General features: G+C 40.5%; 4 protein-coding genes across 6 annotated transcripts in view; 3 read left to right on the forward strand and 1 right to left on the reverse strand.

Annotated features, from left to right (window-relative positions):
• The window catches only part of msmo1 (methylsterol monooxygenase 1), a 4,783-nt gene extending 3,038 nt beyond the window's left edge, over nucleotides 1-1,745 (forward strand). Inside the window, exon 6 of the mRNA XM_084931716.1 lies at nucleotides 923-1,745. Coding sequence (XP_084787842.1) covers nucleotides 923-1,112 — 190 coding nt within the window. The 3' untranslated portion in view covers nucleotides 1,113-1,745. The remainder of the gene's footprint in view (nucleotides 1-922) is intronic.
• Nucleotides 1,746-3,023: 1,278 nt separating this feature from the next.
• Nucleotides 3,024-20,397, forward strand: cpe (carboxypeptidase E). Its single transcript, XM_084931717.1, has 9 exons — nucleotides 3,024-3,438; nucleotides 12,638-12,834; nucleotides 13,024-13,191; nucleotides 14,138-14,255; nucleotides 14,815-14,997; nucleotides 16,184-16,323; nucleotides 16,882-16,981; nucleotides 17,175-17,293; nucleotides 19,230-20,397. Exons 1-9 carry the CDS (start codon nucleotides 3,198-3,200, stop codon nucleotides 19,326-19,328), a joined length of 1,365 nt encoding a protein of 454 aa, XP_084787843.1. The 5' UTR covers nucleotides 3,024-3,197; the 3' UTR covers nucleotides 19,329-20,397.
• A 13,565-nt stretch (nucleotides 20,398-33,962) lies between these two features.
• Nucleotides 33,963-90,331, forward strand: tll1 (tolloid-like 1). The gene is made up of 22 exons (XM_084931721.1): nucleotides 33,963-34,144; nucleotides 35,538-36,013; nucleotides 53,356-53,478; nucleotides 53,648-53,728; nucleotides 55,792-55,965; nucleotides 56,061-56,178; nucleotides 58,900-59,078; nucleotides 59,651-59,756; nucleotides 60,922-61,046; nucleotides 64,308-64,423; nucleotides 64,674-64,776; nucleotides 65,447-65,563; nucleotides 65,806-65,951; nucleotides 66,347-66,542; nucleotides 66,642-66,767; nucleotides 69,310-69,470; nucleotides 69,584-69,764; nucleotides 75,945-76,070; nucleotides 79,561-79,688; nucleotides 86,448-86,661; nucleotides 86,944-87,194; nucleotides 88,613-90,331. Exons 2-22 carry the CDS (start codon nucleotides 35,833-35,835, stop codon nucleotides 88,745-88,747), a joined length of 3,087 nt encoding a protein of 1,028 aa, XP_084787847.1. The 5' UTR covers nucleotides 33,963-34,144; nucleotides 35,538-35,832; the 3' UTR covers nucleotides 88,748-90,331.
• Nucleotides 90,332-93,653: 3,322 nt separating this feature from the next.
• Nucleotides 93,654-116,628, reverse strand: stox2a (storkhead box 2a). Of its 3 annotated transcripts, none has more exons than XM_084931720.1 (4): nucleotides 116,043-116,628; nucleotides 103,983-104,135; nucleotides 98,023-100,588; nucleotides 93,654-94,506 (listed from the first exon to the last, which is right to left on the reverse strand). In XM_084931720.1, the coding sequence occupies exons 1-4, from the start codon at nucleotides 116,380-116,382 to the stop codon at nucleotides 94,305-94,307; spliced, it is 3,261 nt and encodes a 1,086-aa protein (XP_084787846.1). In that variant the 5' UTR covers nucleotides 116,383-116,628; the 3' UTR covers nucleotides 93,654-94,304. The 3 variants fall into 3 exon arrangements, with proteins under 3 accessions (XP_084787846.1, XP_084787844.1, XP_084787845.1); XM_084931718.1 differs by lacking the exon at nucleotides 116,043-116,628 and adding an exon at nucleotides 105,526-106,996; XM_084931719.1 differs by lacking the exon at nucleotides 116,043-116,628 and adding an exon at nucleotides 104,480-105,014.
• Nucleotides 116,629-119,665: the final 3,037 nt, after the last annotated feature.

A 119,665-nucleotide genomic window follows, 5' to 3' on the forward strand; every position in this document is an offset into this window, starting at 1 on the left:
ACAATCAACATTAAACATTATAAATAATGAAGCAAATTAACAGTCAAAGTAAAGCAGATCATAAACATTTGCATCGTTACTGAACACTGTAAAGTTCTGGGAAGACACAAAGCTCACAGTCTGCCGGTACATCACACATACATATAGACACACACACACACACACGCACACACAAAGGAAATATACACTTGACCACCTGCAGATATAGATTACACATTAGAAATTTAGAAATATGTAAAGGTTATGAGTTTTACAAAGACCTAAGGTTAGGGCCAATGTGAAGTGTTGAAATTTGACAAAATTAAAATGTGTAAAATGTACATTATACTAAAACGGTTTAAAAGGAACATAACTAACATCATTATTCAGTATTGTGATGAATGTTTTGTGTGAAAATGCTTTAGATACAAAGTTCCCATATGTCTGGGATTGACATCAATTGGTTTAATCTTTCTTGCTTCTTCTTTTGTCATGATTCTATCAGAGGTTGCTGATGTAGTTGATTTAATTTGTTCATTTAAAGTGTCAATTATTTTAAAATCAGGGTTAGGGGTTCATAAGCTGAAGCTACGACATGCGCCCTTTTCACCTGTCAATTGATTTCTTCTTTTTATTATTTAATTTCTTGTGATATAAGTAAAATGATTTAAACTAATTAACCGATTAACCAAGTTTAAGTAGTCTCGCACAAATATTCTGTGCACTTTTCTAAAACTGAAAACATCAGCCTGAGGACAGAGCCAAGTTAAACCCATCTTTTCTTCAGTAACAGACTTTGAGAAGCATTCTGCTTTCTGAAAAAGACAAATGTTTTTGTTTTAGAAGGATAGTTATCATCAAAGATTTTTACTCATTTGTGAAAGTTGGTCACTTTTTGGGTGACATTATGACATATCTTTTTTCCTCTTCTTATTTCTATTAGCGGTTACGACATTCCTTTGAACCCGCTCCACCTGATCCCGTTCTACGCCGGCGCTCGTTTCCACGACTTCCACCACATGAACTTTGTCGGGAACTACGCCTCCACCTTCACGTGGTGGGACAAACTGCTGAAGACAGACAGCCAGTACAACAGCTACATGCAGAAGCAGATGGATAAGAAGACGCAGTAAACTGCTCAAGCCTCCCTTCATGGACACATGCCTGTCCTGTCAGGTGGAGAAGAGGCAGTGAGCCATACAGACAAAACCACGCAATTACTGCTGATTTTCATCTCTGTACACTTAATAAAACACATGCAAAAGGTGTTTTTAAAAAACGAGTCAGCACAGCTGTGGTTTGATTATGAATCAGACTGCGTGTTGATTCGGTCTGCCTTCTGTGCCTTCTTAGAAAAGAAGAAATGTCTGTTTTTTTTATTCCAACAGCTGGCTGAATAAAAACCATCAAGTCCTCATTTCGATTTTGCTTTGTTATCAAAAGGCTTAAACTTAAATGCTTCTTTAACCCTCTGAATGTCTCAGCACTTTAGCACTTCCTCTAATTGATCTGATGCGGTCTTTCCTTCCTGTAGTTGAATCTGCACTTCGGTGGAAACTGTATAAACTCAATGCAGACTTTTGAAAACAAACCAGTCAGGCGTGTTTGATGCAAACTGTAAATTATTGATGAAAAGGGGATGTGTTCTAGGTCATTCACGCCTGTAAAAATAATTAAATGCTGCTCTAATTTTATATAAAATAAAAAAATCTTTGGTGTTTTGTTTTTCTGTTTTTGTCAGAATAAAATATGTGAACAAATTTAAACAGGAGTTGTTGCTGTAGCAGTTTTGTTTTTCTGAATTTAGTCAGAGAAGAACATATGTGCCAGCAAGCTATAAATTTATCCATTACTGCTAAATTGACATTTTTTTAATATAGTGAGTGGAAACACTGACTAAGTGCTGCCATGCTTAGGCCCATTGTATGTGTCAAAGTAGCATTCCAGAGGCTTGCTGGGTGAAGATAGCATCTTCTCAAAAATGATAAGTGTTTTTCATTTTATCTGTCAGTGGTTTTAATGTTGTGGCCTTTCGGTGTACATGGAGTTGGTTCACTGCTGCACTGTGGACACACCCCCGCAGCTCCGTCCAGCGCACACAGGCAGCTGCATCAAGTGAGCCAACAGCAGCCAGGACCAAAGAGGAAGTGAGGCATTTTATGTGACCCGGGAAAAACTCAATACATAAAACTGGCAAATTCTAATTGTTTATGGCACACAAATAAATAAAAACACATTTTCTTTTTACGTTAATACCACAGCTTTGGTGAACTGTGCTGCTCAACAGCCTAAGACCATGTCTGCATGTTTTGAAAAGTTGTTTTGAAAAATTAATAGATTACTTAAGTGTATAAAAAAAAGTTTAAATGGGTGAAAGCTCAGTTAAATTTTATTTATATAACTCCAAATCACAACAACAGTCACCTCAAGGTGCTTTATATTGTAGGGTAAAAACCCTGTATGAGCAAGCACTTGACAACAGTGAGAAGGAAAAACTCCCTTTTAACAGGAAGAAACCTCTGGCTGAACCAGGCTAAGGCAGGGGCAGCGATCCTTGCCATGCCTTGTTGGGGGTGAGGTTTAGGATTATAGTCCTTAATTTTGCAATATTGTATGTTATTGTGTAAAATATCTTCTACAAAAGAAAAAAAATGATACAAAAACAAAGCAAAAGTGAGCAGGAAATGACAACAGAAGCATCTCAAGCTGTAGCAGCATGCATTCTCTAAACTGAATGTGCGTGTTTTAACATAAATAATGCCCTGAAAGAGTTGCTGTAAGGGCCATAATACAAACTTTTTTGTAATATTTTGTCATTTGTGCTTATTCATACTCTTCTACTGACTTATTACGTCCATGCTGCAACCTGCGGGTTGTCTTTCTTACTTTTCGTTCTTTTTCCATCCTCCTCCCTTTTTATTCCTTGTATTATCAATAATGAGTTTTCCTTGTGTATAAGCAATTTAAATAAATCTTGGCTTTTTCAGTTTATTTTGAAAATTATGACCGGATGTGGGGTTGGTTGTGGCTGGCTTTACGCAGTATGTTGACGGGGAGCCTGAGCTCAGGTACAGCGCATCACACTCAGAGGGAAGAGAGAGAGAGGCAGAGGGAAGGATATTTATAGCCTAAAGCGAGGCTGCAGCGCAGAGATAAGGCTAGGAGCCAAGCCGCCGGCAGGCAGGGAGACAGGCTTAGGAAAACGAGGACGCGTCAAAATGAAACACTTCCTCACGGTTGTTATACTCGGGGCTGCGGTAGTCACCCTGGTCAGCGCGGCCGGTACCGACGGGGCGATCTCCTTCGAGTACCACCGCTATGAGGAGCTGCGGAAAGCGCTGGTGTCGGTGTGGCTGCAGTGTCCGACCATCACCCGCATCTATACCATCGGGGAGAGCTTCGAAGGCCGCGAGCTGCTGGTGCTAGAGATGTCCGACAATCCGGGGACGCACGAACCTGGTCAGTTTTACGCACACACAAAGTCTGTTTCACACCGAACGCGCGGGACCATCACCATCCCCACTCCCTTTGTCCCCGCTTTCTGTCGCGGTATGAACTAATAGAAATCCATTACCACCCGCTGGGATAACACAAATACATTATGCACTATTGCGCATAGCAGCAGTTTGGCTGTGCCCTCATTTGTGTGTGTGTGGGTGTGTGTAAAGGTTATAGAAAAATGACTTGTGTCCCCGAGATAACAGCAGAGGAGGAGCGCAGGTGGGTCGTGCTGTGCGTAAAGGGGCGAGCGAGGGCCCCGCTGCATCAGTTCTGATGAATCTAGATGGTAGATAGTGGGATCAGCCGTGCAAAGCCGCCATTTTGCTGGTTGATAATGATCTCTTTGCGCTTATCCCGATTCGTGATTCTTAGAAAACACCACAGAAGCGGCGGATCGTGCCGTGACCCATTTGGAGGTGTTTCGAATTAGCCTTTCCAGCTTAAAAAGGAAGTTCAATTCAAAGGAAGGAGGCTTTGACTTAAATGGACCCATTAGTCATTAGCAGGGCTCTACAGTCATTATCATTACATCCCTATCTGCTTCAGTGCTCTGTACTATTTACTGGATGAAACAACAGATGATGAGTTTTACTGATGCGGTGCATTAGGCAAAACAACTACAGATGTGATTAACCGCGTTTTAGATGCAATCCACCTTCTCCTTTTGCCAAATTTTCCTCTCCTAGATGGGAAACTTCCATTTTGGGAGGAAAGCTGCATCTTCAGACTCATCAGATGGCTTTCCAAAATATTTTAAACACAGAGGGTGTTTGTGCCTGCCCCAAATGATCATAAGCTCTGTGGAAAAACGACCGTGGTTAAATTTCCCCAGAATATGAGCCTTTATGCTTCCTTGGAAGGATGTCACTGAAACAATCTATGGTTTCTTTATTTATTTTTAATCTTTTCGCTCTCTTTTTAAAATGCCAGACTTGGAATCCATGTCTTCATTTGTATATATGATGGTAAACATTAAAAACACCAAAATTTTAGTGTCCAATCCCTAACTGAGCATTGGCTTATTTTTCACATACATTAGTAATAAAGTCCTTTTATCATTTTGACCTCTTAATCCAAACCTCACTGCTGACCCGCTCAGACTCATTGGCGTGCTTTAAGTATGGAAACAGTGAGAGGAACACTGCTGGTCCAACCCTAGCCTGTAGTTTATTTAACCTTTAATGAACATTTGGGAATGGTTTAGTGATTCCTAGCCAGCTCTCTCCAAATGGGAGCTTTAGCCATGATCTACTGCAGGAAATAATTAATTTCATCTCAGTAATCCTGAGCTAGAGTTTTCAAAGGAAAGTGGAGACTCTTTATATTGTAGCACAAAGGTAATATTTTGTGGGATTTTTTTCGTGTGGAGAGGTGTATCTTTTTCTATGGGTGTATTTATGCATCGTTAATGGTGCACCACAGGTTTGGTGTGCCACTCCGCTCACATGGTCACAGAGTCTAATGACCATACATACTAAATAAGTCTGTAATAGTCCGGTGGGCGTACGCAGGCATGAGTCACAGTAGTGAGCCGTTATTACTACCAGATGAGTTTCCAAGCCGCTACTTCGCTAAGCAGGGCTGGGGCCTCCCCTCCTCCTTCAGTCTTTTCCTCCCTTTCCTCCTCTCCCTCTGCATCTCTGCCGAGCAAAACATCCACAGAGGGCAGGAGCACGATGAAACAGAGAAGCGCAGAGGGAGAGGAGCTCCAGATGGGGCAGAGCAGAGTAAGAGGAGGGAACTGCGGATGTGTGACGAGATGGATAAAACTCAAGCTTCCTTTAAGGCGTCCTGCTCATATTTTATCTGAGCCTGCAGTGTGTTCGAGCTAAGGTGGAGCCAAAATAGCTGTTGCCGGGGCAACAGATCGGCTTAGTGCACTGAGCCGACTAGCGTCTCGTGGTTGGCTGGCTGACTGTCTGGCTCAGGGAAGACCATGGTGATGGTCCTGAGCGGATGCATCTGTCAGTAAGCAGCCATCTGTCATGCGGTGCGGCACTGGACCTGCCTGTAGTCATAAATACTTGTAACATATTAGTATACATTCAGTGCCCATAGTGTGGATGGAGACTGGATCAGCAGGTCTTTCTATATTTTCAATGGGTCACATTCTCACTCACCAAAACAGACCCCCGAACCCAAATTAGTGCCTGGTTTGCTCTCATTGATTTTGTTTCTCGCCTTTATGTTTGGTTATGTTGCTGGTGGAAAAAAAAAATCTGTAGCTGACAGCAATGCCTGCCCAGGAAACTAATGAACTCAGCAGAACACGAGGCAGCTAAGACCCACATATTTTCCTGCAGCAGTTTGTTGTCAACAATTTTTTTTAAAAAAAAGGAGAGTGAGCAATGGACTGGGGTGTGCCAGGTGGACAGACACATGATTCAAAAAAACAAGACTGCACTGATTCCGCTGGATGTGTAGGTCTGCCTAGACACTTGTTATCTGACAAGCTTACCATTAAAAAGGGGTAAATGTTGCGTTTCCTGATTCTTTCTGCTGTCCACGGTGATACGACATCACAGAGCAGCGCTTCAGACCTGTTTCGAGTGTCATATATATGCGTTTTCAGCTTGGCATTTCCTTTAACATTGTATGATGGCATGAAAAGTTCAGGACTTGGCTTTTCATGGCTGAAACTACTTGGCATGATATGATACTTGAAAAGGAAACAGGAAGAGTGAAATGATTTGAGGAAAATGCCGTGTTATTCATTTACCGTTTCATGACACCAGCCTGCCAGAAAGTGATCACATGTAGGCTTTTTTTAAAAAAAAGTCAAGTATTTTCATTTTTATGTAATCAGGTAGATTCATCATATGCTACTTCTCCACCATCCACCTTTTAAAAGAGAAACTGCTGCATTAAATCTGTCTGAATATAGTTAGACTACTACCACCGCTTAAACTGTACATAAGAAACACGTGAATGTCCCTCAAAGTGCACATTATGTATTTTTGATACTCAAGGAGCCATTTGAGGATTGTTATTCAAACTAAAGGATTTGAATGCTTCCATCATTTGAAGGAGTCTGAATCTCACAGCTGGCTTATATTTAAGCTAAAAGCTTCTTTTCATCAGGGGAAATGAGGCTCTGGTTAAACTCTTTTGGCTCTCATGTCTGGAACCATTTACAATGTTTCTAACACCAGGAGGAGAAACTCTATATTGTAATATGCTTGGCTTTGTCTGAATGCGAAAAAAAATATGTCAGTATGAGGTACTGCTTGATCCAATCTGCTGTAGACCATCTCACGAGGTGGAAGATGTCATAAGACTCCACGGCCGTCTGTTTTATGATACGACAGAGAAAGTGTGAAATCCCCAGTGAGCACACACTCAGATGCCCAGTTAAAGCATATAACAGCCAGACACACCGCTGAATATAACATATCAGATGACACTGGGTGTGTTGACTATAACCTGTCCTTTTCAATGCTCCTGTTAGAAGACATTACGGTGGAGGGGAAGGGGGTGTAAAATGAAGACATTTTGCTTCGTGTAGAGATGGTGAAAACAGCCGAGAGACAAGAGGTGCTGATGGGAAAAGGAGCTAAAAATGACAGGAATGATGATTGAAAAAACAGGAGCGTCACAGGAGTGCAAGTTTGATGAGGGTGAAGAAGAACACGGGGAGAATAAGGGAGCAGCAGAAATGGAAAAAAATGGAAGAAAGAAAGGCCAAGGCATCAGCCAGAGGTCATTCATTATACATCAGACACCCACAGCCATCTACCACCTCCTCCTCATTCTTCGCCTTCACTCTGCTCTGACATGTTTTTCCTCCTTCTTCCACTGTCAGCTTTGCTTTTATTCTCACCCTTTCCTACACTTTTTTGTTCTTTGTTCCTTTTTTTTCTCTCTCTTGATATTTTATTTATTTTTTGTTTCTTCATTTGCAGTTTATTTTTGTTATTATTTTAATTTTTATTTATTTTAATTTTTTTATTTTCTTCACAGCCGATATGTAGGCACTTCTCTCCCATGTCTTCAATCGTGGAATCCTGAAAGATTTTGATGATGTCCATGTCCTAAAAAAACAAAAATCAAAAAACTCAGTCTGCTTCTAACACTTGTCAATTTCTGAGGTATGTACAGAAGAGCAGATCCTTTTTTTCCCCTTTTGGCAGGCGTCGGTTATAAGCAACTATAGCTCCCACAGGCTGTGAGAGTGCTCTTTCAGGAGAGCACAGCCATTAATGTGTAAATGAGAGGCAAAAATTGCACAAGTTCTATGTTAGTGACTACAAATGTAGAGGCTTTCAAATCTTGGACGTGAGTTGTTGAGTTCTGAAAACAGTTTCACAGGTTTTTAGAAAGGTGTTTAGACACCAGCAGAAACTGGTGCATTCACGGGGGATAGGGGGAATCAAGCATTTACAGACTACAGCAGCGAATGAGCATCCGCATACCAAGAAATGTTTTATTGATGCCTATCCAAAAGAATCTAAAGCAAAGACTATAGATTAAAGATAACTGCCAGAATAAAAAATGACTTCATGTGGTAGAAATCAACTGAGCACTGGTGAGCTTTCTCTTGTCTTTGTCCACGTGTCTGTAATGTGAGCGTGTATATGAGTGTGTTTGTGTACCCAGGCACGAGACAGACAGACAGATGCAGAGTGAGAGTCTGTTTACTCGCTCTCCCAGTTCATTTATCTCCCTTAGAACCTGCCCGTGGCAGGGTTGCCACAACGACTGAGAGCGTGCTTAATGTGGTCATTCCCAAATGACGTTTGTAGCTGCAGCCGTAATTACTCGGTCGCCTAGGAGACTTTAGTGCTGCTGATCATTTGTGACAAAGGTCGGAGGATGCATTGGATTTTGGCAGCGTCACATGTGTCATATTAACCTTTAGCAGCAGGAAGTGATTTAAAGTTAAAGAGCATTTGGAAACTCAGGTTTTTACTGAAGTTAAGTTGTGATATGTAAAATCTATGCAAACAGAGAAAGATGATGTGATATTCTTCTTAATCAATTAGTTAGACTAAATTTTTAATGGTTTCATCCTCACCTCATTTCTGTTTGAATCACTGTAAAGTGAATCTGTTTTGGCTTTGGGATGTTTTCCACATGAAGGATGTGGCTGATCTGGACCTTTGTCATATTTTACATACTAGTAAAACCTGTTCAGTCTTACAAATTAAATATTAACTGCTTTTGTGAGTGTCATATGTGGACTACTTAAAACATGTATGTGCAAAAGTCTTGCACCAACCCTTGTTTCTTCTTTTCAGTTCAGCTGAATTGAATTTATATAGCACCAGTTCAAAACAAAAGGATATTTTGCTTGTAAGGAGTCCAACTTTCTTTTAATAGTTCTTTTAATTTGTAATAGTTCTCCAGACTTTTGACATTAGCTGCTTTTTCACTCATTTTTAGTCCAGTCCTTGTACCTGGCTATTTTCAGATGGATGAAGAATCAGATACATCTTTTGTTTGCTAAGCAACTTAACACTGATCTATGAATCACTGAAGCACAAAAAGGCACCTTAGTCAAGGGGTGAACCAGTGTTTACATGTACCAGATGACTTAGCAAACATCCAGTTTAAAATTGTATCCGAATGCACTTTGTTACTAGCAGCCTATCAAAAAACCTCATCATCTGTTCTAATTTCAAAGATAAAAGATGGAATTATGATTTGGATCCACTATATAATACCATCAGGAAGGCATCTGATGGTTAACAGCGTCATGACAATGATCCCAACAACTCTGCCAGTACATAAAAACCATACCTGGATAGAAAAAAAACACAGTCAAGGATTGGCCTCCCAGAGCCTGGCGCATTGTGAGATCATCTTGACAGAGAACAGAACAAAAGGCACCAAACATCCAAAGAAGAGCATCGAGTGTCCTTGAAGAAGTCTGGAAACTGTTCCTGAAGACTACTTAAAGAAGTTAGAAGAAAACTGCCAACGAGAGTTCAGGCTGTGTTGAGGAACAAATGTGGTCACACCACATATTCACTTTCAAGCTTTAAAATAAAAAGAAACAATGGATGAATTCACATAGGAATGTTTCCTGTTATGAACTAATGCTATCACAGGTGACGTCTTACATTTCAGAAGTGAAGGGTCTCAGCTACATCAGTTTCATATGTTGAAAAATCCACATTTGCAGTTTCATGTGTGAGCAGTTTTTTTATGCGGGTGTCAGAGTTAAAGCTCATTCTGACCTTAACAGAAAAGAGGAATAGATTGAGAAATAAGGGGGAAGGGTTTGCATGTGTAAAAACAGAACAGATGGAGCTGTTATGAAGTGTTAATGAGCGTGAATCTGCAAAAAAACATATGAAAACAAATGACAGGCGTACTCCTCATGTCACCTCATAACTAGCTACATGAGTCTGCACATATATGGGTTCTAAATAAACATGCACAGCTCTGTAGTCTGCATGCTAACATGGAGTTCAACAGCATAAAAGCATGTTTCGTAAGGGAGACGGGAAATGTCTCACGATACTGAGCATCTGTTTAATAGCTTGAAACACAGTAACTCATTTTTTGGCTGAATGCAACATCAAAGTGTGTGTGTTTGAGTGTGTGTGCGCATGCATATGGCAGCTCTGTCGGGCTTCTGAAGGCTGTAAAAACAAAAACATCCAGCAACGCCAGGACAGAAAGAGTTAATTGCAGGCTTGAAATCATTAGTAGCAACTGTGAGGAGATTCAAACATTTAAAAATAACCTGACTACCAGATGTAGATGGGTGGTGTGTGTGTGTATTACTCACGCATGAAGCTGCTGGCGTTACTCTACAAATACATGAAGAGACCAGCCAAAATGGATTTAAAAAGTCTTGAAAGCATTTTATACAATAATTTAGTTATAGAAGAATATATATAAGATACACAGAATAATAATAGTCATTATTCTTTAGGGGAAAAATAAGGAAAACGAAATGACCCAATCAGGGTAGAAGGAAGAACAATAAAAACACAGTTCTCAGTAAAACCAGCACCCTGCAGCGATTTGGCTTCAGCACACTTGGATACTCGCTTGCTTTTCAACATTGCCATTCTCAAACTACATTTTATAACTTGTAACCGATCTGAACAAAAGACTTTGTTCTCGTACAGCTGCAGAAAGCCATTAATCTTTGATTCATAGCCAATCAAAGAATGTTTACAGCTCGCTGCAGCTCATACATCTTCTTCTTTGTCATTTTGTTAAAGGGCTTTAAATAGGCCCAATTTCAAACTTGTCCGTGTTTTGTATATATTTGTATAGATGAAAAGCCTAATTAGTATCTAAAACAGATGGTGGGATCATGGGGGTTTATTACAAGGCAAATTCACTGGGCTCAAGACAGAAATAGCTTTTAGACATGAAAGCAAGATCACCTTTGATAAAGAAAAGCAGATGCCGTTTTTCTACCCACGCACTGACGTGGCCAATAACAGTAAATGCACCAAATGGTACAGTGTGTATTTTTAGATAAATACAAAGAAAGGAACCAAATTTAGAATCAAATCAGATCCAAGGTTCTCAAAAACAGGACAGGATGTTGAAATGTGCAAAACATAATCAGGATATCAGACTACGACCCTGGCGCAATACAGTAATATGTGTATTAAACACAGACGTTCAGTGAGCAAGGATAAAAGTACATTTCTTAAAGATTTGTCATCCAGTCACACAGGTCTAGATGCTGACTGGTAACTGTTCACTGAGGACAAATATGTATCCCCTGATCATTTGGTGAGGGGTGAAATTGCTCTACCAAAAATCATCTTGCAATTGCTTTGGTCACTAGCAGATTGGCATTGAGGCAATGTTGCCTGCAAACACTCAGCATTGACTTTTCGAGCTGTAGGGAAAAATTAGAAAAACTGACACAAAGCAGAAACATAAGCCGTCCACCTTCACACTTAAAGTTGCATCTTTTTGGTCTCAGTGGTAAGCACAACTTTTTCTTTTTCTCTCTCTTTTTTAAATACTGCTTAATGAGTTGTTGGTGAGTGTTTGCAGACAAGGTGGCAAGTTTCCATGACAACTACAAGTGACCAGTACACAGTTTTTACTGTTGACAAATCCATTATTTGCAAAACATAAATGTTTTAAAAATCTGAAATGTAACTGATAACAATGGGGTGGCTGCGGCTCTGGAGGTAAGCAGGTCATCTAATAATCGCCAGGGTTGGTGGTTTGATCCTTGGCTGTTACAGTCTGCATGCCAAACTGTCCTCATCAGATTGTGAATGCGTGTGAATGTTACAAAGAAGGAAAAAAGTGCTCGTATGATTGTGTGTGTGTGTGTGTGAACGAGACTTGTTGTTTAAAGTGCTTTGAGTGGAAAAGTGGAAATAAGAAGCAGTCCATTTGCCATTTACCCACTTTTCTGGTGATCTGAAGAGCTCACTGTGGTGAAGCATTTGAAAAAATCCAAAATTAGATTGGCATTTGAACCTGCCATGTACGGCCTCCTGCCTCATTTAAGACAAACACCTTCATATTTAATAGACGTAAAAGACGTAATAATAAAATACTATCCCCAAGTGTAAAGTACACTGATAATTTGGGAACTGGAATGACTTTAAGTGACTTTGTCAATTAGTAGGTTTTAATCAATCATCAGTAATCGTAGTTGGTGATTGTTAATCAGTGATTTGGAGAATTAATTTTGGTGTTTTGAGTTAAATTCTCTCTCAAACCCATCATCAGCAGGCTCCTCGGTGCCATGTGTCTGACAGAACAGTGTGTGACACAGTCGCTGCTTAATCCACTGTGTCATTATTGTCCAGAGGAGCACTGGGCTCGACGATGCGATGTAACCTTTCTGTTGATGAGTCAGTGTGTTCGTCACTCCTCGAGCGTGGACGTCGTCTGTGTCCACGATAACTTCCATAACAAATCATAATGTGACCTGTTTGGTCCCGAGGAGATAACAGATTGTTTCCATGATGGTTTCCCGCTATAGTGTCGATGTGGCCAGCTGTATGTGTGTATTTTTGTCTTTTTGTGAGATTACGTGAGAGTGGCTTATGCTGATTCATTGTCAGCTTTGTCAAATCCTCCTCCTTTGTGAGATGTGTGTTCAGTTCTGCCTCTCGGCCAAAAACCTGCTCTTCACAACAGGGATGCTTACATTATGCCCAATCACAGTTACGTCTGTGTGACAGTGACTCAACAGGAGCCTTCTGGTTTCTTGCAGGTGAGCCTGAGTTTAAATACATCGCCAACATGCATGGCAACGAGGCGGTGGGCAGAGAGCTGCTCATCTACCTGGCTCAGTACCTGTGCAACCAGTACCAGCAGGGCAACGAGACCATCATCGATCTCATCCACAACACCCGCATCCACCTCATGCCGTCAATGAACCCCGACGGCTTTGAGAAGGCCGCCTCACAGGTGAAGAAACAGCACGTAAAAATCACTTTTTGAACTTTACGTCTGGACAGTTTAAGCTCGCAGGCCTGTAAACAGTCATTTAGGAACCACAAGTCTTTAAATTACACCTACACAGCAAGAGCAGCATCTATTAAAGCTCCAGACACTGTCTTTTAATCTGTCCCCATCTCATTTCTGTTTACTGTGCAGCCCGGAGAGATTAAGGACTGGTTTGTGGGCCGCAGTAATGCGCAGGGGGTGGATCTAAATCGTAACTTCCCTGATCTGGACCGCATCATCTACATCAACGAGCGGGAAGGCGGAGCCAACAACCACCTGCTGCAGAACATGAAGAAGGCTGTGGATGAAAACACCAAGGTAAAACAAACTGACTTACTGATTACAGGATAAGGTAGCAGTTATTTCTTACTTACCACGAAAAGACTGAAGTAGCAATAATAATGCTAAGACTCAAATCTTTGAGTCTTATCCACCCTTTCTGTGTCACTCAGAAACAAGCTAATTCAAACTATGTATTAAATATGCTTATATAAGTTCATTAATAAATGATATTAACATTGAGAACTTTATTTTAAATATTTTTATGAAATGTTGCACAGAAAGGAATAAATAGTCCATTTGCTCTGGTCTGTTTTCATGTGTGGATTGCTGAACATCTGTGGTTATCTACGGTACATTTACAGCAGAAGGATGGAAAATGTGAGGTTGAACCAAAGCTGCTATAATCAAAAGTGTATATTATAACAAAGCTAGTAAATGAATGGCTAAATGAAGGGTTGCCAGCTCAGTGGGGAATCAAAATCCCCCCAAAATTGACCCTTGGTATTGTGGGGCGTCCACCATGTCTGTGTGTGTGTGTGTATGTGGGTGGCATTTTTTGTGTGTGCATGCGCAGAAATGATGAATTGATAACTAGCAATTCAAAAATGGCATTTTCATTTATTATTAGCCCTGTCATGTTCATGCATCAAAAGTAACCAAATTTGATGGGAAATCCTTTGAATATTAAGTAATTTGATTACTTGTAAATTTTCTAATTTTGTGACATACGTACATGAAATTTAATGGAATCTAATCAAATTAAATTGACTTGACTGGCATGCATTCAGTTTATACCAAGCATATTTTCCTTAATGATTAATCAGTTGAATAAATACAACTTTGATTTGATATATTTCAACTGCCTATATTTCAAAGGCCTGGAGTTGCCCACCCCTGGTGTAGGTCGAAGGTGATATTGCTTTAGACATTTATTATCTAAACATTATTGTAATTGTAATTTTTTAATGTTTCACATTTGCAGCTGGCTCCAGAGACCAGGGCTGTGATCCACTGGATCATGGACATCCCCTTCGTCCTCTCGGCAAACCTGCATGGAGGAGACGTTGTGGCCAACTATCCATATGATGAAACCCGCACTGGTACACACACACACACACACACACACACAGTATAAGAACAAAGAACATTTATATCACATGTTAGAGTCCATTTGAGTTTTATTGAAGACTATTCCCTCCACTGAAAAGAAAAAAACATTATAAAACACTGGCGCTGCTCATCACCATCATCGCAGATATGATTCCTGATGATGCGACCCAAATATCCACATTTAAAACTTCCCAAACAGAGCAAGTGAAGTTTTTGCTTCGCCTTTAGTAGAAGAGATCACTCCCACACTTGTTTTTCCTGTTTGGGTTGTTAAACTGTATGTAAACTGTTCCTTTCTTTCATGTGAGGATGTTTATCAAGATAAATATTTGAACCGTTTATGTAACAGCAAACATTTTAGTCCCTTTTCTTTAGAATGTCGTAAATTTGATTTAAATCAGATGGAAAATCTTTCCACCGGCCGGTTCCTCTGCGTCATCGCTCAAAGCAAACAAAATGTGTTGAGCAGGCACACGTTTTCTGCTAACACTTCATCAAAGCCGCTCTCTAAATGGCGAGCGCTTGTTTGTTCTCTTTCCTCTCATTAAGGATCCACGCATGAGTACAGCGCCAGTCCGGATGATGTGATGTTCAAGTCTTTGGCTAGAGCCTACTCCATGTATAACCCCGTCATGTCCGATCCTCACCGAGCCCCGTGTCGCAAGAACGATGACGACTCCAGCTTCAAAGACGGCATCACTAACGGCGGGGCCTGGTACAGTGTGCCTGGAGGTAAGAGGCAACTAAAGCATTTTTAAACTAGTGATTGGATAAAAAAAAAAACCCAAACAGAAAAACCCTAAAAACACCTGAATTGGTGGTTAAAACGTTGCTCACCTATAGTTGAACAATAATGGATTTCCAGCTACAGGTGAATTTGAACCTGTAAAAGATGTCCATTGGGTCCTTTCTTACCTCTCAATAAGGACTTTCTCCCTTGATTGCTCAGTATGGCCGAGCCACCAGCTCTCAGAAGAGTCCTGGTTGTGCCAAACCTCTTCCATCTGAGGCGTCTGTGCTCATGGGAACTCTGATGCAGCAGAAACGTTTTTGTAGGCTTCCCCAGATCTGGGCTTTGCAACAACCCTGTCTCTGAGCTCTGTAGGCAGATAATTTGAGCTCACAGTTTTTGCTGTGATATGCATTGTCAGCCACGAGGCCTTCTATAGAGAGTCAATTTAATTTACCACAGGTGGACTTCAGTCAAGGCGTAGAAATGTCTCAGCAACGGTCAAGAGAAACTGGAGGGATTGAGCTAATATGTTTTTTTGCAATAGGCTTGAATTCTTATGTAGATGTTACCAAAAGCGGGCAGTATGGTGGCACAGTGGTTAGCACTGTTGCCTCACAGCAAGATGGTCCTGAGTTCAATTGCACCATCAGGTCTTTCTTTCTTTCTGTGTGCAGTTTCCATGTTCTCCCTGTGCTTGTGTGGGTTCTCTTGAGGTACTCTGCCTCCCACAGTCCAAAGACATGTAGTTATTGGGGTTAGGTTAACTGGTTATTCTAAATTGCCCATAGGTGTGAATGTCTGTCTGTATGAGTTAGCCCTGTGACAGACTGGTGACCTGCCCAGGGTGTACCCTGGCTCTCAACCTAAGACTGCTGGGATAGGCTCCAGCGCGCCCGCAACCCTGAAAAGGAAAAGAGAATGGATGGATGTTACAAAAATTCTGTTTTCAGTTTGTCCGTATGGGGTAGTTTGTGTAGATTAATGAGAAAAAAAAGAATTGATGGCATCATGCTGCTGCAACATAACAAAATTGAACAAGGTGAAGTGGGTGTGAAGACTTTCTCGAGTCACTGTATGTAACTATGTATATTGTTTTCAGGTAAATGGTTAACCCATTTTCAAATATATAATCCTGAATTCTGTTGACTTTTTCGGTTTTGCTTTCCCTCTCTCTGCGGTTTACAGGAATGCAGGATTTCAACTATCTCAGCAGCAACAGTTTCGAGATCACTCTGGAGCTCAGCTGTGACAAGTTCCCCAATGAGGAAACGCTGAAGAGCTACTGGGAGCAGAACCGCAACTCGCTCGTCAACTACATCGAGCAGGTAGGCAGGACTCTAAATACAGATGCCATAAATCACGGTTTGTAGTCTCTTCCATTTGCACAGCTGACCCAGAGACAGTACCAATGCTTGCAATCTCAAGTCTATAAGTGCTAATGCTTGAAATAAAATGCAAAATGTGTCATCTATAAGAGCAAAATTGACCTTCACAACATATTTTCAGATCATAGGTTGGATCTGGCAGGATTTATGTGACTAATTCTGCTAATGGAGGTGAAAGAATCGTAACTTTGATGGTAAAAAGGAACCACATAATCGGACACGTAATGTAGCCTCATGGCGTCAGAGTTGCAATTGCCCATCCAGACGTCAGACACTAATTTGTGGTGATGCCACTTCTTCCTTTGTTTGCTCACAAGAGGTTGCTCAACCAGAAAAAGCTCTATATTTATTAAATGCTCAATGCTCTGCTGAGGAGACTGTTACAGTACATCTTCTCCACCAAAAACTAACAAATCTTTTACACCTGACTCTAAAAATGCTGCCATCAGTCCTAGAGGGAACATGTTCTTCACGTGTCAATGTGCGCATTGTGTGCAGGTTCACCGTGGCGTTAAGGGCTTTATCCGTGACCTTCAGGGCAACCCCATTTCCAATGCCACTGTGTCTGTGGAGGGTATTGACCATGACATCACCACAGGTAAATTCACACAATTCACAAAGCACAAGTGCTATCACAGCTCTTGCTTGTTCCATGTGAGAAATATAACGGAGAGATGGTGCAATGCCTCCATCTCGTGGATAGTGTGGGTACTGCAGTTGTTGCTCGGAGCTGCTCTGAGCATCAGTGTGTTGGTTAAACACATTTTAACAAGACAATCTGTATTTTATAGCCAAAGATGGAGACTATTGGCGCCTACTGGCTCCAGGAAACTACAAAGTGGCAGCCTCTGCCCCTGGATACCTGACTGTCATCAAGAAGGTGGCTGTACCCTACAGCCCTGCAACCAGGGTAAGACACACAAACAAATGACTCATCACATTCCCTGTGGGGTCTTTTATCTTTCCAGAAGGTAACCTGAGTGGAAGTTTCCCAGCCATATTTTCTGGATCTCTAAGCCCTACACCTATATGAAAATATACAATCTAGAATAAGCCACTGAACCTTGGTCCCTCCAGCAGACACCACAAACACATCAGATGCTGGATGTCTGACTAATGTTGGCACCGCCTACGTAATAATGTAAGGTCTCGGTTGAAGTGTCTGTTCACAATAAGCCACTAAACGTTTAACAGCTGTTAAGTGCTTAGTATGTGTAACAAAGGGAGGAGAGTTTGTTCACTCAGAAGCCCTCATGTCAAGCTGCATAGGACGGAATTTGTAGGGCAGAATTTTTAAAGTCTGCAAGCTACCAAGTGAGTCTGCAGCAGAAAAATGATTAAGAGTATTTAAACTAAATTCTATTCAAAATCAGTCTGGATTGCATATTCTCTATTTTCTTCTTCTTACCAGCCCTGTTAACAATCTTAAAATTGCCCAGATTAATTTCTAGAGAACCAGTTGTTTTTCTGTCATGGAGGATGCTTTAGTTCATCAACTAATAGCTAAAAAATCTTTTCAAAGCTTCCAGTTGCATCACAGAGTCTTTATTATCAGATGGAATCAGTTCTGATATGTTTGAACTTCTGCCCAGACTTTTCAGGACGTTAAAAACAAGGACAAACAGATGAAAAAGCTGAAGTAATAACTGCACTAAACACTGCTGGAACTGTGCAAATTTTAAAAGAGAATGAATCGCGCACTGAAGGCACAGGAAAATGGCTACTTTTAGAGACCTTCATAGATTTCTTTTTGACATACATATATATTTTACAAGACATTTTTATCCTTTTTTCAGATGTCTGCGCTTTTAGATTGCATCCAATTTTATTGCATATGTGCAATGACAGTAAAGATATTATTATTATGTTGATATGGTCTCATATGGGGGGTCATGATAACCCTGTTAGTGTTTTAAGATAAGATCTGGTGTCAATTGTAGTTTAATAGAATTGCCTTCCAACCGGCCCTGTACTGGTCGATGGTGCTGCTACTTCGCTGTTCGATGCTGCGATCTGTTCTGAGTCAGTAAAAGTCTGGAGAGAGATCAAAGAAAGGAGGAGTGATATTCATCTACATGTGGCCAGCTGTAACTGTGAATTAACTGCGATGACACCAACTGAGCTCAAGAAGTGCAGAACACCTATCATATAGACCAAATACACCTATCATAGTTTATATGTTAAACTTCAACATATAAACTACTCGTGTGTCATACTGAAACGTTTGGTGTGATTCCAGTAAATACAGCTCCAGTATTTCTTTTAACCTAGAGGTATGAGCAAGAGAGCAATGTGTCATGACTTGTGAGATGAATCATCACTTAGCAAATTCTGAACATTTTAGTGACCAATAAATCACTGTGATTTTTACTTTCCACAATAATAAGTTTCCACAATAAAACACATCTTTCAGCTTTTCATGTATTTTGAAATTGTTTTTTTTTTTTTTGGAGACCTGGAGTGTAAATGTGCCTGTTTCTAAAACCCTTTGGATCATCTTCTGTTCCGTCTGTAGATGTGACAATAAACACAAAAAGGTTCTGCTATTTTTTATAGATAGTTGAGATATATTTTTTTCATTTCCAAAAAACTAATACATATTTTACATATTGGAATTAAAGAATAGCAACAAAATATCCATCCTATTGAGCCAGTATTGATTCCATCCTAATGCATACCTATCGATACTATCAATATTTGGATAGAGAAAATAGGAAAAAAAGCAACATTTGAATGAATGAATAGAAAAGTTTCTAGTTAAAGAACAACTTACAAAACCAACACATTATCTCCAAAGTCAGCTGGATCCTCCTTGGTTCTCAGCTGCTGTATCTTGTGTGTCTCAGGTGGATTTTGAGCTGGAGTCCCTGATGGAGAGGAAGGAGGAGGAGCGGGAGGAGCTGATGGATTGGTGGAAGATGATGTCAGAGACACTGAACTTCTAACGCGTTTGTCTCGCTGACGATCGGAGCGTCCACAATTCGATGTAATATAGTCAACGTTCTGTGTGCCCGTCCGCTCTGAAAAAGAATATATTGTCTCTTCTTCTACTTCTTTCTTTTGATTGTGTTCTCTCCATTCTTACTTTAATTAATTTTGTTGTTTATTAATGTAAGAGTTTGCCTCACACTCCTGTAGATTGTTTGAATATCCTGCGCGCGCAGTGAAAGACAAAAGGAGGAATTTGCAGGCAGCTTGCTGGCAGTGAGATTGGTCTTGACTTCCGTGGTATTGTGTTCTCTATCGTACACGTGATTGGTAACCATGGCACTCACCTATATATCCAATGAATGACTGACTGAGTAATAATGTATGTAAAAGATCTGTTTACATGATTGCCACATGGCTCTGTCTATAAGTATTCATTTCCCCCCCTGTTTTAAATGTCTCTGTTTCTCCAGGCTTTAGTACCAATACATACACAACGCTACTACACACGAAACCTTCCAAGTCTGAGTAGCTGTAAAAACACACTCTGATACTCGTGCTGTTTTTTTCCTGTAAAATAAAGCCGATGTTGCACTACGGTACTGAGATAATCAGGGACATTGAAAACACTGTAAAATCACTGTAAACATCATATTGTAAACAATCTATACAGGCAAGCTAGTTTCCATATATGTTATTGATGTTACGATTTTTTAAACTGCAGCACAGCTTTGATTCCAGCACAAGATGAATGGTTATAATATTATAATATATACTGTATTTATGAACTAGGTATAGCAAGAAAAGTTTTTTTTGTAACTAAAAAAATATGAAGAACCACGATCATGACACTAATAAATCAGTCAACCCAAAGCCATTCCTTTGTATGTGCACTACACAGGAAATACTGTAAAACATAAGGAAGGAAGATTCATGTTTACTGCAACATGAATCTTTTGAGTGGACAGTTGGCTGACTTTCATTTTAGAGCTCAGAAAGGATTTATTGAATGTATGGCTATGGAAATGGTTTAAATAATGTAAAGAATAAACAAATCAATAAAACTCCCCTCTTTATGTTGTCGAACTGCCGTCTGGTCTCTTTTGTTTCAGCTCTTTTTGGGTGACAGCAGCTGCAGTTGTTCACTTCTTAATGAGGCTGATGGATGGGAGCAAATGGGTTAAAATGGGCTAAAGCCTTTTTTAGGTTTTCATTAAAAGCTCAAAATAGCCCCTCTATTTTGAGCTTTTTACATTTTTACAGGGATAATTGTGAAAGCATTTGCTGTTTGCAAGGAAATGGAGAAACAGTCCCTAAAAATAGGCCCGATGGCGAGATGCCACAGTGGATTAGAGGGGAAACATTAAGCAGAAGTTTTGCATTAATGCCTCAAATCTGTTAACAAAGTCATTTTATTTATGGTTTCTTTATTTCCTCATGAGCAAAAGAATTTCGCTTTATGATGTCAGCTCATCTAACAGCATATAGTTTTAGGTTTTCAGTGCTCACAGCTGTTGCCATAAGGTGTTGCTTACGGATGGTTGGAGAAGTTACCGCCTATAATTATAGCAAACACCCATCCGTGAAATGGTCATATAACAATCACTACTGCAAATTCTGACTTACCAAACCAAGTTTGATGTTCTGGTACAAGCACGTGCCTGTTTGATTATTGTATAAGAAGATGATGTTTGCATTTTAAACATTTTACAGCTCAAATTAGATGAGAATATAAAATTCTGATGTAGATTTCTATTCTGTTTGAGTGCAGCAACGCTGTGCATCTCTCTGACTTGGTAACATTTTAGCCTTCTCTTTTTTTATAGAAACAGCTAATTTCTGCATAAACTTAAACTTATGTTATAGTTTATGAATTTATTGGTAAAAAGCAAAAAGAATTTAAAAAAATGGGAAGTAAGATCATTGCAGGAGCTTCTCGATCTTGTATACCAGCAGTATAGCAAAGTTCAAACGAGTAAGAAAAAAGAAGTTTTATAAATCAGGATAATAAAAAAATGTTTAATTCAAAAGAAAATGATTTTGTTACATTCAGAATTTCCGTTAAACACTGAATGTAATTATTTTGTTTTTGTAAATATTTTATTAATATTAAGGTTGGTTACAGTGGACATCGTCTCTAAATTGTGTTGGCATGGACTCAATTTCTGATGTCAGTTTGACTCTTCTAATCACTTTACATATATAGTTTTTTCCCCCTTGCACATTAATGCATAGTGCAGTGGATTCATGCAATTTTAGCAGCTCCAAACTGAGGTCTAATCAGGCAGAATAAGTGAAAACAGATGTGTGGGTGTGACTGACCTTTAACAAACAGCAATGAGAACTCACAAGTAAGAAACAGTGAGCATGTGTTTTCATGGATTTGTTCACTTAACCACTTCACTTTGACTGCGCATCTGGTGAGGAGTGACGTTTAACTAATGCTCAGTGTGCCCATATAATGCCTGGCATATCAGTAATTTCTAAAATACTCATTAACTGAAACCGGCACAAATGACTACGTCACATTCATCTTTATTCCCCATCCTGATGCTCAGATTGAAAGATCTGTTTGTCTCTCCCTCTTCTCTGTGTGCGTGTACGGAAGTGGGTGTGGTCCAGAGAGGACACACCTGTTGTTGGCAGCTTTTCGTCTTTCAGTGACAGCACTTAAACCTGACTCTTGTCTGCACTCACTTTTAGATTGTGGCTCTACTCACATTCAGGCTGTATAGCTCAGGCATCTTTGAACTGCTTTCCTGACCCCTTTGTAAGCTCACAGTGCTTCTTGAATATATGAGATATATGAGCCAGCCTTGTACTTACCTGTAAATCTGACTGAACCACTCTCACACCAACACTCCCAGAAACGTCCCTGTTCTGTAGCCAAAGGAGGTTGGGATGTTGGCCCTGTGGTAAAAGCCTTTTTGAAACTTACCTGAACGCCTGTCCGGAGATACTTAGCTCAGTGTAACTTTACTTTGATATTACAGCTTATTTATTCTATACCATATATTTACCTCCACAAAGGGCAGGTCCGATTTGATTTAAAGCAGCCTGTGTTCACTGACTCAGTCTGTTTTCACAGAAGGACATCTGATATCTCACAGCAGGAAAAACGCTGTCCAGTGCTAAAATTACAGATGGATGAATTCCACCAAGTTTCACGGTTCTGGTTTCTGCTGGCTCGCTTTCCTTCTTTCCTAACTTACAAGGATTTCTGAAAAAATCAGAGCCATCAATAATGTCATTAAAAGCATCTGTGCTTCATATTATGACTAAAACCTGCTGTCAAAAGACCCCTTCACTTCCAAGTTCTTGGATTGAAATTGCTTGCCTAGTCTAATAAGTTATGAATCTTGAATAAGGGAGGACATAATTTATGTGAGATAGACAAACCAGTGCCAGTGTTTGACTTCAGCTTTGTGTTTAGATATAAATCTTACTGCGTGCTTGTACATATTGTGCCTTCATATTGGTAGAAAAAAATGGCCTTAAGCATTGTTATCTAACTTTCACTCCCTGCAGTCACACACACACACACACACACACACACACACACACACACACACACACACACACACACACACACCTAGCAAGGGTGGCACTTTTAGTCCAACTATGCGGTTGAATCAGCTGTTTTAGCATTAGATGCTAACTCTGCAGATCAATGGCACCCTCGGTCTATTACTCATACCGACCCTATTAGCATCTGCTATTAGCATCTTGTCATCAATACCATTGATCAAGCTGCTCTGACTTCAGGGCAGAGCGGGACACAGAGGGGACCTGCTGAGAGAGAGAGAGAGGGAAGAGGACATTAATCTGATCAGTCAAACGTGATATTAGACAGCTCCTCCCTCATCAATAATGCAGGAAGACCTATTTGTTTTGGCACTGGGGCCAGTAAAAATGTGATGACACTGTGCTGGTAATTAGTTAATTATTGGACTGAAGTAATCAGCAAATATTTTGATAAGTGTTGGAGCGATTTATAGCAAAAAATAGGGGGTCGGCTTCTTGTTTATCATTTATGAGGTTCCAATGTTGATGTTTGACTAGAGAAAACAGCATGGAGGTGTTTATCGTGACTTTTACTGATTTATTTGAAAACAGATTCAGTTTTACTGCATTTCAGGATGAAATGTTCTTTCTGTACACACACACACACTTAGAAAACCAGGACTTTTACGAATGCGTTTGTTTGGTTGCATGTGTAATTTTACACTCCTGCTGCCACAGCACGTCTATGTCATTACTTCTTAAATCCTGCAGATGACAGTAGTGTGCTGACGACCTGACAAATCACAGAGAGAAGAAGTGTTTGCACATGAAGACTACAATCTTCTAAAGGTTTCTGCACCCTCTGCAAAGGTTCACCATCAAACTCTCAGTCATTAAACCATTAAGTCACAAATACAAAAGCTAGAACATGTTTTGCAGGTGCAGCCTGATTGCATTTGTTGTTAAAATGTTTGGCTTATTTTAACAAAGTTAGACTGTTTGTTTTAAAAATGACCCAAGAATGATTTGGTAAGTAAAAACTAAAAAATATAGACCTGTTTTATTCTCAGGTTCACTGAAAGTATGTAATGCAGCCATGTGTTCATACAAATGGTGGAGGAGTAATTGATCTGTCTCTGCTCCTTCTTTTGTGATACATGTGTAAGGAGTGGTAACGATAAATCACACCTCAGAACCTGTATATATGTAATCTATAATAATGCTAAAACTCCTTGATTACTAGAGTTGCAATGATCTATATCGACTTGTTGATTTATATCAGCCTACAGGTGAATGGTAAGATGGTAAATAAGCTGTGAGAGAAGGAGAGCGGGCTCAGAGGTTCAGTACATACATTTCTTTCACACGCCCAATTTTTTTTATTCAGTAACTTATTTTTTTGTCAAAATTTTAAAACTTGTCTTCAGCTGAGTTCATGCTGACTCAGTTAAAATTATTTGAGACGCAACAACAACATTTTCTGAACTTTAAAAGCTCCACTCAACAAGAACTGTGGGCACATTTTGATATCTCAAACTGGTGGTATTAACTCTGAGCTGAAACTGGGTTTGATCTTTGATATGAGGATTTCTCCCTTCTGTTCTCTGTCAGGATGATCCCACACTGCTTCAGTAATGTTGAGGTGCGTGCTCTGGTGAGGCCAATCAATGACTGATAGTGTTATATTGTGTGTTTTTCTATCCATCTTACTCTAATAGCAGTTTGGGATCATTGGCATGCTGAAAAAAGAAGCCAATTAGATGCTTTCCAAATGTTGGATCAAAATCTTCCAAATTACACTTTTTCTGTCTATAATTCCATCAAATTTGATCTCCAACACTACTGGCCAAAATCAAGGCCCAAATCATAACAGTGCACTACTGTACCCCTCTTCTGACCTACTGGTGACAATATGAATAAAAATGTCAAATTTGCCTCTCACACTGTGTTATCTTTTGCATTTTTAATAGATTCAAATAAAGAAATGTGAATAAATGATGTGTTTTTTTCAACAGGCTGCTATCAACAAAGTGTCTCAAGATATGGTTTAAAATGTGATCTTTGTTTAACTTTTTACACAGTCTATGGTCTGTCGCTTGACTTCAGTTAACAGCAGAGATGGGCAGTAACGCGTTACTTGTAATGGGCAGTAACGCGTAATCCGATTACTTTTTTCAAGTAACGAGTAAAGTAAGGGATTACTATTGCAAAAACGGTAATTAGATTACCGTTACTTGCCCGTAGGAACGCTGCGTTACTGCGTTACTAAAACCGTGATTTTTTTGCCAGAATGTCTCATGACAGTGACGTAAGCAAGTGCGACGTTTGTGACAACAGCTGTGTGCAGATCAACAATGGATAATAGTGATGGTAAATTTGATTCTTTTTACTGAATCGAGTGTTAATGAGTCACTCACCAAAGTGAATCGGATTTTGAGTCATTTGATTCACTGAGTCAGTTGACCAGAGAGTGCAAAAATTTTACATTTTCACTCAAACTTAATTTGTTTCCCTTTTCATGTAAATCCCACTGCTAAGATGAATGATTAAAAAAAAAAACAACAACAACAACTATTTTATAGAGAAAAAAAAGAGCAAAAACATTTCTAAAATTAAGCAATTTCCTATCAAAATTGCTTAATAAACATTTATTTTGTTTATTTGTATTTTATTAGTATTTTCCTTAAGTGTGTCAAATATATATTTTCTCATCTAAATGTCCACTGCGCTGTGAGCCAGGGGGCGGTAATGCGCCTTAACATTGGTTGCCAACCAAGAAGAAGAAGAAGCTGTGAGTCAGGAGGGAGGGGGTGAGTGAGTGATTCGTTCGCTCGCTCTATGATTCAGCACAGGAGGGAGGGGGTTAGTGAGTGAGTGAGTGATTCGTTCGCTCGCTCAATGATTCAGCACAGGAGGGAGGGGGTGAGTGAGTGAGTGATTCGTTCGCTCGCTCTATGATTCAGCACAGGAGGGAGGGGGTGAGCGAGTCCTGAGTGATTCGCTTACGCTTACGATTCAGCACAGGAGGGAGGGGGTTAGTGAGTCCTGAGTGATTCGTTCGCTCTTTGATTCAGCACAGGAGGGAGGGGGTTAGTGAGTCCTGAGTGATTCGTTCGCTCTTTGATTCAGCACAGGAGGGAGGGGGTTAGTGAGTGAGTGAGTGATTCGTTCGCTCTATGATTCAGCACAGGAGGGAGGGGGTGAGCGAGTCCTGAGTGATTCGCTTATGCTTACGATTCAGCACAGCAAGGGAGGGGATGAGTAGCTCAAATGTGTTGTTAGCATGTTAGCAGCGCGATGCTACTCTGAACCGAGGAGCTATTTTCTTGATGTGAGCTTCTACTCAGGGTTTTTTCTTCCAGTTCAGAGCAGAAAAGCTTTTGTTACAAAACCGGCTGTTGTTTTTTCCCCCCACAATTTTAATTATAAGCTAGATATATTTCTACTAATGGAATTAGTTTGCTAACAGCAACAGGGATGAGTCAGTGAGTCAGTTGGGCTTGTGAATCATGATTCACGAGTCAGTAAAGTGATTCTCGAGTATTGAACGATTCGTTCACGAATCGAAAATCACTAGTGCGGGAGAGAGTATGACCGTGCAGTGTTTAAAGCATGGAAGTACTGACCTTACTTTAAGTTTGATTCTGTAAAAAGTGACAAAAACATTAGCGTCCCTTGTGCGTGGGAAGAAAACTTCTTTTTACAGTGAAAAAAACCCCTAAACTTCCAAGCAAGCACCGAGTGCGCTACGACTTAATGGGAAATTCACAGAGAAACTCGCGGATTCTTCCACTGACCGCTGCGGCACACCTGCACCAGGGTAAACCTCCGCCTACCCTACTTCTGCTTTACAGGTGAAAATAGAGCAAAAGGGCCGCTAGTCTTTGACTTTATTTATTTTCTGCTGTGTTTTACTTGAATCTATTTGAAAGAGTGAGTGTAAACACAAAAAAATATATATTTTATGTGCTGGAATGTGCAGAAAATAGGTTTAGATATTAAACAAATTTCTTCCAGTCAGAGAATGTTGCATATAATTAAATATTTGCTTGATGCATAAAGTTAAAAGATTAAAACTAATAAAACAAGTTTTAAAAAGAGACATTTCCATTTGATTAATTGATTGGTAATTTATTTCAACATGTGAACAATATACAATTACATTTTGTATGATGGATTATGTAGAAAAAGTAGAATTGGGCTGAAAGATCTATCGCTTTATCACCTATTCAGGTTGCAAATCGTGTTTTTAAAAAGTAACTAAGTAACGAAGTAACTAAGTAATTAATTACTTTTGAAAATAAGTAATCAGTAAAGTAACGGGATTACTTTTTGGGGGAAGTAATTAGTAATTAGTTACTGATTACTTTTTTCAAGTAACTTGACCAACACTGGTTAACAGGATGTGCAATTTCTTTCTCAGTTTTGAGGAACATTGGTTCTCACAATGTGCCAAAGCTGATTTTGCAGCTGAAAGGTCTTTGTACAGCAAATCAACCCTCACTCACTCACTCTCTTCTCTCTCTCTCTCTCTCTCTCTCTCACACACACACACACACACACACACACACACACTGCATATTTCTATAGCCTTTCTGAAAAGAAGCATATCTGCAGTAAGCAGAGGCCAGAGCACACACACGTTTATCATACAGCTGCGTTACCATATCTCTGAGGACATTGCATTGAGTTATATTAAGTTCCTGGAGCTTTACCCTAGTGTAGTCTCACATTACCTTAAATCAATTCTTCTAAAATTTGGTAAATCATGTTATGAAAACTTGCTTTTTTGCCCCCCAAAACAAAGCTGAGCCTCCACGTTATGACAGCGTAAATAGATTTATGTCCCCATAACACGAGTAATACAAGTGCACACCCAATACCAAGTTCAAGAAGAAGTGCAATGTCAGCAAATGGCTACTGTACACACACACACACACTTTCAACATCTTCAGCTTTCAGAGAAGTAAGGTGGTTGGTCTGTTAAGGCGGTCTCACTCTGTGCGTGGCGCTGTCTGTTACTGTTCCCCAAATTCTAACTCGGCATTCAACTCAACTTTCTTCCTCCTTGTTCAGTAATGACAAAATTACCGGATCAACAAAAAGTTGTTTTTTTAAAAAAAATAAAAAAATAATCTTAGATATTAGTTCAATAAGTCCAAGTGAGTGTCATAATGTGAGGACGATGATAGAAAGTGACACTCTGAACAAAATTCAGACAATAATCTTGTGTTTGGATATTCTTCATTTAATTTCATATTGTAGATAAAAAACAAACAAAAAACAAAATAATAAACCTTAACCCAGTCGATAAAAATGTGGAGCATAATGTGTCCTGATCAGGGACACATTATGCTCCAGGAGGGTTTTTCCTGGTAATAACTTTTGCATCTGGATAACTGAGTTAGGGATGACTGATAGTCCTGGAGCCAGTCACCTGTCCTCCTACTTTAAATCATTGAACTGGACCTGTGGGTCAGTCATCGGTGCCTTTTGGGGCATTTTTAATGGATTATCAGATTTCTATTTTGGCTTGCTGTGTAGTACAGACCTTCTGAGAAGGTTGGGCTTCGGTTATGGGACTATGGTGAAATTCCAGTGTTTTATTAGTCTGCAGCCTATATAAATGAGCTGATACGTGTGTCTGTGTACCTGCACAATTTACTGATGATATAGTATCTTAGCGCTCCACCCTTCAATCTAAATGTGGTAACTTCTGGTTCTAAAAAACAGTTCAAAGTCCAAAACCAATAGGAGATGTCACTTTTATATTATCACTGATAAATATATTATCACTAGGCTCTAAATACATTTCAGCACCAGCAAATGATTTGAGATCAAAAAATAACATATCCATGAGCTCTACAGGACACAGCTAAGGAAGAATCTAAGACACTGTATATAAGAGTGTAAAGGTTCAACAGCCCCTTTGACCCTTTTACAGTAAGGCATTTACTGGGAGATCTTCCCTTCCTCCTTTTCCAGCATATGTTTTTCCGTCTGTACCTCCTTGCAGCTGCGGCCATCTTTTGACACCAGTGTGCATCCTGCTTTCATTCTTCTTCTCCCGTGTCGGCAAATTCTGGTGGCACAAAGACAAAAAGCAGGTCTGTGTCATCTTTCCAGGATTGTGAACGTGAGCTGCAAACTGGCACGCGCACACCCGCACAGTCGCGCACGGACACACGAGACGCAGCGGAGGAGAGATGAAGGAGCAGAATCAGAGCCATGAGAGGTGCAGAAAAGAGGAAATAAGAACAAGGGAGAGCGAATGGCACGCACAGCTTGGCATTTATGCAGAGGATTTCCTCTCCACACCTCGTCTTCCCTCCGCTCGCTCTGTTTACATAAGGAGCCACTTCACATAGCTGCCATGTGTGTCTTGCATGTGAGTGCTGCATATATATATATATATATATATATGCACTTTCCAGTAACACGGACAGAGAGCATACATGGGCGCCTTCATTCCTTTTGCTGCTGAACTTAGAAATAAAAACCTCAAGTTCCACATTGTTTCGAGATTTTTTTTGTTTGTTTTGTTTGTCTTTTTCAGCAGTAAAAGGTATGAGGAAATTAAACTGCCTCGACGTGTTTTTAAAGCTACCGAGCAATATCCAGGCATTATCATCATCCTCTGCTGGGCTCTGTTGTGGTGTCAGCAGAGTGTCTTTTAGCCAAAAGGTGATGGATGTCTCTGGCCACCTCTTTGCTTCCTCTTGAGGAATTTCATAAACCTCTTAGGACACTTCCACAGTCAGCAGACCTAGGAGAACACATAATATTTTCTTTTTTCTTACCTAAGGTATTGTTATCGTTTTAGCTTTGTCTTCATTTTCCGCCTCTGCCTGTTCCCCTCTAACCTGTCCCCCTCTTTTATCAGCTATCCAAAACTTATCTTTCATTAATTTACTTCAGTGAAAGTTACAAAGATCGGGCAAGAGTATGATGTTCATGCTATAGTAGAGGTTATCGTCTCAGTGGTGTCTGTTAAGAAACCAAGGACTCTCGTTTATCTTTTATTTTATAAAAGAGTAGGTAATTATTTTTATATAACAGTTTTGATATGCCTAAGAAAGCAAGCACACTGTCAGGTAAAGACTCTAAGGAAGGTCTGAATCTAACACCGGGACTAATATAACTCTATCTAAAGTCCACTAAAACCTACACCTGTTTTCACACCTTGCCTCATGTGACTAGGTAGTTCACTCTATATAGTTGACTTTAGTTTATTAGCTAACTAGCGGTCATAGCTTTGTAAGCCCTGAGGATAAAGAAAGATACAGAAAGGTGAAGTTTCTCCGGCTCGATCAAAGGCGGTCAGCATTAGTTGCTCTTTGGGGGGGTTCTTGCTCCCACAATGCAGTTTGTGGGGATAAACTCGTACAAAGTAGTAACTAAATAAGTAGGCAAGTAAGTTAGTAAACATTTATTTATAAGGCACATATTATAAACACATTTTTACACACAGATTTCACTGACCAAAGTGCAGTAAATAAATTATTATATCCATTTATAAATACAGAGATGTAATTATTATATACATTTTTAAAAAATAGGAACATAGGATATTGAATTATGAGGCCTTCAACAAAAAACAGCGAAAAACAACAACTAGAGGACAGCAGGGGATGAACAAAGTTACAGATATAATAAATGAGGGATTAGTGGGCAAAAAATGTATACAGAAAATGTCTTTGTAATCACGTAGGTTACCAGTGTTGAAAAATACTACCGTTTTATGGAGTCTGTGACAAAGTGGGTGAGAAGACCATTTACCATATTCTTAGTTAACATTCTTGTTTTGATTTAACCATATTTCATATGTAGTCTGCAACAGGCAAACATCTACTATCCCGGGTTTGTTTATGTTTTGCACTTTTACAGATTATATAATATAACATCTTGTTTTAAATCAATTCCTACGAGTTTGTTAAGTTAACATGTTCTTTATTTCAACTGTTAATTTGTATTGTTTAGAACTTACCTTACCTACCTGTCTTCCAGAAACAAAAGGAGGAAATGTAGTTTTACTTCCTGCTTTATACCTTCTGGGTTCATCTGAGGTCACAGGAAGAGACCAAGTGCAGAAGGGGAAGAACTCTTATAATTTAATAAAGTTGATTTTAGAGGGTTTATGAAGAAATAGATTTATTGTTGTAATATGTATTGATTACACCACAGAGTTTATGTTGCTAGTAAAGAGTGGCAGTAGAGGTTTGAATATAATCATGTTCATCTTACCTACTTAATGGAATAGTCCAGAGGAGAAATTGTTTGGTTAAGTGGACTATTTAAGCAGAAAAACTCAGGTGTTTCAGGAGAAAGGTTCAGGTCAGTGTAGCTGTGTGCAGTTTGACCTTAATTTCCGTTGATTTAAGTTCAGTTATGTTTATTTGAACTGAGTTAATTTGGAGTTGAGTTTCTTATTTGTTTCTTTGTAAATATTGTTTGGGTCACAAAATGGTGAATAAATCGGTTGCTACACTGGACAGCATCAGTCTCCTGCACTTCTTGGACCGCTTTAGTCAAGTCCTACCACAGAGTCAAGTACCCAGGCTTGTTAAAAACTTGTTATTGTGGTTAAAAACTTGACCCTTGAAGTCTTTGGCCTTAAAGTCCAGTCAAGGAGTTTATTTTGGATGAATGACTGACCGATGTTTAGCCATGCTTTCCGTTACAAAGCACTGTGCTACGTCACAAATGAGCCATTTTAAAAATATTTTAACCAAAAAAGGACAGAAACTAAATTATGAAGAAAAGTCAGAAATTTGAATGAAATGATGAAATGATCTGCTGATCCTGCATCAAGTGGGAAAAAAACAACAACAAAAATAAATGCAAATGGAATAAATGGTAACAAAACGAGGAAAAGAGAGTTGTGTTGTTTGTATGATATATCCACCAGCTATGAGTACTAGACACAGTACAGGTTCTCAGTAGGTTGCATCGCAACAAAAGCTTACCTGAATATACATGATATTTACTTGAACAATGCTTACAGTAACATGGTGTCACAGTGTACCACTACACGTTGTGTTACTTATACTGCTGTAGCAGTAAACAAAGCTACACCAGGTCATCAGAAATAAGATTCTCATGCAATGATCAATTTCTTCAGATTTAAGATCTCATTTAGGGCTGTATGCATTGATTTAGGGGTGTTTGTAGTGTACATGTATTATTTATGTTCTTGGAAACCTGCTAAATATACATAACATAACATGTTCCTGAGGGAAACATCTGCTTCTTCAGCTAAATGCTCCACCACCACCACTGTGTCCGCCTTCCAGAGCATGCAGCTGTTTTTATTTATTTAGGTAAAAACAGCTGTATGCTCATATTATGGCATTCATTTTTTACATTACAAATTTCTTTCAGCTTGGTAAGTCATGCTTTAAATCTCATTCAAGTCACATTTTGAGTCAAAATCTCTGTTTTTAGCAGTATTTCATCAAGTTTATGAATATGTCCACATCAAAGCTGAATGTAATATTTTGACATGAATATCATGAAAATGTGGCTGCTGTCTTCATATAGATGAACGGCAGTGTAGGAAATGTTGCTGTGGATTTGATATGTTTCTATGGATTACAGCAGAATTAATTCAAGGTAACTGGGGACTCTATGAGTGACAAAGATAGCTTAAACAGTCTGTTATAACCAGAGTGGATCACTCAAATGCCTGATTCAGATAATGCATATCTTTGAAGTCAGAGTAAAGTGCAGCAAACCTGGTGCAGTTCAATTCTACTGCATCTAGAAACAAAGCTAATATTAGTGCTCCAATACCTGCAGACCACAGCACTTGGAGGAGTCTCGAGGGGCTGCTGCTTTGTTTGAGGGTTCCTCTTGATATTTGTGTGTGGGTGTATGTGTGTGTTTGGATATGAGAGAGTGTGGCTTCAGGGAGGGGTGGTGGTCAGTGCGCTGGGTCAGAATGCTGGCGAGGTACTTTCACAGAGTTTCACTGATCGATAAGTGCTTTAAATAGGGACACAAATACCTGAACACAGCATTAATTTCAATAGCTGGAGCCTATTTAAGAAGGAAGCGTTTTTGCTGAATAGATTTGGTGGGTAGTAACCACACAGATGGACTGTAAGTGGCTTGAAAGGCCAAAAATGCCACTAAATGCCTTCCCTGGTGTTAATTTGCAGGTGTTCGAGAGGGAAAACCAGACCACAAATAAGCACTAAACACACACACGCACACACACACAAACACTAAGTAAAGTGTGGAGGCTTTTTAAAATAACTTTAACACTGTACTCGTGGTAAGTACGAGTCTTGTGACATGCACTCCCAAAACAACAACATGCCCACCAGCTTCACCCAAACGTCTATGCAAATCAACACGCATCGGTATAACATGGATGTAGAAAGAATGTATTTGACCTGCGGTTGACAACAAACTGCACACTTAAACACACCGATTAGTGCAGTGAGTCACAAACTATAAGATACCCCTAGGCATGGATGACCAGTAGAAACTTGTGAAGTGAAATGAAGCTGAGTGAAGGTGACTTGGTTGGAAAACATACACAAGCAAGTGTCAGCCAGTGCTGCTGTGCTGACTTTTATTTCATTAAAATTTCATTTGTCTTTTGTTTTTGTACAATGGTTGAAAATGTGGAGTGGGAGGCCAAGAGCTTGTTTTGGCTTAGAGTAGTGGCTCCTGGCATTTACCTGCCAAACTTTTTTCTGAGCTACGCAGTAGTGCTTCAGCACACCCTGCTGGTGATGGCAGTTTGCTTGCTCTCCCCAAAGTTTTTCTTTATCTACCTAGTTATTTTTATTATCCTTGTTAGTGCAATTCTTGCCATTAAGACTCGTTGATAATATCAGAACCCTGATCTTAGTATGAGGAATCAGACTGACACAGATTCATCCTGTCAGAGTTGGTTGTTGCTCCTTTTTTCTATCCCACAAACTTTCAGGTTGTCCAGCAGGTTAATTTTGGGACAAAAAAAACCAGGAGTGTGTCGACCTGCGTGCGTGCGTGTGTGTGTGTGTGTGTGTGTGTGCTGCCTCTAAGGGATTTGTGTCCAACCCGTGGATAGTGGACAGCTTGCGGCTGGATTGATGGCGTGACGTCAGCGCGCCGCTACCTCTCCCAGAGGGCAGGATTAGTCGGGAGCGGCAGAGACAGCGCTCCGGTAATCTCCCGGTAATAAATGGGGGGAGTCAGGCACGTTTGAAACTGCCGGTACCGAGTGACACCCCGAGGCCCCCTGAGACTCCGGAGAAAGTCCCCACATTTGCAGCACGATGGGTCGCTATGTGGTTCCGCAGCAAACCAACGCGCCCCGGGCAGGTAAACGCAGCAGGTAAGCTGTGGAGACGTATGGGTGAGCTTGTCTCAGGAGGATTTACACTGGCAAGGTGTTCACTGTCTGTCAACAACTGCTGGGGTTTTATTTTTACTGCTGGAGTCTTCCGTGTGTGCATGTGCACGTGTATAGGCAGCACTGGGGGGGATTATGGGTGGTTCCTGACAACTTTGCAGTCCGTGCGAAATTAGAGTAAAATACGTCAAATGAAATTGACTGTAAAGGATTTTTTCTCCCCCTCTTGCCTAAATGCTCTTAGCGTTCTTTTCATGAACTAACACGCTCAGGCTGCTGCGCTGGACCTGTGGATGTCAGGGATGCAGGGGAGGATCACGAACTCGGTTGTTGACCGACCTACTGCTGCCAAGGGTATTTATGAGAGATTAGAGAAGACATCATAGGTGAATGGCAGACTGGTCTATCTATCTATCTAGTCTGGTTTAGTGTTTTGCTTGATGTGATTATGCTCTACATATTAAAGATTTTTCTTGTCTCTACCTGTCCCCCACTCTAAAGGCCATTGTTCAGTAGGGATTTATTTATTTATTTATTAAAATTCACTATTTAAATTTCAAAGGTTTAAAACTGATGTCCCTCTCCCTCTCTCTATGACAGCAACTCAGAAGGGGGCCAGAATAAAAGACCACTTGTCACGTCATGACTGTAAAGCTTACCTGCCTCTGGGCGTTTATGGTTTGGCTCTCACCTACTTGGCACCTGCCTCAGAATAACCAGATAACACCTACTTAGAGTCACAGGCAAATTTGTGGCCACCGTGTTACTTTTACCGCTACCGGTTCTTTACTGCCAGTTCACTTTATTTTGCGGGTCAATGTGAATAAAGGTCCAATTAAGCCGGTGATGATTAGTGAGCGGCTTCCTCCGCGGTCAGCGCGCTGAGATCAGAGAGAAGGCTCAGGAGTTTTGCGCATGAAAAAAAAACGAACGAAGAAGACTGCGAATGGTCCATTGAATGGAGACAAAAGAAGACAGAGACGTTGTGGTTCTGCACCACTTGGGACGAACAGTGCGGTTGTGTGTGTGTGTGTGTGTGTGTGTGTGTGTGTGTGTGTGTGTGTGTGTGTGTGTGCGTGTGTGTGAATGGGCGGTGCGCTGACTTGGGTTGAGAGAGAGAGACAGTACCACCACCGGACACGAGAGAGAGAGAGACAGAGAGAGAGAGAGAGAGACAGACAGACAGAGAGAGAGAGAGCGAGAGAGATAGAGAGATTGCGCTAGGCGAGGGACGAGAGTGTTGGTTGGAAACACACAAGGTGGATGATTCTCGTGCGTGCAGCAGCAGCAGCAGACACACCACCGTGCGTCTTTACGCTCAGAGATCACCCAGCCCTGATCTCCTAACCTCTCCTCTTTCTTGCTTGTCTAGCAGCAGCTTCACCTGCGAAGCCACAGCGGAGGACAGCGGAGCTTCTCAGCGGACACTTTGCTGACTGAGAGACGGGCGCACAGAAACCTCAGCGTACTTTAACCATGGAGGAGAGTCAATCGGAGTAGGGTAACTTACTACAACCTACACCATCCACAAGCAGACTGTCACAAAGGACGCAAATCTTCAAGATGGCCCGATAAATTCTTAACGCCGTGCTTCGGAGATTGGATTGTCCATCTCTCAGTAGCGCACGAGACGAGCAGAGAGGCCGTTATTTGGTTATTTCAGTCTTCAGATGGACCGTGTGCCATCCGCACTTGCTGGTAAGATGCGCTGGATCACACTGGTGCTTGCCGGCTTGACTTTCTGGGGCAAAGTTACTATTTGTAACTGTTTCGACTACGAGGAGCCAGACTATGAATATTATGAGGAAGAGAGAGCGGAGACCATTGACTACAAGGACCCCTGCAAAGCTGGTGAGTCATTTTACTTTATTTTAGCTTTTAAATTATAAAAGTAACACAAGAACTATATTTATTACTCTGGACTCGGTGATCCTGCCCTCCTGCAGCTGGCTCCGAGGCGGCACGTGCATGTGTGTATGAGGGTTGACAGCGCGCTTCTGCCAATAACCGCATAACCGGTGTCGGTGTCTGTGGCGATCTCACAGATGCATGCCACGTGCATGCCACGGTGACGGTCACGTTAAGTCTGATGCACTTTTCAATGCATGCAAACACACAAACATGCTCACATTCAGCTCAAGCATCCCCCAGGGTCCAAATATTGGTGGCGCGCATGGATCGCATGGATGTATAGGTTTGCGCGCGTGTGCAGATGTCAAGTCAACTAATAACAGGGATAAAAATAACAGCTGGATTTACACAGGCGCGGATTCACGTTCTGTCTCTCACACACATGCACGTGCACACGTGATAAACATTTAACATTTGTGTAGTTGTTGTGGAGTAACACCCTGATGTGGCTTAATCGCTATGAACGAGTTTCTTGTGTGTAAAAAATAAAAGAGAGAAAATCTTTCATTGAATCGAAAATAAACGTGTCTGTTGTGTCAGTGAGTGGTTGCCAGTTTTTTAAAGTTTTAAAGTTTTATACATAAAAAGTGTATTTTTTTTTTTAAAATAGGTCTTTTATTGGCGGGAGTGGGGGGTGGGGGGTGATTTCGGATTTTATATAGTCGCTCTCTTAACCAGTCCCTCTCCTCCTAGTTATTCTCCTCTGTTAGCGCCTGGACCATAACCTTTAAATGCAGTATTTGTTGGTGAGCATTTACATATCCCCATTTTATTAAGGCTGGCTATGATGGGAAATGTTTTAGACTGTTACTAGTGTAATGATGACCAGTGGCAGCACCAGATAAGATACACCAGATAGAAATTGGTATTATTACGTTTTCAGCGGTGTGAATCATCCATGTTCTTCTGCTTATCCAATTAAGGGTTACAATTTTTGTGAAAGCCTCTTCCAGCTGTCCTAGCGCTAGAAGAAGGGTACACCCTGGACATGTCACCAGCCTGTCATATGGCTGACAGAGAAACAGACAGACACACTACCTACAATCAATTAAGAATTACTAATAACCTAATATGCGGCAGACAACCCACGGAGTCACTAGGAGATCATGCAAACACACAGAAAAGGCCCAACAGGCCAGTGGATTCAACTCAGGACCTTCTTGCTGTGAGGTAATGGTGTTTACCACCAGCCACTGTGTAAATGACTGTACCAAAGAATAATTAGATTAAATCCTTCAATCCTCACTCTTCTTATTATCTTATACAGACAATACATCTTATGCTTCTTTTTTTTACCTTCACTTGATGAAAACAAGCTTGTGCTGTTGCTCAAGTTATTAATTTTTAAATATTGATGAGCTATAAATTTATTACTTTTTTTCTTAGGTTTTATGTTTTTGTTCATTTGGGAACAAAAATGATGGAGAAATTGTTCTGCAAAAAGGTGTTCCTGTAAAACAGAAGAATACATGTACCTCAGGGCTGATGAGTATATGCACAGTGCCCTGTGGAGCTCCATCCTGTGTTGTGTTGGATGACCACAGTTAACTGTGTGGTGGCCCTGGCGATCCTTGGCCACTACTTGGCTCCTCCCCTAATGATCCCTGAAGTGCACAAACCATTAATAAGAAAAATTTGGCACCTAGTAATTGTGTCTTAGGTAAAAGGGAAAATGCAGTTCAGTTTCATATATAGAGCAGCAATTCATAATCACAGTAGGCTCAAGGTGCTCGAGTTTGCTCCAAAATGAGAGAGAAAACGCCAACAACAGGACATATGTGTGTTGATCTTCTTGCTTTTAAGCCTAGAACAACGAATTTCATCGGCTAACTTAATATCTTTTTGATATATTTTTTAAGGTTTTTCTGACCCTCTCCTCTCCTCTTTCTATAAGAGGGATGTTGGGATGGTGTAAAATAAATAAGCATCTTTTAAAATCTGGATCCTTGTTTGGGGTTACACCCTCCTGACTTTGTGTGTCTTTCTCCGTGTGTGTTTGTGTACATGCGTGTCCATGTGTGTTTTAGTGGTACTTAATGTTGTCTGCGATGACACATTGGCCTGATAAGAACTCCACCCCAGAGCGCTAAGCGTCCGCACGCTGACCAGCACACATTCTTCCCATACCAAATACACAAACCTGACAACCGTGGACATTGGCCAGTGTGTGTGTGTGTGTCTGCATGTGTGTTTGCTCATGTGCATGTCACACTGATCTCTATGTGGGTGATTTTTATGTTGACTCTGCAATCCCATGTCTCTGTGGCTTTTTAGCTATGCAAAGAACTTACCGTTCATTCGTTTGTGTATGTTTTGAAGGGAGCCCGGCAGGTTAAAGGGAGTCAGTAAGTCTACGCATGTTTGTGAGACCGAGCGAGTCTTTAAGGTTAAAATAACTGAGAGAAAAAACGCCGCAAATGTATTTATTTTCTGAAAATATCGATGAACATAAAGAGCCTTCTATACTCAGCTGCTGAGGTTTCTTGCAGCAAATTGCATAAACACACACAGGCACACACACTCCTAATAATCAACACATACGTTCATCTTATAAGCCTTATAATTTTACAAGTGCCATTTGTTTTCAGGCATTTCTGTTTTATTGGACATTTGACAGTTGGCACCTTTTTACATCATTTGAACATGTAGAGCTCATTTATATTAAATACTGAGTCCCCAAATTTCATTCTCCTTTTATTTTCTCCTCTGATGATATGGTTTATAATAAGAAAATGACAAAACCATCTCATCTCAGAGTCAGTGTAGGTTTTTTAAACTGTGAATCCAGCCCCACTGGTGAGGTATGAAACTGCTGTGGGTGGGGTGTGGACGACCAAGGTTAAAAAAAAAAAGTAATTAACTTGAATGATTTGTGCAGGATCGGATAAGTGGAAGAGGATGGATGGATTTGTGCAGAGATAATAAATATGAGTCTGGTGATGCAATGTTGATGACCTTTACTTCTCTAAAATTCATTTTGGGTCATTTTTTATTGTTAATAATTGCTAAAAGCTATGCATGTGTGTGTAGTGGGGTCAATGAACTGTTTTTACGGCTTCTGAAGGCAGAATTTTCTTTTTAGAGCCACTGGTGTGGAGGGTACTCTGGAGCTTTGGCCTGTTTTGCATGATGCTCATCAGCAGATTCAGTTTGCTTATCTTCTCATCTGACTCAAAGTTTGCAAAGTTTTCGTCATTTTATGGTGTCAGTTTATTGTTTAGATGTACAAGTCTTGGGCTAAAAAATAACACTACTGTAAATACAAACAAGTAAATGATTCTGTTTTTTGTTTTATGCCTGCATCCTCACCACCTGATGTCTGTAACTGTTCCACTTAGTACTGTGTGGGAGCATGTCATTTAATATCTACCTGCACATTCTGAAATACAAGCTTTCAATATGCTAATCCAGCCACAGATACGGACACACAAATGTTTCAGTGTGAGCCTGCAGAGCCTCTGACAGACACACATGAGTGTCTGCTGATGTGCAGCTGAATTTAAACCCACTCGCACGCACACATCTGACTGTCTCCTGAGATTTTCTGGAGTAATCGTGTTGCAATTAATGCACTGACTTGGCAGCTATGTGCAGCTTGCAAGAAGTGGAAGCGCGACTCATTCCACGCCTGACCCCATGGCATCGGTCTGAGTGGTTGGTATTCCGCCTCCTGTTTTTGCTGGGAAAACACAAGGGGAATATTTGGCTGTCTGCTTATCTCCTCCGAGTCCCGCGCTGGTAGACAGGGGAACACACACTTCCATGCCTTTGTGAAGTGATTTCCCTACGCGAACACACATGCACACACACACACAGTACACACACACATGCTAAGCTCCCTCCATTCACCCGCGCTTATCTCTTCCTGGTTGTCTGCATCCTGCTACTCAGCTGGAGATGACACACATACGCGCACGCCCACACACACAAATGCGCACACGTATGTGCCCCTACGCTCACTCAAGAGTCATTCATGCTTCCTTCCAAATCACTGTTCTCATAAAATCCTCACACACATCGAGTGAAAGCTAAACAAACCTCGGTATCTAAAGGCTGTGGGTCTTTTCTTCAGGAGGAATCAGAGACATTACTACCTTTTCTCTACTTTAAACACAATAGTCGGGCATCGTAGGAGTGTGTGTGGGCACAGTGTGTTGTTTTTTTATGGACACATCACTGAGATCAGGTGTTACAACACAAGACTTAAAAGATTTAAGAATTTTTTAAAGTAAAATTTGTTTGAGGGGTGGCACAGTGGCAAAATAGTTAAGAATTGTTGCTTGACAGCAAGAAAGTCCTAGCTTTGAATCCACCGGCTGGCACAGGCACATCTGTGTGGAATTTGCATATTCTTCCTGTGCCTGTGTGGGTTCTCTCTGGTGCTCCAACTTCCTCCCAGAGTCATGCATGTCAGATTAAGCAGTGAGTCTAAAACTCTGCCACAGTTGCCAATGTCTATATTTCTGTGTTAACCATGCCACCCTGTCCAGGGTGTACTTCACCTCTTGCCTTTTGAAAGCTGAAATAGCCTCAGGCCTCCCACAATGCTAAAGTGAATAAGCATTTCGGAGAATGGATGAATGAAATTAATGAATGAAACAAAGTTTTTTATTCTCTGCATCATGTGCACCTAAAGCAGATTGTCACTGCGCATAGTCAGGTAATATGGCTAGTTACATCACAGTCTTCAATTCAACCTTTCATTGGAGGGATCACCTCATAAACTGTTTCACATTGGCTGAAGCTGATTCAGATGTGATGGTAGAATATATAAGGTACCATACTACACTGTACTTTACTGTAAAATAAGTGGGATCTGTTCTATCAGTTTCTCATTTTATATGCAGATAAAAGATACTGGCACATGGGATTTAAAGAACCATTTAAAGTGTACGCCACAGTCTGAGGCAACTGCGTTATCTTGTTCACCACAGAACAAGATGCAGGGTGTGCTTGTTTGAAAGTCTCGTGGATAGGTTTGTTTTAGTCAAGAAGAACAGCAGAAAGAGCGTCAAACAAAACAAATCCAAAATAAACAGGACACGGATTAAGTCAGACATACTGTAGCATGAAAAGGAGGAACTGTGGTGGAGGTTGCAAAGTGGCTTGCAGATGCACAGCAGGTGCTGTTATCAATTTTTGGGGAAAAAAAATCTGATGTTGATATACAGGTTGATATACATTGTACATAAATATATCCATGCAAAGTGCTGCTAGGCCTTTACTGCAATCACCTTTAGGTGCTGCTTGTTTGTGGCTCTCTTTGTCATCATTTCCATAACATAGAAGCTGCTCTGTTGGGATGAGATCGGAAGACCGACTTGTCCAATCAAGAATATGGCCTTTATTTGGCTGGAGAAGCTATTGTGTTGTTTTTGCTATAAACTTTAGGTCATTATCCATTTGCACTGTAAAGCACTGTCTGATCAGTTTTGAAGCATTTGGCTAAGTCTGAGCAGAGAACATAACCCTGTACACTTCAAAATCTATCCTGCTACTTCTATCAGCAGTTGCATGATAAATAAAAAACACAAGTAGCCTGGTTGCACAAACAGGAATACACGTCGACGCCATAACGTTACCTCCAACATGGTTTATACATGACGTGGCATACTTTAATAATGAACTGTTTCCCCCCTTTTCCATACTTTTGTTGTTGTTGTTTTTCTTAACAATGGGAATAATTCTATGGTTGTTCACTTTAGTTGTCATCTATGGTGTTTCAGGCTTCCTTTTTTTTAAAGAATGCACTGGGCTAATTATACAGATCTTTTATCTGCTTAATTTGTCATAGAAAGGAACAGGAGTAACCTGGTTAACAAAGAGCTGTTTGTCAATCAATTTTTGATTTAATTTTGAGCCTTTGAAAACGTTGAGACTGTATAATGAAATGGCTGTAATTCCTCAACAGTTAATGCAAAGCTTTTGTTGAAACCCTTGAATTAAACCTGCAAGTCTGCGCTTCAATCACATCTTTATTGTTTGATTTAAAACCCACTGTGGCATAGAGAGAAAGAAATTAGTAATGATAACCAATACAGCTGATTAGTACGAGTTTAACTCACACTTAAATTTTCTAGAAGTGTCCCAAGCGCACCTCAGATCCTGGGATTTGAACGCCTGTGCACGTATATGTTCGCTGTGTACTGTACATGCAGCCCACCAAGTCGTGACATGAGCTGCAGTTACTGTTCATCCCTTCCCCCATTCATCAGTAGGAAGGAAACTAGAGCAACATGTGTATGTGTACATTTGGCACCGCGGCTGCCTTGCATCTGTGTGTGTTAGCGAGGGAGCAAGTGGTCTCACTCATATTATATTAAACAGGATTTTCCCGAGCAGAGTGCTCCTGCCACTGAGCTTCCGAAGTCTTCCTCAGGATTCCCGCCTCAGCACAAACTCTGCGGCCATGCCCAGGGCCGACTGTTTGTTCTGGAGCGTCATTGTTCCGGAGCAGCAGAAGCCATGAGTCAGCATCACCTTCACATCGCCCACCTGCTATGCACCGTTCAATTATTAAATGTCTGGGTGCTTTTATGTCACCCAGCTTTCCCTGATGGTATTTATAGAAGCAAAAAAATAAAAAATAAAAAATCAGACCCATTCACACATTAATGTCTAAAGAAAAGCCTCTTTCTCCTGGCAGTCAAACTTGTTTTGTTGTCTAAGTATTGTAGCAGCAAAGCTATGCTCACAGCTCCTCCCTACACTCCACCTGCTCCAGTTGCGATCTTTGATGCCTAAGCAAGCTAACGCTACAGGAAAAAAGTGATGACCATATAGCTGAGCTAGCCTGTATTGTCACCTGTGGCTGAAGACAGATACGTTTAACCAAACCAGGTAAAGAGAAATATCTTTTTGAGTTCAGATCTCTGACAAAGATCTCTTTAGGATCCGTATGATGTCATAAATTCTGGTCTTTAATTGCCCCCATAGATAATCAGCACTGTTGAGATCAGGTGACTGTGGAGGGCAGTTCATCGTACCTCTTCTTTCCTCTTCTTTGGTCTTCTGCTGCTGTACGACTCCTTGTGGTGCTGCTTCTCCTTTGTAAAGAGTTCACCAAACGATGTCTCCATTTCCCTCTCAATATCATACTGCTTAGGGGAATTTGAGGCACAGCTGATGGACGAACAACAGCTACAAGTTGATTATTTTAAAAATTCCTCTGATGTGAGTCAATCAATTCCGCCTGAGTCTCATGTGAACGCTGCTCCACTGGAAAGATTTCATGCCTTCACTTGATTTATGCACTGTAATCTAACTGAAACTCATCATTTATGGCAACTGCGCTGAAATCCAACTTCAAATGAAGTTACTCATCCGGTAATTGAAACTATGTAGTCACACCTGGGTTCAGCTATCTGCGATCTCAACAAGAACAACATTGTTCTCTGTCATGTTATTCTGTCTCATACCAAACATGTCTTTGCGCGATCTCGCTGTCAATTTATAGTTCAGAGTTCTAAGTGAGCAAGGCCTTTGAAATCTTTTCATTCATTTCAGATTTAATTATACAGCAGCCAGTTCACAACACGAGTCATCTCAGGTCACAGCACATTTAAGGTCAAGACCTTAGAAAAAGAGAAAACCCCCTTTGAGCAATGAACAGTGGAGATAAGGTGATTTTTACTCAACATATTTGCGCTCTTCTATACTTTACCTTCCATCCATAGCATTTTACAACATTTTCTTCTTTTCCTTTTGATCTCTTGGCATAGACTACTAGCAATATTTACTGAAAAAACTAAAAATAGCTCCACTTGGACAAAAGCTCCTGTTAACTGGATTTGTTTATGATCAGTCTGGACTTCATTCCGGGTCATTTCAAATGTCCAGGTGTGTGCCTCACGGCCCTGCCATCTGTTTTGAGCTGTGTTCACGGATGAAGAAACTGTGCTTATTCTAATCTCTAGACAAACACACACGCACACTGTGGCGCAGGTAAACACAGTGATGTGTCAGTGTACAAGTGTGTAACTGGGTCTTTCTCAGTGTCTGGGACTATATTTACGTCTGTAAAAATATATAATTAGAGTTTGCGTGTTTTGTATGGAGTCAGACCTCAGTGCGACTGGTGATTTTAAAGTTTCTAATTATGGCTTCAATTCAGTGAATACTCACCAACATACTGTAAATACCCTGTTTTATTCAGGATTTTTTTCTATTGCATGTCACTCTTGTCTCTTGCCTCTGTGCCTCTCTCTTTCAAATCTACTTGGAAGTACATTTTTTTTTACCAGTGATAGAAAAACTGCAGCATCTCTTTACATTCCAGCACCTTGGCGTAAGTGCAGTAGCTCATCATTATGCCATCTTAAACACTCAAAGAAGAATAGAAACGGCCGTTTCAGTTTCAAGTGCTACTCAAAGTCATACTTTGCTTCACAATGGACAATGGGGGCTTTGGACAGTTTGGTTTCACAGCAGTTATTTTGGGTTTTGGGATAAAAAAAAATCCATAGAGACAATCCATGTAGCATCTCCAGGAATTTCAACACTTTACAATTTGTGTTTGAATCTAATGTTCGATCAGAGTGTTGTGAACGCTATGAAGGTTGGTACGTGGGCTTGTGTCACACATAGGCTTTGACACAAACCCCCTCTGTGTACTCTGTAAAGGAAGGCCAACTTGAAAGTGCTTTAAACTTGTATTTATTGGAATGGTCATTGGCACCTGACTCCTTTGGTTGGTAAAATCAATCAAAAGCTATACAAGACTATAAGACTATTTATTTATTTATGACCTCTGCAGATATTAACCTGGGGAGATCTATGGTTTCAATCACCAGTTTCAAAACTTACTGAATATGTTGGTTTTTTTATTTGCAAATTTTGTAAATTAGGAGTAAAATAGATAATAAGAAGCAAACTCACCAAGGCAGCTCACTCTCCAATATTTACCTTTAAAGGAAATATTGTATTTTGTATAAATTCATTTGGGTTTTTAAATTCAAGAAGTTGTGTACTGTAGTGCAGTAGAAGTCAGATAAGGGATTACAGGTATTGATTTGTAAACGATCTGACATGAATAACTTGATCTTATTATATGATATTATATCACTATGACTAACTAGGCAGCTCATTATCTTTCTCTTAGCAACCCTGTCTTTAAACATGCAACACACTTTGGGGTAGAAGTGTAAAAGTGAGGTCAGAGGTCAAATGTGACATGATATTTGGATGCAAACTATAATGTGGTATTTAGAAGATATACATGTCACATATACATGTAGATATGATTTTCTATATGCCAATATGTTTTTGATACAAACAATGGCAGTAAGAAACTTTGTTTTCAGATCAATCTGTTGATGTTGAAGGAGAGGTCAGAGGTCAACATGATATTTTAACTCTTTATATGGTACTTTATACATATTGACAATACATACTGAACTTGTAAGATTCATAGTTTCTAAGTCATAAAGTTTTTTGTCAGCTTGGTAAAAAGAATAATCATGGAGCTGATTTTAAAGATCTTGGTGTTACATTGAGCAGTGTCCAAGTCTTTCAGTCAGCTCCACTTGTCGTGCCTAACTTTAAAAGACCGAGATGGTGATGGGAAAAATGTCAGAATATTAGTTGACAAACCAGTGGAGGCATCTATATCCATTTTTTAATCTTTGGTATCACCGTTGTTTCTTACAAGGGAACATGGAAACCTTGAATCCATATTAGGCTTTTTAATGTAATCATATTTTTTACACTTAAAAGATCATGTTAGCTTCCAGGCTCATTGATATTTCCCCTCACTTTGCCACTGGTTTGCTCGACTACATGTTTCAGTTAAAGTCTTTGAAAAACAAGCTGGAATCATTTATAATAATCATTAATCATTTATAGCAGAGTCGAGTTTAAATCGAGGCTGAGCCTAAAGAAGTAAAAGAATTTGAAGCCAGACAGTGAAGTAATGCTTCAAAATATCAGGAGCGCCAATGGGTAAATCAAGGTGTGATAATCCAGTTCTGACCAATGCAAAGGAACTATCTTCAGCTGCTCCCTTATTTCCCAAGGGGTTACCACTGCGGATGGATCCACATATTTGATTTGGCACAAATTTTACGCTGGCTGCCCTTCCTGATGCAACCCTCCTGTTTATCCGGCACTAGGATTACACCAGCTTGCGACCCCTGAGGCTGGGTTCATGTCTCCTCCTGGTCTAGAACTGGGAATCTTTCATGTGTAAGGCAAATGTGGTAATCACTACACAACAGAGCATACACACAGTATATATATATTTTTTAAAAATGCACAAAACAGGTTCTTTACAGTATAAACACAGATTTCCTTCTTAACAAAGCTGAGGTTTCAATAGTGAACAGATATTTGGGTGGAGCACCAATTTAATAAATCCACTTCATAAGCTCTCACCTCAAAAGCATGCCGTATTGTAACTCTTTGAGGCCTGCATTTTTGGTACTTTGCCTCATCGTGACCTTTTCCGGCACCATCAGTGTTGAACTGCAGCACCTGCTGTTGGTCGCAAAGGGTTAAAGTAGATAAAGCAGCTTGCACAATGATTAGTTTTGGAGAAAATCCTCAAACGGGGCCGAGATAATCTCTTTTTTAATATAACGGCACGTTTGCAGCCACATTTATATACAGCATAATAATATCACACGAGTGAACGGGCTCATATACATGCACGTTCACACACATGGATGCCCACATCTTAGCCCACCTACACTGTGACCTTATATTTGCTTAATGAGGAGCTTAGTGAGGTGTGTGTGTGTGTGCGGTCACTGTGTATGTGTGTTTGTGTTAGATACACCCCAGTGAGTACAGCATGAGTGCAGAACGCAGTAGTGCATAATTGTATACTGTACTGTAGTGCAGTCAAAATGTACAGAAAAACACCTGCTACATTTATCACAAATAACATTTAAGCAAACAAATTTGTTTTAAAAAATCAGTTAATCTAGCTGCATTTTCACCATCTTAGTTTGACAATGTCTTATGTGACAGATTAAATATCTTGAGAACTAAGTAGTTTACTTTCTTCCCTTGAAAGCTGCTGGCGTCTCCTTTAAACGAGGGCGCGAACCCTTTTTAAAAGCTTTAATGAAGCCTCGAGTCTCTTTGTCTTTTTGAAAACTTTGCACAATAAGTCCATACCGACAGATGCGGTAATGAAGGTGTTCTCTGGTCACATATGCAATTTTCAATGCCTGAAACGCCCCTGTTGTTGTTAGCGTAGCTCTTAGCAATCCCATGATGCCTTGTTTGGTTGGAACATGGCCATCAGTGGCTGTGTTACAAACCTGCCAAGTAATTAAAAGGACTAACTGGACATCTGAGTTGCAACTCATTGCATGGAATAACAGCAGATTGACCTCATTCTCTATAGACCTGCACTTTCAGGGTAGTGAAAGCATAATGAATAAATCAGCATAGATGCAATGAATAATATGTACATTCTCCTTTACAGATGTCTATAACATTGTAAGCTGTGTGCTCAGGGTGTGTTGAGCATTCATAGATATACATACTTATTATTCAGGCTACTTTTTTAACTAAAACCTGGTTGTTCTGAAAACAGATGGTACGCCACAAAGCTGAAGCCAGGCAAACATTACTACACAGGAAATAATCACTTCGATCAAACTGCTTTGAATTCTTGTTTAACTTCATCAGTTATAGTTATGGGCTCGTTCTCCACCTCTTTGCACTCGCATTTTGAGCGTAGTTTGTTTTGCAAAAAAGAGACAAATCATACATCAATCAACATTAAATATGCATTTCACTGATAGCATTAGGATTAGTATTATCATTCCAGTTTGAATGCTGTTATCACAAACTCCACTGGGAAAGATAATGCATTGAAACATATCTGTGGCAGCACTCAAATGAACATGGCAACGACTGCTTCACTGAGTGTTTAAACTAGTTTAAGAGAAACCCAAGCAAAAACAAAAATCTTTTTCATCTGGTGATAACAAAACAATCATAAACAACCATAAAAGTTCAGGCAGGGAAATATAATACATGACTAAAATAGGGCAGCCATTATTTTTTATTTAAATCCTAATTGAATTGCATTGTGTTATCATTGTATTAAAAGCTCATGTTTGATTGCTCTTTTGCATCAGTGTGTGCGTGCTTTGTTCAGATGACAATGAGTGACGCTCGCATCTGTTGGACATTTGCTGTCAGGCTGCAGAATTACTTGCAGAAAGCTGACTTCAGCTGTGTCTGCTCGAGAACTTGATCAATAAGACACAAAGCAGTCTAGCTGCTAGCTGGCAACATGGTGGGCTGGTGGGGTGAATACGTGTGAGTAGTGATGCCTCTACCTCTCAGACTGTGTTTGGTGCATTACTGTTGTGCGTGTGTGTGTCCCTGTGTGCTGCTGTGTGTGTTTGCTGCAGTGCCCCTGCTGAAGGGCGAACAGTAAGGCCCTGGTCAGCATGATGTAGACCTCCTGGGACGTCCTGGGGTTTTTGGATCAATACCTTTCCTCCTGCATCTCCCTGCATCACTGTTCTCATCCCTCCTCACCCCGTGGCTTGACTTTGGGCTATTTATGGTATCTCTATGGATTAACAAGACCCTAACAATCAATGGGCCAAACTTACTATCATTGTACTCCCCCTCCACTTCTCACTTTGTATCTCTGCTTGTGTCAGCTCCTTTTCTCTGGAAAACTTTTAGTCCTTATATTTTTCCCTTGTTGTCCTGAAATGTTCAGAGCCAAGAGAAGTGTAATCTCAGGACACTGTCACATTCACGCTGCCCCACAAATAGGAGCAAAAATGAAGGCAAAGTCTTTTTCCAATGCACATGCAAGGTGATGCAGACTGTGTTTGTACGAGGATTGTCACATTGTCCTTTTGCTGTTGAAGCAGCAGATTTAAGTCAATTGTTTGTTCAGTTTTTTTTTGTTTTTTCACCCTTCTGTGGCTCACTATGACAGCAGAGAACATACTAGAGGAAAACTTTGTCACCCACAGCAATTTAGCGTCAGAAATAACAATTCTAATAGGCCTATCCAGACCACATCTTAAAAAACGTGCTGGTGTAATTGTGCTGTTTTTGCGACTTTATGTGTCAAACTCGCACCCAGATCAGCCTTTTCACATAGTATTAAACCTCTTTTTATATATGTTTTTAAATGGTTTTCCTTTCAACCAGGGATTAATCCAATCCAGACTCTTGTTATAAAATGCCCAGGGAACAAATATATTTAAAGGGATAGCAGAGTCTGTTTTGCATTCACTCTTGCGTAAATAACAGAGCTGCAAATACTCGAAAAATGACAGCGAGAAGTTTGATTATGAAGAATGGATTTTCCTAAACAAATCTCTTTCCAAGCTGAACTGTGCACAAGCTGTGTGACGTACTACCCTCATTAAAATACCAAAAACTGGTTGGTCATGTCTGCGGAGCTCAGCATGAACCCAGTAGCAACCACCACCTGTAGCACAAAGTTAGAGTCAGATTTAGTGAACCATGAAAGATTAATTAAAGAAAGACTGAAAATAATAAATTTTTCAGACTTTCAGAAGTTAAATTCTGATGCTTTTTGTTGCTGTAGACTACTTTGGACTATTGTGCGAACAAAGCCAGCTGCTGGTCATTTGCGGTGATCGTTGCTCTCTCTCGATTGTACAATGTGCATTTGGTAAATTATGTAATAAAAGCAGGGATTATCATGATGTTTAATAAATGCATATCTTCGCACATCTACTTCTTTTACTGTTTCAGGCTACCTCCACTGTTTATACTAAGGCAGCCTGATCAGATTCGGGCTCTTTCTGGTTTTAAAGGTGATTTTTTACATAATATATAAAAATAAACACATTGCTTCACATCCAGCTCTAATTTAGATTGCTATCCTTCCAATCTAAGCAAAATATAAAACACCACTGAGCCAAACACACTCCCAGACTGCATCTGATGTTGTTATTCATAAATCTATGGACGCCGTGGTTTGCTCTTCTCTGTAACAATAGTGCCGAGTTGAGCACAATGGCACCCTGACCCCTTTTCCTTTAGCGGCAATCCCGATTAGCTAAATGACAATCTTCTCCCGTGCCATTGTTAGTGTATTAGTGTCTTGAATCCCTGTGGAGGCCAATAACTCAGCTCAGCTAATCACTCAGAGATGACTATCGTTCAGTTGTCCATTGTTACAAGCTAGCGGGGTAATTGTGTTTACGTGTGTGTCTATGTGTATGTGTGTGTGTTGGACTGAGGTGATGAAGAGACTGAGGAGGGAAGGTCTATTACAGTACGTGCACTGCAGCTGTTTTTGCCACCGTGTAGCTTCTCAAAGGTATCAAGGTATCACTGCAGCTCGCCTGTAGACCTGACATTTGAAAAATCGAAGCAGCGTGCTCCCTGACAGCGATGTTGGACCAAAAGTTCTGTTTAAGTTTTTGATTTGTCCTTTTCATGTACAAACATAGATAAATTATGATTTTTTTAAGCATGCACATTTTTATCTGTTTTCAGGGTCACCCTGAAATGATTACACTTTATGTTTTCTCATTAATTTCATTAATATATCAAAAAATGAAGCAAAAACAGGTTTTTGGACTGCTTTTTAATGTCAGCATCATCAACATCAACCTGTTCTTCTCAGCAGGATGGTTGAAAGGAGAATGAATGGGGAGTGAAGGTGCACAGCCACATTCAGGTCCTTTTTTCAGAAATCCTGCATTTTATTCATGGAGCTTTTAGAGATTTAGAGATTTAGGAGTTTTCCTTGCGTTTTCTTGGCTAATATGTTGTGGTTGTCTTTTGTTGAAATGTAAACACCAAAATGGAGCGCTTGAAGCTTGATGCTCCTAAGGAAGCACAGACTGGAGCCACTCCTATTTTGTTTTTAAAGGAACCCACTGAAGTGGTCTGAGCATCCGATCCGATGTTTCCACTTTCATTAAAAGTAACTGGTAGAAGATCACGAGGTAGCCCCAGAACAGGCTTGATAGATTATATCTCATTTGTCCAGGAAAAAGAGAGGATGTCAGTGGTGCAAGGGCAGGAGTAGAGAGAGTAAACAGCAGAGCAGTGAGTGTCCTGATTTCAGGCCACTGTAACAGCCACTGTTACCAGTGTTGAGGTTACTTAATTACTCCCTGGAGAAAGTAATTCGTTACACTACTTGTTACATTACTTATACATTACTTCATAAGACGACCTGAAATGCATATAAACCATAGCCCCACATGCTAACACACCAATCTCTCAATGAGGACACACACTTTTAAATTTGAACATAAAGCGAAGTTTGAAACCAGAGCAAAGAGACTTCAAAGTAATTGCCACAGTGATTATACTGTAGAAACATGTACAGGTGTAAAGGAGGCTTTAAGCCTGACTGCCCTTCATTGTCTTTGCTACCTGTTCAAATTCAGGCTCTGGCTGCTTGGAGGGGTCAGCATGCACTCAACTTTAAGGCCATTCTTGATTCTTGACTAGTTTGTGTTAACGTGCTGTCTGTGCAGCTGCTTGTGGAAAGCTGATGTTGTATTTGCAAGAAAAAGACACCTTTCATATGTTTTTCTTTCCATTTGCCCGGCATGCAACTGAAGAACCTTTGTAATGAAAGTGATTATGTAATTGTAACTGTAATCTGATTACTGAATTTAGTGCAGCAATGTGTTACATTATTGTGTTACTGAAAAATGTAGTGTGACACGATTAACATGTTTACACCCAACACTGAAGATAGCTGTGTGTGTGTGTGTGTGTGTGTGTGTGTGTGTGTGTGTGTGTGTGTGTGTGTGTGTGTGTGTGTAGCAATACACAGCTGCTTTGATCTCTGAGTTTATATCAGATACAGATTTCTGTATGTTAGAGCAGAGGTTCTGGCAATTGATTGTATAGCTGTGCAGGAAGTTAGACAGTTGATTGCCAGAAGGTTAAATTAAGTCATCACTTCAAAAGTAATAGATGTCACTGAGTAATTTCCTGGTATGTGTGACATCTATCTTAGCAGCTGCCCAGACTGTAACAAAAGGATATTTGTATTTCCCTAATCCGAGAAACCACGACCACTGAACTGGAGGTTGTAATAGGTCAAATACTTTGAACATGAATCAGACTTCAGAACAAATAAATCCCCACTGTAACAACCTTGAAATGTTAGTTTACAACAGGACTACAGGTACATTTAAGTTCTTTCTGTTCCCATGTGTTAAATAAAAGTAGAACGAAACAAACATTTCCCTTTCCACTCTCACAAACTGTTGTACATGTGGTGTTTGAAACACAATATTCCGTTTAACTTGTAATTAACTTTTATTTTTCATTATTCATTGTTTTTTTAGGGGTTTGTTATGCAGCCATATATGATAAATGACACTACTTTGAGTGGTGGCATTTATCATATATGGCTGCACATTACAAAGACATTATATATTATATAACATGTACAAATTAAGGTTCAAGAATTTATAAACTACAGTGCTTCTGGAAAAACACCTCATACATATGAACCATTATTAAAACTGCTATTTAGAAAAAGGTGACCTCAGAGTCTGAAAGGTCAATACAAACTAGCCTTAAACCAACATTGTATCTCATGGCCAGCAGGGGGTGACTCCTGTGGTTTCAAAAGAAGTCTAACTATATAAAAGTCTCTGAGAAAATGATCTCACTGCTCACCACATTTATTACCTGTAGAAACATTTTTTCTTGTGAGTTTATGGGCTCAGTTACAAGTTTAGCATCTTTTTTAAATACAAAATGAATTCATAAATCATGATCGTGATTGCAATAGTCTCACCTTGACCTGGTTGCGCAGGTGGCTGCTTGTACTTCATCTCGGTTCTCTTGGAGGTTCCTTACTGTTAAAAGGGAGTTCTTCCTCCCCACTGTCGCTCAGTGCTGCTCATAAAGGATCATCTGATTGCTGGGTTCCTCTCACCAGTATTGCCCTTACCTTCCAGTATAAACCACTTTAATGCAACTATGGTTATGGTTTGTTGCTATATAGATATGACTGAATTAAACTGAATTACAGCAGTGTAGACTCTGGGAAGGGGCAAACCTGTGATTGGTAAGTTACTACTGTCTATGTGTGCAGTGTCCCTCAGCCTCTCACTTGCGACGTGGTCACCGTCTCTCAAGTTGAGGCATCAAAACTGAAGTTCACAAACTTCAGAAACATTGTTTTGTTCTTAGTTGTGATTCTGGTCATGGTTTGGCTTTGGGTCTTTGTGTTTGAACTTTACAAGCATGCACTAAGATGGTCAACAGAAATGCAATCATTTTCACTTTTTATAACAGTATTAGGATTTGATAATAACTGGAAAATGTTCTCTTACTTCCAGCTGTATTTTGGGGTGACATCGCATTAGATGAGGAAGACCTGCGCATGTTCCAGATTGACAGGACGATAGACCTGACACAACACACACACATGCACACACACTCTCGACAGGGGCACACGTCTGGTAAGTGGACTCTAACTGTGACTGTCTTGTGTTTTCTTTGAAACTCTGTCATTACCCATCAGTTGCAGAGTAGAGTAGCTTGAAAAGGAAGGAAGTAAACAGGAGGTCACCTGAGGACAACAGGATCTGTCATTGTCTAATTTTTCTTTTCTTTTTTTTTGTTTGCCAGGTGGAATCGAGGAACATGAAACTCTGAAGAAGAGAGGGTCTTTATACCTTCTGCTAGAAAGAATACGTAGGTTTGGTTTTGGTAAGCAAACTAAAATTCATCACATGCTGTTTTTCAAACTTTAAGGATCTTCATGAAACCTGCTGAGTCTGCATGGTGGAGCTTAGGGACTTTATTTAACTTACTTTGTTAGTCATTAATATTTATGGAACTGGATGACCTAGACAGCCTATTGGTTTTCTTTTCACGCAAAATTTATTTTCCCCTTGCAACTGCAACCAAGAAAAAAACAATAAAGACACAGTAAAGCATTTAAGATACATAAATTAGGCTACAGTCCCAGTGAGATAAACTTTTTTTCTTTCAATTTAATAGGAATCGTGGTGATATGCTGTGTCATGTGAAAGAATTTTTCACAGGACATTATACAGTCCTGCAAACAACTAAGCACACCCCATGATTCCTTAGCTAGGAGAACCACCTTTAGCAGCAATAATTTGGAGTAATCATTATCTGTATGACTTTATCAGTCCTTCGCATTGTTGGGGAGGAATTTTGGCCCACTCTTCATAACAACGTCTCTTTCACTTCTTTGAGGTTTGTGGGCATTTTGCTTATGCAAGCTCTCTTAAGGTCCCGCCATAGCATTGCAATCGGGTTGAGGTCTGGACTTTGACAGCATCATTACAACGCCTTGATTCTTTTCTTTTTCAGTCATTCTTTTGTAGATTTCATGTGGTGCATGAGATCATTATCCTATTGCATGACCTAATTTGGGTCGAGCTTTAGCTGTCAAACAGATGGCCTCACATTTGACTCTAGAATACTTTTGTATACTGGAGTTCGTGGTCTACTAAGTGACTGCAAGGTGTCCAGGCTGTGTGGCTGCAAAACAAGCCCAAATCATCACTGCTCCATCACAGCGGTGACAGCTGCTGTGAGGTGTTTTTTGGTGATATGCTGTATTTGGTTTTCTCCAAATGTAGTGCTCTGCATTATGGGTAACCATCTTCATTTTAATTTCATCTGTGCAAAAGACATTGTTCTATAAGTTTTGGGGTTTCTCCTGGAGAGCCTTCTAAACAAGCCATACTTGTTCTCTTTCTAAGTGTAACTGTCATGAACTTTAACGTTTGACACGTTGGGGCCTGTAGAGTCTCAGATGTAGCTCTTGGGTTTTTTGCATTCCATGCGTTGTGGGGTCATCCAGGTTGTGGCACTTCGTTAATACACAGCTGAATGCTCCAGACTGCCAAAAGGTCTGGTTTTATGGAGGTGCTCACACTTGCTCATGATCAGTTACTTAAGTGCATTTAATTAGCAGCACCTGGCTGCTATTTCAACCCTTAATTCCAATAGAAGCAGTAAGGCTGTACTACGTTTTTCACCCTCTGCTTCTGCAGTTTAGTTTTGCTTTGTGACACAGTGAAATATGTCATGTTTCACAGATTGCTGTGAAAGCTCTCTTTTTCACATGGCTGTAACTACACCATAAACTTTTATGAGGGCCCACTCATGAAAACCAAAGTCATACCACAAATCAGTGACAAGCTGATTTTTCTAGAAGAAGCACCAAATAATCACATCGTAGAAAGTAACAACCATGGTAGCTTGTTAGAAAAGTGCCGTTTCCTTCCAAGAATCCTCAGACAACTAGCTCATCTTTCTGGGATGATTTTAAATTGAAATTTCATCAAACCCTAAAAGCCTGTTTTGCTGTTTAGGCAAATGAAGTGCTTCACAATGAGGAAATAGAGACACCAGAAGCAGATCTAGAGACTGAATCCATTACAAGTTTACTTGTTTTCAGTTCTTCCAAGTGTTGATAGACCTGACAAAGCTGCAACACAACCTCTGGTCTACACACTGATATCTGGCACCACTGAAAGTTTGCTATACTTTTATTTTTAGAACTTGACTCAATGTAAATGTAAAAAGCTGCATTGCATTAGCATAACTACATTATGTCTGTTTGAGTTTTATTACTGTGGGCCTTTAAAACAAACTGTGAAAGGTCAAATATAACAAGAAGCATCATTATCCAATACTGTGGAAGCACATTTATGACCTCATATTTATAACATTTATTAGGTTTGAACACAACACTTAATTAATTGTGTCTTTTCCTCTCACCATTCTGTTAGATTATCTCCCCAAAAATGACAGCAAGGGAGCTGCCAGTCCAAAGAGCCAAAGTGGGAAAGCTGGGAAGAATGGAAAGTTTGTGAAAACTCGTATTCCTCGAGCAGCCACTTCCCGGGCTGAGAGGATATGGCCTGGAGGAGTCATTCCCTACGTCATAGGAGGAAACTTCACTGGTAAGCAACTCCGCTGGACGGCTGCCCGATCAGCAGTAAAACACACACTCATGAGTGATTGTGTAAAAGGAGGATGTAAAATTTGTGTGTTTCAGGCAGTCAGAGGGCCATGTTCAAGCAGGCCATGCGCCACTGGGAGAAACAGACATGCGTGACTTTCATTGAGAAGACAGATGAAGAAAGCTACATAGTCTTCACCTACAGACCCTGCGGGTTGGTTTGGAAATGTGTGTCTGTTTGTGATTGTGTGTGTACCTAGAGTTCACAAGTGACCTTGTCACACAGAGAGACGATGTGGTCACTCAACAATAGCTCTACTTTCCTTCCTGTCCTGCTCCTGTTTCCCCATCCCACCAATCACGGCGCTTGGCTTAAGTGTTTGCATGTTCGTGCAGTTTTTTTGTTCATATTCTGCAGAAGTGCATTGTTCTGTCGAGTGGCAGCACGGTGGGTCAGAGTGTGTTTGTACAGTGGTGACACTTCAACTGACTGGATGGGAGGTTTTAGGGTGCCTGAGATCAGGGCATTTATCGCTCTGAGACAGTGTTGTGCACATGGTTGAAAGAGTAGGATATCCAGCTCCAACTGTGACTTTACAGAGTTGGTGTAAAAATGACCTAGAAACAATTCTTATTTAACAAGTATTAATAATGTAAAAATGCAGAATCCTCACTCATTCCAGCTTTTGCTTATATGTGTGTTTTATAGATGCAAAATTGGAGCTTTTGACTTGGAGTGACAAAAATTTTAAATCATGTTTTTGAAACAAGGATTTTCACAATGTATAGATTTTTTTTATCCAATGTTCTGCTAGCACCACAAAAGTTTACATTAAGAGACTGTGTAGTTATTACAGTATGTGTACATAGATTATTATTAACGTTATTATTATTATCTGGTTATTGTGGTTAACAGAACAGACACATTCAAAACTTAATATTCAAGACCAAATATCCAGTACCTGGTAGTTTCACTGCATCCTTGTCAGTGTTATTATAGTTCCATTTTCTTTTATTTGATTTTCTTTTTTCTTTTATTCGTTTCTAACTGTTAAATGGGAGTTTTTCCTTCCCACTGTCACCAAGTATTATTGATAGGGAGTCGTCTGACTGTTGGGGTTTTCTCTCCATTAGTGCAGGGTCTTTACCAATATAAAGTACCTTGCAGTGACTGTTGTTGTGATTTGGTGCTGTATAAATACAATTTAATGTATTTTTTTGTCTTTGTTCAGTTAGAGTTAAACATATTTACGTATTTGGGGCTTTTTTAGTTTTTATTGCAATCCGAAATTGCTAATTGCATTAGCCTTGGGTTACTTGCCCAACCCAGTGAGGTAAATCAACACCCACGTTTAATATAGTTTATAGCGGTTTTTATTATTAAAATTGAACCAAGTTTTACAATCACAGCCTAGCTGGGTCACAGACATGACATCCCATAACTCTCGCTGCAATAGAAGCGCACAAAAATGTGACCAAATTTAAAAAGAAGATCATAACATTTTCTAAGACTTGCTTCTGACTGCTGAGTCATTTGAACTTTTAACACTTATTTGAGCAATTATTTTGATGCATTGAGAAATGTAACCTTACCTCAACATTCAAGCTGTAGATGTGTAGAGTCAAATTTGATTTAAAAAAAATAAATAAATAAATTTGGAATTCAGTTCAGGATTCTTTTAGTATCTCTTGTAATATTTTTTTGTAGTTTTAATTTGGTTTCTCTTTTGGTTTGAGTTAGTTATAATACCCTTGGTGACTGTGGCAAAGTCACATCTTGAAACACTTTTTTCTATGGCTGGAGAATTAAATACAATCACATGCTTGCTTGCAGACTCTCGGTACCTTTGGAAATTTTCTTGCAAACATGTTAACAGACTGTGGTATCAAACCTCGTTTGATACCAAAATGTGCCCATGGCATCATGAATCAAAAGTACTGAAGCACATTTAAAGGAAAAGTTAACGGGAGACAATAAACGTCTCCGATTTTAGAGCAATTGTAATTTATATGTGAAGTTTTTGGACAGTGTTTTTGTGTAAAGAAGGAATTTAACTTGTGGTTTTCTTTTTCTGAAATCGTGAAAGACATCTTTATAATTTTCCAATAAAGTGCTTAAAAAGAAATTGCATTTTTGATATCTCCAGCCGTGCAGCCACAAGCATCCAAAATACTTCAAACCATAATATTTGTTGCCTGATGAAGCTCAAAAAGTTATACATGGATGAGTCCAAATGAGTTTGCTTTTAAATGTAAAAACCAGCAGGTGAGGAAAATATCTATGTGTTAACTGGTGATGTCACTTGCCTCGTGTTCTGTGATTGGTTGGCTGCATTAGGCACTTTAAGCTTATGTCTAAGTACCCTGCAGGTTGGATGTGCAAACAAGGAAACATAAAATAAAAATGCACACATAACCACAGTACATGTACATCTGTTGTGTGTTTGTATGAATTTACTGACGGTTTCCCTCCACCCCTCCACCCCCCCACCCCCCACCCAAAAAAGCAGAGAGTGAGACTGTATCTACTCCAGTGACTCCTGATCCTTACTGTGCAATCAGCTCACTGGATAACTTTAATCAGATTTGTTAGCCTGGCACGAATGTCTCTGCTACCCAGCAAGAGAGAAGGAAAGCGTGTGTGTGTGTGTGTCTATGTGCATGCGTGCGTTCTGAACAGCGATATGTGAATTCTCACAGCGTTGGGTTATGAAACCGCAGCATTATCAGAGTGTTTTATGTACCTAAATCCTGCCGCTTTTCCTCTTGTGGATGTAGTGGAGGCCAGGAAATCCTGAAAAGATGTGTGTGCGTTTGTGTGTGTGTGTGCGTTTATTGTTACTTGAACATAACACTGCAGATTCTTATTTCCACTGCCAACTGTGTAGTAAATTACCTATCTCTCTGCTATCAACTTCCTACTAATCCTCATTAGGTGTTGTTCCTATGTGGGTCGTCGTGGAAACGGGCCCCAGGCCATCTCCATAGGAAAGAACTGTGACAAGTTTGGCATTGTGGTGCATGAACTGGGCCACGTCATTGGCTTCTGGCACGAACACACGCGGCCCGACCGTGACGATCACGTGACCATCATCCGGGATAACATCCAACCAGGTGAGACCTATTATTAGACACCTGTGGTCTCTGCTGGGATCAATCAGGTTTTTTCTAGACACAGACAAACAGCAACGCTTCTAGACCGAGTGTGTGCGTTTCCAAATTCACACTCAGTCTAGAAGCTGAGTGAGTGTGAATGAGCCTTTTAATGACTGTGAAGTCACCTGGACCGCTCTCACCACAGTCTGTCACTTCTGCTCAAACACACCTCTCTGCACCACAGTGTAATCTGACAGGTGTGAAATCAAATCACACAGCAGTATCTCAGACCTGACCCATGGCTTTATTTAGAAGCAAATCAGAGCTTTCACCAGTTTTGCTCTGCTGGACTTTAAGTATTTGAATAAAAGCCCCAAGATACCCTTTCTGTTCACATTTAGTCATTTTATTTTTTTTTATAGATGTGTTGCGCAGGCTGTTTGCTTTTGCACTTATGAAAGCAAACTAAGTAGTTACAGTCTGACTGTTGATCAAACTAAAACCTCCTCATGCTGCTACATCTGCATGTGTGCAAATATTTGTGCGTATGTGTGTGTTTGTACGGCGTGCGTGGAATTTCTGGTTCCCAGGCCAGGAATATAACTTCCTCAAGATGGAGCCAGGGGAGGTGAACTCTCTTGGGGAGCCATATGATTTTGATAGCATCATGCACTACGCCAGGAACACCTTCTCACGGTAAGCAGTGGTTTGAATTTCAAAGATTATGATATGCCAAGATTGATTTAGTTATTAACAGTAAAGTCTGGGCTTTTTCTGTGTTGTGCTGTTGTTGTTTTGTTTGGTTTTATTATGTTAGCTCCAGTCTGTCTTTCCGTGCGCAAACATCAGCTATGCATAAATTAAACACCTGACTCACATAGTAACACAACAAGAAACACTGTGAACCAGCGTTGGTATAATTGCCAATTAACAATTTTTAGGTGTCCTACCCACATGTCAAAAGCTTCTTTCTCACATGATCGCTACATAACCTCAGGAGAATCAGGTTGGGACCCTGTCCAAAGTTGATCTTTTTCACATGCAGTACACAGCAGGAAGTAGTTCTCACTACCATAAATGCTCCATTTGATTCAGGAGATGCTGCTGCTGGAGGCAGCAGGACACAGAGCTCTAGCTTTAAAACTACCTGATTGCACAATTCTTACATCTGTTCAGCTGGGCATCATACATTGCTTACACTAGGTAGCTGGCAGGCTAAAGCTTGCTTAATGTCCAGTCTGATTGCTGCGCAAGTTTATAATGTCAAATGAAGCTCAGAGGGGTGTCTAGAAAAGTGCATGAGTGAAAATGGCAAACTTTATTGTAACGCAAACTATTTTCGCCTGTCATTACCATGTCATGTATTTCATACTGTTTGTTTTTGCTTTGCAACTTTTATGATTTTATGATTTACTTTGCATTTGAAGCATATTTGTGCCCTACTGAGCTGTGCTTGTGTTGACTTTGACAACTATAGCACATTTACTTCATCTGAAATCAGATGTGTTTACATGATGCAGTGAAGCTGATGGAAGCCTTTCAGAATTAAGAAATCTTTTCCAATTTTTTTTATACATCTGCACCATTTAAAATGGTGAAAAAAGTTTGGATTTGGCAGCAGAAAGTGTCATGGGTTTACTTTACATTTTTTCCAACTGAGGATGCTTTTTAATCTGCGCCATACCCGCTTATATAAGCCCTCCCATTCCCCAGTCAGTTCCAATGCACATGTTAGAGAAAACACAAAACTGCAATGGTTGGGTGGTAATTGTTTGCTTGTCCATACTGTTAGATTGTTGTTTAATTTTACTGATGTGTTGCAACGACATATTACATGCTGTCTCTTTTCTCTTCGCTGAAGCGGGATGTTCCTCGACACCATCCTTCCATCCAGAGATGAAAATGGGGTCCGGCCTGCAATTGGTCAGCGGACCAGGCTCAGTAAAGGAGACATTGCACAGGCAAGAAAGCTGTATAGATGTCCAGGTACAGATGCTTTTACTTTCAGTCTGCAGTGTGTCTGTGCGTGTTTGTGTGCGTCAGGGAATGTGAGTGCTGTCGTCATAGCGCGTACCTAAAAAAATTACTTCTGTTTATCTGCTTACGTCTTTGGCGTAAGACCGGCCCGGCCCTCCATTCTCCAGGGTCTGGACATGAAATTGAGTAATATGTTTTGTTTTTTCATGTGATGCTTCCCTCCATTTTTTTGCCGTCTTTTTCTCACACACACACATTTCAAGTGCACGCCCGTGCTTGTCTGGCGTTCCTCTGGTCCCCGGTGAGTCGTTCTAATGTGATCTGGATCTGTTCTCACAATGAAGTGCAGCGATGTCACAAAGGTTTATAATTGCAAATGATGCCATTACTTTTGACCACATATGAAAACACACAGACGCACAAACACAGTTCCATCCTCAAGTCTATGAGGCATCATCAGTTCAGCCAGCTAACGTCAAAATCGTCACCCGGGCCTGGATGTGAGGTCTGACGAGTATGCATGCCAAACTGTTGGCATGGTGTTGGTCATTTTAATTACGTGTACTGTTCTCACAAATTGACACAAATTGACAGCAGCAAAATCAATGCGTATCTCTAAAGCAAAAGAGTCAGCATTACAGACAGAAGAGCTGCTCTGGTTTTATTGTAGAAACACAGTAAAATTTACTGATCCTTTAATGATCCTATTTCAGCACTTGCACCTGGATATCTATTAAACTGTTAAGTGCAGTGTGTTATTGTGCGATTTGCAACAGCACACCAAAGTCCAGCCATATATGCAGGCAAACTTCAGCTATAGCAGGTATGTGATGAAGGTACTGTGGAGTAGTTGGCTGAATAACTGAACACTGAACACAATAAGCTCTGTGTTTATTGTGGGACACAATAAATAACATATTTAAATAAAACCACAGTTTTATTTTATTAATGTATGTATTCTGTTACTATATTACTGCTGACATATACAGTACTGTGGAAAGGTTGTGATTTGCTCTTCATTTCTTTCCATTTTGCTTCCAAGGAGCCAGTTTAAGGAGAAATTAGAAATATTTTTTTATTTAAAAAATAATTTAAAATTATTTTTAATTTCTTTCAAAGATTTAATTTATTGGACATAACAACTCATTTTAGTCCAGTCTGTGTACCTGACCATTTTCAGAGGAACTGTGTTGGTTAATTCACTTAAAACTGATCTATTAATCATTTAAGCATAAAAATGTACCTTAGCAAATGTCCTATGTCTTTATTTCAATCTATGAAAAAATGCCAATGATAACACAGTTTGAGTTCAGATTGTGTTTTAAGGCATTAAATAGTATTTTTGCACTAATAACGTGCTAATTAAAAACACGAGCTGAAAACTTGTTGTGCAGAGTGTCCCTAAATAATTTGAGGAAACTGAATAAGGACAGAAAAAGAAAATGAAAAAAAAAAAGTATCTGAAACTCATGGATTCACTAAATAGTAATATAAACAATCCAGCAAAGAGCTGACACGGGACCTGCAGCTGGACCTTTAGTTGATCCATCTACCCAGTCTCACCAGAAATGCTCTCAGTTGAAGGATGGCTGTCAGGAAGCCATTCTTAAGGAAGGAAAATGGAGAGAAAAGGCTGATGTTTGCCAAATTACACAAGAACTGGAATGAAAGTCAGTGGTAACAGGTCTTATGGATTGATGAATTCAAATGTGTTTCATCCCCAAGTCTATGACATGTCAGACAATTCAGCCAACTAATGTGAAATTTGTCACTCGGGCCTACTTAAGACGTGTGAGATCTGACATGTGTGTATGCCAGCAGTTTACACAGAACCACAATGGATGGCGGTGGTCATTTGATGTAAGCGTGTTCTCACAAATTTAAAGGACCGGTGCACACACTACACAAGATTCAGAGCCATACCTACATGTAAATGTAGTCTCATTTACTGTTACACCCGAACACACACATATATTACAGTTTAAAAGACATCAAACTAACTTAATATAACTCTAAAGATCAACATAGGAAGCAAAGTTGATCTGAAAGCAAAATCCACAACAGAACACTTTCAGTCATGGATCGGCCTCCCCAGAGCCAGGAGCTCAACATTACTGAAGCAGTATCATTCTGACAGAGAACAGAACAAAAGGCAGCCAACATCCAAAGCTTTGAATGTCCTGCAAGAATGCTGGAGAACTATTCCTGAAGACTACCTAAAGAAATTACTAGAAAGCTGCCTAAGAGGGTTCAGGCTGTGTTGAAGGAAAAACTGGTCACACCAAATACTGACATTCAACCTCATTAAAACAGTACATACCAAGCACCTATTTTCTATTTTCCTAGCAAAATATCAAGAAATGATGGGTGGCTTAGTACTATATGCATACATACCATTAATAATTTTGATTGTCTATAGTGAGCGAGTCTGTGTTAGTGGGTCTCAGCTGCAAACAGATACAACTTCAGCCTTATAAGGTCATATTTGAGTGATACCATATTCACTGACAGATGAACAGAGCCCCAGGGCATTGTGGGGGGAAAACAGCATGCATCATGGGATTGGAGGGGCACATTTGGCTAACCTCCTTTTGAAAGAGAGTGACAGCACTGAACTCAAGATGACGGATAAAGAGAGAAAAGCAGCGGGTTTGTTTTTTCCATTCAGCCCTGTTGTTCTTTTCCTATGTGATGAATTAAAAGTTTGCCACTTCTATTCACTTACAGTCAGTGACTTTACTACTGAGGAATGTTTAATTTTGCTAAATGGTGAAAGGGCTTCATGACTGAGGTTGGACCTCACATGAACACGGATGCACACAGGGACAAAAAAATGTAGCCTTCTACATGCAAAACTGAAAGAAGCCAAAAGCAACACGGAACGCCAGTTTGTTTCTACGTCAGAAATAATGTCTAACAGTTTCCATATGGATGCATCAGATAATATACACATAAATGGCTCACAAACAGAGCATGTCTGATGCTATTGTTTTGAATAAATAGCCTGAAATATATTTACTTAAAATGGCAGTTAAAACATTTTGTGCAGGTTGAGAGTAATAATAAATATGAGAGCCATGTGTTCTTTAGTAATGTACCGATTGTAAACCATCAGTACAAAGCTGAAAGGACTGCACACGATGGCAGGGTTTGCCACAAAAATTTAACTCCATTTGTGTGTGTATGTGTGTGTGTGTGTGTGTGTGTGTGTGTGTGTGTGTGTGTGTGTGTGTGTGTGTGTGTGTGTGTGTGTGTGTGTGTGTGTTGCAGCATGTGGGGAGACGCTCCAAGAGTCAACAGGCAACTTCTCATCTCCTGGTTACCCCAATGGATACCCTTCATACACACACTGTGTCTGGAGAATATCTGTCACACCCGGAGAAAAGGTGCGCACATACACACATGCATGCGCACACACTCAGTATCACCCTACAGTGTAGTGAATGTGCATGCAAAGCCAATAAAAAATAAGCAACCTCTGCCAGAGTGACTGGATATTGATTAAGTCTTAACACCGCAGGTAGGCCACTCTTCCTGTCCTCTCACTCTCCTTATCTTCAATGAACAGATCTGTACTAAACTTACTAAACACGTTTTTGCTGTTGTTGTTGTTTTTCCATATTTTTGCTCTGCCAGATCGTTCTGAACTTCACCACCATGGATCTGTACAAAAGCAGTCTGTGCTGGTATGACTACATTGAAGTTCGAGATGGATACTGGAGGAAAGCTCCGCTGCTTGGTAAGAGGCAGGAAGCAGGCTGACTACCTTAAAATTAATTACTCTATTACTCCCTGACTAAGTTAATGAGTAACTTCACTCCTATTTTTAGCTTGTGGCAGCTCACTTTTCCTCCACTCCACTTGGCTTTTAAAACTCCGAGATTAAGAAGCAGGAGCAATTTTCTAAAATAGATAAGAGGTTTTTAACTCCTCTTGACTCATTTAATTGCTCTTAAGGCTGTGTTAGGATTGACAACTGCGCTAATTGTATACATCAACACAATCTGCACTAACACACATAATGGTGTTATGTGAAATCCATGCCAGGAAATACAGGTGAAAGTTGATGAGATAACAAGATGCTTCACAGCTGTTTAAACTCCTCTGAGGCAAAAGTATTGCAGCAGCAATATAGTTTTCTCTTCTTGTCTTCATGCTTCCACAGTATGCTGTTGTATTACAACACACACACGTGCAGACACACTGTAGTGCACTCTACTTACACAGTGTGAATGCCTGTACATCCTAAGTGGCAGATGACTTTATTTTTTTCTGCCAGCTGCAGCGATCGCACTGAAATGAATGAGGAGGCTGTAACAGTGTCATGTTGTCAGCTGTGAGTTGCATTGCCCCAGCAGTCACTGAATGACACGACTTAAAGGGTTTGCTTTTGCGTGTGTGTTTCACAGGCAGGTTTTGCGGAGATAAAGTTCCCGACGTCTTGATTTCAACTGATAGCAGGATGTGGATTGAGTTCCGCAGCAGCAGCAACTGGGTAGGAAAAGGCTTCGCTGCCATTTACGAAGGTAAACGCCTTCATTCAAACAAACTAACAAATAAAAGCATTCGTACACTCGAATCCAGAGACCTTAAATAATTACTGTTAATAATAATTCCAGCCTGTGAATTTGATGACCTTGTGTGCTCTGTGAGTTATCTCGGGGCTTTCATTATTCATAGTGTACACAGACTGTGTTTCAGGTGTCTTTAGTCAGTGCAGCTGATGCACACCCAACCTTTCTCTCTCCTCTCGTCTTCCCCGGTGCAGCGATCTGTGGAGGGGAAATCACCAAGGACTCGGGGCAGATTCAGTCTCCCAATTATCCTGATGACTACAGACCCTCCAAAGAGTGTGTGTGGAGGATCGCTGTATCTGAGGGATACAACGTTGGGCTCAGCTTCCAGGCCTTCGAGGTGACTCACTCCTTTTGTGTGTGTGTGCCTTTCTGTGCATGCATTTATGTGTATCCCGTGCTTGTGCTTAGGAATGTCTGGGTCAAATTTCACGCTTGTAGAGCTGCTAAGAAGTTAATAAATGTAGTGGTGCATGCATGTGTGTGTCTGTGTGAGTGTGCAGGGACACACAGCAGGCGGCGGAGGATTAGTTTTGTAGTTTGAATGCTGTTGAAATGTCAGGTTGCTAAACGACTCAATCTGACTCCACATGGGTAAGGTCAAAGGTCGTGTTTTCAGTGAAGCTTAGATTAAGAGGGAAAAATGAGCTACGATGCAGGGAGACGATTAAGCACGAGCCGTGATTCGATGTTTCGCGTATCTCACTGTTTTTGTTGTGCATACCTCTGGTGCAGATCGAGAGGCACGACAGCTGCGCTTACGATTACCTGGAAGTTCGGGACGGCCCGCTCGAAACGAGCCCTCTGATTGGGCGATTCTGTGGCTACGACAAACCCGAGGACGTGCGCTCTACCTCGCACACGCTGTGGATGAAGTTTGTCTCAGATGGGACTGTAAACAAGGCCGGCTTTGCTGCTAACTTTTTCAAAGGTGTGTGTGTGACTATGAGAAAAAGAGAAGCTGTGCGTCAGTTAATTGTGTTTTCACAAAGCATTTGTTATGCACTCTGACGTGTATGTGTGTTTTCAGAGGATGATGAGTGTGCCAAGCCAGACAATGGTGGATGTGAACAGAGGTGTGTAAACACTCTCGGCAGCTTCAAGTGTGCCTGTGACCCAGGTTATGAACTAGCCCCTGACAAGAAGAGCTGTGAAGGTAACAGTTAGTATGTGTGCCTGGCACGCTGCATTCCTGCTTCTATGTGCATTCCTCTGTATTGTGTTTCTGTAGGATGTGAATGTTACTTGGCAAAATAAACTAAAAAACATCCGAATGGTCGCCGTCAACAGGAAAAAAACATCTTTCTGACTCATGGCCACATGCTTTGCCCTGTAATCCCTCAAGATTACTCTGTAATGAGCCACATATTGAAACAAATGAACAAACCACTTCTGAGAGTGAAGGAAATTAAAGCTATTCTAGTGAAATTAACTTAAATTGATGCCTTTCAGTATTTCTTCAGAGAAGTAGCCACATTTTTGTATACATCTGGTGGTCAAAAGACAGTCAGGAGAGTCTTAGATGAGGCAGGTGTTTTGTGAGTAGCCTATAAAGTCACACATGTTGTTGCACAACATGCACAGATAAAGATGCCCGCTAATTAGTGCTAACATATAAATTAAATTAAAATACTACTAGATTACACTCAGTGAAAGAAACTGGACTTCTTGGTCAGGCTGTTAGCACAGTGATTCACACAACAAGGAATATTATTTATCTGATAATTCCCTCGAGAGTATTCCGACAGCTTCCAACACCACAAACACAGCTAAGAGGCATTTCAGAGTTTTAAATTAAAAACAGTGAAGCCTCAAACAGACCCTGCCCCTAATAACACGAAAAGCAGTGAGTTAAAATAAAGCACAGTTTTGAAGAAAAATAGCTTTAGAGACTGAAGCTGTTATTTGTATCAGGGCATAAACCTGGATATTTCTGTGGTAAAGGTTTTGGGTGGGGACCGACCAGAATTTGTGGAACTGCAGGTGTTTGTAGTGCAGTGACTCTCCGGGGCAGAGACATGCAGCTGAAGTTTACGCCTCTTTAGCTTAGGTTTTGGACTACAGGTGCTTGAAAGTAGCTGTCATAAAAGAGAGACAATAATAAAACATTTTTATATTTAAGGTACCTAGATGACTCATTGCTTATTTATACAGTGATTAGCATGCATGGAAATGATCCCCCTTAAAAATTGCTACTCGATTGCCATAGAGAAGCAAAGTGAATTTGATCAGTTTTTTCTCTAGTCTGTGTTAACCAGCAAAGATGAAAAGGTAATGAAATATCCTTTTAATTTTTGGAGCATTTCAAAAATGTGGAAGGTTAAACTGTTAGAGTAAAATCAAATGGTAACATATCTGTCTGACACCTGATGTATGCTCACCTTGGGCTAGCTAGCTATAGCATTCTTAATATAAGATTTTTGATAATAGCATAACAGCGTTGCTGTTGCCTTATAATTAGTTACATCAATGCCATATTTCCTCTAATAGTAACTGACCTTTTTTTTAAAAAAAAAAAAAAAAAAAGGTTAACCTGTCATTTAAAAAAAATCCTGCTGTTGAAGGAAGTGAAATCATGTCATGTTGTAGTAGTTGTAACAGTGACCAAAACATCATTTCACTTCTGCTTGGCGCTGGAGATTCCTGGTGCTTCATAATAAAACATATACAGTTGTGCTTAGAAGTTTACTTACATTCATCATGGGCATAAATACCACGACAAATGGATCTAAGAATGAACTTTAATGGCTTTTAATGATTTCTTTCTGTTCTCTTTTTCTTTTCCTTTTAAAAATACAGGGTGTATACGTTTGAATTTATTTTGGAGTTTCTTCAGTCCACACTGGGTCAAAAGCAAACATACGGGATCAAATATATAATTGGTTAAATATCTCTTTGCAAGCTGCACCTTGACAAAACACTTTTAGTAGCCATCAACAAGCTTCTGGCATGATTCTGGTTCGATAGATGATCACTGTTTTTGGCAAAATTGATAGATTTCCTTTAAATTGGTTGGTTGGTTTGGGAAAGCTGTTCCAGAAGCTTAATATTAGCCTGCTTTCTTCATTCCAAAATCTGTAGAATGATCCCAGGTGTGTTTGGGATCATTTTCCTGTTGGAACACCCAGTTGTACTCAAGTTTCAATTGTCTACATCCTGATTGTAGGTAACATTGAAGAGTTTGGAGGTAGTCCTGCTTCTTCATTATTTCATCCGCTTTTTTGCAATATCCCAGTACCACTGGCAGCAAAACAGCCCCAGACAATGATGGTGCCTCTACCGTGCTTCACAGTTAGTACAAAGGTCTTAGATTTGAAAGTCCCTCAAACATACATCTATTCACATTGTGAATAGACAAATATCTCAGCCTTTGTCTGGTCTGACTATAAAACTGTTCTCCACAAGGCATTTAGCTTGGGCAGCTGCAAACTTCAGTTGATCATGATGAGTGGATGCAAACTTTTGACTACAACTCTAAATGTAGTGATTCAACTCTTTTCAGATACTCTCTGTTGTCTTTTTTTCAAGCAGCATTTCAAACTAAATTCAATGAGAAGGTGCATCCCAAAGTTTTTATAATAATGAAAAAAACTTACTTTACACAGTATCAGTTTCCTCTGTTCATTTCAACTGTCAAATGAAGGCAAAAAAGCTGAATTTGTGTCTTTTCTTAACTGATTACACCTGTGTGTTTCCAGCGGCATGTGGTGGTCTTCTATCAAAGTTAAATGGGACCATTAGCACACCTGGCTGGCCTAAAGAGTACCCACCCAACAAAAACTGCGTGTGGCAGGTGGTGGCGCCCACTCAGTATCGCATCTCCATGCAGTTTGAAGCGTTCGAGCTTGAAGGCAACGAGGTGAGTGCGTCCATGTATTTGTATGCAACATTTCAGTGAGAGAGAAAGGAAGCAGGTAAAAATAGCAGCCACCTCGTGACTGTTTGTTACAAGAGCCTTGCCTGTTTGTTTAGGTGTGTAAATACGACTACGTAGAAGTGCGGAGCGGCCTCTCATCCGACTCTAAGCTGCATGGTAAATACTGTGGTACCGAGGTCCCGGAGGTCATCACCTCTCAGTACAACAACATGAGGATTGAGTTCAAGTCGGACAACACCGTTTCTAAGAAAGGCTTTAAAGCTCACTTCTTCTCAGGTAAAGCACACGTGTGACTCAGCGTGTGTGAGACTGTGTGTGTCAGGCCTGTTTTTTACTGGAATGTCAGGAGTCTTCAAATAAGATGGACACAGGAGAAGTGGATTATGGTGCAGGGGCGGTTTCTGGTATTTCATGCTCGGCACCACTGGAATTCAGTCACACTGCCAGAAACTCATGCCGAACACTGATCCTCCCCTTCTGCAAACATTTTAACCTTTGAAGCTGGCAGCCGTTTCAGTGTTTAGACTAACGAAACATATCAGTCTTAAGGTGAGATGCACACAGGAGAAATAAGAGAGATTAGTCAGAATTAGCCATGTGTTGTGTTAAAGTTTTCCATTTATGTTGCACTCACCAAAAAATCTGGATTGCTTAGAATGTTTAGATTAGGTAAGTAAAACACTTGTTTAGAGAATAGTAATCACACTGCTACTGATATCTAAGCCATCACTGACTGTGCCGCAGAGATTTAGGTAACCGTGTAATGTCCAGAGCAGAAGTGGCTTTAGGAGGCATTAACACTCTTATAAACACTCTTGTTTGAGCATCTACATGCCTCATTTTGTGTCCCCATCTCCCTCTGCTGTGAATTCATTTGAGGTTGTTTGCATGGTTTAGTATTAGGTGAAATGTTCATGTGTATGCAGAGCTGTTTGAATATTTGTCTGGGGTTTTTTTTTCATGCTGCCTCCACCTGCTCTCTGGCTTCCTCCACTCACCCTGCTCTCTGCCCTCTCTCCCTCAGACAGACTGGCACAGTGTCAGGAGCGTATGTTTGTGTTTGAGTCGTGCCAGGACGTAACGCGTGTCAGTTCAACTCGTGGTCATGTCGGCACCAAGCTGGCAATCTCATCAAAGGTCAGAGGTAACATGACCTCACAATCGGGATTGATCTCTGATTGGCTCTGGTCAATTAAGGGAATGGATAGATCCTACTTTATTGATGTGGATCCTTTCTTTATCCATTCTGCTCCAGAAGGAAACGTTCTGTGTCCCAGTATTGTACGAATTATTGATAAAATCTATGATTCGGTGGACTAAAATTGTGATAATATGGAGTTATGAGATGTTATTCTACAACTTTCTGTCATCCAAATTAAAGCTCCCAACTAGGCCTTAAATGAAAACCCTTAAAAAATTAGTAAGTAAAGTAAATAATGGAATTACCCATAATGAATGTGTAGTTATTGTTTTATGTCACACAGTATTTGCATGATAGCTAATATGGAAAAAAGTAATGAAGAAAGTGGTGAGTTTGATCAATTTACAGGTTCTAAAATATTCAGCAAATAAATGTACTATATGGCTACTTACTGTTTACTGAATGAAAAGTAATATACACTACCTGTCCAAAAACAGGTCATCACCTGGTTAACTAAGCAAACTAAGACTTGCACTAGATAATTACTGCAGTGATTACTATGTTTTGGATGGTAACAGGTTATTTAACCATAACTGATGCTGTGAGGAGCTTAACCAACCATGTTAGAAGACATATCCTGTGGTTGTGAAAAACATGTTACTGTTTTTCAGAAGGATTGAAAGGGTTATTGGTTTGCATCAGGCAAATAAAACAAATGGAGATTGCTGAACCAAGTAGCATTAGGTTTACACATTATTAAAGACCTTGAAGTATAATGGAGAACCATCATCTTCACCAAAGTGTGGCTCCAGTTTGCTGAAGACCATAATGACTGGACTCTGGAACAATGAAAGTAGGACAGTGATGCGAGTAAGAGGAGAGGCAAATGAAGCAATACTCCCTACTGCCTACTGTACCAGCCTCTGGCTACAGTCCTATGATCTGGGCTTGGTTCAGTTGGTCAGGTCTTGATTCAGCAGCGTAATGTGGCCCTTCAAAAAATGAGGTTAGTTGAGTACCTGAATACACTGAGTGGTCAGCTTTTTCCATCAGTGGATTTTTACTTCCTTGTTGGTGGTTCCAAGATGACAATGCCAGGATTCATCAGGCTCTAAGAGTAAAAGAGCGGTTTGGGAGGCATGACACATCACTCTTTGGCTTGGTAATCACAGAGTGCAGACCTTAATCCCATTAAGAATGTTTGGGATGCGCTGGAAAAGACTCTCCCATCATCAATACAGGAGAAAAAAATCCAAGTCTAGATGGAAATGAATGTGGTCACAGTGCAAACTGAAACAACACCCCTCAAATCTGTGCCATCAAAGCTGGCCAAAAGAAATATAGCATGCATGATGTGAAAAAAGCTTTTTAAGTATTGTCACCATCATGTATTTTCATAAATCCAGGCCATGATTATTGTATGCAAATATAAACTTAAACAGTATGAAATTGGGACACAGCCCGGTTTTCAACTAAAAATACAACAAATGTTCCCCGCTTGCTGTTTCAGGGAGAAATTTGTTGGATGTTATGATACAGATTTCTCTTTTTTACTCAAACAATTTACTGCAAACTTGAAGAGAAAATCAGGACAGTTTAAACTTCAGAGGAAGAAAAGCTGTTAACTGCATTCAACTAACCTGCAGCACACCTTTAACACACAGCTAAACAGTTCAGTGGGGCAGGCTTGCAGAAGGAAATTACTCAGATACGAATAATGTGCGTACTTGTGTGTTAAAAGCTGCTGTGTAGCTCAGTTACTGTCAGAAGCTTTTAGGGATAGCTTTTGGTTGGTGAACAGCCAGCAGCTTTAGGGAGGTCCCCTCAGCCTCCCACATACTACTGATCCGTGTGTGTGTGTGTGTGTGTGTGTGTGTGTGTGTGTGTGTGTGTGTGTGTGTGTGTGTGTGTGTGTGTGTGTGCGTGTGTGTGTGCGTGTGTGTTTGTCCGTGCGTGCGTGTGGACATTTTGTGCTTGACCTGAAGACAACTACAATGAACACTGTGTAGCATCGACCGCAAAGCTTCTTAGCCTGTGATAGGGTGAGACTGAGCCCACAATAGCACTGTAATACCACAGCAGACACAGACAAACACACACGGAGAAAGAGAGAGGGAGAGAGAGAGGATTTAGTGGTTTCATTAAAAGCAGATCTAGTTTGATTCACAAGCTCCAAAGTTGAAGTGAGACTCGGCGTCTGTGTCTAATCTCACATCTCTTTATAGGAATCTGTTTCTTGCTCAGTCACAAACACACTGTGCTCCCACACTCTCCCCATACATCCTCTGTCTTCCTGTGCGGTCTGCAATCCATCCTCACCTCCTCTGCCTCTTTCTGTCTCCGCGCTTAACGTGGCAACCCCGAGCAGAGCGAACCTTCCGTTGCTTCTTCCGCCTCCACCCGGGATTCAGCCTCACCAAAGTCTTTTTTCTCACCCAGCCCATCCTGTGGTGAATCCAAGCGGTTAGAGGACACCACAAATTGAGTATGAGGGAGAGAAAATGATTGGGAAGTGAGTTTGTTTTTGGACTTTAAAACGTTTCCACCTTTAACCTGCAACCGGATCAATTTGATCAAACTCTGCGCCAAGCCAAACATTTTACTATAACACAAACAATCTGTGTCTGTTTACCTAAAAACTTCTCTTACATGATTGGGAGTGGTGCAAACAACATTGGTACACAAGTACATCTTAAGCCCTGAAGGTTCTCATCTATATCAGACATTATGATGTCATCATGTTGCCAGTTACCAAGAGGATAAAATAATCCATTTGCAGCTTTTATGCATCTATAAAACCTAAAGGTACTGTATCATTGACATTTCACAACAATAACTAATTTCTAATTTATAGCAACAAATTGATTGATGCTTGATATATTCATCAACATCATCATGTTACCTAGCAACCGCATAACAATGGACTAAAAGATGAACAGACTAAACAATACTGTAGCATGCGCATTTACTTGGTGTTCAAACTTATACAATCTTATTTTAAAATTCTAGCAGATTCCCAAAACATTCGCAAGTCACCACATGTTCACTCTGAATTTTGAGGTAATGTGTATTGAATGATAAAACAAACTTTTTAATTTATATTAACATTGTGAATATTTTTTTATATTTTGCATATTTAATGGAGTCTTTTACTCAGTGCAACCAATATGTAGCTCCAATAATAATCTAACATAATTATGTAGTATATGATGGGATTGTAAAGTACCATGGTGGGGTATAAACATAAATACAGAGGCTTAAAGGTTCCAAAAGTGACTAAGACAGACGTTTTTATTGGATTCTGACCAATTCCCTATACAGTTGATGAATGATGAAATCTTTTATGTATCAGCACATAGCAAAAGTGAATGATGAATTGAAAAAAAATCATACAGTTTATGATATGCAGTTGGGCAAATAATTATTTGATCACCCACTGGATTTGCAAGTTTGCTCACTTCCAATGAAATGAACTCTCTCTCGCTTTTACTATAGTTTCAATTTAATGCAGCGAGAGATATATCAGCTGAAAATGTAGAAAAAACACATTACAACACATTACATAAAAGAGACTTGCTAGACCACTGAATGACATTCATTTGCTTCTTCTTTAGCCACTCCTTTGTTGCCTTGGTGATATTTTTTGGGTCGTTGTCATGCTGTCATGACACACCACGACCCATCTTCAGTGTTCTGGCTGAGGGAAGGAGGTTCATTCATTGTTCCCTCAAGGCAGTGAAATCCTGCTGTACCCTTAGCAGAAAAACAAAACCATAATGTTTCCTCCTCCATGCTTGACTGTGGGGACGGTGTTCTCTAAAGAGCATTTCTCCTCTTTCCGACTTGGCAGATGAAGTTGACACCAAAGAGTATGATTTTGATTTCATTTGACGACAACACTTTCCCCCAAGCCTTTTCTGAATCATTAGATGTTCACGGGCAAACTTAAGACAGACCTCTACATATGCCTTCTTGAGTTGGGAGACCCCATTGGTGCTGCACGGTATAGTGTGTTAATAGTGGTGTTCTTGGTGACTTTGGTCTTCAGGTCATTACCAAATTACCAAATCTACCACCTTATTCATGATCATCCTAACCCTGTGATTCAAGATCTTGCCTTGAGCACCAGACCGAGTGCAATTGATGGTCATTTTATGTTTCTTCCATTTCCTAATATTTACACTAGTAGTCAACTTCTCACCAAGCGTCTTGCGGATGGTGTTGTAGCTCACTATGCCTTGTGCAGGTCTACAATCTTGTAATTTGTGTGCCACATGGACACACAGCCAATTTGTGGGAGCCAGAATTCAGACTGTTTTGATTCAAATACTTATTTTACTCAATGACATGCAAATCAGTTTATACATTTCATGTAATGTGTTTTTTTTCTGGATTTTTGGTTGATATTCTGGCTCTCTACACTAAAATACGAATAACATAAACAGAGACTGTTCATTAGAGTGTATGCATGTTGAAAGTTATGGACATGATGTTATTACTTCCATCTGATAGCTGTATAAATCACTGCAGATGGTCTGAAGTTCCTTCCATCATTAGAGAAAGCCAAGTGCATCCCAAAGCTTACTCCTGTGGTTCTACCCTACCCATTAATTAAGAGACCCTTCAGCAGCCACGCGTGCTTTCAGTCTGTGTTACACTCATAACAAAGAGAGAGGTTACAGGGGCTGGACTGCAACTGGGCCCCAGACTAAAACAAGTACACAAACAAGATACACAAGCAGGGTATGTTAACAAGAAACAGATGAAACTAATCAGGGACAAGTTATTGGATCACAAAGTAGGGACAGCTGAGGAAGCAAAACAACACATTGGGACACACAAGGGAAGTAATACTTTCAAAATAAACACAAAGAATAAATAAAAATTCAGTCAACCTAAATAAGACAGCTGCTGTGACCTGAACGTAGACGATTGCAACACAACAGACTTACACAAACTAACAAACTTCAGAAAGTTTTTTGTTTTCTTTTGTTAGATATTCTTCTCCGTGGCAATCAATGCAAACTTTTGCCTTTTTGAGTAACTTCTCCTTTATTGATCTCCAGCTGTTACTGTAGTAAAAAAAAAAAAAAAAGTAAGCTGCAGAGAGCGTTCAAAGCCGGGATGGCTCACTTGATCATCCTGCTGGGCTTTAACTCTCAGCCTTGCAATAAAATGTTTAACTTGTCTTCATTTTCTCCTTTTCAACTGCACCCGCACCTCATTACTGTCCTCTTTTGTTTCTCTCCCTTCCCACCATCTCATCTCTCTGATGTTTCCACATCACTGACGTGTTGCATGTGTGTCCCTCATAGACAAAGACGAGTGCAGCAAGGACAACGGCGGCTGCCAACACGAGTGCATCAACACGGTGGGCTCCTACGTGTGTCATTGTCGCCATGGCTTCGTGTTGCATGAGAACAAACATGACTGTAAGGAAGGTGGGTTTCATGTGCATTCACACCCACACACACACTGGCATAAAAGCACCGGAGCACACGTGCATGCTGTCGCGCATCAACACAAGCATCTGCTCATTCATAAGAATAGCCATCATCCATCACACGCTGTCCACACACATCCACATGATAGCAGGCTTTACATTTGAGGGAGTTTTTTTTTCTTTGGCTTATATTTTTTCATATAGATTAAAGGGACAGTTCACCCCAAAATCCTCTGGCCTGTGGCGCTATTTATTCATCTAAACTGTTCAAGTGAGAGTTGTCCAATTTCTGGGATGTCCACTGTAGAAATGTCTGCCATATCCTGAATATAATAAAACCTTATGGCATTTGCCTTGGAGTGCGCCCCAGTGAAAAAGGAAATTGAAAAACTCCGCAGGAATGTCTTTTTCCTGAAATCATGACCTTGCTTTCTTTCTGTCAAACTACACCCACCAACCAAAGAAGGCATGCAGCTAGCTAACGTTAAAGCTCAGCTGAGGGGAGACGCCATCAGTATTTACATCCTGTCACGCTGTCACTCGCATGAGTCTCGGGACAGGTAGAGGCATTCTTCCTCCTGGGTAGTGAAAAGCTTGGCAGACAGAAAGAAAATAGGTGCTGGGTGAACCTGCTCAGACCAAAACAATGCAGACAAATAAATAGCACTACAGGCAAAATGGAAGTTTAAAGTTTTATATATCAGGACATATTAAGAATAAATTAGTCCTCAACAGGTCTTAAAATTAGGTAAATACATCCTCAGGTGAACTTCAAAACATGACATATTACACAATGTTACTATTTCTTTAACAAAAACTGAGACAAAATGCAGAAGGAGTCATCACATGATGTGAGATGATGTGAGAGACTGATAAAGTTACCACCAGCTAAGGTGGTTCTCCTAGCTAAGGAATGACGGGGTGCACTTTGTCTTTCACGCACTGTTTCTGTTAAATAAACAGTGTCATATGCCATGCATTGTTGTTCATCTCAGGTTGTATTTACCTCATTCTAAGAGCTGCTAAAGTCAAGATAACTTTTTAAAATTCTTATTTTAAATTAATTTTTTAAAATGTCCTGATATGTAAAACTGTAGAACTGACAGAGACTATACTTTCTTTTTAATGTGACTGTGCGTTCAGTTTTGGGGTGAACTGCTTCTTTAAGTTGCACACAGTCTTTCTTTAGGTTTATAAGTCTCAGCTTTTAAATCAGAAAGTGTCAAGTGTTCATCTGATTGACTTGATATGTCCGATCCTGGAACAATAAACACAACCCTCTACCAGGGAGTTTTAGGACAACATCAGCAAAAATTAAAAACTTAATTATATATTAAGAGTATTTATTTTGTGTAGTGAGACTAAAAAAGAAACAGCTTTCACATTGACATTTACTGGCCCTGAAGGGCAGTTGGCTTACACTGAAAGTCATCAGACCTAACTTGGACTGTTCTTAAAGGACATTCCTGAAACAGCAACACACCAAGTCCAAATTAATTACCACAGAAATGTCCTGCAAAACTGTGACATTATAAATTATATGAAGGGGATTAACTTCAGGAGATGCTCCACTCTAAACGACTTGATACTCTTGAACTTTTCTCAGATGACCTAAAAACCAGTTGGCAGTCTCTAAAACTCTGTTCACTCTGATGTGTGTGAAAAACAGACAAAGGGTGGAAAAAAGTTTTAGTTTGACAGAAAACATTATTTATTAAAAGTTATTTGCACTTTCACACACACACACTCGCACAAACACACACACACACACCCTGCTGAATGGACATATTATACACAGCTCTTTGAAGTTGAACTTTTGAACACGTAGACACACACACACTCACAACATCAGCACTGACATACACACCTCACTAAAGACTCCCCGTGATGCTCATAAAAAGACTTGTGTTTCAAACATCTGGGACCTTGAAAGCTTTGCGTGTAGCGTTGTCTTCCTGTGTGTACACGTGTGTTTATATGTGCACAACACCAGTGTAAGCGAGCCTTGCCGTGTCACACTAATTCATATTCCCGTCACGCGGCCTGTGCCCCTGTTTATATACATACATGAGCTTCGGCTTGTTTGAGAAGATTTCAGCAATTGTTGTTACACCCTGGATTCATCATTAAGCATAATTGTTACTCACCTTTATGGCTTTTCACACCAGTGGGAAATATAAAAAATGACACACAGCATCCTTTAAAGTCTCAGGGATCTCATTTTAAACTCTTGCAATGACTTTGAAACTGTTAGTTTTTACCAGCAACTCGATCAGATTGTACCCATGGCTCTATCTGTAACATGAGATGTTACACTCTTCTGTAAAAACAAAACTGTGTGGAGATTTTGACATCTGTATGTGATACTTTGCATGCTAGAAAAAAAAAGCTTTTTCAGACTCACGTGTTGTTCTTGTGGATGCCATTTCATGCTGTACATGAATTTGGTTTTCCTGAGAAATAAAAGCCATCACCTTCAAACACATCGTCTTTGTCGTGTGCATGCCTTTTGCCTCCCCGCACCTTCATAAAGCCATAGCATTTGTCTCGAATGCATGAAAATGCCATGTGTGACTGTGTGTGGGCTGCTCTGGACGGCTTTAACCTGAGACAGACTCCAGGAGGAAAGTAGTCAGTGTTAACAAACAGCTCCTGTGTGTTTCCAGACTCGTCCATCAGTGACAAATGAAGTGCAGCTGATATTTTTCAGTGCGCTTTCTGAGATTCTGTGGCAACAAAGAGCTGACTGCTGAGTACGATTTTCTATAATGTAATGAGTAGGTGGAGCTGACAAAGCCTTAAAATCAAAGAAAGTGGGTCAAATGACAGAGTAGTCGTCAGGAATAAAAACAAAAACCACTGAGTTTGATACTTCTCCAATGAATGCAATGGTGTTTAGAAAAGCATTCAATCTTTAACAGACTCTGAATGTTACATGTGCAGGTATGGTTACACAAATGTACACTATTTGTCAGTCTAAACTCACTGAATCCATATAGAAAGCATTCAGGCCCACCTCCTCTCCCAAATCCAAAATAATGATATGGTTCTTACTTTAATTACTGTATACAAATAAATAGTGTACATATATATATATATCTACTCAGCTATTCTGTTACCACTACAGTTTTAAAGAGACATGCTCTATCATGTTGCTGTTTAGGTGTAAGCTTTTCAGTTCTTTAAGCAGTTCTGTATGCCGATACAGTATAGAAAGTGCAAAGGTCCCACTGCAGTGTTTGTGCAAAGCTTGCTGCCAATTTCAAGTGAAACCCACTCTGAACTTGTCACCAGGATGTGCTTCTTTGAAATCTTCTTCTCTCATTTAGTTCTTGTGTTTCTCTCCTTCCTGTTCCTTTTCCATTTCCTCTGACCTTTTCCTGTGCAGCCATGATTTTTAAACTTCCTCTCTGTGTGTGCTCTTGTGTGTGTGTGTGTGTGTGTGTGTGTGTGTGTGTGTGTGTGTGTGTGTGTGTGTGTGTCTCCAGCCGAGTGTGAGCATAAGATCCACAGTCCCAGTGGGACCCTGAGCAGCCCAAACTGGCCAGACAAGTACCCCAGCCGGAAAGAGTGCACCTGGGACATCACAGCCACACCGGGACACAGAGTCAAAATTGTAAGTGTGCATCACGTAAAAGCTGGTTCAATATTGTCAGGCTTTTCTTTCTCTGTGTGTTTTTCCTGGAAATCACAGGAATGCCACCCCACTGTAACGACGCACCGTTCTGTCTGTGGGGTCATCTTGTATGGTAAAGCCTTGGCTTGGCTTCTCCTCTTGCTACACAGTCTTCTCCTTTCGTGTTCCACTTATGAAACCCAAATGTGAATGAGGGAGAAAGTACATGTTTGTATATTTGGGCTAACTGTGAGTCAGTGCTCATGCATTAGAGAAAGGCCTTGGGCAGTGGCCATCTGTGTCAGTGTGCCTTTCTACGCCTGTGTATGCGTGTGTGCTGCCTACACACACACACATGCAAAGTCTTTTGCGTATTTTCTAATTTGGTGCACATGTATGTATTTATAAGACACCATTAAAATTGAGCTCCAGTACCATTTAGTGAAGTGTTTGTTTCTGCTGCAGAAACTCAGACATTTCAGTGTTGCCTCTCTAGAGAAGATGATGTGAGAATTGCAAGCTAAGCATAGTTTTAGCTCCAAGACAAATCTGAATGGTTATTTGGTCCTTGGCAGTTTAGGAAGTCATTTAAAGGGAGAATATCTAACTCTGAACTGTTGCTTGATGGAGGTGATGACAGGGGCAATGATAATGGTCTTTCTGTGTGGAGTTTGCGTTTCTCCTCATGCTTGCATGGGTTCTCTCTGGGTACTCTGGCTTTCTCCCACGGTCCACAGACATGCAGTTTGTGGGGTCAACTGATGATTCTTAATTGCCCATAGGTGTGATTAGTTCTGTCTCTCTGCATTAGCCACGCAACAGACCTGCGACCTATCCAGGGTGTACCCACGCCTTTTCAGCCCCCTGAATTGAATAAGTCATGTCAGAACAACAAAACAGAAAACCAGCGATGACATACAATCTTTGGGGGGGGTTTTCACTTCAGAGGATAAAATGACAGCTGATGTTTGTCTTCAGCTTCTAAAAATGTTCATCTTGACCAAACATTTTATTTAAGAACGTAATAAAGCACAACACAGGTCAACTAAAACATGTTGAGATGATGCTGTGAACAAGACATAACCTTACTTTACATCATGACTGCTTCCACTGTTTGTCCAAGAAATGTTGCAAAAAGATGATTACTTGTAACTGTCTCTTAAATATATTAATAATTTAGTTTATACATTTCAGAAAGTTCAGAAAATAGCGCAGTCCACCAAAGATAAACCATAATATGTATTGTCACTTGTTACGAGTATTAGTAAGACTTCTCAATTATGAAGCCAAAATTGGTTTGAGTTGTAGTGACATTTAAGATTAAAGAATGGCTTTAATCTGTTAATTATTGCAGTCTTCAAGTAAGTTTCTGTTAGTTGACTGTTAGACTACTACTTTTACTTTCTAAAGGTATGAACGTCATAAGTGCAGAGCTCACATTTGTTCTCACAAGGGACTAAATAACAGGGGGAGCAGCCTGGCCTCTAATTGGTTTGTGGAGTTGTGTTCTGAATCAGTACTCCTACAGTACTGGTCAGAATTTAATCATATTTATACAAAATAACCACCTAACACAGGGGTGTCAAAGATAAGGTTCAGTGGCCAGAATCGGACTGACACTAGACTCCAATCTGGCCCACTGAATGACTGAAAATGTGAATGCCGGCATACATGTTGGACTTTTTATTGTAGTTTTACAGCTTTTACTACTGATAAAGTCATCCTCCATGGCCATTCATACTACACCAAATTAAACAATTAGATTGCAGAAAAGTTCTTCTTTTTTCACCATCTACTCTAGAACTACTATGAGTCTACGGTGCAAAAGAGACATTTTCTGTAAAATAACAAAAACTGTTTTATACGTACTATGAGCTACAGGAATTTCTCTATAATTTTACACCTTTATTTTTCACAGTTTAATCTGACGTTGTGTTCTTATGTAGAAAAAAAAACAGAGATAAATTGTTGACATTGTGAGGCAGCATAGTGGTGTGGTTAGCACTGTTGCCTTGCAGCAAGAAGTTCCTCAGTTTGACTCTCCCACCTGGAGAGTCTTTCTTGTTTTACAAGAAGCTTGCATGTTCTCCCCGTGTTTGCATGGGTTCTCTGCGGGTAGTCTGGCTTCCTTCCATGTCCAAAGACATGTGGTTATTGGGGTTAGGTTAATTGGTGATTCTAAATTAGCCCATAGATGTGAATGGTTGTCTGTCTCTGTGTTAGCCCTGCATCAGACTGAAGACCTGTCCAGGGTCTATCCCGTCTCCAGGCCCCTCCAACGCTCCAAGGATGAGAGGAAGAGAATGAATGCATTGTTGAAATTGCACTTCTTTATCTTATATCTTAAGATCTTAAGATCTTAAGTAAAAATTTCATTGCACTGACAGAAAGGGGAGTTTCACTGGCCGGCCCACCAGAGATCAAAGCACGACACCTACAATGTAAAATGTAATGCAAATGAGTTTATTACCTCTGTCCTAACAGGTCTTCACGCAGTCTGTGCTCAAGGTCAAGGTCACATTTGTTATTTTTGAGGCAATAACCTGTGAATTGTGATTGATTATGAGCCAGATGAGCTACTGCGTCACCGATATTCTCGTATAAAAACACTGCCGTGAGCATATTTAAAGAACGGGGTAGAGTACCTGTGTTATCAGCTAATGCTAGCAAGCTTGTCTAGCAAGGCTCATCCACTGCATGGGTGCACAAAACAGACACAGGAACCTGCTACATGCTACAGCAATAGTCCAGTTCTGTGACTAGCAGACCTCTGCCAGCTACAGTACAGCCGTCTATGTCAGCCGCCCTCACCAAACCAGCCACTCTTTTAATCATGGATAATTTGAAGTCTTAATGCAATTTAAATGGGGGATAAAACTGTTTATTTCAGATGTAATGTAGATGCTGGGCTTTTTATCGGAAGGTCTGTGTGGATTGACTAACTTTTCAAACAATCCTTGTGTTGGCTTCATGTTTCAGCTCCAGAGGTTGGTTTCAAAGAAAAAATAATGATAATAAAAAAATACAGAAGAATGAAATCACTCACATGCTCACATTTACACAGGATGCTTTAGATCAGCGGTCCCCAACCCCCGGGCCACGGACCGGTACCGGTCCGTGAGTCATTTGGTACCGGGCCGCGAGAATTGAGGTTCGGGTGTGAAATGTATGGTTTACAGGGTTTTTAGCGGTTTTTAGCATTATTTTGTTATTGTTTTTTTCGTTAACTTGGTTTTCCTGGATTTTTTCACGTGTGTTATGAATACATCTTCTTTTTTCGGTACCGGTACTAGTTTTATTTTGTTGTATTTAGCTGCGACTCCTTAAAGGCCGGTCCGTGAAAATATTGTCGGGCACAAACCGGTCCGTGGCGCAAGAAAGGTTGGGGACCGCTGCTTTAGATAATCCTCCTAAAGTCATGTTCCCATGCATGTGTCTCTCTCTATCCAACACACACACACACACACACTGTTGAAAGGATGCATTATACGTTTGGCTCTTCACCTTACTTCCTACTCTGCAGCCACAATATGGGCTTGTTATCAAAACTGTCATCCATCGTCATTTAGTTTTTGATAATCTCTAATGACCGCTTATGTAACCAAAACACATTACATCATCATCTGCGATAGCACAGTTACGAGGTTTTGCTCCCGTTTTGAATGTAACTTTGTAACTTTGTGTGATTCAAATGATACTAAATACACACTCCTTTGTCTTTATGTTTTTAATATTACTTGTTGTTTTGTGCACTTTAGCTTTACATATATCTGTGAGGACCAGTTTTAAATTTTAGACTTGAGGAGTGAGGGCACTTTTGTTTTTGTTTTTTTTAGGGGGGGTGAATTAGGTCAGGTATTAAAATTCATTTGATTTAGTGTTACAGTCAGCTTAGAAGCAGGGTAAGGGCTAAGGTTATGCATGGGTAAAGAGAGAGATCACACCAAAATCAAACCGATGTATTCCCCTTATGCTAGATTTTGAGGAGTTTTTTTGTAGTTGTATGTTAGTAAACTCTCTTTTCAATAAAGATATATGCATTTCAGTGAGTATGCACAAAGACATGAGTACAAATGTGTGCATATAATAAATAGGGGTGCTCTCTTTCTCCATATAAAATGCCAGAAATCTGAACGTGGCATTAGGATAATTTAATTATTCCTCACTCTGTCTGGCACACACACACACACGACTTGCTTGGATGTAGTACACGGCTCAAGTCAGACCATCAAACCAGTGTCTCGCTTGAGGTATGGTTAGAAACATCTGGAAGCCATCACGACCTCAGAATCAAACACTTCCCATCTGTGTAATGAAATCCACGCATCAGCCCACCTTCACCCTCCTTTCTGCTTCAACTCAGTTGGTTTATGGAAAAAAAGAAGAAAAAGAAATCAGAGTGTTGTGATGGTTATGGTGACATGACAGAGCCAATCAAGTGTGTGACTGTGTGGGAGCGAGGCCTGCAAGGTGTTATGACTCAGCTCACGGTGACATGGTTGGATTATAAATCGTGACACTGTGTACATGCTTGTCCGCGTGGAGGCATTGCATGGGCCGGGGGTTTCTTCTCTGACGCTCAGAAAGAAAATAACGTTTGTTTTCTAAAACGAGATCGTATCGGTGATTGACGTTTGATGAAGGAATGTTTGGAAAGATAGCCGACAGACTGATAGATTAACAGCCTAAACGTGATATGCAGCATCCTGCGTCTTTCATTAAAAAAAAACAACCCAGTGTAATATATCATGCAGCACGGACAATGACAGGAATTATTTTTAATCTGCCACAAATGGGAGAAAGAAAATGAAATCAGAAATAAATATGGGGTTGAGGAGACAGTGTGTATTTTCTTTTGTATTGTGGCCTCAGCTATTTTAATTACTCTCTAATAACTTCACTTTGCTTTGGGATTTCTTAGACTGACAGTACTATTGACCAGGGATGTTTGGGAAGCTTTAAGCATGCCCCTGACAGGCAGGCAGTTAGCTCATTGGGGACGGAATTTGGGTATCTCATGCTTAATTAGAACCCAATAACAGTGCAGTAATGCATTTCCATTGCAGCTACATTAACTCATGTTTACCTCTCTTTGTTTAAAAAATTATTTGATGCTTAATGAAAAACTTACCGTGAAGATATTTCTTCATAAAAACACACAATACATTTGGAAATAATCCATTCTCTTCCTTCAGTCTGCTCTTCTTTGTGTTTATTTTTTCCTTCAGCTTGCACATGTTGTCTACATTCCTGAGTTCTATAAATAATTCTTTAAAATAATAAAGCCCTCACGTTTTCAGACTTTGTAAACACTACAGAAATATTTTTCGTACCTACAAGCTTATTGATCTCCGAGTTCTGCTTTTCGTGCCTCACATGGACAAATTTAATCTGCTTTACGGAGCCAAGCAAGCAGATAAAGTTAAGCCCTTTCCTTCAACAGCACCTGGATGAAGAAGTGAGATGGAAAAGTGACTTGAACAACTTTAGGGATTTTATTCGTGCCGTTCTCCAACTAATGTCGCTCAGAGAGACCGGTGAGGGCCCTCAGAATGCCTGCCTGTTGCCAGGATGATACAAATTCAGGAAAAGAGAGATTAGATTAGTAGTGCAGCATCTTTACGAAAGGGTTCTTGCATATTTATAGATTTTTCGGAGCATGTTGCCTTCACTGGATAGCAGAAACATATTGAAAACAAAGGGACAAGAGAGAGAGCGAAAGCAGCAAAATGAAATTCAGCAAAGATGTAGTTAAATCAAGAGCTATAGATGTAGTTTTCTTGACCAAACAGGGTGACAAACATAAGGCCCAGGGGCAGAATCAGCCCAACACAGACTCCAGTCAAGTGCACTGAGCAGCTTTGGAAAACATGAAGAAGCACATACATTTTGGACTTTTTACTTTAACAGCTTTTTGTATTGATAAAGACCTCCCAAATGCCCCATTCATACTCTACCAAAGTAATTAAGTAGTAGATAAAAAATTAAATGACAGAAAAGTAGATCCACGGTGAAAAAAATAGGACATAATCTGTGCATTAACAAAAATGTTCTGTTTTAAATTTACCAAACAGTCTGGGCAACGACCAGAACTTTATCTAAAAGTTTACACCTTAATTTCTTACAGTTTAAGAGATGTGCTGACAGATTTCTTTCTTTTATCACAGCAGCATTTCTTTCAAGATTCAAAGTGTTTATTGTCATGTGTACAGAAGAAATAGCATTTCTCTGTGCAATGAAATTCTTCCTTTGCTGTCCATACACAAATGCCAAGTTAGGTAAGGTTGAAATAAGATATTAAGATAAAGATATCTTAATAGCTTGTCTTTATCATATGGAAAAACTTCTACACACCAGGCAAAAGAGGATTTTCACTGGTCTGGCCCACATGAGATCAAAACGGCCTATAATGTAAAACGAGTTGGACATCCATGATCTAGCATATGACACCATAACCATGCTACCATCACTCAGAACTGTAAAACCCTCAGAGTGACAACTTACATGGTTTTTAGAATTAAAAACTTGAATTGCTTGTCACCTGCCAGCCAATCATGCAGATACATGTGTAAGTTCGTGATTTGATCAATAGAGAACTGTGTCGACGCCAACTTGTATAAAGGTCGCTCTTAGCACTTTTGTGAATATCGGAAGTATCCTTTTAAGTATCTCTGGTAGCTCCTCAAAGGTTCTTGTCTTAACACCCACTCATTCATTCATTCTCCGTCTCTGCCATTCTCCCCGCTTCCTTCTTTTCAGACCTTTAATGAGTTTGAGATCGAGCAGCATCAGGAATGTGCCTATGACCATCTGGAGGCGTTCGACGGGGACAGTGACACAGCCACCATCTTGGGTCGTCTGTGTGGCAGTAAGATCCCGGAGTCGCTGGTGTCCACTGGCAACAAGATGTACCTACGCTTCATTTCTGACGCCTCAGTGCAAAGGAAGGGTTTCCAAGCTTCACACTCAACAGGTCTGTGGTCATATAAATATCCTTATGTAGTAAATAAAGTCGATTTTTTAAGTCTGTTCTTGGAACACTGCAAGACCATATCTGTCGAGAGCATCACTCAAAGTCATCAGCGTAATTAATTGAAGTTAGGAGCAATGTCCCCCTCTAGTGGTCTTTAACAGCACGTGCATGCTGAAATAACCCGTCATGAAATCTGACTTTAGTTCTTCACTGCTGGGAAGAACAAAAAGTGCCCCAAAAACCATTTTTTTCATACTTTTTTCTTTCTTTGTGCCTCTTTAGAGTGTGGAGGTCGGCTGAAAGCAGAAGCTCATCAGAAGAACCTTTACTCCCACTCCCAGTTCGGAGACAACAATTATCCGGGTCACACTGACTGCGAGTGGCTGCTGACGGCAGAACAGGGCTACGGCATCGAGCTCAGCTTCATTACATTTGAGGTGGAGGAGGAGGCCGACTGTGGTTATGACTACATCGAGCTCTATAATGGGTATGATGCCAACTCACACCGACTGGGACGCTTCTGCGGTTCAGGGGTGAGTCACCGTTATTTTCAGGGACGTCTCTGAGTTCTGTAAACTTGAAAGACTTGTGGAGGACTCGCCACATGTTTTAGTGGTCGACAATGAAACACTTCAGGTTAGACATGAGTTTGCTTTGGCACTTTGAGTCAGTGAAGCTTTAACTAGTTTTATAAATGTGCATTGTATTACTTTGCAATGTTAACTTTTGCAGCGTTCACGATTTATTGAAATGTGCAAACATACATAGGAAAGGCTGTATATAAGGCAGTTTTGATGAGCTTGAAAGTCCACTTTTATTCTTCAACATAGCCTGAACGGCAGCTTCCTTGTCATTTCTTTAAGTAGTCTTCAGGAATAATTCTCCAGGCTTCTTGAAGGACAGTCAGAGCTCCTCTTTGGATGATCCCACACTGCTTCAGTAATGGTGGGGAAGCCAGTCCATGATAGTGTTACATTGTGTGTTTTTCTATCCAGATATGCTTTTACTGCATTGGCAGTGTGTTTGAGATCATTGTCATGCTAAAAATGAAGCTGTCTACCAATCAGACAATGTCCAGATGATATTGCATGGTGGATCCAAGTGTGACGATACATTACTGCATTCATAATTTCATCAATTTTGACACCATCCCCAACACCACTGGCTGACATGTTACCACAAACCATGATAGCAGACATTCACTGTGTGGTACCTCTATTTTAATCACCTCCATACGTATTAACAACAATTTGAACCAAAAATTTTAATTTGGATTCACTGATTCACAGTCCAGTTCTTTGGATGTTTGACATACCTCAGCCTTTTACTTCTGTTTCCCTTGTTTAAGAAAGGCCCACACCATTTTTGATGAAGCTTCAGTGAATAGCAGCTAGATCTTAAGGGCGTGACTTTCTGTACATAATGCCAAGATATGCCACGTTTTCAGCAAACAGCCCTTGTTGGTGCAAAAATACTCTTTTATATATGTCAAACTGTCTTATCTGTGCCATATTTTATAAATTCAACAAACAGGTTGCTCATAACAAATTGCCTAAATTTACGATTTAAGACTTTTTCTTTGCTAAGTTATCTGTTTTGTGTATATACAACACTGTTTCATCCATTGAGAAGGTATTTTTTAATGCTTGGATGATTCATAGGTCAGTGTTAGTGGCTTAACAAACAAAAACAACATCATTATGAAAATTTGTGAAAAAGCAGCCAATGTCCAACCCCCCCCCCCCCCCAAAAAAAAAAAACTTTAAAAGACCTTCAGAAAGCTTGGAGAAGTGTTGCTTAAAAGCACTTTAGAAAAGCAGAAGAAAGTCTGGCTGCTTGGAAGCAAAATATATAGAAATTAGTCAAGACGTGGATCAAACCTTTTGCATAGTTCTGTATCCTGAAATATATAAAAGCAATCTTCACTGTGTGTCTGTTGTCCCTTCCTCAGCCTAGAGAGGGGATTTACTCACCTGGAGATGCTATGCTGATCCGTTTCCATAGCGACGACACAATAAGCAAGAAGGGCTTCCACATCCTCTACACGAGCACCAAGTTCCAGGAGAACCTTCACACCAGGAAATGACTACAGTTGTAGCCCGTAACCTCTGACCTCTGTGCAGCCCCAGCCACTGTTACCCTGACCTTCACCACGGCAATGAGAAAAGTACAGCTCGTCCCCTCTTGGCCAGCTATGAGAAGAAGATGACTCTTCTGTGGATATCTGTCTCCCTCTGTGGCTCCACACAGGTCACTGCACTCCGAGATGAGACGAGGAAAAACATCGAGACTTATCAGCAAACACTTGGGGGATTGCGCTGATGACCGCGCGAGCTGTTTTCACGGAGGAGATGGTTTTGTTACCGCACATCAAAGCTATGTGATCAGTACAGGACGACAGGGTTGCAGGAGATCCATATAGATTCACTGAGATACCCGGAGCTGAACAAATGCAAATAAAAAGCACAAACACTAGTTTCATATTCGGAGATATAAACCACGGATGCCAAAGAAACTAAAGACCTTAAAAATGCATCCGAGGAGGGAGTCCAGAGTCTGGAACCGTGCGACGTACTGTGATCAGACGGCTGCTTACCACCCACAGTAACCCACGACAAACTGCTGACAAACATTTTTATTGCCTTTGAGGCCTGGGAACTGGTCTCTTCAGCCCAGCTCAGAACGGCTGCAGATTATTTTATTCCATGTCTTTGTATTGTAAAACTCATTGTGTTTACTGTGTGTGTGCGTGTGTGTGTGTGTGGGGGGGGGGGAGAACAAAGAGGCTCGAGTCTGCCCTTTGCCCTTTTTGTTGTTTTTCTTGCTTACAGCTTATGCAGATTGTGGAATAAAAAGAAAATAAAGAATATTAAATGCAAATAAAGACTTCCAAAACGATGTGTGATGTTAATGTTAAGCCTCACTGTAAGTTGTGGGTGTGTCCAGTTGCCCTTCCTCCACAGTGAACATGTGATTTTCTTTTTTCTTCTTCTTCCCCAGTGGATAGCAGAAGGGAATATTTTACACAGCTGTCTCTTGAAAGTCAGTGACTGAAGGAGAGATTCCCATGGTGCTAAAAATAAAGAATACACTGAAAGACTGAATGAAGGCTTTCAAATGGAGACAGCGTGCAAACAGCACTCTGCAATCAACAGCACTAGTCCTATGGAACTACAATATTGCCTTAGAACCAAATGTATGCTATCGGACGTCGCTCTTACGTCTCGTGTCGGCGCCATGTTTTGATTTGTTTGGTGAGATTGGTTTATATGGAAAAAAAACTAGCAACAACAAAAAAAAACATGAAACGTGAAGTCTGGGTGTAAGACGATATCTGCAGTGCATGTGTGTTTGTGTCACTTTTGTGGTTACATGCACACATACGCATGTTTTTTGTGCATTTAGGGGAAAAAAAGGACAATTCGAAGGATATGTGTTGCAAATGGGCTGCGTTGTTTCTCTTAGTGTGTTGTAGGTGATTCTAGAGCAAATGTGCGTGTGTGTCTTTTAAGTTGTGTGTTTTTAAGTTGAATCTCTCATTGCTGTATGTGCCAAGCTCCAGGTGACCCTGATCCCACTGTTAACTGTAGTTTTTGCTTTATCGTTCCACCTCTGGGTCTGACATGACGTCCTCTGCATCGGTCATTAAAATACACACAGGCTAAAGCCACACTCGTGTTCTCTTTGTCTTTTGTTTTTAAAGGAAATATTAATCTGTTCATAAAATCCTAGCATTTACCTTGAGGTGGTTATCATGTGACAGCATGATAGCCGATATCTGAAACCTTCTCACAGCATTACTTTCCCACTTTTTCGGAGATGGCAGAACATTTTCTGAGAATTTCAGATGATAAGTCTAAGACCAAACCTGACCCTAAATCCATTTTTGAGATTATAACCCATAATTTGGACTTCTTTAAGTAAATACATCAAGATTCAGTGTCAGAAACAAGCTTCCGTATGGATTTTCACTGAATTTGGTGATCAAATTTATAGTCAACCTGACACATATTGTATTTTATAAAACCTCAATTTAAGACTTGACTTGTTGACTGGGTCTGAGACTGTTGGGCAGCTGGGTTCTTTCTGTGCTGTCAGCAGGGGTCAGCCTGCATTCATTTAAATAACCTGCCACCAAAAATGTTTTAATGATGTTACAGCATCGTGTTTTATCAACACGATCACTTTTAGTGATCATTTTAAAAAAGTTTTCAGAGAAACTTCAGAGAATGCTTTTGGGAACCAAGTAAAACATAAAGCTCTGTGACTTTCATCTTTCAGAAGGGCAGAAACCTGTTTAAGGTATGCGTATAGGGCAGTGCATCACAGAGCTAACACACAGACAGAAAAACAATCACACTCAGAATTTACAACCACCATTTTACCTAACAAGCATCTCTTTGGACTCTGGGCGCAAACCCACACTGGCAGTACAGATGAACTCTATCTTTGTTACTGGATTAAATTTAAGTTCCATTGTTCAATAACTGTTTATAAGAAAAAACAACATCGTGGATCTTCAGTTCTATTTGTCATGCTGAAAATATGAATTCCTCATTGTCCTCTAACAGGAAATTGCACAAATTATCAATTATTGAATTGATAAAGATTTGGCTTGGTTTGACAATTTGCTATGGAAACATAAGGGTTTCTCATACATGCTGTTTTTTTTTTTCATTATTACTTTTGACCCTAACACCTTGTTCTTGACCTTTGGATGCAGTATGCACGTGCAGCTCGAATGCCTACTTTCTACCTTTCGGCATTTCGAGATGAATTCCTGATTTGTGTTATCTTATAATCTTTCATTCTTTATTCTCTGCCTTCAACTCTTAATTCAAACACTGCTATTTGTAGATTTAACGACGCTTACACAACGTGCCAGAGCGGGAGACGTGATTGGACAGCTGCTGATCACACAGGAACGTCATCACAGAGCTAAGTAACAGTCGTCCAATTAGATTTTGGACTTTGGCGCTACTAAATAATTTTATACTTTTAAATAAACTCGTAAAAAAATCTATAAGTATTCAAGTGGCGCACACTCCGCATAAAAACACACAGCCACAGCGAACAGCAGTCCACTCTCTCTTGTGAATGAGTTTTTTCTTTGTGGGACTCCTGTAAACATCAAAAAACCACAGCTTTCCAGCATGAGAAGATCTTAACTCATCTTACCTTTATAAGATCAGTTTAATGAGCTTCACTTGTCTCTCATTCGGCGCAACAAACTCCCAACAGTTTGATGCCGCTGCTTTACCAGGAGACAACCACTAGAGTGCGCCCTTAATGAGTTTTTTAAAGGTCAGAGCCCCCAAAAATAAAAGAAATCATTTTTTTTTTATTAGAAATCTGTTTTTCTGGTATTCTCCCAGATGAACACAACACTGATTAGAAATATTTAAAACTCTTGAATAATCTTTTAAAGGCATACAAGGCTGTTAATTTAAACTTTCATCATGGGGAAAACTTTCATGTACATGCTGTACAACACTTTTTACACTTTTTAGTCATTAAAATGAGGAAATGAAACCATAAACGTCCGGACAGAGTCACCTTAAAGCGTCCCTTCATGCTTGTTTCCCAATATTGCTGCAGCAGTGTGTTAGACCTGTGTTTGTCTCCACCTACAGTTCACCCAGAGAACTGCAGCCAGACTGATGTAACCATCTCTCAACATTTTAGGGTGAAAAAACGAGCAAACATCACGTTCTCTTGTACACTGGTCCAAAAATATTGTACAATTTATTATTTAAAAGATAGATCTGTTTATTAAAAGGCTTTGAAGCCTGATAGAGATCTGAAACATTTTTGTTTTGAATTGAAGGAAAGGCTTTTTAAATGAATACCATAGAGAATACAGCTCCTCCCACTTGGTTGGAAGACTTTATGCCCTTTAAGGCAGTAGTGCTGGGCATACAATTTCAGCTTTGCAAGACACCTTTTGTGTTATAGAGTTATAAATGACTGATTTTGTGGTCAAAAAAAAAAGAAAAAAAGTGAAAATCCCCATGCCTTTTTTCTCTCTAAACAAACATCAACAACAGCTGAGTTACTGTAGCTGTTCTCATACAGTTTATGTACTCTGCCTTAGTACACCATGTGTAGGGATAAACCTAATAATGAATTTCATTATTGATTGATCTAATTAATATTCTATTTTTACCATCTGATCATCAAAAGTCCTCAAAGTCCACTCAAAGCCCACAGTGAGTCGTTTTGTGAGACTAATAATGGACTATGAGAAGCCCTCTCGAAAAAACATAGTGAGAGCAGAAACAAGTTTTTAGAATTTTTTGGTCAAAGATCAACCAAAACTTTCATCAGAAAGGTTGATTTTTAGTTAACCGATTAATCACCTCTGGTCAGTTTGAGACTTTTAACAGGAACTTTTATGTACTAAGTGACTGTCAGCTACTCTCTTATTTGCAGGGCGTCACCACAGCACGTTTGATATTTACACCAGATGCAACCCCAAAACGATGTGCATCTCCTTGTGGAATCACGCCATGGATCTTTTGCTTGGCAGGCTAACGTGTAAGCCACAGGAACGGCCTACTTACTGAAATTTAAAAAAAGAATAAAAGTACCAACAAAAATTTTCACAAAAATCCACAACTGATTCAGCTATTGCAAATCTGCCCAATTTTTCCCAAAATGCACCACATTTTTACCTTTCATTAAGCAGATAAAACACAGGTAACACACTCCATCTGCTCGGGAATATTATGATTAGACTACTGAGCGCTCCAAAACAACTTCAGCATGAGCGTTGAAAGTGTGCCGTTACCTATGACTTCAGCTTTTAGGCCAACACTCAGGTCCTGAGGCAAAAATGAAATTTAAACATCTGCTTTTTCCTGAACATCACATGTGATATGAAGAAAAGCTCCAAAAATCAGACACAAAACCACGCTGCGCTGCAAGAGCCGTTTGATCTTCTGCAATGCTTGTGTGGGCGGTGAGGTGCAGCTAATTTTACCCAAACATCATTTTTGGTCACATAGCATCTTTAATACCACCATTATAATAATTAGGATATCAAAAGTATCGAGTATACATACATAATTTGCATTGCGGTACACAAATCTGAGCTGATTTATGTGTTAATATCTTTCATTTGTTGTTCTCAGGATCAACTTTTATTATCTTGACATTGTGCTGATACATTAAATCGTCCTGAAGAACTATTTCAGGAAGGAGAACATTTAATTGGACATGTATTGTTAAGCAATATAAAAAGTTGTTTTTTTCCTTGATATTTCCAAATGTAACTTGAATCCTATAGTCTACTACTTTCCAATACCAATAGTCAAGAATCTTGATATAAGCCAAACTAGAGTCCATGTCACCAAAATCAAAGTACTTCAGGTAGGTTCCTTCACCTACAGTTGTCTGGATATTCTGTAGTTTTTCTTCTGTTTTTTGCAGTTAAGTTCTTGAAGCTGTGGGAACAGTCTATTGAAGCCATGCCTGTTTTTATAACAGTCCCAGTAAATGGATTCTCAGGAGTCTGAAGATGTACGCGTGTGAGTGTTTATGTGTGTGTGTTGGTTGAGGAAAGCGTGGGTGGAAAAAACTGGTGAAGCACCCCACTTTCCTCTCTCCTCCACCACCGTTATGGTCTCAGTCTGTGCTGCCTGTCAGACGCTGGTGATGGAGGCCAGGCAGTTCGATGACTTCTGGAGTTTCTCAGGCTGTGTGGTGGGGGGCTCTGGGATGGTGCGAAAGCTGAATGGCAGTCCGATACTACTGGTGCCAATGTGGCCGGGGCTCAGCGCTGGATTTTGCCGTCTATTGCTTTCCACTATGCTGGATGTGTTGGATGCAAGGCTTTCACGTGTCCTGCACGACAAAGACAACATGACATGCAGTTTTTTTGTTACGAAAATTGAGTTACATAAATTGAGGTTGATTAAAAAAAAACATATTGGAGACCCACTGAAATACTTTTGATACCATTTTAAAGCAGACTTCGAATGCTGAGGGGGAAAAAGATGATAGGTTATTGACAAAATTATCACGCTATTAAACAAAAAGGTAATGTAAATCAAGTGTTAACAATTAGATCTGCCACATGTCGATTATGCTAATTACTTTCTTGTATCTTTAAGCCCAATGTTAAGTTCCAAAATACAGGATATTTATTAGTTTATAAATAAATATTCGTTTTTGTATCAACGCTATATACACAGCAAAATTAAAATATGTATTACAGTGGCGATTCCATTTTACACATGATCATCAGTGTGTGAAAACATCTACCATCATTCTCTTTTACCAACCAGAGACATTTACAAAATGCGAAGTAGTACTGTAAGTGCCAGTGAGTTTGAAAAGCAAAGATTTATAATAGTAAGGCAGGTTTAATGGCAGATGTTCTATTTTACCAAGTGTAGCATCCAACATTCTTTGGAGCTTGCCCAGCATCGATTGCATTAGGTTTGAATTTTTTACTTTTTGATAATATTAAATGAGAGCATGCATGCCTTCTAGAAGCCTCTGGAAGATATACGCCCCTGTACTGTCTGTCAGTTTATCCAGAACTGGTTCACACATGATTCTCACACATTAAACTGGCTTCATATTTCACTCAAAGAAAAAGAAATGGCTTGTAAAACAGATGCTTGCAGCCAGTAAAATATGGAGTTGGAATAGCTTTGTATGATTCGTTTATGTACCGCTGTTTACTTTTGGGTATTTTTGAAAGTTAAGTTTGTTACAGTTAAAACCAGTGTTGGTCAAGTTACTTGAAAATAGTAACTGTTACTAATTACTGACGATTTCTCCAAAAAAGTAATCCAGTTATTTTACTGATTACTTATTTTCAAAAGTAATTAGTTACTTTTTAAAAACATGATACACAACCTGAATAGGTAATAAAGCAATAGACCTTTCAGCCCAGAAAATTAAATCAAATGAAAAAGTCTATTTTTAAAACTTGTTTTATTATTTTTAATCTTTTAACTTTATGCACGTTGCACCAAGCAAAAATGAAATTATAAGCAACATTCTCTGACTGGAAGAAATTTGTTTAACATTTAAACCTATTTTCTGTATATTCCAGCATATAAAATAAAATAGTTTTTTATGTTTGCACTCACTCTTTCAGATAGATTCAAGTAAAACACAGCAGAAAAATAAAATCAAAGATTCAGCGGCACTGAAGTCCTGTCACTCTTAAGTCTATTTTCACCTGTTAAGAACGAGTGGTGCAGGTGGAGGTTTGCCCGCTGCAACAGTGGTCATGTCAGTGGAAGGATCCGGGGGTTTCTCTGTGAATTTCACATTCCCGTGGCAGCGTGCTAGGTACTTACTCAGATTTGAAGTTTAAGTTTTCGCTCTAGAAAGACGTTTTCTTTCCACGCAGTTTACAGCGGACGCTAATGTTTTTGTCACTTTTTATGGAATCAAACTCAAAAGTAATGTAAGTACTTCCAAGCTTTAAATGCTGCATGGTCGTACTCTCTCCCGCCCTCCATGTTATCCAATGTTGATCTGCACACGTCTGTTGCTGCCACGGACGTCGCACGCGCTTACACCATTGACATGAGACACTCACAAACAAAATCACGGTTTAGTAACGCAGTAACGCAGCATGGCTATGGGAAAGTAGCAGTAATCAAATGACTTTTTCTGCAATATTAATCTCTTACTTTACTCATTACTTGAAAAAAGTAATCAGATTACAGCAACGCCCATCTCTGGTTACATGATGGACAAAAGTATTGGGATACGCTGTTTAATCTTTGAATTCAAGTGTTTTTAGTCCCATTGCTACATGTGCATAAAATCAAGCACCTAGCCATGCAGTCTGACTTTACAAACATTTCTGAAAGAAAGGCTTGTTCTTTCAGAAATGTTTCTCAGTGAGTTTGAGCGTGGTACTGTAATGGGATGCTATGCTGCATCAAGTCAGTTTGTGGAGTTTCCGCCCTCCCAGACATTCCGCAATCAGATGTAAGTGGCAATATTGGAAAGTGGAAGCGTTTAGGAACTAAAGCAACTTCGCTATAAAGAACCCAATCAGTAGCGCTTAAATGTTGCCAATACTCAGTTGACTGAATAGCTACAGAGCTCCAAACCTCCTCTGGCATTAACATCAGCACAAAAACTGTACACCAGGAGCTTCGCAAAATGCACTATGTAGGCGGCTCAGTGCTTTTGTCCATATAGTATATTATACAGTCCTTTTTAGATTACCTTCTCCAAAAAAGTAATGACCGCTGCAAACATGGCTGTAGCTTCCAGGTTTGAACAATGAAGCCAAAGGTGCCTTAACCCTGCATTCTATCTGAAGGCCAGCAGAGGGCTGTGGTGTCAAAAAGACTGGTGCTGTAGAAGTCTGATTGTATGGGCTTGATCACTCATTTTGGGTTATACTGAATTAAAAAAAAAGAAAAAATAAGGTATATTTCCTGCTATAAATCCTGATCATCTGTGGTAAGATTTCCCATGGTATGAAACCACACAGTCATTAGCTAATAAATTGTCAATCACAAGGCATAAATCAATGAGTGTGCAGTTTCACAGTCAGACCCGCTCATCCTCTTCACATTTGTTTTTGTCTTTTCCAACCATGCCAGATGCCGACAGTGACATCACAGTAGTTACGCCCATCTAAGCTCATACTGTGTATGATGACACAACCCTCTTACAACTCAGTGTCATCCACCGAGTACGCGTGTGTTTAAACTGAAAACTGTGCAGATCCTGTAAGACCAAAAAATAGAAGTTTGATAGGCAGAGACTGGTTTATTGCTCACCATCAAGAATCTGATGTTAATGCGTGCCATTTTGCACACTTTCATCTATTTATTGAAAAGTATAACTGTGAGGATGTTCACACCCTCTTTACACATGCACAAACCTCATTGTTGCTTTAAACAAAGCAGTCAGCAGCTAAATAAGCACATCGGTGGATGAGCACAAACCAGCATCTTCAATGGATGGACTTTGACATACATACAGAACCTTTACAGCACTATTGCCAAAGCTGAAAGCTCAGATTTCTTCAGCCTAGTGATAAGCAAACAGTGTAACACGACACTGATATGAGTAGTCTCAGATGAGCTGATTGTTAGCCAGCTACAGTGAATAGATTCATAACCAGGAAGGTTGACGACGGGATAAAATATCAATTATAATTAAGTATTCTTTGGTCTTGAAGCCTTCACATTGACCCATGACATCTTTCACTAAGGTCTGGGTGCAAGAAGCTTTATTTATTTCAACAAACCACACATAACCACGACATCTGTTTTAGAGGAAGTATTCAGGCCCTCGTGTGCTCTACCTCAGCATCCTAACCGCACTCTAAGTTGCACTTTTATGTCATACGCAGTTTACTTTAGCACATACCTGGGGGAGTTGAATCCACTGTCCACCGTGACACTGCTGCTGTCCATGCTGTCCAAACGGGCCGAGTGGGCTGACTTCTGGCTGCTGCTATTCTCTGTCTCCTTGGGGCTGAGTAAAGTCAGATTGGTCTCCAGTTTTCGCTGCAGATCATGGTCCTTCTCCCGTTCCAGGAGCCACTGCATGGTTCCCTCCCCACCACCACCACTGCCTCCACCATTACCACCCCCTTCCCCGTGGTCTTTGTTGTCCTCTGCCGAAGCCAACTCTTTGTGCGAGTCCTCCTCTGGCTCTTCCTCGTCGTCGGATACATTATAATAGTCAAAGGAGGCGGAGGGGACTGTTGGCTCTAAGCAGCCCTGTAAAACTGCAGGTGACGCTGAGGAAGTCGCTGAATTGGAAGGCTGCTGGGGCTCAGGATTGTCTAGGGCCTCTGTTGATTTGGCATGTGAGGCTTTCCGCAATGTGCCAGACTTGGTGTAGCTGCTGTCCACGTAGCCGCTGGACAAGGCATTGTGTGGAGGTTTGAACAAAGTGTCCTTGCTGAAGATTTCTTTCCTCTTGATCACCATACCACCTCCTCCCCCTCCGGGATCGACATTGTGTTGGTGTGGCGTCAAACGGGCATTTTGCGCCGGCTCCGGCGTCTGGCTTGGCGTCAGTCGCGTTGAGCCGTTCTGTCCTTTTGCTGCCGACAAGTCCTCTTTGTACTCCATCGTGTGAGGAGAGGTGAGGTGAGGCGTTTGGCGGTCAGCCGGAGAGCCCTTTCGGAGTCCCCCTGATGAGGTTAATGTGTCATATTCTGATTTTGCCTGAGGCGAAGGGGCAGTTAAGATTGTTTCATTTGACGTATTGCACTGGAAGTACTCATCTGTTGAGGGCTTAGAAGAAAGTCCCATTAGCTCATTGTACGTTGGCAGGCTGTCTCTGCTTTTGTTCCTCTCCATTGTACTCCGGATCCTTGACTCATCCAAACTCCCTTTCCCCAAATCAGGCACATTGAAATCAGAGTGGAACTTAGCAGCAGAGAACATGATCCTTGAGTAATGGGAGGACTTCTGCGTGGCCCGCAGGGTGCCATCATCAGTGTAGTAATGACTACGCTCCTCCAGACTTGGTTCAAAGTCTTCTGGTGCACCCAGTGACGGGCCTTTTAGAGAGTTGTCCATGGACCGAGATCGTTCTTTCGCCTGATCTGACCTCTCGTGACGAGACTTCCTGTCCTGATTGTGACTGTGACTCCTTTGCACTCTGGACTGGCATGTTCCACGTGAAGGCTCGGGGAAGGGCATCTCTGTCCGTCTCTTAGCTAGCTCCCCAGACACATCCCACTCAGGGGTAACAGGGCAGTATGACTCAGTGATGTTGGGGTTGCTGTGGACCAGGTATGTCGCGCCGCCACTTCGCCTGCGCTCCAAGGTGTACATAGCCTCTCGGGGTGAGCGAACTAACGAGTGGCTAAAGAAGCGGTAATCCCTTTCCATGAACACAAGATCCCAGTTTGAACCCTCAGATGGGTCTCCCCTGGAGGTCCGCGGTTTGCTATGAGAGCGGGACTTACCATGTGGAGCCCTCCGGTGGCCTCTGCCCCTCCTGCTGCGTGCGCTGTGCTGGGCTGAAGACCCCGCTTTGTTCTTCTGCGTGCGCTCTTCCTCTAACCTCTTCATCACAGCCGTGTGCCTCGCAACATTCTCCACCGTTAGGTCGGGGTTGATTCTGCGAATGATCTCCATCTCCACTTCGCGGGGGATGGGTGTGGTTGGCACATCCTCGTCACGAAGCGGCCACTCCTCCGGAGGGAACTGGGCTGAGAAGGTTGCCAGCTGCCTCATTTTGTCCTTCTTAAAACTCAGCCTGAAGAGCCTGAGTCCGAACCTTTTGGATTGCTTCTCGCCGCTTCCGCCGCCCCCACCACTTCCTTCTTTCTTTTTGGTCAGAGTGTCAGTTTTATAGGGGAAAGAAGTGATGCTTTTGCCCTTATCAGCTGGATCTTGAGACGGCGATTGCTGGGCAGGGGGAGACGTGGGAGCCGGGGGATGGGGGTACGATGGCGGCTCACCTCGGTGCTCCTTGGCTGACGCACTCGGCGGAGGATCCCCGCCGCTGTGATCCTTGGGTGGCTTACTTTGATAGGAATCTCCCCTGTGCTCCTTTGGTGACTTGCTCGGGAGTGCAGGGGGGTGATGTTTGGACGGGTCTTCGCGATAGGAATTGTACGAATCATTGTTATTCTTGCGAGGAGGCCTCTCCCTCAGACAGCCAGGCGTGGATGGTGTGGCATTGCCAGACTGAGGTGTAGCACAATGCTGAGGTTGTTGCTGTGGCTGTTGTTGTTGTTGTTGTTGTTGTTGCTGCTGTTGTTGCTGCTGCTGCTGCTGCTGCTGTGGACGCTCTTGCAGTCGATCATCCAGGTGATACCACTTGTTGTTTGTTCTGATGAGAGAAGGAGTGATAAAGTAGGTCTGGGGAGTGACAATGAAGTAGCCCTCTGGAGTTGGGTAGATCTTCCTCTCTCGCACCAGCATGTTTAGGGTATGTCGCAAAACCTCTGAGCTGGGTGTAGGCACACCTGCAGAAAACAGATGAAAAATTATTTGAGTCACAGCTTTATTTTAAAAGCTTCATATTCCTGAAGTTCACTTCAAATACAGGCATGTAGGTAACATTTGTTGCAGGCAAAGAAAGTGGAATGTAAAAAACTTAGAGACTAAGACTTAGAAAGAAGTGGAAAAGGGGATGATATCAGCAATGTCTTGAATTTTTTTAACTTTTTTTTTTTTAAACTTTTATTTAACACGTGTTGCATTGCCTCACCTTTTCATGACACGCTGCTCAAAGTAAATTTCCCTCTTTATATGCAAAAAGTTACCCAATTGAACAGTCTTAACCAAGGGATTTTTTTTTCCAGCTGCAACTGTAATCAACTCCAGGCTATTAAATACCCTGTCTTAAAGGACAATGAAGTAGTAGTCTCACTTTTTACTCATATGCCATCTTTAGTGTGCTTCTTATGTTTGGTGAATGTAGTCCAGGATTTTTTTGGATTCTGATTTGTTGATGATGCACCACAGGTGAAAGTTTACCACAAAAACAGACCCAGTATTTTAATTTTAAATGTAATCTATTTAATTCCCTGATAATCCCAAATAAATTTGTGTTTTCTAGGTTAAACATGACCATGCCATGAGAATGAAGGGGTTTTCACTTTACATAAAAAGAGTGTTTTACAGCTAATTGGTGTTTAGCTTGCATTTCCCATTCTTGCTGTTCAGAAACTTGAGGCATGTTTTGCAGTATACTTCTTTTCATACAGTACATGGTTTCAATGGATGACAGGTCTGAGACAACATGCAGGCCAAGTTAGCACTTAGACTCTATTACTCCTGAGCCATGTTGCTGTAATACGTACAGAATGTTCTTTGGTATTATCTTGCTGAAATAAGCAAAGCCCTCCATTAGAAGCCATCTGGATAGCAGCACATGCTGCCCTCAAAACCTGAAAATGTTATTCAGGTTTTAATGTTGCCTTCACAAATGTGCAAATTATTGTTGCCATGTGTGCCAGTGTCTCCATACAGACTCCAGATAAACTGTGAGAATTTCTAGTCTGGATTCAATGCACGTTTAGTTTCCGAAAAGATTTGTTTTTTGGGCTATTCCATTCAATTCCTAATTTAAAAAACAAACAAACAAAACACCACCTGATCAGCACAGATTGACCCTAATTTAAATGGGAAAGGTACACACTTAATGGGGATTAAAATTTCAGACCCCTAATGTAGTTCATTCCCTAAAAAAATAAACAATATTTATTTTATTTTATTTTAGATGTTTGTCCAGTTTTTTTGTTGTTTTTTTGAGGGACCTTTTGAAAATTCCATTAACTACAAAATCCTTCAAATGTTTAAAGTTAAATATCTGGTAATATGGCTCTCTGAATATGAATGATCGATGTCTGATGTCGCTAATAATTTGGATGTGTAATCTCTGACAGCATATTTGGAGACCTGCAGAATCAACAATTTTGCAAGAAAGGAGCAATATTTTGTTTAAACCTTATCAAACGCAAGGCACGTTATATTCTTTAAAACAGTCCAAAACAGGTGAATAGTTCCAACTTAAATATGGGAAAAATTCATTTTCATCAACCTTTAGTCTCATATCCTCCAGATATGAACACCTTTTTCAGAAAGAGTAAGTTTCTGTTAATATCACATCCACATGCATCAAGTGATTGGGATAATCACTCACATCTTATATCACCTTGTAAAATATAAGCATCGTGTGACATTTTCAGGCAAATCTGACATATTCAGGTGGGCGGCATGTGATGATCTGACATGGACTGACCCTTTAATAAATACCCAGTTATCATCAAAGGCTGTTCACTTCACTCATAACCTTTATATAGACATTCATATAATGTATTGACATTATATCAGTTATAGTTTTTAACACAGAAATGATGCAACTATTTATTTTAACTGCTTTACAGCAAGGAAACATATGCAAGTATATCTGTGAATGACAACAGGCTACACAATGATCACAGTTTGAGACCTCTACCAGTCAAGACACATGCAGAGCTATTGTGAGGAAAACGCTGTATAAAAATGCTGGATATAGCTAAATTTAAAACTCACATATGCAAAGTGATATTACTGATTTAATGTCTTTTCTTTTTTGTTTTGAATTTGTACTTGTTCAATAAACACTCTAGTTTCATAAAATTGAATTCTCTTGCACGAGTTTTACAATGTTAAATATGAAAGTAAGATGCTGCTATGGCCATAATGTTTCGGAAAATCATACATTTGTTGTCATTTCTTCTTCTGTACACCACTATAGTGCATTCCAAATCAAATAATCAGGATGTTATCAAAGTGCAGGCTTTGAGTTTAAAAGTTTTAACTGTTCAAGATTTATAGCCATTTTTATACACAGTTTCCCATTTTCAGAGGATTTAAACGTAACTGGACAAACTGACTGGCCAATACTGTTCAAACCGTGTATTAATTATATTGAATATATCCAAATGGAGGATGATTTTGTGTTAAACTGATCATATTTATACGAAAACTGATCCATTTTATTTTAATACTGTATGGAGGCAATTACAGAGTTGTGTCAGTCTTAGAACCTGTTGGTGTCTCAGGAGATACAGATAAATATTAACTGTAAAAACATGCAAGTGATATTCGTCAGTAGTAAATATAGTAGAATATTGATTCTAGATAGAAGTCCAGCTATTAATGTTAAATATGATTGTATTTGTAAAGCTAAAAACTGGGAAAACAGTCCACAAATACAGAACCATCATTCAGTGTCACATATATCTATATTTACTGTATTTTAATATATTTTAGACTTGGGTCATCATTTAAGTGCAACGATGGATTTTATATTTTCCGTCAGGTTTTCAGCTAGCTCATAGAAAATGTCAGAAAACAAAAGAAAGCCCACCGAAAAGCAGAAAAGCAACAGGTTGTCTTAGTTAAAATAAATAAAGTAAAGGCAGGAACTAAAATTTGTGAAAAACTGAAATGAGATTATTTTCTAAATGCTTTCCAGTTCAGTGTCTAATGATAAACAAATCAACACAAAGTGTCTGGAGTTTCATGAGAAGCCATTCAGTGATATCAGCCACTCGTGAGATATTACAAGAAGGAACTGTACATCAGCATGTTTAAGTTGCTCTTTGAACAAAGCGTCTGCATTTGACGTGCATAAAATGTGAAACATAAAGAGCATGACTCTTCTGCTTGAAGAATGTAGTTAAATGTAAAACATCTAAATACAAAAAACCAAGATATGACAAATAAATGGTAAATAAACAACATGCATATCTGATAAATTAATAAAAAAATCTAGATTTTTAGGCTTTGATTTGTAACATTTTTTCTACAATTTTTCCTTCATGTTTGAGTGCAGTACCATGTTAAGACGCAGGTGCGAGGGCATACCTGGGAAGCTGGCAGTGAGGTGCTCCACCAGTGCCTCCTGGTTGACAGGCTTGTGGGCAGAGTTCATAGCAGAGATGGCCAAGCACAAGATCTCTCCCAGCGGGATGAACTGTGACTGGCTGATAGGTGACATACTGATCGGAGACACGTCACCTGCAGGAGGAGGAGGAGGAGGAGGCAAAAGCACAACTGTTAGATCATGAATGAACAGCAGGCGCAGCGTGTGAAGCTATGATGTAATGGTCAAACAGCAGCAGTGTGTATGCCGCCTGCCTGTAACGGCTCCACCCCTCCTCTCTGCTTCCTCAGCCTCTTGCTCCTCCCGTTTCTCGTAGCTTAGCAAAGCGAGGCAGCTGCTGCTGCGGCGACCGGAGTATGAGATCACCTGAATCTCCACAGCGCAGCTATCTGATTAACATCGTTTTACGAACAGAAACGGGAGCTTGGACAATCAGCATATCTGAAATTTAAATGAAAAGCTATTTTAGAAGACCTACCCCAGATAAATTCTCCATAAGCTAGCTTTGCCGTCAGCTGTAGTGAGTAGTGAAATCATCTTTACAACCAGGCGCCCGAGCTTCAAGCCCTTTAAAGAGCAAACACTGGTTCTGCTGAAAGGTTGCAAAGCGACACACTGAATCCACTGCTGCGGCATCTGCTGTAGTGACCCTGTCCTCTGACCTGCATCAGATGATTGACAATCATATGACAAGGTGCAGAAACTGCATCATCAGAGCTTCTATACTTAATCTTTCATTAAGCATTGCGCTTCCTCATCTTCAGCAACTTGAAAACAGATCTGGTGCTGTCCATGGTTCCTCTGCCTAGGCTGAAATATGTGCAGAGCTCTGCCTCCTCAGCCTGCTCAGCTGAATGGTCAGTTAAGCAACACAATGACGTTATCTCTACTCAGTATCACAGTCCCTATTAAGCTGTATGTGGCTGTACAAGGCTTTACGTGTATTCTAGTAAACATAAGAAAAGCCACGTATGCTCAAGATCGGCACAAAAGTAAATCCCCTCCTAGTTTGCTTTTATAATGTCTTATAGCAAAGAAGCAAAAAAAAAAAAAAAACAGAAAGAGAAAGAGAAAGAGAACAGAGGAACAAGCTAATGTTTGTAACAGAAGTACTGAAAGGATCAAAAAATTCCCGGTAATTGCATTCCTGATACTGGGATAGCCACAAGCCTTTACATAATCTTATCTAACACAAAATACAAATCTGCCACAGAATGCACAGCTTGTTCTTGTACTGAGACTATTCAGACACACCGTAAAAATCTACTAAAACACTACAATATTAATTCAGAATATGAAATTAACCCTCAATGGAAAAACAAGAAGCCCTAAACCTTAAGAAAGAAAGCAGGACTCGCTAAAGTGCAAATAAAGTCATTGATTCTATGATAACACCCTGGAAAACTAAAAAAAAGAAAAAAGGGAGCTGTTAACACCTCCTACTTCAGAGCGACCAAAGTTTACTGACTGAGCAGTCGTGAGTAGAGAGGGTGGAGCTTCTGAGAGTGGGAGGGTCTGACTCACCTGGCGCACGATAACTTGGCGGGGATGGAGAGAAATGAGGGGGAGGAGGCGGAGGAAGATGCTGCTTCTGCACACGGATGTCTTTCTCACTACGAGAGAGGTTGTGCTCCAGCGGGCGTTCGGCGAGCTCCGAGCTGGGCCAGGCCCGCCGCAGATTGCTGCTGCGGTTCTTCTTCATCGTGACCCCCTTTTTTCAAAATCTTATTTTTTTTTTCTTTTTTTAAACCAGGTGGTCTTCACCCCCCTTGGGCTTCTCGGGATAAGGTTGGAGGGAGGGGGGTGGAATGGGGTGGGAGGGAAGGGGGGGAGGGAAGGAGGGAGAAGGGGAAAGGGGGAAGGGGGGTGTGTGCAGGGGGAGGTCGACAAACCTCGGGCTCAGTGCCTCCCCCGCATTAGTAAGAACGTCCCGCTAGAGCGATCACACACCAGACATGGCAGGAACCAGTGTGCTCCTTCACACACATACACATGTCTCATTTACATCCACGAGCAAGCTACAAACGACCGTGTTCGCACTGTGGGTGGTTGTCATCGGCTGCTGGGCTCTCCCAGGCTGATCTGGATTGATGGCAGTGGCAGCAGAGGTGCAGGTGACTGCGCGAGGCATCACCCTTTCATCGACATCAGTCCCAGCCACCATTCGTAGCATCCCCATTTGCATGCGTAGGGAGGCACATTACGTAGCCACTCTGATGTGGGAGGAGGGAGCAGGAGAGAGGTGGGGGGGCAGGGGTAGAGATGAGGGAAATGGGGCATTGGAAAGAAGGAGGACGGTGAGGGAAGATTTCAGCGGAGGTTTTTGGGATCTGCTTGTTCCTTTCGAGTAGAAGGTAGCAGGGGGAGAGAGGCAGGGGACGGATGGATGGTCAAAGATTCAAAGCTTAAGAGAGGCCCAGTCTTCGACAATAGCTCAATTCACCACAGGAGTGCTCGGCCGATCCCCGTAAAACAAAAGAGCCCGCTTCAAAAAACACAGAAATAAAAGCTCCATTCACCCTAATGGGCAGTGAAACCTCAATAGTATGCCAAGCAGCGGAGACGCCACGTTCACCTCCATCTTTATCCGATCAAGCACAAGACCCCATCGTCCTTTCGACAACAGCACACCAGCAGAGGGTGGGGAGAAAAAAATGGAGAGCATAGAAATAAATAAATAAATTCAAGAATAGATATCCACCATATCCCGCAATCCGACGGAAGAAGCTCCTGAGCTGATCGCCGTAGCATCCATTCATTAACGGGGGGGATGCAAACTCCAGTCAACGGCAAATCTCTTTCAACGCTAATGCTGCAGCTGCTCCCAGCACCTCCAGGAAGGGTGTGTGAGTATGTGTGTGTGTGTGTGTGAGAGAGTGTGTGAGTGTGTGTGTGTGTGTGTGTATGTGTGTGTGAGAGAGAGTGTATGCGCGCATCCGCCTGCTGCGCGCGATTCTGCGTGAGCATGCATGCGTCTGTGTCTGGGTGATTGAGGCTGAGGGGAGGGGAGAGGAGAGGATGCAAGAGAGAGCAAGAGAGAGAGAGAGAGAGAGAGGGGACGTAGAGAAGGCAGAAAGGAGAGCAAATATTAACAGCTCGAAAAATAGATACAAGAAAAAAATAAATAAATGTCAGCATCCAGATGATAGCCAGGGGAACTGCAAAAACTCTCAGTCTCTACATCCTCCCTTCCTACTCTTGTTCTCCAACCCTCTCAGTATTACTGGCTGTACTCTTGAAGGATGAGGGGCCCCTTAAACAATCAGCCTTCCTCTTTTTTTCTTTTTTTTGTCTCTCAGCTGACTGTGAAGCCACAACCTAGTGTGGAAGTCATTTTAAACCTGCTGATTTGTGTCTTTCTCATCAGCGCTTTCCACCAGTTGATTCAGTAACTTAACTGTGTGGAGCACCGAAAAACCCCAAAAGCATCACCCTAATAACGTCCAAAAGCGACAGCTCCTCCGCTCGAAGCCGGCTCGTGCTGACTCACATGCGTGGAGTGTGAATGGACGGTTGAGGTGGGGGGATAGAAAAAGGAGCAGAAAAGTGTGAGGGCAGGATGGGGTGCAGGCAGAGGGGTGGACGGTGTCACAACCAATCTGCTCCAGTTCACTGATACCAAAAAGAAAGAGGAGAGCAAAGGAGGGGTGGTGAGGAGGAGGAGGAGGGAGAGCGACACCACCATGCCAGCCATTTTATTTCTCAGTAGTGCTGCAACAGCCTTTGTTGCCATGACGACGCAAGCCGATGATCTCATAGCTGTTACCTTTGAGTGCTGTTCTCTTAAAGAGCCAGAGACTCAAAATAGAAAGCAGACAGGCTCCACACACACGCACGCACAAGGACTGCCTGTTCTACGGACACACGATGCTCCTGCAGTGATGCTGAAAAATGGAGATCCTTCAACTTTGTCTATAAGACACAGGTACATATACTGAGAAAAAAAGCATGCATCATGAGCTGTTTTCACAAATTTCTCCTGAAATTGGTGACTTGGACTCGAGAGAATGATTAAAGTTTTCCTTTTTTAATACAGAACACCCAAGTAGGTAGTGTGCATCAGCTGCTGTCCTTATCAGACATGACATGGACTTTGTCGTAAGTGAGCTGTTTGCCTTTAAGCTTGCATCTCCTGAGGGTAATTCTAGAAAGGTTTGAGGCTGGAGCACGCATGAGAAAGTAGTAATGATGTAAAAATTCACATAAATATGTGAATCTACTGTTTTACTGATTATTTCAACTTTTAATACTTGTAAGATATCCTCAGGAAATGTAAAGATGAGACTACTAAGACAAAGTTAGCACAAACTAAGGCTACGTCCACACGGACACGGGTATTTTTGAAAACTGAGATTTTCCATTTTTGTTTTAAAAAATAATCCCGTCCACACGTAAATGCAGAAATGAAGGAAAACGCTGCTAGGAACATGCGAAAGCAACAGGTGGCGATATATTCCTAACCGTGTAGAAATGTTGGCCAATCAGAAGTCTAGAAGCCTCGGTGGGAAATCGTAAACAAGGATGGGGCATAGAAGCAGAACCGAGTCGTATGTGTGGAGGGACAGTAACTGTGTGTGTATATGTAAGCATTTAAACACTGCAGAGAGAACAATTAACAGTAACAGTATTGTAGAAATTAATTTCACCGAAACAACGTGGCGCACAGTGTGACGTCAAAAAAGGCGCACACCTTTGACGCTGCTTTTTCTCCGTTTTCTCCGTTTTTCTCGTCCACACGTAAATGCAAAAACTGAGTTTTCAAAAATATCCACCCTGGCCAGAGTTTTTAAAAATCTCCGTTTTCAGTGACCGAAAACGCCGTTTACGTGTGGACGAAAGGTGCAAACGCATAGAAAAATCTGCGTTTTCAAAAATACCCGGGTACGTGTGGACGTAGCCTAAGACACTTGACTGGCCAGTCAACTGAAAATGAATTGGTAAAAGCCCAACAAGGGAAAGGTTGAAAAATAACAGAGCTATAAACTCTAGGCGCAGCACATTAGTTTCATATTCCATAGTGGAACTATGCATGTCATAAGGAAAAAGGCCTAACCATGAGGCAAGAAACTGTCAAATTACAATTTGGATCAATGATCAGATCTTTATCTGACTAAAAATCTGTGCTCAATCGCTAAGAAGCAGGTCGACGAGCAGAAGTCAACAAGTTGTGATCACCTTAGAGCACCGAGAGGGCAGGAATAGATCTTCGAAAGTTTTTGTGAAGAACAATATGCTTTGAAGACTTTTAGTGGCAATTTAATCTTAATTAAGAGTCAGTACTTATAAAGACTATTCCTCATCATAACGCTGACTTATCATAATTCTTTGACTTCTGGGACACATCCTGACTGATGGTGACCCATTCCTGATCACGGTTTGTTGCCTTCTGTTAATTCACCTACTTTTTTAAGATAGACTACATATTTTCACCAAGTGTAATGCAAACCATTGGAGGCAATGGTTTAAAGCAGCGGTCCCCAACCCCCGGGCCTCGGACCGGTACCGGTCCGTGAGTCATTTGGTACCAGGCCGCGAGAGTTGAGGCTCAGGTGTGAAATGTATGGTTTTCAAGGTTTTCAGCATTATTTTGTTATTGTTTTTATCGTTAACTCGGTTTTCCTGGGTCTTTTCACGTGTGTTATGAATAAATCTTCTTTTTTTCGGTACCGGTACTAGTTTTATTTTGTTGTGTTTATCCGCGACACCTTAAAGGCCGGTCCGTGAAAATATTGTCGGGCATAAACTGGTCCGTGGCGCAAAAAAGGTTGGGGACCGCTGGTTTAAAGCACATCGCCACTGGATTCTAGAGCAGTGGAGACATCTTCTCTGCAGTGAAAAATCACACTGCGGCAATCCAATGGATGAGTCTGGGTTTGGGAATGGTATTTGTCTGACTGTACTGTGACAAGTGTAAATTCTGGTGGATTATGATGTGGGGTTATTCTTCAGGAGTTCTTCTTAGTTCCAGTGAAAGGAACTCTTAATGCTTCATGTGGTAAGAGTTTGGGGATGATCCCTTCCTGTTCTAACATGACTGAGCACCAGTGTGCAAAGCATGGTCCATAAAGACATGGATGAGAGAGTTTGGTGAGGAAGAACTTGACTGGCCTGCACAGAGTCCTGGCCTCAACCTGACAGAATACCTTTGGGATGAATTAGAGAGGAGACTATGAGCCAGGCCTTCTTGTCCGGCATCAGCGTCTGACCTCACAAATGCTCTTCTAGAAGAATGATCAAAAATTCCCATAAACACACTCTTATGTCTTTTGGAAAACTGTTCCAGAACAGTTGAAGCTGTTACAGCTGCAAAAGGTTGGGCATACATCATTAACTCCTATAGATTAAGAATGGGATCTCACACAAGTTTATTTGTGTGTGAAGGCAGATAAGCGAATACTTTTGGCATCTACGCTATCATCACGTATGCTGCCAACTAATTTTTGTACTTTAAACGCATTTGTTTATAGATCATCTCAAGCCTGATGTGGTGAAGTTGGGAAAGAAAAGTAGTAAGGAAAACTGGATGTCTTGGTCAAATTTTAAACCACTTTTAAACCAGCTGCCTTTTTAATTTTTTTGTACTTGGTTGTATATAAATTCAAATCTACTACTTTTAAATTTTGCTACTAGTTGGTCATTAACAAAAATATTGCAAAAAAAATAGTCACCTGATAATAATAAAAAAAAAAACCCAAAGGGACACTGCACCAAACACCATAGCGTTAGTCCACCATACTGGACTAAACTGGTCGACTGACTAACAGTGATGCTCCTGGAGGGATTCCACTCAACACACACTCACATCCAACTTCCTCACAAACAGAAGCAGAAGCATTTTTCCCAGCGGCCTGCCCTCCTGCGGCACATTCGTAGCATTACATGTTTTTGTTCCCTCAAAGTCTCGAATTAAGACACTAACATTTTGGTTTTTTTTGACACAACAGCCACCACAACACATCCTGATCTGACATTAAGATATATAGCATCCCATCTCTCCGCTGCGTCAAACATTTCCCTCAATTCTCTCCTAAAACCCTCCCTTTCCTTCCAGTGGAGAGCTGTGCTGTGGCTGGGAATGCAGCTGAGTAGAATTTTTTTTGTGGAACAAATACTCGACTTTTCCTTCCTAAGGGGTACACCCGGTCCCCTGTCTATTGTTTGTAGGCTGCTAAAGGATACAAAGTCCCTCTGTTAATCAGACTGAGTCGCCTATTAAAAAACACTTTGTTTCCACATAGCTGAAAATCCACAACTTTTCTCTAAATATATTAATCCGGCTGCTATTTGGCTCACAGCCCCAATCAAACATTCTCAGACTGTTTGGTTGATAATCTGGACTATGTGCAAGTGCAGTCCTTTTTTTTAAATTCACTGCATAGTTTAAGTCCTGAAGCTTTTTTTCTGAAGAATTTTCTTTCCATAGCAATGCTAATGAAATATCATATCAGTGTGTGTGTGTGTGTATGCATTACCCCCCAACACTTACCTCTAGTTAATGAGTACCCTATGGTGGAAATTTGTCTGATCTTTGTTAGAACTTGTCTACCAAAAAGTAACATCCTGACACCACAGCTGGGAAAATGAGTCAGTAAAACTTGCAGCTCACTTTTGAAAATCAGAAGATTTCATTGAGATATCACAATTATAGTTCATTTTGTTACTTCACAAAGAAGTAAAGAAACACATATTGAGTGTTTCAATCTGGAAAAAATAAACTGAAATCAGGCGAAAAGAGGCAAAATGGTTCAAGTTCAACACAACACCACAAAACCAGAGACTGAATAGGTTTCCCAGTGGTGGTAAGTGCAAAAACACAACCCCTTAAACTGTACTACAACAGAACAACAAAAACAGCCTTCAACTAACTGATGATTTCTAAATGATGTCAGTCTGTCTTTTTTGGGGTTCAGTTTTAAAAATATGTATCCTACACAAAGCTTACATACATGAGAAAGTCATTTGCATCTGGATTCACAGCATACAAAGTCAGCTGGTTCAGGATTTATAACGTCTGGTGAGTTATTAGCTATAAGACAAACATTCCAGAGCTTATCTGTGTTTGCTTCGCCGGTATCAATCAAGCTATGCCACCTTTTCTCACAGAACAACACAATCCCAATCTATCACGTCTTTTGTAACAGAACTAGTAGCTTTTCAGCTTAGCAGAGCTGATTTCAAGCAGCTCAAAGACAGAGTTAAGATAACACTCACAAGTCACTCAAGACGAAAATAATTATTTATTTTATTAAATTTAACAGTGAAGAGTTCGGTTTGACGGTCTGTGTTTTTACAACTGTTTAAACTGCAAGATGAAGTGAATAACCCTGAAAGTCTACCTGAAAAATATCTGCTGAGCTATTTGATGATATGAAGAACCCAATCCAGAGATTCACCTAAGAAAAAGGTCTAGCAACAATTTACAAAATTTTATTTTAACATCATAACATAATGCTGCTTCAGCAATAACGCTCCAGATTTGTCAGCTGTTAATCTCCTATTCCACCGCATCCCAGGTGTAGTCTTTTGGATTAAGAGATGGTGACTCTGGAGGCCATTTGTGTACAATATACTCACTGCAGTGTTCAAGAATCAGCTGAGATGAACAGAGCTTTGTAACATGGTGTGTTATTCTGCTAGAAGCAGCCATTATAAGATAGGTACACTGTGCTAATAAAGGGATGGACATGGTGAGTACTCAGGTAACAGGTATGTTGTGGCATTTAAACAATGCTTAGTTGGTGCTGAAGGAACAAAAGTGTCCCAAGAAAATTTTCTCTGCATCGTTACACCACCAGCAGCCTGAACGGTTTATACCAGGAAGGAGCATCTGTGCTTTCTTGTTGTTTGCACTAAATTCTGACCCCCATCAGACCAGCCTCAGCTTCCTGTTCTTAGCTTACAGGACCAGCAGCTGGTGTGTAGCTCATCTGCTTTGATGAATATGCTCGTCTACATAGCTTTGTTGAAACAAGCATGAGTTACTGTTGCCTTCATATCAACTCTGGCCATTCTCGTCTGACCTTTGGCATCAACAAGGAATTTCTATCCAGAGATGTGCCGCTCACTGGATATTTTCTTTTTTTCCATTCTCTATAAACTCAAGACATGGTTGTGGGGGGAAATCCCAGAATATCAACAGTTAATGAAACAGTCAGACCAGTCCGTCTGGAACCAAAAACCAGTCAGTTAAATCACCTCTCTTCCACATTCTGATGCTCGGTTTGAACCTCAGGCCATCGTCTTGACCATGTCTACATGCCTAAATGAATTGAGCTGCAGCCATGTGATTGATTGAGTAGGTACTCATATTAACAAGCAGTGAAAGTGTGGTAGGTGAGTGTGTGAAGTCAATTTAGTTTTAGTCAGTTTGTAATGCCAAACATACCACTGTGCAGTCAAACGGGTCTCAACTTTAAGGCAATCAATTTAAGTTTTTAAGGAAAAGGGTGGAGTGCCCACTCCAGGTCGGGGATGAGTTCCTGCCCCAAGTGGAGGAGTTCAAGTATCTCGGGGTCTTGTTCACGAGTGATGGGAGAAGGGAGCCGGAGATCGACAGACGGATTGGTGCTGCAGCCGCAGTGATGCGGAAGCTGCACCGGTCCATCATGATGAAGAGAGAGCTGAGTGTAAAAGCGAAGCTCTCAATTTACCGGTCGATCTACATCCCTACCCTCACCTATGGCCACGAGCTGTGGGTAGTGACCGAAAGAACGAGATCGCGAATACAAGCGGCAGAAATGAGCTTCCTCCAAAGGGCGGCTGGCCTCTCCCTTAGAGATAGGGTGAGAAGTTCGGCCATCCAGGAGAGACTCAGAGTAGAGCCGCTGCTCCTCCACATCGAAGGGAGCCAGCTGAGGTGGTTTGGGCATCTGACAAGGATGCCTCCTGGGCGCCTCCTGGGTGAGGTGGTCCGGGTATGTCCCACCGGGAGGAGGCCCCGGGGCAGACCCAGGACACGCTGGAGAGATTATATCTCTCGGCTGGCCTGGGAACGCCTTGGTGTTCTCCTGGATAAGCTAGAGGAGGTGGCTGGGGAGAGGGAGGTCTGGGCTTCTCTGCTTAGGCTGCTGCCCCTGCAACCCGGCCCCGGATAAAGCAGAAGAAGATGGATGGATGGAATTTAAGTTTTTACTACTGGGAGCAAAGGATGCTGTTGGGCTAGTAGCGTCCAGCCAGAGAGTAAGCAGTGACTAACTGCTTACCTTATATATGGACAGGACTTTATTCTCAAATGACCACTAATGTTGTCAGCATTATCAAAGTTATTAACTGTCATGGCTGCAATCATTTGAATCACAATAATTTCCTCCACATTTAGGTTTTTAGGATCCACGTCCACGGCAAACAATCCTGGAAACCATGCTTTTGCTCATATTCTTCAAATTGCAGACTCTTGATATCAGCCTATGCAGTAAAAGACAAGTACTAAAACTTTTAGTCTTCACTTCTTTCACACACCCAACCCTGCTGACTTTTCTGTTTGCATTTGCCCTGCTGCAGGTTGATGCTGCTCACCGATAAAACAAGATGATTCAAACCCTGGCTCTATTGTGAAATAAACATAAATAAGATGATCTCTGACAAGCTGCACGCCTCTCTGTCTCATTTGAACACACACGTATGCACACACAGAGCAAACCCAGTATGATGAATTCTCAGTATGATGGTGCAGTGGTTAGACAACACTTCAAGTCGTCCCAACCTGTCTCAGCACATATATGAGTTATGGCCTTGTCAGAAGAATCGGAATCAGAGTGTGGGAATGCTGAACTGGAGTCAAACTGGGCTCCAATCCTGTCTGTGCTATCTGGATGAGTAAGCCTCATGACATGAAGCAGCTGAGGTTAAAAGGTGATATGATGCCTACACTCCCTTTTTTTCACTGAGACTAGCCAGTCGAAACATTACTCACAGACTCACATTATTCAATTATTCAACTGCAGGAGAACATATTTGAGCGCTCACCTCTAAAAATGCCAATCAGTAGTTTCTGCCAGCTCGTAAAAAAAGAGGTGTGGACGTCAGCGTGAAAAACAAAAACACAGAAGAGCTCTGAAGAGCCAGAAAAGACAAGAAGATCTGCTGATGAGAACGGATTCACATGACACACCAAAAAGGGAGTTTATAAAGTGGACAGCATTTTAATAGAGCGATCCAGCTTTCAATTCAATTCAGTCTTATTTATATAGTGCCAAATCACAACAATAGTTGCCTCAAGGCGTTTTATATTGTAAGGTAAAGACCAACAATCATACAAAGAAAACAGAGAAACCCCAACAATCATATGAACCCCTATGAGCAAGCGCTTTGACGGCAGTGGGAAGGAAAAACTCCCTTTTAACAGGAAGAAAGCTCCGACAGAACCAGGCTCAGGGAGGGGCGGCCATTGACTTGCCACAAATAATTGGGGTTAGGGGAGGAAGACAGGACAAAGACATGCTGTGGAAGAGAGCCAGAGATAACTAGTAATTATAGTAATCATTACTAGATAATTAGTAATTATAATGTTTTTTTGTTTTTAATGAAGCTGATAATTATTTTAATGAGTGCTTTGAATGCAATATGAAACTATAATAAAAACATATGTAAGGCTTAATGTTGTTGTTGTTGTTTGCACCTAAACTTCATGGGTCAGAATTTAATCATCACAAATGTTTTAGAAGAAAAGTTTCAGTTAGTTCAAAGGCCTAGTCTGAAGTCTAGCCCTAGAAGGTGAACATGGGGAACATTTTTGTTTCTTCTTCTTCCTTCGGCTATTATTATAAGGACATCTGAGCAAGTTCTTTTCACTCTGATGAATATCTCCGTTAACACACATTGTTAACTTTGAGATAAGATTTGTCTATTTTACTGCTGAATACTGTCTCCAACTATGAATATGGTATTTTAAACTTCTAAAGGACTCAGTACTTTGTTTCTATAACCCAAACAACCCATATTAGAACACATCCATCTGGGAAGACAAGAAAACCCTGAGGCTACATTTAACTTTCTAAGATGCTTTGTAGTTGTTATCACGCATGTCTAGACAATTTACCCACCTATGTATTTGATGTCAAAGCCCTCAGGAGGTTGCAAGGTCCGTCTCGTCCATCCGTTCCTGAGGACCTGAAGGTGCACCTCTTTCCCTTGGATCAGCAGCACATGCTCATCTATCCAGCCCAGGAAGAAGATCTCTGTCAGCGCGTGTGTCAGTGCCTTGTTCCAGAAATGCTGCATGTTGACGGCTTTGAAATTAGCGAAGACCTCATAGCCAGAGTGATGCTTTAAGTTTACTGAGAGCAAGGCCGGTGGCGACGGTGAGTCCTCTCCATCTCCTCTGCAAAGGCGCGACAGCACCAGCGCCAGGGAGTGCGGAGCGATCTGGAGGAACTTGTCCATAGTCGCTCCGGTCAAAATTTGGGACTCAAACGGAAACTACAGTCTGTTCCCTGCACGGCATGGTTCGGACAGTGCAGGTCTCCATCGCGGTTCTATCTCCAAACTGAGAGTTTTTGTTTGTTTGGGCATTTTCAGGAAACAGATTCCTCTGAAAGCTCCAGACTTCCCAGAAAAAGAGTTTTAAATGTTTCAAACACAGGTGCTCCATGTAAAACCAGGGAAATCAGCAACCTGATACCCGTCCCCTGCAGCCACCTCTCCCAAACTGTCAAAGACGTTTAGGTCCTACTTTCAGCGACAAAAAAGGCGAGCACTTGTGATGCGTTCAAGCACTCCCTGTAAACTACCACATTTCACTTTAGATGGTCAAAATCCACGTTTTTGATAGAAATCCGTATCTGGTCTAATCCTTACTTAACCGTCTAAGACAATTTAATGTCATCAGTGTCTTAAAACACCAATGGCGCACTCTAATAAGAGAAAAAAACAAATGCAAAAGGAATTTCAATTCAAGCTTTCGCGATGCTTGAATGGAAAGCAAATGTGTAGCAGCCGGCTTTACACAACCAAAGTGATCGTAGACAGCTACAATGAAAAATGAAAACTAGCCAATACTTAAAGTAATAATAGCAAAAAGTAATGATTTCGGTATTTGCCACATTTGTAAACACAAGAATCAAGTTCAGTTTCTTTCATTTCTATTTTAAATACCCAGATATAACTAGTAAAAACTAAAACTAGTAATAAAGTTTTTAAGCTTTGTGTGTGTGTGTGTTAAAAAACGAAGGTTTTTAAACACACACACACACACACACACACACACACACACACACACACACACACACACACACACACACAGGAGCCTAAATGAAAGTTAATTTAATTAAAAAAATAATAATAATTCAAAAAAAAATAAAAAAAATAAAAAAAAATAAAAAATAAAAAAGGATATGGCAAAGGTCATTTTGAATTTGATGGCAGCAAGATTTCACCCCAAAAAAGTAGGACACAGCCATGTTTACCACTGTGTATCATCACCTCTTCTTCTAAAAACAGTCTGTAAACGTTTGGAAACTGAACAGGGCAGCTGCTCAATATCATCGTATTCTCTTATAAAATAGGATTCTGGTTACTGAACAGTCCTGGGTCTTAGTTGTTGTATTTTCCCTTTCATGCTGTGTTTTGAGTTGGTGTAAGACCTGAACTACAATCAGGCCAGTTCCACACCTGGACTCTTGTACTGTTAATGTTATGTGTTGTAATAGCTGCAATGTGAGGTTTAGCATTGCTGAAATATTGTCCTGATGAAAAAGATTATATCTGGATGAGACCAAAAACTGCATATACCTTTTAGCACTGATGGTATCTTGGTGTATGCAGCCAATTTAATAGGTACTAACACAACCCTATAGTATAAGAGATGCAGGCCTTTGAATTAATAACAAGTTGGACTATGGTCTCTCTCCTCTTTACTCTGGAGGATTCGGCATCCATGTTTTCCAAAAAGAATTTCAGAATTTGATTCATCTGTCCACAGAACAGTTTCCTGATTGCATCACTGCATTTCAAATGAGCAGAGATGATGGTAGTGTTTCTGGATTGTCTTGTTGTTTGCATCATAGAGCTTTAACCTGCAGATGGCACAATGAACTGTGTTCACAGACAGTAGTCTCTGGAAGTGTTCCTGAGCCCATGCAGTGTTTTTGATGACAGAATCACACCTGTTTTTAATGTAGTGCCACCTGGGGGCCTGAAGATCACCACAAGATCACACTGAGTTTTTGTATATTGTCCCTTGCACACAGACATTTGTCCACACTCCTGGAATTCTGTAATGAAATTATGTATGGTAGATAATCGTTGCAATTTTATGTTGTTAAACGTCACTCTGAAATTGTTTCACAATCTGTAGATGCTCAATTTTCAGCTCATCGCTACTTCTGAGAAACTCTGCCTCTCTAAGATGCTCTTTTTACACCCAGTCATGTTACTTGGCTACTGCCAAATTAAAAAATTATAAATGAGACAATATTTGTCCAAAATTATATATTTCTCAGTGTAAACGTTTGATTTCTTTTCTATGTTCTATTGTGAAAATAAATATGTGTTTAACAGATTTGCAACTCATTAGTTTCTGTTGATATTTACAATTTACACATGGTTAAATTTTTTATAACTATACAGAACACACATAGACTTTCACATAAAACATTTAAAAAACATATAAAATACACAACACAATATGTAAAACATAAATGGTGATAAGTGCCGTTATCACTGCCACAGAAAACGTAGTGTGCACCGGACTGAAACAATAATGATTACAGTTAGACTCCAGATCTGTCTGTATGTTAACAAAGTGGACCACTGCAGAGACGAGTTTTCTCTATATAGTGTTACAAATGCCTTATTATTATGCAATCCAACTGTACCATAAAATAAACTATCAAAATGTACCATATATCATGCACTTGCTGAACATTAAGCCATTAGGTAGCCACGTCTATAAGTTTTTGGACAAAGCAAGTCTTGCACGGTTTTTGCAGGTTTGCCTGTGTGAATTTTAAACCAAACAATTAAGGTGTGACTGAAGGGCAGATTTAGATGAAGATGTTTAACAAAAAAATCTGAAGTAACTGCTTGGGAATTACAGACATTTTTATAGACACAAATTGTACAGTTGACTGTCAAGTAGATTTTTTTTTTTTTTTTTTCATGTTTCCTTGTGATTTCTTTACAAACCAAGCAGATAAAAAATGTGGATATGATTTGAAGTGTTGAATTTGTGTTTGGTAGCTCAATATGAAATCCAAAGAGATGCTGATGCAACTGGAGGAGGACATCATTAGGCTGAAAACAAAATAAAACAATCAGAGAGAATGCAAAAGCTCCAGGAGTGGCCAAAGAGACAATCGGTACATTCTTAAAAGGAAGGAATGCACCGGCCTGCTCAGCAACACCGAAAGGCCTGAAAGACCACAGAAGACAATTAAAGTGGAGGAGTGCTGAATTCTTTCCTTAGTTAAAAAAAATCATTCACCACAAGACAACACTTGTAAGGAGTTGAGTCATAATATTGCAAAACTCAACAAATTAAGAGATGTCCTTATGAATATAGAGAGGGTTTACAACAACCACTGGTGACAATTACCACCAGGGAGGCCAGATGTCTGAAAATATCTAAAAGAGGCTTTGCAGTTCTGGGTGGAAATAAATCTATGGGCAGATGAAACCAAGATAAACGTTTACCAGAATGACTGGAAGAGAAAAGTATGGAGAAATA

The sequence above is a fragment of the Perissodus microlepis genome, chromosome 6, assembly GCF_051167445.1.
Source record: "Perissodus microlepis isolate ML-2025 ecotype Zambia chromosome 6, ASM5116744v1, whole genome shotgun sequence".
Lineage (NCBI taxonomy): Eukaryota > Metazoa > Chordata > Actinopteri > Cichliformes > Cichlidae > Perissodus > Perissodus microlepis.

What these genes read in the sequence shown, in the direction of transcription:
- cpe (XM_084931717.1), top strand. Translation starts at nt 3,198, where the DNA reads ATGAAACACTTCCTCACGGTTGTTATACTCGGGGCTGCGGTAGTCACC. An exon ending in CTGGTACAGTGTGCCTGGAG is followed by an intron (nt 14,998 to 16,183) that starts GTAAGAGGCAAC and finishes TGCGGTTTACAG; the next exon opens with GAATGCAGGATTTCAACTAT. An exon ending in CCTACAGCCCTGCAACCAGG is followed by an intron (nt 17,294 to 19,229) that starts GTAAGACACACA and finishes TGTGTGTCTCAG; the next exon opens with GTGGATTTTGAGCTGGAGTC.
- stox2a (XM_084931720.1), bottom strand. Translation starts at nt 116,382, where the DNA reads ATGGACAAGTTCCTCCAGATCGCTCCGCACTCCCTGGCGCTGGTGCTG. An exon ending in CTTTGACATCAAATACATAG is followed by an intron (nt 104,136 to 116,042) that starts GTGGGTAAATTG and finishes CTCCTCCTGCAG; the next exon opens with GTGACGTGTCTCCGATCAGT. An exon ending in AGTGGATTCAACTCCCCCAG is followed by an intron (nt 94,507 to 98,022) that starts GTATGTGCTAAA and finishes TTTGTCGTGCAG; the next exon opens with GACACGTGAAAGCCTTGCAT.
- tll1 (XM_084931721.1), top strand. Translation starts at nt 35,833, where the DNA reads ATGGACCGTGTGCCATCCGCACTTGCTGGTAAGATGCGCTGGATCACA. An exon ending in TTCACCTACAGACCCTGCGG is followed by an intron (nt 56,179 to 58,899) that starts GTTGGTTTGGAA and finishes AATCCTCATTAG; the next exon opens with GTGTTGTTCCTATGTGGGTC. An exon ending in TAAAGCTCACTTCTTCTCAG is followed by an intron (nt 69,765 to 75,944) that starts GTAAAGCACACG and finishes TGTCCCTCATAG; the next exon opens with ACAAAGACGAGTGCAGCAAG.